Genomic DNA, 144,179 nt, shown 5'->3' with positions numbered 1-144,179 from the left:
ACTGGGCTCATTGCGTGGCCTGTTGGATTTGGGGCCAAGGAAACCGGTACTGCCCTGTTGATGCTCTTGCTGTGCTGTAAATAACAAACTGCCTCATTTAGATTATTATCTAGCTTTGGCATTTAAGGAGTTGCAGAAGGTTTACTCCTTGATGTCCATTATGAGCATGGGACTTCTTTCCTGACAATAAATAAATGTTTGAACAAAACATATAATAAGCCAATAAAAAATGCCAGAGTGAACATGAGTCTCATTAGAGAACATATGAACTATATACTTAATATATATATACTTAATAAGCTTAAATAAGAAATTAGTGAGGAAAAGTAAATATAATCCTAGTCACTAAAAATAAGTATGTACATATATACTTGAAGCAAAAAAGAGAAAGGATAGCAACAGCAATCCAGATAAATCTGAATTTATCTAACAAACTCTAGGAAAAGTGATATAAAATTCATATATAATTAGTAAGAATGATTTATAATCAAAACAAATAATAGCAATGAAACTGTACTTGAAGAGAAAATATGGCTCTTGATTAATATTTTAACTTTATTTTCCTTAAAAAATTGGCTCATCTATAAGAATACCATGTGGATTCATGCAATTTAACTATTCTGGAAGAGTTTTCAAGTATTGAATCAAAAATGATAAACAATTCAATTTGCAAGAAAGCAAAATGAGTGGGGAAAAAATAATTGGTCTATATATTTAAGTACATTAAAAAATCCAAGAGTTTGGAGCAGTGGTGTGTTGGTATATCTTAACAGCCAGTTTTACAGAGAAGAAAACTGATTTATAGTGTTTGCCCATTTTCACAGTATAAATACTCCTGCTCCAGTTAATTTCAAGCTACCAACAATACATCACTGATCAAAATTGGGAAAAGTTATGGAAAATTGTCTCCTATGAATTTACACAAGCCAGCTCTAGCACACCACTGATTTGAGGTGCAATGGACAATATTTACAAGTAATACAATATATTTGTATACAATATATACAAATAAAAATCTTCCCAGTGAGCTTTTATTGCCCATAGAAACAGTACAGCTAAATGGAAAAAAGCTGAACTTCGATGACAGGCATATTTGGGTTAAAGAATCCTTCACCATTTACTATTGTGTGATCATGAGCAAGTTATTTCATTGTTCTTAGATTTACTTTCCCATGCGCACAACGGGAATAAGAGTATCCACCCTATATTGTTGTTAGAAGGGCAACAAGAAGAGGGAGAAGAAAAGCCCCTTCTTCCTTCCCCAGTCTTGCTATCTCCCTTTAGCACCACCTATTGGCTGAGACTAACATCAAGCCACCTGGCAAAGAAAAATAGCTATTCTGAAAAGTCCAGATCCATTATCACAAAGTAGGACAAAATAGGATGGGTGGGTTTAGATATGAGACATAACAGCTAGCATACTCGCCAAACTGGAATAGTGCTAGAAGAATGAGGACAGCTCCTGAGACTTCAGGAGCTAGGAGCAGAGACTGAAATACTGACAGCATCCTGCTTCTCCAGCTCCCGCCTTCCTTCTCTCTGCATCACCCTTTATTCCACCATGGATCAGCTTCTGCATGAGTCAGAGATCATGCACATTGTCATCATCCGGGATCACACTTTTCAACCATCAAGACCAAGTGGAGGTTGGGGATTGGGAGGAAAACTTCTCCTACAGCTTTATTATATATAGCAGCCCTCCCTCCTTCAATGAATTTTTGTGATCAAGAAGGTGCAAAACTGTGGTGCCTCACGTGACACAGGCCCATTCCTGGAGGGGAGAAGTAAGGAGCTATAAGTCTAGCTCCCACAAGAAGCACATGGGTGAAATAGAAGAAAGAAGGGTTACCCCAAAAGAAGGGGCAAAGAAAGACAAAACAACAAATATCCATGACCAATATTTCAAAAGTTTCATTTTATGCCTTTTTTTTTTTTTTTTTGGCTTCGGGCCATTATCTAAGATCCTATGAACAAAGTAGAGGGTCAAGTTGCAAGTCTAATACTGAAAAAGACAATTCTGCTCCTGCTCCTGCACAGCCAACTTGTTCACTGTGCTTGAGGTCCTCTGCTTTCATTTCAGCAATGACTGAAATTACATAACCAAGGGATGGTGGTGGACACGATGAGGAGTCACAGTGTGATGAGTCATAATGCTGGTTAGGTTTCACTGCTGCAGCTTCTTAAAACCAGAAGAAAAAGGATTTGAAAAGCAAGTTAAATTTTATGAGTAGATGTTGGTTTTAAGTTTAACATCTTCTCTCTAGAGAACCAACAACAATTACAACAAAGGGTTTTTATTCAAGAAGAGAAATATATACTACTATGGTACTTGGTTTAAGGTCCAATTTATTAAATTCCTATATCTGATAAAAGCTTTGAAAACCAATTTTTGTTCAGATGCTGATTATACATTTCATTAATTAAATTCCCTCAAGTAATTTTAACTGTAGTTACAAATTTAGTATGGTTGATTCTTCTGAATATATCGAGCATGTTAAACAGCAATTCATGTACAAAAACAGTAAGTACAAAACTTAATACCTTTACATTAAAGCTAGTTATCAAAATTCTAAAATGGGTTTAATCGTGTTTCTTATTTTTAGACTTATTTTGACACATTGCTAGTGCTCCCATTTTTGGTTATTCTTAGAGTTCTGTTGATCTTGCCAGACCCAGAAGAAAAATAATGGTCTCACACAAGTCAAGGGTGCAGATTCTGAGTTATTGGCTACATGACCCTGGATCTGTATCTTAGGTGTGATTATAAAGGCTATGGTGATTCTAACAGATGACACTGAGCATCACAGGATGAATCCTGTTGTATAATAAATGTTTTAGCTTTCAAGTTTATGAAAATTGACATCTTTTTGAAAATTATGTATTTTTAAATTTTTGGATGTCCTGGTCCCTAATCTATTGTCTGTCACTATGATATATGGGCCTAGTCTCCTGACATTATTTCAAGAGTATATATTTCTTTTATTGTTGTTGTTGTTGTTACAGAGTCTCACTCTGTCACCCAGGCTGGAGTGCAGTGGCGTGATCTCGGCTCAGTGCAACCTCTGCCTCCTGGGTTCAAGCAATTCTCCTGCCTCAGCCTCCTGAGTAACTGGGAATACAGGCGCCCGCCATCACACCTGGCTAATTTTTGTATTTTTAGTAGAGACAGAGTTTCACCATGTTGGCCAGGCTGGTCTTGAACTCCTGGCCTCAGGTGATCCACCCACCTCGGCCTCCCAAAGTGCTGGGATTATACGTGTGAGCCACTGCACCCGGCCTTAAGAGTATGTATTTCTTACCAGACTTTTTTAGTCTAATTACTGGAGCCATCTAGGGCAGGGATATCTAAACTTTTGGCTTCCCTGGAAGAAGAATTGTCTTGAGCCACACATAAAATACACTAACACTAAAGATACCTGATGGGCTTTTTAAAAATTGCAAAAAAATCTCATAATGTTTTAAGAAAGTTTGTGAATTTTTGTGGGCCACATTCAAAGCCGTCCCAGGCAACAGGTTGGACAGGCTTGATCTAGGGCTTAATCTCTATGAACAGCTAACTTCTTTAGAAGATTAGGCTGATTTACTTACTGTAGACAAAAATTTAAAAATCTCCATTCTTCTTCATCAACGGGCCTGATTAATTTTTCACCCAATTTACTAGGTTATTGTAGATGATTACCAGTGCTAATCAGTACTCCCTGTTCTTTATAATAGAGTTCCTACTTTGTACAGAAATTCTTTCTTGCTTACACAAATAAAAGTATATCTATACTTCGTTAAAATAGATTAATAGAAGAACCAGAATACCAACATACAATATTACTTCTGCTATAAACTCAGTAAAAATTTTTAAATATCCAAGTACATACAAGTTTACTGTATAGAATAACTATCGTTTATATACTTAATAGTGACCTGTTTTACTTGTAGTATGAATTCATGACTTTATGCAGATGCAAATTTATAAGTATTGTTATCATTATTTGATGCTTATAAGTCTTTTTCTTTTTCTTCTTAAATAGAGATGGGGTCTTGTCATGTTGCCCAGGCTGGTTTCAAACTCTTGGACTCAAGCGATCCTCCCACTTTGGCCTCCTGAAATGTCGGGATTACTGGCATGAGCCACAACACCTGGCCAGGAAGTCCCTTAAGCAGACTTTTTCACTTTTTTTTTTCTTTTTTACTGCCCCTTACATTTTTGAAAGAATTCTTGCCTCCTGACAACAGGATAATTGAAACTGTACTCAAATATCTTGATTTGTTTTCCCACCCTAAGGCAGGAAGTCAAATACCTCCAATGAGACTTGGTCCCTTTTATGTAGAGAACAAAATTAGAGACGAAACAAAATCTGGGCCCTAAGGGCACACTAAGAAAAGCATGATGGGCAAATGACATAAAAAGTGCTTTTGGACTTCTTTTAATAATATCTGAGCTAGAAAAATGTATGTGTATTTAAAAGTATGACTTTCTGCTCATTTTTCCAATTTACTATGTTTTTATTCTCTTATTTACATTATTTTGTCAACCACTAGAATTTTCTCCTACATTGACACCAAGATCTCAAAAGCTCAGCAGAGACCTTCAAAAGAGAGCAAAAGTTTACAATTCAATATTGTTTTTACATCCAAAGAGTATTTACACATAGCAAACTAAAAGTAGTGTTAGAAGGGTTTGTGAAGCAAAATTATACCACAGAAGTTAAGAGAATTAGAAAATAAAGTATGGTTCATGATTCTGGATAGGAGGATTACTGTAATTGTGAGCCATCCATGTCTATGCTCCTAGATAGGGAATTGCCACACTTACTTCTTTGAAAAAATGTAAGGCACTAGAAGTTGAAGGACTGACTAGAGAGAAAACAAGGTATTTCATGAAACTAAGCCAGTTTTATGAGACCACAGATAACTGTGCTAGGTAAATCAGTCCTACTTAAAGCCAATTTCTAAGTATTCGTATATTACAAAAAATATTTATTACAAAACCATCTGTTGGTTGAAACTATTTTAGTTCCATGAATGACTCAACTATGTGCTATTATAAATACATATGTGTGTGTGTGTATATATATATATAGAGAGAGAGAGAGAGAGACTGAGTCTTGCTCAGTCGCCCAGGCTGGAGTGCAGTGGCGAGATCTCGGCTCACTGCAACCTCTGCCTCCTGGATTCAAGCCATCCTCCTACCTCAGCCTCCCGAGTAGCTGGGACTACAGGCATGTGCCACCACACCCAACTAATTTTTGTATTTTTAGTGGAGATGGGGTTTCACCATATTGGCCAGGCTGGTCCCAAACTCCTGACCTCAAGTGATCCACCCACCATGGCCTCCCAAATTGCTGGAATTACAGACATGAACCACCATGCCCGGCCTCATTAAATATTCTTAAACATCACAAAATTTTATACAAGGAAGATGGAAGCAGTGGCAGCATAGTTTTTGAATTTATTTAAATCCCACGAAAAAAAAAATAGACAACTAGAAAAGACAAAAACAGATGCGCAATATCTTCAACAAACTGAGGTGACAAGGTATCCTCACCCATTCCAAAATACAGGCAGACGTGGACAAACCTTCACTAGCTATAAGACAGGCACCGCATGTGTGCCAGGGAAAAGATGGGGGAGCAAGGAGGCATCCTACGGCCCTAAGAGCCCCAAAACAGCCAGTAAGAGTTCACTGGAAATTTCAGAGGAACAATGTGAGAATCGCAGCTGAAACCGTGTGGGTTTTGCATCGTCCAGGGGTGGGTCAAAACTAATCTCCAAAGCTCCTTTCCAGGCTGAAGCCCAACACTAAGGATGAAGTGCTGGGAATAAAATCAAAATTGAGAAACATGAGACTATCAGAGAAAAAGGAAAGAGCTCTGTTCTCATCCCTCCATTAAAAAAAAAATGAGGGGATGAGAACATGTAAATGAATACATTTTTTTTAAATGGGGATGAGAACAGAACCAGGAGATCTAGGAAAGTAAATGGTCATATTTTTTAACACTACACACAACAAAAGAATTTGCTTTCGAGTGTAAAGTTAGAAAAGTTACCTTAACTCCTCCTTCTAAACTGTAAGAAAACAAATTTCATTAAAAAAATCAACAGAAAAGACATGAGGCTAATGCCATACTAAGTTAATATAAGAAAAAGGGGAAAATGAACATACACAATCTGTAGCACTAAGGTCAATATGACCAGGAAGCACCAACTGAGGATTTGCCAAGTGAGACATAAGGAATGTTGATTGTCAGGAAGACAGTTAATATACTTTTTAAGTTGCAGACGTAGAAATAATGTGTTACACCTGTAAAGTGCTTTACACATCTACATAACTTTAAAATTTGGTCAGGCATTTGGAGTTAATCATAAATGAATTAAGAATTATTCTCACCATTTTATAACTGGGAAAACTGAGGCTCACAGAGAGTAAGACTTTTTCTAGATCACATTGCTTGAATTGCTAGAATAAATGTATGCCATAAAGGCATGCTCAAAAATACATAAAAATTAGAATCTAATATTTCAAAATGAGCCGAATTCATTAGAAAAAAATGATAAAAGTCATGAAGATCGATACAAATCAGAATGGGAAAAACTCAAATGAGATGATAGAATTCAGAACAGAATTGGAAATAAAAGAATAATTTCAGAAAAGAACATTAAACTAGAAAGAAGAATTAAAAGTAGACATAAAAGATGTAGAAGGTAAAAGGGAGAGGAATTTTAAAAATCACAAAAGTATAAAGGGATGTGAGGGCAATCTGGCTGCAACATCTATCACCCCATTTATGGCCAGAGTTGATTGGGCTGAAAAGAGGATGACCTTCCTCAATAGAGGAGGACCATTCTTTGCTCAAGGGTATATGAGTAGCTGTACTCCCCTACTAGAAATTCCAAACAAGCTCTCAAAAACATATGAAGTCAAAACAATGAAATACCACCACACAGCTATTAGAGTGAGAAAATCCAAAACACTGACAACCCCAAATGCTGGCGAGGTTGTTGAACAGCAAGAATTCTCATTTATTGCTGGTGGAAATGCAAAATGGCACAGCCACTTTGGAAGACAGCTGCTCAGTTTCTTACAAAACTAAACATGCTCACCATAGAATCCAGCAATCATACTCCTTTATTCATAGCTTTATTCATAATTGCCTAAAATTGGAAGCAACTGAGATGCCTTCCAGTAGGTGAATGAATAAACAAACTGTGGTACGTTCAGACAATGGAATATTTTCAGCATAAAGGAAATGAGCTCTTAAGTCATTAAAAGACATAAAAAAAGATGTGAATGCATATTACTGAGTTAAAACAGCCAATCTAAAAAAGCTACATACTGCATGATTCCAAATATATGGTATTCTGGAGAAGAAGGTAAAACTACAAAGATAGTAAAAGATCAGTGGTTGCTAGGGGTTCCAAAGGCTTCCCCAAAAATGGCAAAGCATGAAGGATCTTTAGGGCAGTGAAACTCTTTGTATGATACTGTAAGGGTGGACATATGTCATTACACATTTCTCCAAACTCAGAGGATGTACAACACCAAGAATCTTAATGTAAATTATAGACTGTGGACAATGATGATGTGTTGATGTAGGTTCATCAGTTATAACAAACGCACCACACTGGTGGGGGATGTCAATAGTTGGGGGAGGTATATGTGGAGAAGAAGACAGGGGATATATGAAACCTCTCTGTACGTTATGCTCAATTTGCTATGAACCTAAAACTGTTCTAAAAAAAAAAATTTTAAGAAAAACTATGAAGAAACAGATAAAAATAACTTGAGAATAAGTAACAAATATTGAAAAGTAGGTAGAGGAGCCACCATTCCAGCAAAGGCAGACACAATCATTGTTCAAGCTCATACAGAAATATGAATGTCCAAAGAGGAAATCAAATTGAGAAAACAGAATACCAAAAAACATGATTTTAAAAATTCTGTAATTAAAAAACTCAAAACTACACACTGAAACCAAATACTGAAACATGTAGTATACCTGAAAAATTAGAACTAGAAATTACCAACACAAAGAAATAGTCTAGTAAAATTAGTGGGATTTAAGAAAAAAACAAACTTTGAGTATCAAAGCAAAAAAGCGACATCACTTACAGAGAAATTATATTTTTATCAGACTTTTCAACAGCAATGCTTTACACCAAAGGAAAATAAAGCAGCATTTAAGATATCAAAAAAAAATGTAAAACAAAGATTTTATACCCAAACTGCCATGCAAATATGACCACATGAAACAAATATCAACATGCAGTAGCTTTGGGAATATTTTCACATTATTTTCCTGCAGAATCTACTAGAGAACAAGTTTCAGATAACCAAAATGATTAAAGAAAAACTGACAAAAGGATGGGTAATGAGCATTAAATAGAAAAGTAAAAACTAAGACTCAATAATGTTAAAAAGTATGATAATAGAGTATTCCACAGCTATATGCTATGACAATAAAGAGATTCTGTAACTTTTTTTAATGGGGAAGAATGAGGAGAACATGTGCATAAAGAAACATTAACTGTTTTTATATTAATGATGGTAGTATTAGTGTGTAATTCTGAGCCTGTTGCATAAGTAATGTGACATAAGTGAATAATTATATGATATCTCAATCATCCCATGTATTTCAGAATCAAGATTCCCGATGTGAAAAAGAAGATTCACAGATTCACATGTAAGATAGAATCTATTAAAAAGAAATCCTGTATTATAAGTTTGACTTTTAAGTGTCATTTCTCAGTATAAAATATCTTTGTAGATTTTAGGTAACATTTTTCCCCCTAAATACTGTCCACTGCAGGCCTAAAAAAAAACAGTGTCCAACTCAGTATCAGTAAACACCAGTGGCACCTAGCTTATGGTCTTCAGAAACCATTTCTGCTAAAAGACGTCAGTGATCTTTGGCAAATGGTTGATAACAGGAACAAGAAATGTACAAGAACATGTCCTACCAGAGAGCAAGAAAGCCATCAAAGACTGGGGGCATATGCAAAAGATCCAGGGGCCAGATTAAGGAGGCCTCTCAAAGACAGTCAAATTAAGTCTTAATAAGGATTATAACTACATACTAATAATGTTTAAACCATAAGTTCATAATGGTATTTCTTAAAAGTGGTACCCTAATTGATCAGCAGTGTAAGATGATAGTGAGCAACTTATTATTTTAAAATTGGTAAATAAAGAATAAAATACATTTATCCTGTCTTTTCAATTATAGCTATACATAAGAATAGCCAAATAGTAGATGAGCTTAAGTTTCTTGTAGAAGGTTTCAAATGATAGAGAAAGAATTAGAGTATCATCACATTGCTATCTTAATGAATTACTGGATCTAACCTTTCAGTGGCAATGGCTACTAACATCAGCAGTAAAGGACACACACCACCTATGAAATGGTTTTGCCAAAAAATTCATGTCTAAGTTTTTATATCCAGATACAAATATATAGGAAATAAAGGGGACAGAGGAATATGCTAAGCCATATGTTGAGAATGCAAAATATAATCCAGACCGGGGGAAACACGATGGATCAAAGATCTCGGTTTTTTCAACAAATAAATTGCAAGCGAGAAAGGGGAGATGGAAAGAAAATCTGTACACTAAAGAGACTGTAAAGGAACTATTCTTCACTACACGAGCACTAAAATGTGTGTGTGCTTGTGTGTGTGTATATGTATATATACATGTATATATACATACATACATATATACACATATATACATATATATAAAATATGTATATGAAAAGAAGAAAGGGAGGGAGGAAACCAGAGTATTCAAGGTTGCACACTTTGGTGATAAAACAAAGAAGAGTGAAAAACAGTGATTAAAGTCAGGATAGTGGTTACTTTTAGAAAAAGTGGAAAGAGCATGGGGAATTGCAAATACAAAGTTGCACCATCTTCGAAGGTGACTAACACAGTTCTATTTCTTAATTTGGGTGATAGCTACAAAGCCATTTGCCTTATAATTCATGTTACATATTCATTTTATACAATTCTTTGTATCTGTTTAATTTTACAATAAAGGGCTTTTAGTTATGCGAGATATATATTGCTCTTTTTTTTTTTTTTTTTTTTTGTTTTGTTTTGTGGAGTCTTGCTGTGTCACCCAGGCTGGAGTGCGGTGGTGCAATCTCAGCTCACTGCAACCTCCACCTCCTGGGTTCAAGCGATTCTTCTGCATTAGCCTCCTGAGTAGCTGGGACTACAGGCGCTTGCCACCACCCCTGGCTAATTTTTGTATTTTTAGTAGAGACGGGGTTTCACCATATTGGCCAGGCTGGTCTCAAACTCCTGACCTTGTGATCCGCCCACCTTGGCCTCCAAAAGTGCTGGGATTACAGCTGTGAGCCACTGCGCCCAGCCAGTAAAATATATTTTAAGTACTTTATATTTCAGGCCTTTTTCTTGTTATTCTGAGTTTGTGAGCATACTTAATATGAACTTCCCTTTTCAAAGTCACAATTTTATTTAAAAAGTTACTATATTTACAGTCATATGCTTAGAATAGTGCACAGAACAGGGACTCAGGAAGTGGTTATGAAACAAAGTAAAATGTGCTGCCAATAGAGTAAGAGATCTAGAAATTTGTCAACTGAGAGCAAACAGAATATTCATAGAAAGATAAACTAATTTTGAGACAGCCTTAAGGAAAATGTGTTCTTCTCCATAGAACTGGAAATGCTTATAGGACAGCAGTCGGACAGAGCCACCATTCCAGCAAGGCAGATACAATCATTGTTAAAGCCCGAGAATGAACATTATCTTCCAAAGCAGCTGCACTGAGTATAATTTTTATTTTTGAAATGAAGAGTAGCTTTACATTAGGCACAGAGATCTATCAGACTAACTTTTATTACAAGGAAGCAATCCTCTGTAGAACAGAGAGCTCCCTTCCCTAGGCGGCAGATCCCCAAAAAAGCTGGGTGTGAGTTACTTCAAGAGCTCTGGGAATCTATAAGTACGACTGAATGTGTCATCCACATAAAATGTTCTATGATGGTTCAAATATAAGGAGGTGTTTTTCTATTTAATATGATTCCAATTAATTTAAATATATTATTTAACTCAGTTTCTGACATTTAGGAGATTCTTGTGTACATTTAGATTCAATATCCAGATTTTCTCCCAACTTTTTATTTTGAACATTTTCAAAGGTACAGAGGAGTTGGAAGAATAGCACATGGACACCCACAGGCCCTCCATCTAGTTTCATCAATTCTTAGCATTATTAGCAGTATATGTCCATTTTCTCTTGCTCACTTTCTTGTGAGCTTACTCAATGCTTTTATCTTGCTGCTACTTTTGTAAGTAAATTCCAGGTATCATTTCTCTTTACCCCTTACCTGAGCATTATCTAAAATTAAAATAAAAGGAATGTACCAACACAACCACTATGTGACTCTCATACCTACTAACATAATAATAACAGACAGAAAAAAGAGAGAAACTGACCATATTTAAATTTCACCAATTGTCCTAAAAACAATTTTTAAGTCTTGGGGTTTTTTTCTGACCTAAGATCTAAATGAGATTCAAAGAAGGTCTTTGGCTGTTTTTTCTTTAGTCTCTTTTAATATAGAATAGTCCCCTCACTCATTTTCATTTTTTATGACATTAATTTTTTAGAAGAGGCCAGGCCAATGGTCTTGTAGAATATCCCACATAATGGATTTGTCTGATGCTTCATTAACAGATTCATCTTAAACATTTTTTGCAAGAATATTTCAGACGTGATACTGTGTACTTCTCATGGCATTGCAATCAAGAGGCACATAAAGCCAGTTGTCCTACTATTAGGGATGCTAAGTTGGTCACCTGGTTAAGATGATCATGGGCACATGTCTCCACTTCAAAGTTTCATTTTTCCCTTTGTAAATCGCAAGTAATCTATAGGGTGATATGTTAAGACCATGTGAATTTCCTGTTCCCCAAAACCTTTGCACCTTTGCCCATTAGTTTTAGTATCTATCAATGTTATTCCCCTGGGGGTTAAAAGATAGCGATTTTTTCTTTTCTTTCTTCTTTTTTTTTTTTTTTGAGACAGAGTTTTGCTCTTGTCGCCCAGACTGGAGTGCAATGGCACGGTCTCAGCTCACTGCAATCTCCGCCTCCAGGGTTCAAGCGATTCTCCTGCCACAGCCTCTGGAGTAGCTGGTATTACAGGTGCCCGCCACCACGCCCAGTTAATGTATTTTTATTAGAGATGGGGTTTCACCATGTGGGCCAGGATGATCTCCAACTCCTAACCTCAGGTGATTCACCCACCTCGGCCTCCCAAAGTACTGGGATTATAGGCATGAGTCACCACGCCCAGCTGTGATTTTCTAACATTACTTATATTTATGTACTTATTAGCTGATATGTCATCAGTCAATAGATACGAATACAATGAGTGTCATATGAGACTACAAAACTTCAGTGAGACTGAAAGCCATAAATCTAGGCAGACACTGGAAATTTGGCTAGAGATCATGTAAATGTTCAACTTTCTACACAGCCTGCTGCACCATCTCACAGGACAATTAGTGTTTCTTGAAAAAGCTCTACTGATTGACAGCACTGCTGTCTGAATTATTTCAGAGACTTCATTATTGGATTTAATATGGTTAAACACAATTTTTTAAAAATAGAGACTCATTACTCCTGACACATAGTGTTAGGATTTTAGAAAGGTGCAGGAAATAACTAAAAGTAGGCTTATTTGGGCCATAGAAACACTAAGCAAACGACTGTACAACCCCTACTTTCATACATGCTGAGTGCAACCAAATTTTAATATTTGCTGTTTATCTTCATTTCCCTTAATTTCTGATGTGTTTAATGCAAAGACTACATGGGGCTATGTTGTTAAACTTCTGTGCAAGGCATATAGCTCTATAATTTGTGATTCCCTGGGACTTTCTTGAAAATAAGCCAGAAATTGCTGCAGGTGCAGAATTCAGCAGCTTGAAAACTGCATTCAAGGAGAAGACCAATTTCATTACATGAAGACAGGGTATGTAGAGTTTTCTATAGGCTTAGGCATAAGAACCCAACCTACTTGTATTTTGCATCGAATCAAGAATTTGGCTGGGCAGTTATAGCCCTGCCCCTCTGATTTTAACAAAAGCTTTAGTCAAAATGGGAGTTCCATCTCTAGAAATGTCTCCTCAGAGATGTACAAGTTTTGGAAGGGTAATTTTAAGAGTTAAAGATGTGTTAAATAACCAACTGCCTGCATAAATAATGAGCACCTCTCTTTTCTGATCTCAGGTCATCTGTTCCAAGGGAGATCAACGGTTGAAACACTATAGAAATCAGAGATTGTTAGGGTCAGTAGGCTGTACTAGGATGGCCTACTGTAGTATGCTGTGAGTATTCATTTTTGTTGTTTTAGTCAAATTTGAAGAATGGAGTAAATACTTGCAAATAGGAAACAATTTATAGGGATTATGAAAAGAAGGTAGAAAACCAACAGTCCTTGGATAGAATTTAAGAATGATTGAAATAAGGGAATGGATCCTGAAGACAGGCCAATTCCTAAAACAGACAATGCTTTGTGTTCTGTTCAGAAAATCAAATACTCTATTCTAATAATATACTACATATTATGTAGTATATTATGTGATATTCAAAGTATACTACGTGATACTATGTGATATTCAAAGTATATACTACACGTAGATTATGCATCATAACTCTTTATCATCTCATTTTATTGAAGAGGAAGATCTTCCTCACAGTAAAACTAGAACATCCTGAATAGGGATATCGCTACCACAAAGTACTCCATTAGAAACTGGGGAATTATGACCTATCTCAGGGCATCACGTATCTCTAACAAGAATTTTAAACTTCCTTATCTCTATCCTCTTCTATGTTTTTTTGTATGAGTTGCATTAAAGAATGTTATGCTTTCTTGGAGGAAAGAATATCACAAAGTGCAGGGTAGTTAAGTAATTCCAGAAGGTTTTTTAATTCTAAATTTAGTCTCCCTCTTGCATATTCCTGAGAGCTTCTGGCATAGCAAATTTTAAAAAATATAACCGTAGTCTTTAGTTCTCATCAGCTCTTCATTTATTTAATTATTGCTTCAATGTCTTTTCCCTTTTGCTAAATAATAGCCTATCTCAAGATGAGGACTTGTCACTGCTGTATTTCAAATGCTTAGCACATAACAGAAAATCAATATATCTTTATTGAATAAATGAATAAAAAATTAATAATCAATGCAGTCATGGAAAACTCAGCCCAGAAGTCACTTCTGACTTAGTCTGGGAATCCTCAGGCTTTTCTTACATAAATGTCAAATAATATTGATTCTCTTCCTTACAATATCTATATTATAACATCCAAGCACCTCCTTTGGGCAATTGTACCTCTCTCTGAAGCTCCCAGGAAACCCATGTCCTAGCCAAAGATATTTCCCCTCCTGAACACAGATATGGCTCATCTTAACAATGTAGATATTTCTCATTTGGCCATGTGACATGTTCTAGCACCAAATATGTGGAAATTTTCCCACACCAAACAATTCTAATTCTCTGACTCCAACTGAGTATCTAACAATTCAGTTCTGATATCAACTCCTGGAATTAGTGCAGACCCCATGAGTTAAGAGCTCAATCATGCCAGACTACGACTCATATTTCTGCTCAGCCAACTATAAGTTTGAGGGTTCCACAACCTTCCTCTCAGGTGTGATAATATGCTGTAATGACTCACAGAACTCAGGTAAGTAGTTTATTATTACCCCTTTATTATAAAGGAACACTCAGAAACAACCAAATGGAAGAGATGCACAGGGCGAGGTATGGGGAGGCAGGCACAGAGCTTCCACGTCCTTTCCAGGTATACCATTCTTTCAGAATTTCAATGTCTTCACCTACCTGGAAGCTCCCCAAAACTCACCATTTAAAGGATTTTATGGAAGTTTCATTATGTAGGCATAATTGATTAAAACGCTGGCCATTGTTGATTGAGCTCATTACCCAGACCCTCTCCCCTTCCCAGAGGTTAGGAAGTGGGGCTGAAAATTCCAAGCTTTGAATCAATTTTTGTTCTTCCTGGTGACCAGCCCCATCCTGAAGCTAATTAGAAGCCCACCACGAGCTGAATAAATAATGAATAAATGCTAATTTATTCGTTAGCATAAATTCAGTTAAGGTTGAAATGGACTTATTGTGAATAACAGAAGACGCTCCTATCTCCCTTATTGCTCAGGAAATTCTAAGGTTTTCATAAGAGCTTTGTGGGGACAAAGGACAAATATTTTGTCTTATTTTACCTCACCATGAATTGTCACTTTTCAACTTCCTCTTACCTGTAGTACACTGAAAGGGGAAATATGATCCCCTATTTGTGCCGAAATCCACTATTAAGCTATAGCATAGAGCATCATCGGGCTCCTGGATACCAATATGGCCTTAAGGCTATACACGGCTCATTAACATGACTCACTAGGTACCCAATATAGCCCCACCCCAGAAACCTGGTATGATTTCCCTAGCAGGAATTTTTCTGGAAGATAATTTATTAAGAGATCATATATCATGTGTTCCACATTTTCCCCTTCAAATTCCCACCAAATGACTATAAACCAGATTTATACATCCTGACTCTATCTGCCTTACAACAAGCTCTTGGCCTATCTAGGCCTATTCTTCTTGGTTGAAACAGCCCTGAATGCTGCCCATGAGTATCCTCGGGCATTTCTCTTTTTTTTTCAGTGTAGCTAAAACTTAAATAGTGCCTACTACATGCCAGGCACTGTACCCAATGTTTTACTGATACCAAATCAACCCTTAAAACAGTCCTTTGAGGTAGGCACCATTATTTTCTTTATTTTCCAGATAAGTAAAATGAGGCACAAATTAGTTAAGTAACTCGTCCAAAGTAATACAGGTAGTGAGTAGGGGAGGCAAGATTCAAATCCTGGCAATCTGGCAGCAGAATCCAAGCTCCTAAACCACTAAGATATTAGACCAGGTTCTACCATGGGGATCATGGCACTTGCATGCAAATTAAACCTTCCATGTTCTACTGAGTGGTTGTAAGAAGGAAACTCAGGTTTTTTTTCTCTTGCCCAGATTCCCAATGAAGGAGCCTGGAGGATTATACCCTACAAACCATAAAAATCTCATTAGATGAGTTTTTTTTTTTTTTAATGAACCCAGTATTACCTGACTGACTTTGCAATCTGACTCTGATATAACATCATACGACAAATAAAGACCCTGATTATTTTTTTGATTATTTGGTCCTGATTATTTATTTTCAAATGGTTGCCTCAAGGGCAACAGACTGAAATGGCCTTGCAAACCTGTCTTTTGTGGGGGAAATTTGCATCTGTAAAGAATCTCCATTAATGTAGTCATGACTTCCCTTTCTAGGCCTTTCCTAGATCTAGGGGAGATTGAGTCTGACACCTTTCAATGTCTGAAAAGAGACTTTCACCATCTGTTCTCTCTGAGGGCTGCTACCTATGAGGCTTCATCTACATAACAAGGCCACCTTTGCTAGCGAAGCCTCTTCCTTTCTCCTTCCCATAACTCTTCTTGCTGCTAAAACCTGTTTTTGGCCATGATCTGAGCTTGCATTTATTCTGTAACCTCGGGATGATATATAAGCTTCCGAACCTCATTGACAGGTGGTGTTTTCATTCTGAAGGCTGTGTACACATTAATAGGAAAAAAAGGCATACAAATTTATTTAATCAATCTATCTCATATCAGTGATTTTCAGCAAACATTCAGAGGGCCAAAGGACCCTACAACCCCATTAACTTAAATCAAGCACACTTTTCTACTGACTTCAAGTCTTTAGATAATAACTCAATTCTCTCAAGCAATTGTCAACTGAAGGATTCCCACCTATGACTTGTAAGACCTTGCTTTGAAATGCCTTGCCTTTTCCATTCAAACCAATGTATAGCTTCCATGTGTTGATTTATTATTTTACCTATAATACCTGTCTCCTTGAGATGTATGTAAGCCAAAGATGTGAGACAAGTCTCAATCAACTTAGAAAGTTTATCTTGCCAAGGTTCAGAATGTGCCTGTGACACAGCCTCAGGAGATTCTGATGACATGTACCCAAAGTGGCTGGGGTACAGCTTGCTTTTATACATTTTAGGGAGACATACACATCAATACATGTAAGATTCACATTGGTTTCATCTGGAAGGGCAGGACAACTCAAAGCAGGGGCTTCTAGGTCATAGGTAGATTTAAACATATTCTGATTAGCAATTGGTTGAAAGAGTTATAATAGAAAGGAATGTCTGGTTTATGCCAAGGGGTTGTGGAGACCTAGGTTTTATCATGCAGATGAAGTCTCCAAGAGGGCAGGCTTTAGAGAGAATAAACAGTAAATATTTCTTATGAGACTTAAGGTTTGTGTTGATGTTAATGCCGGAGGGGTATAATGAGTCGTGTCCAACCCCCAGTTCCCATCATGGCCTTAACCAGTCTTTCAGGTTAAATTTTAGAGTGCCCTGGCCAAGAATGAAGTTCATTCAGATGGTTGAAGGGGGCCTTCAAATTTCATTTTTGGTTTACATGTATAAAATGAAACTGTATCCTGATCACCTCAGGGGCACTTCCTCAGGACCTCTTGAGATTGTATAACCCCAAGCCATGGTAATTCATATTGGTTCAGAATAAACCTCTTTTTTAAGCCTTTTCTTGTTTAGAAAAACAAAAGTACAGCTCACTGCCAGCGCTCATTTAATTTTATATGAACACACTCTGAAGCAAATCTGACTGATTTTCAATGTAAAAATAAAACATAAAAACTGTCCTTAGAGTTATTTCTAAATGGAACATCAGAATCATCTGAATCATCAGAATCATCTATTTCAGAAAGATCAGATTTATCAAATGAAACTCAGTGATATGGTTTGGCTGTGTCCCCACCCAAATCTCATCTTGAATTTCAGCTTCCATAATTCCCATGTGTTGTGGGAGGGACTCAGAGGGAGATAATTGAATCATGGGGCAGTTCCCCCATACTGATCTCATAGTAGTAAATCTCAGGAGATCTGATGGTTTTATACAGGGTTTTCCTTTTTGCTTGGTTCTTATTCTCTCTTGTCTGCCGCTATGTAAAACGTGCCTTCAACCTTCTGCCATGATTGTGAGGTCTCCCCAGCCATGTAGAACCAAGTCCATTAACCTTTTTTTCTTTATAAATTACCCAGTCTCAGGTATGTCTTTATCAGCAGCATGAAAATGGACTAATACATTAAATTGGTACCGGGCAGTGGGGTGGTGCTGTAAAGATACCTGAAAACGTGGAAGCAACTTTGGAACTGGGTAACAGGCAGAGGCTGGAACTGTTTGGAGAGCTCAGAAGAAGACAGAAAAACATGGGAAAGTTTGGAACTTCCCAGAGACTTGGAGGGCTCAGAAGACAGAAAGATGTGGGAAAGTTTGGAACTTCCTGAGACTTGTTAAATGGTTTTGCCCAAAATGCTGATAATGATATGGACAATGAAATTCAGGCTGAGATGGTCTCAGATGGAGATAAGGAACTTGTTGGGAACTGGAGTAAAGGTGACTCTTGCTATGTTTTAGCAAAGAGACTGGTGGCATTTTGCTCCTGCCCTAGAGATTTGTGGAACTCTGAACTTGACGGAGATGATTCAGGGTATCTGGCAGAAGAAATTTCTAATCAGCAAAGCATTCAAAAGGTAACTTGGGTGCTGTTAAAAGTATTCAGTTTTAAAAAGGAAACAGAGCATAAAAGTTTGGAAAATTTGCAGCCTGATGATGCAGTAGAAAAGAAAAACCCATTTTCTGAGGAGAATTTCAAGATGGCTGTGGATATTTGCATAAGTAACATGGAGCCAAATGTTAATCACCAAGACTACAGGGAAAATGTCTCCAGGGCATGTTAGAGACCTTCACAGCAACCCCTTGCATCATAGGCCTGAAGGCCTAGGAGGAAAATATGGTTTCATGGATTGGTGAAGCCTACCTAGGGACTGTGTCCCAGCTGTTCTAGCCATGGCTAAAAGGGGCCAAGGAACAGCTCAGACCATGGCTTCAAAGGGTACAAGCCTCAAGAAGGCAGCTTCCACATGGTATTGAGCTTATGGGTGGACAGAAGTCAAGAATTGAGGTTTAGAAACCTCCACCTAGATTTCAGAGGATGTATAGAAATGCCTGAATGCCCAGGCAGAAGTGTGATGCAGGGGCGGGGCCCTCATGGAAAACCTCTGCTAGGGCAGTGTGGAAGGGAAATGTGGGGTTGGATCCCCCACACTAAGTCTCCACTGGGCCACTGCCTAGTGGAGCTGTGAGAAGATGGCCACCATCATCCAGACCCCAGAATGGTAGATCCACTCATAGCTTGCACTGTGCACCTGGAAAAGCCACAGACACTCAATGCCAGCCCCTAAAAGCAGCCAGGAGGGAAGCTGTACCCTGCAAAGCCACAGGGGCAGAGCTGCCCAAGACCATGGGAACCCACCTTTTACATCAGTATAACCTGGATGTGAGACATGAAGTCAAAGGAGATTATTTTGGAGCTTTAAGATTTCACTGCCCCATTGGATCACAGGCTTGCATGGGGCCTTTAGCCCTTCATTTTGGCCAGTTTCTCCCATTGGAATGGATATGTTTATCTAACACCTGTACCTTCATTGTATCTAGGAAGGAACTAACTTGCTTTTGATTTTATAGGCTCATAGGCAGAAGGGACTTGCCCTGTCTCAGATGAGACTTTGGACTGTGGACTTTTGAATTAATGCTAAAATGGGTTAAGACTTTGGGGGACTGTCAGGAAGACTTGATTTGTTTTGAAATATGAGGATATGAGATTTGGGAGGGGCTGGGGTGGAATCATATGGTTTGGCTGCGACCCCACACAAATCTCATCTTGAATTATAGCTCCCATAATTCCCACATGTTGTTGGAGGAACATAGTGGGAGATAAATTGTATCATGGGGACAGTTTCTCCCATACTGTTCTCATGGTAGTAAATAAGTCTCATGAGATCTGATGGTTTTATAAGAAGTTTCCCTTTTCACCTGGCTCTCATTCTATCTTGTCTGCCACTACATAAAATGTGCCTTCTACCTTCCACCGTGATTGTGAGGCCTCCCCAGTCATGTGGAACTGTGAGTCCACTAAACCTCTTTTTCTTCATAAATTACCCAGTCTCAGGTATGTCTTTATCAGCAACATGAAAATGGTGTAATACATTTGGCCAACAACTCTTTGAGAACAATGTTAACATCATGTGTAGAAATGCTATGTTTTCTAGGATTTGACATCTTTAGCAATCAAGAATTACTATATTTTATAAATGGAAATACCACTAATAAAAACAGAATGCTATAAATAGAATGATGTGCTTTGTTCCAAAGTCAATATACTAGAGTAATGCTAAAATAATAATAAAGGTGAGATATCTTACGGCAAAATTATCTTGGAGTAAATGCCAGAGCCACAACCACCACTGGCAAGATATTCCTGGAGAAAATAAGAAAAGGGTTGAATTTTCTGTAAAGTTTTTTATTTTTAAATTTTGTAGGAACATAGCAGGTATATATATTTGTGGGTTACATGACATGTTGATAGAGTAATATAATGTGAAATTATCATATCAACGTTAAGTGGGGTTTCCATCATCTCAAGCATTTTTCCTTTGTGTTACAAATGATCCAATTAAACTCAGTTATTTTTAAATGTACAATAAATGATTGTTGACTGTAGTCACCCTATTGTGTTGTCGCATACTAGAACTTATACAATCAAACTATATTTTTTTCCTTCTTCTAGAAGTTGTACGATTTTATTTTTATATTTGTCTCTGTGATCCATTTTTTTTAAATTATACTTTAATTTCAGGGACACAGGTGCAGAACATGCAGGTTTGTTACATAGGTATACACAGGCCATGGTGGTCTGCTGCACCCATCAACCCATCATCTACATTAGGTATTTCTCCTAATGCTATCCCTCCCCAACCCCCCACCCCGTGAGAGGCCCTGGTATGTGATATTCCCCTCCCTGTGTCCCTGTGTTCTCATTGTTCAACCCCCACTTATGAGTGAGAACATGCCATGTTTGGTTTTCTGTTCCTGTGTTAGTTTGCTGAGAATGATGGTTTCCAGTTTCATCCATATCCCTGCAAAGGACATGAACTCATCCTTTTTATGGCTGCATAGTATTCCATGTTGTATATGTGCCACATTTTCTTTATCCAGTCTATCACTGATGGGCATTTGGGTTGGTTCCAAGTCTTTGCTATTGTGAACAGTGCTCCAATAAACATACTTGTGCATGTGTCTTTATAGTAGAATGATTTATAATCCTTTGGGTATATACCCAGTAATGGGTTTGTGGGTCAAATGGTATTTGTGGTTCCAGATCCTTGAGGAATTGCCACACTATATCCACAATGGTTTAACTAATTTACACTCCCACCAAAAGTGTAAAAGCGTTCCTATTTCTCCCCATCCTCTCCAGCATCTGTTCTTTCCTGACTTTTTAATGATCTCCATTCTAACTGGCATGACATGGTATCTCATTGTGGTTTTGATTTGCTTTTCTCTAATGACCAATGATGATGAGCTTTTCTTCATGTGTTTGTTGGGTGCATAAATGTCTTATTTTGAGAAGTGTCTGTTCATATCCTTCACCCACTTTTTGATGGGGTTTTTTTTTTTTGTAAATTTGTTTAAGTTCTTTGTATATTCTGGATATTAGCCCTTTGTCAGATGGATAGATTGCAAAAAATTTCTCCCATTCTGCAGGTTTCCTTTTCACTCTGATGATAGTTTCTTTTGCTGTACAGAAGCTCTTTAATTACATCCCATTTGTCGATTTTGACTTTTGTTGCCATTACTTTTGGTGTTTTAGTCATGAAGTCTTAGCCCATGCCTATGTCCTGAATGGTATTGCCTAGGTTTTCTTCTAGGGTTTTTATAGTTTTAGGTCTTATGCTTAAGTCTTTAATCCATCTTGAGTTAATTTTTGTATAAGGTGTAAGGAAGGGGTCCAGTTTCGGTTTTCTGCACATGGGTAGCCAGTTTTCCCAACACCATTTATTAAATAGGAAATCCTTTCCCCATTCCTTTTGTCAGGTTTATCAAAGATCAGATGGTTATAGATGTACAGCATTATTTCTGAGGCCTCTGTTCTACTCCATTGGTCTATATATCTGTTTTGGTACCAGTACCATGCTATTTTGGTTGCTGTAGCCTTGTGGTATAGTCCATCAAACTATATTTTTAAACATTTCCTCTTCCCGTAAATACCTTTCCTGCCTCTGGTAATGACACTTCTACTCTAAGTTCAATTGTTTTAATTTTTAGCTCCAACAAATAAGTCAGAACATGCAAAGTCTGTCTTTCTATAGTTTTATTTGTACCTATTGTTTTATAAAGAAAATGTTTTATTTGTACCTATTGTAAACAGGATTATTTCTTGATTTATTTTAAGATTGTTTGTCATTGGCATATAGAAATTCTACTAATTCGGTGTATTGATTTTATATCCTGCAACTTTACTGAATTTTACTGTTCAAATAGCTTTTTAGTGAAGTCCTTAGGTTTTTCCAAATATAAAACCATATAATCTACAAACAAGGATAATTTGACTTTTTCCTTTCAATATGGATGTCCTTTCTTACTCTTGTCTGATTGCTGTAGCTAGGACTTCCAGTACCATTTTGAATAGCAGTGGTGAAATTGGGCATCCTTGTCATGTTCTAGATCTTAGAAGGTTTTCAGTTTTTCCCTATTCAGTATGACATCCCATTCAGTATAGCTCCATACTGTCATATATAACTTTTTTTATTTTGAGGTATGTTCTTTCTACACTCAGTTCTTTGAGAGTTTTTAATCATAAAGGGATGTTGAATTTTGTCAAATCCTTTTTCAACATCAGTTGAAACAATCATATGATTTTTGTCCTTCATCTTGATACAATGTATCACAATAATTGATTTGCATATGTTGAACTATCCTTGCTTCCCTGGGATAAGTCTCACTTGAAAATGGTAGATGATCTTTTTAACGTATTGTTGAGTTCAGTTTGCTGATGCGTTGAGAATTTTTACATCAATGTCCATCAGAAAAACTGAGCTGTAGGGTTTTTTTGTGTGTGTTTTGTTTGTTTTTGTTTTTTGATGTGTTGTTCTGATTTTGGTACGAGGGTAATACAGGTCTCATAGAACAAGTTTTGAAATATTTCCTTCCCTATTTTTTTCAACAGTTTGAGTAGAATTGGCATTAGTTCTTCTTTAAATGCTTGGCAAAATTCAGAATTCAGTAGAGAAGCTCTCAGGTACGGTTTTGTTTTTTTTTTTTTTTTCCCCCTTTCTTTTTGTTGCAGGAGACTTTTTATTACCGCTTCAATTTTGTCACTTCTTATTGATCTATTCAGGTTTTGGATTTCTTCGTGGTTCAATCTTAGTAGGTGGTATGTGTCTAGGAATTTATCCATTTCTTCCAGGTTTTCCAATTTATTGGCATATGATTGCTCATAGCAGCCTCTAATGATCCATTCAATTTCTGTGGTATCAGTTGTAATGTCTTGTTTTTCATCTCTGACTTATTGGGTCTTCTCTCATTTTTTTCTTAGTCTGGCTAAAGGTTTTTATCAATTTTATTTATCTTTAAAAAAACAAGTTTTTATTTCATTGATCTTATGTACTGTTCTTTTCCTTTCAATTTTATTTATTTCTGCTCTGATCTTTATTATTTCTTTCCTTCTACTAATTTTGGGTTTGGCATGCTCTTGCTTTTCTAATTCTCTAAGATGTACTGTTATGTTGTTTCTTTGAAGTTTTTCTATTTTTTTTTGATGTAGGCACTTATATCTATAAACTTTCCTCTTAGTACTGCTTTCACTGTATCTCATAGATTTTGGTATGTTTCCATTATGATTTATTTCAGGAAATTTTTCAATTTCCTTCTTAAGTTCTTCTTTGACCCACTGGTCATTCAGGAGCATATTGTTTAATTTCCAGGTGTTCGTATAATTTCAAAATTCCCTGTTACTTATTTCTAGTTTTATTCCATTGTGGCCAGAGAAGAAAATACTTAATATATAAATATATATTTGTGTGTATGTGTGAGACAGAGTCTCACTCTGTCACCCAGGCTGGAGTGCAGTGGTGCAATCTTGGCTCATTGCAACCTCTGCCCTCCCATTTCAAGCAATTCTTGTGCCTCAGCCTCCCGAGTGGCTGGGATTACAGGCACGTGCCACCACACCCAGCTAATTTTTGTTTTTACTTACTTTTTTTCTTTTTTGTATTTTTAGTAGACACAATGTTTCACCATGTTGGCCAGGCTGGTTTTTTCTAATTTTTTAAGACTTGTTTTATGCCCTAACATATGATCAATCCTTGACAATGATCCGTATGTTGAGAAGACCGTGTATGCTGCAGCCATTGAATGAAATGTTCTGTAAATATTAGGTCCATTTGGTCTTTAGTTCAGAGTAAGTCCAATGTTTTTGTTAATTTTCTGTCTGAATGACCTGTACAATTCTGAAAGTGAGGTGGTGAAGTCTCCAGCTATTATTGTATAGAGGTCTGTCCCTCTCTTTAGGTCTAGTAATATTTACTTTATGTCTCTGGTGTTCCAGTTTTGGTGCATATATGTTTACAACTGTTATATCCTCCTGCTGAATCCACTTCTTTATCATTATATAATGACCTTTCTTTTTATGGTTTTTGTCTTGAAATCTATTTTCTCTAATATTAGTATAGCTATTTCTGCTCTTTTTTGGTTTCCACAGGCATGGAGTATTTTTTTTTTTTTTTCTGAGACAGAGTCTCGCTCTGTTGCCCAGGCTGGAGTGCAGTGGCATGATCTTGCCTCACTGCAAGCTCCACCTCCTGGGTTCACGCCATTCTCCTGCCTCAGCCTCCCGAGTAGCTGGAACTACAGGTGCCCGCCACCACACCCAGCTAATTTTTTTTGTATTTTTAGTAGAGACGGGGTTTCACTGTGTTAGCCAGGATGGTCTCCAACTCCTGACCTCACAATCTGCCCGCCTCGGCCTCCCAAAGTGCTGGGATTACAGGCGTGAGCCACCGCACCTGGCCACCATGGAGTATTTTCATAGTTGAAGTGTGTTTCTTCTAGGCAACAGATAATTGGGTCTTGCTTTTTCATCCATTTAACTAGTCTTTGTCTTTTCATTGGAGCATTTTGTTCATTTCCATTCAATCTTATTATTAAGTAGGGACATACTCCTGCCATTTTGGTTAATTTTTCTGGTGTTTTGTGATCTCTTTCCTTCTTTGTTCTTTTTAGTGAAGGTGATTTTTTCGATAATATGTTTTAATTTCTTGCTTTGTGTGTGTGTGTATCCATTGTATGTTTTTTGATTTGAGGTTACATGTGGCTTGTGAATAATTTAACACATTAAAGTCATGACAACTTAATAATGATTGTACAAACAAGCAAAGAGAAAACTAATAAAAACTACACTTTAACTTTTTCCCCCTGCTTTTTAACTTTGTTGTTTCTATCTTATTGAATATCTTGAAATGTTGTAGTTATTTTTTATTACTTTCTCTTTTACTCTAGTATAATTCAAGATATGAGATTACATACAATTACAGTGTTATAATATTCTGTGTATTTCTGTATACTTACTATTACCAGTGAGTTTTACACCTTCAGCTGATTTCTTATTGCTCATTAATGTCCTTTTCTTTCAGACTGAAGAATTCCTTTTAGCATTTCTTTTAGGCCTGGTTCAGTGTTGATGAAATCCCTCACCTTTTGTTTGTCTGGGAAATTGTTTATTTCTCTGCATTTGAAGGATATTTTCACTGGATATACTATTCTAGGATAAAAGTTTGGTTTTTTTTTTCCTTCAGCATTTTAAATATGTCATGCCACTCTCTCCTGGCCTGTAAGGTTTCCACTGGAAAGTCTGCTGCCAGATGTTTTGGAGCTCCATTGTATGTTCTTTCTTTCTTTTCTCTGGTTGTTTTTAGAATCCTTTCTTTATATCCTTGACATTTGGGAGTTTGATTACTAAGTTGAAATAGTCTTATTTGGGTTAAATCTTCTCAGTGTTCCATAACATTCTTGTACTTGAATATTGATATCTTTAAGTTTGGGGAGTTCTCTTTTATTATCCCTTTGAAAACCAACCCCCAACCCACCACCACACACACACACACACACATATATCTTCTTTAAGATGAGTAACTCTTAAATTTGGCCTTTTCAGGCTATTTTCTAGAAGTTGTAGACATGCTTCATTCTTTCTCATTCTTTTTCTGTTTTCTCCTCTGACTGTATTTTCAAATAGCCAGTCTTCAAACTCACTAATTCTTTCTTCTGCTTGATCAGTTCTGCTGGTAAAAGACTGATGCATTCTTCAGTGTGTCAACTGCACTTTTCAACTCCAGATTTTCTGCTTGATGTCTAAAAATTATTTCAATCTCTTTTCAATTTATCTGATAAAATTCTGAATTCCTTCTCTGTATTATCTTGAGCTTTTAAGTTTCCTCAAAAAAAAAAGGTATTTTGTATTATCTGTCTGAAAAACCAAATCTCTGTCTCTCTAGGATTGGTCTCTGGTTCCTTAGTTTGTTTGGTGAGGTCATGTTTTCCTAGATGGTCTTGATGCTTATGGATATTTGTCAGTGTCTGGGCATTGAAGAGTTAAATACCTTTTGTAGTCTTTGCAGTCCGGATTTGTTTGTACCTGCCCTTCTTGGGAATATTTTCCAGGTATCTGCCTTAGGGGGCACCCCAAACCAGGTAACAATGTAGCTCTTGCAGACTTTTGGAGGCACTGCCTTGGTGGTCTTCTATAAGATCCAGGACAATTCTCTGGATTACCAGGCAGAAGTTCTTGTTCTCTTCCCTTACTTTCTCCCAAACAAATGTAGTCTCTGTGCTGAGCAACCTGGAGCTAGAGAGGGGTGGCACAAGCACTCCTGTGGCCACCACCACTGAGGCTGTACTGGGTCAGACCTGAAGCCAGCATGGTACTGAATCTCACTCAAGGCCCACAGTAACCACTATGACTACTGCCTATGTTTTTTTCAAGGCCCCAGAGCTCTACAACCAACAAGTGGCAAACCAGCCAGGCTTGTGTCCTTCCCTTCAGGTTAGCAAGTTCCCCCAGCTCCAGACATGTCCAGAGATGCTGTCCAGGAGCCACAAACCTTAGGAATCTACCTGGTACACTAGTCTACTGTGGCTGAGCTGGAACCCAAGGCACAAGACAAAGCCCTTCCCACTCTTCTCTCTCCTTTCCATAAGGAGAAGAGTCTCTCCCCTTTACCACCACTGCCCCAGGCCTGTGGTGAGTACTGCCTGGCTAGTGCCAATGTTTACTCAAGGCCCAAGGGCTCTTCAGCTTGTGGTGAATGCTGCCTGACCTGGGACTCCCTCTATCCCAGGGCAGATTCAGAAATGCCATCCTAGAGTCAAGGCCTGGAATTGAGAGGTGACAGTGTACTGGCAGTCCTCACAGTCCTCGCTCACTCTCGGCGCCTCCTCTGCCTGGGCTCCCCCTTTGGCGGCACTTGAGGAGCCTTTCGGCCCACCGCTGCACTGTGGGAGCCCCTTTCTGGGCTGGCCAAGGCTGGAGCCCACTTCCTCAGCTTGCAGGGAGGTGTGGAGGTAGAGGCGCCAGCGGGAACCGGGGCTGTGTGCGGCACTTGCGGGCCAGCTGGAGTTCTGGGTGGGCATGGGCTTGGCGGGCCCCCACTCGGAGCAGCCAGCCAGCCCTGCTGGCCCCGGGCAATGAGGGACTTAGCACCCGGGCCAGTGGCTGCGGAGGGTGCACTGGGTCCCCCAGCAGTGCCAGCCCACCGGCGCTGCACTCGATTTCTCACCGAGCCTTAGCTGCCTTCCCGCGGGGCAGGGCTCGGGACCTGCAGCCCGCCATGCCTGAGCCTCCCACCCACTCCATGGGCTCCTGTGCGGCCCAAGCCTCCCCAACGAGCACCACTCCCTGCTCCATGGCGCCAAGTCCCATCGACCACCCAAGGGCTGAGGAATGCGAGCGCACGGCGTGGGACTGGCAGGCAGCTCCACCTGCAGCCCTGGTGTGGGATCCACTAGGTGAAGCCAGCTGGGCTCCTGAGTCTGGTGGGGACATGGAGAGTCTTTATATCTAGCTCAGGGATTGTAAACACACCAATCAGCACCCTGTGTCTAGCTCAAGGTTTGTGAGTGCACCAATCAACACTCTGTATCTAGCTGCTCTGGTGGGGCCTTGGAGAACCTTTATGTCTAGCTCAGGGATTGTAAATACACCAATCAGCACCCTGTGTTTAGCTCAAGTTTTGTGAATGCACCAATCGACACTCTGTATCTAGCTGCTCTGGTGGGGCCTTGGAGAACCTGTGTGTCGAAACTCTGCATCTAACTAATCTGATGGGGACGTGGAGAACCTTTGTATCTACCTCAGGGATTGTAAATGCACCAATCAGCACCCTGACAAAACAGGCCACTCGGCTCTACCAATCAGCAGGATGTGGGTGGGGCCAGATAAGAGAATAAAAGCAGGCTGCCCGAGCCAGCATTGGCAACCCACTTGGGTCCCCTTCCACATTGTGGAAGCTTTGTTCTTTTGCTCTTTGCAATAAATCTTGCTGCTGCTCACTCTTTGGGTCCGCGCTGCTTTTATGAGCTGTAACATTCACCGCGAAGATCTGCAGCTTCACTCCTGAGCCCAGCAAGACCACGAGCCCACCGGGAGGAACGAACAACTCCAGACGTGCCACCTTAAGAGCTGTAACACTCACTGCGAAGGTCTGCAGCTTCACTCCTGAGCCAGCGAGACCACGAACCCACCAGAAGGAAGAAACTCCAAACACATCTGAACATCAGAAGGGACAGACTCCAGACGCGCCACCTTAAGAGCTGTAACTCTCACCACGAGGGTCCGCGGCTTCATTCTTGAAGTCAGTGAGACCAAGAACCCACCAATTCAGGACACAGAATCAGGAACCCCAACAACCCTCTTGGTGTTCTACCCTACTGTGTCTGAGCTGGTACCTAAGCTGCAAGACAAAATCCCATAGACTCTTCCCTCTCCTCTTCTCAAGCAGAAGCAGCCTCTCCTCATAACAACTACAGCTGGGAATATGCTGAGTCACACCTGAAACCAGCATGCCTCTTGAGTTTCACCCAAGGTCCACAGGAAGTGCTACCTGCCTACCATTGCTGCCTATTCAGTGTCCAAGGGCTCTTTAGTCAGCTGGTGACAGAACTGGGTCCTTTCTTTCAAGGCAGTTGATTCCCTTCTGGTCCAGGGTGAGCATAGAAATGTCATCTGGGAGCTAGGGCCTAAAACGGGGCCTCAGGACTTCTCCCAGTGACCAGTCCTGTTATGGCTGAGCTGGTATCCATGTTGGAAGATAAAGTCCTCTTTATTCTTCCTTCCCCTCTCCTCAAGTGGAGGGAAGGAGTCTCTTTTGGAGCTGTGAGCTGTGCTGCCTGGGGTTCAGGGAGGGTGGTACAAGCACTCCCTTGACTGCCCCACCTGGTGTCTCACTAGCTCACATACCCCTCACAAGTCCACTGGACCCATGCCCAGCAAAGCACCAGGACTTGCCCAGGAATTGCAGTCCTTGTAGCCTAGACTATGTTCCAAGTTTAGGACTCCACAGCACTTTAGCCCACAGTGGCAGCACTTACTGGAACTCAGTTTCCAGCTGCTAGGATGGATAATTCTTCTCTAGCTAAGGCTGATCTGAATGTTCCTTCTGTGGCTGCTGGCTGAGTCCTGCCTGGTATTGCTTTCCACTATGACAAGGCAACGCTGAGCTCTAGTGCAAAGTCTTACAATCACTGTGCTCTGTCTCTCCCAGGCAGATGGATTCTCTCTCTGTCCACATGGATGCTGCAAGGGAATAGGGAAGGGGTGGCATAGGCAGTTCAAGACTGTCTTTCCTACCCTCTTCAATGCCTTTCAGTGATCTAAAGTTAAAACCAGGTACTGTGGTTGCTCACTTGGCTTTTGGTTCTTATGAAGGTGCTTTTATGTGTGGACAGCTAAATTTGATGTTCTTACAGGGAGGATGATTAATAAAGGCTTCTATTCAACCATCTTGTTCTGCCTCTTCTCAGAATAAACTTCTTTCAATATGCTTTTGCAGAATTTGGGTTTTCTGTCAACAGCTGTAAATATTAAATTATATAATATATATAAAAGTATTAAGCTATTCTTCTTGCAAGTAATGTTGGTTTCTAATTTCTTCCCTCTTCATTCTTTTTTCCTCCCTTTTTTCCTTCTCTTCTTTATTATTTCCTCATTATCAGCTCCTCAAAAAAAAGATTATGACAAAATGCACTGTTTTTCAATGAGAACTGCTGAAAGTGGGGCTAGGTGAGAAGTTCATCAAACAGTTCAAAAAGAACTCCAGAAAATAGCCTCATATCAGCTTCTACCAGATGTTAGAATCTTAGGCAGATGGAAGTCACAGAGCCTCAAGGGATGCCTGCTTTGTACAAGAGTGACCAGACTTCAATGTGGAATGTAAAATTAAAAATTGCAAAACACTTCTTCTTACAGATCTCTTCTTGAAATCAAGATAACACATCTCTGTCCATTCTACTTGGTTCTTGGGGGTCTTAGAAAACATTTTTTTATGATTCCATGGGGCAAAAAATTAAGTCATTGGGATAACATCTAAGCCTGAGAAGTAACCATCCCAAAAGACCTCCTGCAAACATTTGTTTCCACATTTGTAGACTGGCTAAATTTCTTTGGTCAAGATGTGCTTCTAGTTGGTTTGTGTGACAAACAATGCTTCTGTTTAACCAGGACTAATATCAGCAATCTTTTCTGTTGTGAATTGCAAATACTGTGCTCATATGTCCACATGAATTGGTGAGAAATGTCAGCCTTCTATAATTAAAGTATTATTCCTGCTTGCCATCTTGGCTGACACCTGAAGAAACAGTACCATCTTCATGTATGCTCACCAATCCAGCTCAGATAATGAGCCAATTAGCTGTCCTACCCTATCCCTGTCAAAAATCAACAGTGATAAAAGACATAGGTAACTAAATCTTAGTTGAGAAGTAGCTCTGAAGAACGATAGGAAAGTAACAGTTGGCAGGAAGAGTCAAAGACCATAATTAGCCTATAATTCAAGAAGGAAACCCTTACTACTTAAATGTCCAATATGGTATGTTGCAAGAGATAGGAGTATCACAGTGTTTAAATGAAACATAATAAAATAAATGGTTACCTTTGAGAATTCTCATTATCCACATGGGATTTGTTGAGAAAAAAGCTTAGGGTTGGGAAGAAAGCTGAGGCAGGGCTTGCACGACTGACACAATGTCCTCTGGAGTGTGTCTAGACTTGCTCGCTCCTTGCTTCTAGCCCTCCTAGGCTCCTATTCCCATTATGTCAAGCAGCAGAACATGTTCCATATAAATGCTAAACCATCACAGCTGTAGATCATGTGCCTGCTCTTTTGACCCCACATTCTCACCACGTGTTTCTCTGTTGGATTACCAATAAACAGTGTGGGCTCCCAGAGCTTGGGGTCTTCACAGCCTCCATGATCGCAATGGCCCCCTGTTCCCACTTCTCTCTCTCAAACTGTCTTTTCTCAATCCTTTGACTCCACCGGATTCGTCACCCCCATGACCTGGTGTTGGGTCTGGACACCCCAACAAGATTTCCACAGTGAGGTGAAGAGAAAAACCTTTTAATATTTCCTATTGCCATTCCATACCCCTGGCTCAATATTATTCACTCATTATCTAAAACAGAGGTTGGCAAACTATGGTTGGCAGGCCAGCCAGCTGTTTTTAATCAATAAATTTTTAATGGGACACAGTCATACCCATTCATTTATATATGTTTTACACCTGATTTCATGCTATAACAGCAGGATTGAGTAGTTGCAACAGAAATTATGTGACCCACTAGCCTGAAATATTTCCTATTTGCCCTTTAGGGAAAAAAAATTCAAGGTATTATCTAAATTCTAAGCCAGAGTTTCTGAATCTGGGCAAGATGGGGTAAACACTTTCCTCGCTGTCTCTCACTGAATTATAAAACCTAGACAGATTGGATGCAGAAGATTTTGGGACATTCTGAAAAGTAAATAGTGGCAGATTAATTGGGAATAAAGATCAAAATTCAAAGTACCACCCAATCAGTGGTGAATTTACCATTTTTTATCCCTCTAGTCAGAATTTCCACCACTTGGCCCCACATGTGGGTACAGATGCAGAAGTCCAGGGAAGAACAGGATAACTGAAGCCCCATATATCTGGCTAAAGGACTAAAGTTGTTTGTTAACTCCTGGGTTCATCCAGGAGCTGTGCACATGTGGATAAGATCTTAATCAGTAAATAAACAATTGAAAACTGAACCGCTCTCTCCTAACACACAAAGATCAACTCAAAATGAATTAAAGACTTAAATGTAAGGCCTGAAACTGTAAAATTCTAGAAGAAAACAGAGGGAAATCTTTATGACATTGGTCTTAGCAATGATTTCATGGATATGACACTAAAATTACAGTCAACTAAAACAAACCGGTGGGACTGCATTCAATTAAAAGGCTTCTAGCACAGCAAAAGAATCATAGTGAAAAAGCAGCCCACAGGATGAGAAAAAAACATTTGCAAACCATCTATCTGATAAGAGATTAATATCCAAAATATATGAGACTCCTACAACTTAGTAGCAAAAAAGACAAATAATTTAGCATTTAAAACATGCTAAAGACTTGAATAGACATTTTTCCAAGGAAGCCATACAAATGACCAAAAAGTATATGAAAAAAGTTTAATGTCACTAATCAGAGAAATGCAAATCAAAACCACAATGAGATATGACCTAACACCTGTCAGAGTAGAAATTGTCAAAAAAAGTAAAGACAAGTGTTGGTAAGGATGTGAATAAACTGAAACTCTTCCACACTGATGGGGGAATGCAAAATAGTACAGCCTCTATGGAAAATAGTATTAAATTTCCTCAAAAATTAAAAAATAGAACTACCATATGATCCAGCAATCCCATTTCTGGGTATTTATTCAAAAGAACCACAATCAGAATCTCAAAGAATTATCAGCACTTCCATGTTTATTGCAACATTATTCATAATATCCAAGATGTAAAAGCAATCTAAATGTCCATTGACAGATACATAAAGAAAATGAAATATTATACAAATTTTAAAAAGAAAATTCTGCAGTGTGTGATAACATGAATGAATCTTAACGACATAGATGAACCTAAGTCAGATAAGCCAGTCACAGAAAGACAAATATTACATGATTCCATTTAGATGAGGTATCCAAAATGATCAAATTCATAGAATCAGAGAGTGGAATGGTGGTTGCCAGTGGTTGGGGGGAGGAAAATGGGGAGTTACTAATCAAGGGGCATTAAGTTTCAATTAATCAAGATGAATAAGCTCTAGAGATCTTCTGTACAACCTTTTAACTATAATCAACAATAATGTATACTTAAAACTCTGTCAAGAAGGTATATTACATGTTAAAAGTTCTTACCACAATAAAATAAAATGTAATAAGATAAAAGAGAGAGTTGAACTAAAAGACAGATCTCCACCCAGTTTGGTGATCCCAAACTGACCACCAGCTGATGTGCAGATGGAGTAGATCCAAATAACATTGCAAGGCTTTTAAAACTGACTTGACATTGGAACCACTGCAGTTTTAAACTTTCAGTCTGACTAATCAGACTGCTAAAAAAAACTATTCATATTCACCACAGGATTAAACAAGACCCAGAATCTCACAACATAATATTTAAGATGTGTCGGATTTAATCCAAAATCATTTGGCATATGAAGAACCAGGAACTTCTCCATTCACATGGTGAAAGACAACCTACAGACATCAGAGATTAAACATTTGTTAGGATTATCTGACAAAGACTTTAAAGCTGCTATTATAAAAATGCTCCAGCAAGCAATTGTAAACACTCTTAAAAGAACAAATAAATAAACGACACAAAGAAGAACAAATGGAAATTTTATAACTTAGAAGCATTTTCTTGGTCAGTTGGGTAGCTATAACAAATTACCATAGATTGGGTGGCTTAAACAACAAATATTTATTTCTTGCAGTTGTGAAGACTAGGAAGTCCGAGACCAGGGTGCTGGCAGCTATGGTCTCTCATGAGGCCCCACTTCCTGGTTTGCAGATGGTTGTCTACTTGTTTTATTCTCACTAGGCTAGTTGTTTTCTGGAGAAGGATAACTCCAAATATATATAGTACATGCTACTCAAACTACCCTACTACCCAGGCACACAGATTGACTTTTTTATGACGAGGAGACTGCGGTGCAGAATGAGCATAATAGAACGTCATTAGGAAACCTAAGAGACCGATAGCTCTGTTTTAAGGCAAAACATAACACACAAGCTGATGTGGAGCATTTTGCCAATGTCAGATGTAGGAGAGGCTGGAAGTAACCTGGACCCTGGGCCTCCCCTTCTGCTTCACAGCAGCAGAGAAGGTCCCCGTCACAGCCTGGAAGAGGTAGGGGATGGTCACCTTACATGGCCACCACAGCCCTTCACACATGTGAAGTACCCCTCAACCTCAGTGTTTCAGAGAGAGAAGGCTGGAGTCCTGAGAGCATTGAAGGTGGAGAATGAATTAGAGAATAAACTCTCCTCCTAGTCTGTGATCCCCTTTTCCTCCTGGGGAAGTGCAGGTGTCATTGCTTAGATCCAAGTTACCTTGGTAATCTTCTCTTGCTGAGAAGGCAGGAGAACGGGCCCTATGTGGACTTCTACAAATCATGACCAGAAATAAGCAATTCCTAGTGAATAATGACTTTCCTCCATCTTTCAACATTGTCAGTGTGTGTATTCAAACACTATATCCAAATATTAGTGATAAAGAGTTTTTTGTTCCTATCAGCAGATTTACTTTATTTTTATGAGAATGCCATGGTGGGCTCCTAAGATGAATGTGGGTAAACTCACTAAGCAGACATGGCCTGCTTTCATAGTCCTGCAAACTCAATTACTCTACGTACATCTCAGCAGTGTGACCAAGATCTGAGCACATGCTGGCAGCCAGCATGACAATATAGTTTCCTTATTAGGAGGTGAGCAGACATAACAATCTGAGGGATGAAGCTCAGGGGAATATGTAGTCAACACACTCCTCAATTAATTTCCCTTCATAAAATATCTACTACATTCCAAGCGAAATAAAAATTGTATCCAACAAACAAAACATTCTTCTTTCTTTCTTTCTCTGAGGCAGAGTCTCGTTCTGTTGCCCAGGCTGGAGTGCAGTGGTGTGATCTCAGCTCACTGCAATCTCCTGGGTTCAAGTGATTCTCATGCCTCAGCCTCTTGAGTAGCTGGGATTACAGGCATGCACCACCAGCTAATTTTTGTATTTTTAGTAGAGACAGGGTTTCACCATGTTGGCCGGGTTGGTCTCGAACTCCTGACCTCAGGTGATCTGCCTGCTTCCCAAAGTGCTGGGATTACAGGCGTGAGCCACCATGCCCATCCCATTTTTCTTTCTTGATTAGCATTCTTGTCATCCAATAACCTTGTCCTTTAAATATATAATTTTAATTGTGTGCTGTAATGTAAGGTATCATTAGGACTCTTTCAGATACAACTGATAGAAACTCAAATCAAACTAGCTCAAGCAAGAAGAGGAAATCACTGGCTCAGATAACTAGAAATTTTAAGGGAGAATACAATTTGGGCATAAATCCAGAGACCTGAATGATGCTGCTCCCACTCTGTCTTGTCTTTGCTTCTTTTTGTTTATTTACCTCATTCTTTCCTGCCTTAAGCTTATAGGTTATTCTCCAAAAGGAAAAGAGTCATTCTACCTCTCAGCATCTATATTTAAAATCTCACAGGACTCTAATTCAGTCTTTTGTTGTTGTTGTTGTTGAGATAGAGCCTTGCTCTGTCCCCCAGGCTGGAGTGCAATGGCACAATCTCAGCTCACTGCAAACTCCACCTCCCGAGTTCAAGCCATTCTCCTGCCTCAGCCTCCCAAGTAGCTGGGATTACAGGTGCCCACCACCACACCCAGCTAATTTTATGTGTTTTTAGTAGAGATGGGGTTTCACTATGTTGGCCAGGCTGGTCTCGAACTCATGACCTCATGATCCACCCACCTCACTTCCCAAAGTGCTGGGATTACAGGTGTGAGCCACTGCACCTGGTCCTAATTCAGTCTTCTGATATCCTATGTGCACACCTAGACCAACACAGTAGTGAAAGGGATAAGGTCTCCCAATCAGCCTGGCTAGGTCCTGTGCTCACCCTAGAGGTCAGTAGGCAATAAAAGCAGGTCCATCAGAATTTCTGAACTCAAGAGACAGCAGATCCCCCACTTAGAGAGGGGAGCCAGACAGACAAAAGCAATACATGTCCATTTCACATGACCAGTCCTGTGTTTGGTTAAATTGAAAAGCATGTGTTAAAAGAGATGGTTAAAAAAATAATTTAAAAGAAAATAACAGTTTAAAGTGAAAATATTTTGTTATATGTTATTCTAATCTGCTTTTATTTTGTTGTATTTTATTTTTCCTCTATCCTATTTTAATCCTCATCTTATTCCATTTCACATTTAACACAGCTAGTAATGTCTTCTATCTCAGTACTTCCATCCCCCTCACTATGGAATCATTCCCAGCAACATACAAACATGTTGCAACATTTTCCTTCAGAAACAAGCTCCAGTACTGCATGATTTCTCTCCTGCTCTTTATAGCAAAACCCAAGAATGGTCTCTATTCACTACTTCTTTCTTCTTTTTGACCTTGCATTCTATTTAAATGTATCCTAATCAGACAACTTTCAGTCCCTACACTTCCCCGAAATTCCTCTGTCAACAAGGTCATAAAACGAGATCTATTTTGTAACTTTTATGGTCAATTCTCAATCTTCTCGTTGTTCATCATTCAGCGACATTTGACACCCTCTGGTCAACTTGAAAAACTTTGGTCTCTTGGATTTCACAGAATTTTGCTTTCCTAGGTCTCCTCCTATCTCAATGACTGCATCTCTTTGGTATTTTTTTTTTCTGAGCTAGCCTTCCTTCTTTTACTGACTCTACACTTTAGAACATTCCAGGGACTCCTCAGTCATCTTCTTCTCTTCATCTCTACAAACTCCTTAGGCAACTTTTTCTAATCACGTGGCTTCAAAGTACCAAGTACTCTCAAATTTTATACTCTATCCCTAATCTCATCTCTCAATTCCAGACCAATATATCCAACGTCTTATTTAACATCTCCATTTGAATGTCTTAAGAAACACCTCAAATTTAACATGTCCAAAATAGAGTTTAATCTTTGCCCTCCACCAGAAATACATTTTTCCTATAATTTTTCACATCTCATTAAACGGCAACTCCATCTTAATTGCTCAGGCCAAAAACTCCAGAGTTGCTCTTGACTCCCTTCTCTCTCACACCCCACATTCAGGGCATCAGCAAGTCCTATTGAGGTCTACCTACTTCATATATCCCCAAACTGAAGAGATCACTTTCACCAATACCAGCTAGTCCAAGCCTAGACCATTGCCACAACTTCCAACTGGAATTCCTTCTACTTCTCTTGCTTCCTACAATCAAATTTCTACCCAACAGCTAAAGCACTCCTCTTCTGAAGTCCCAAGCATCTTATGACCTGCACAGCTCTCCATAATCTGGTGGTTGCCTATTTCTCTAACTTCATGTCCCACCACTCCCTCTTCCCCTCACTTCCTCTACTCTAGCTACCCTGGACTTTATTGTTCCTTAAATATCCCAAGCTAATCACACGTCAAAGGTCTTTGCATTTGCTTTTTCCTCTCCCTGGAAAGTTCTTGTTCCAATTCTCATCTCCTTGTTATTCAGATATCAGCTCTAATATTATCTCTTAAGAAAGATTTTTCCTAGCCACTCTATTTAAAATACTTCTCACCCCTCACCATTCATCACCCCCATCCTCTTACACTGCACCATTGTTCTATGCACATCACTTGGCCAAGTGTTTTGTGTTATTTTGTGTATTTTTTTGTAGTCTGTCTTCCCAGCTAGAATGGAAGCTCTGTAAGGGAGAAACACAATTCCACTCTACTCACATCTGTATATGCTCAGCCTCTAGAGTAATACCTGGGTAACAGTAGGTCCCTAATAAATAGTAATGAGTGAGGAAAATGCCAGAAGATGTTTAAGAGAAACTGGAAAAAAATAAGGAACTGTCGGGGTAACTGGAATTTGAAAGAAGTTACAGAAAACATCCCTCTGTTCAATTAGAGAGTTTTTATCAGAGACAGAACATCTCTAACCTAATTATGTTTGCAGGAATCTAACTGATTTTTAAATACTGTTAAAAAAGCACAGCAAACACTGCAGAGAATGTCAAACTTCTGACAGGAAAATGACTGTGAAAATTCATCAGGAATATGCAATGAACATCTTATGACTGAGTAGGCTATGATTAAGAGGTTGCATCTTGGAACTAATATGCTTAAGTATTGCATATGGAATTTGATCATTTCCAGTTATCTTTGTAAATTCATGTTATGTGGTATTTCTCATTTATTATTAAAGGTTATTACTATTTATTGTTTATTTATAATTTAAAATTTGACTCAAATTTTTAAGAGAAATAGTCATTCTATTTTCTCATCTCCTTTTGTATTTAATTTGTTCCTTTATACACAGTCTTCAAACTGTCCAGGTATTGCTAACCTAGATAATTAGTATCTTTTCTCACAAATGGAACACAACTTAGGAAGAAGGTAATAGTTCTTGTATTAGGGTTCTCTAGAGGAACAGAACTAATAGGATAGATGTATATATGAAGGGCAGTTTATTAGGAGAATTGACTCATATTCACAAGGTGAAGTCCCTCAGTAGGCCATCTGCAAGCTGAGGAGCCAAGAGTAAGGAAGCCGATAGTTCAGCCTTCAGTCTTTGGCCAAAAGCCCAAGAGCCCCTGGCAAATAAGTCCGAGAGTCCAAAAGCTGAAGATCTTGGAGTATGATGTTCAAGGGCAGGGAGCATCCAGCATGAAAGAAAGATGGAGGCCAAAAGACTTAGCCAGTCTAGTCTTTCCACGTTCTTCTGCCTGCTTTTATTCAGGCCATGTTGGCAGCTGATTAAATTGTGCCCACCCAGATTGAGGGAGGGTCTGCCTTTCCCATTTCACTGACTCTAATGTTAATCTCTTTTGGCAACAGCCTCACAGACACACCCAGAAACAATACTTTGCATCCTTTAATCCATTCAAGTTGACACTCAATGTTAACCATCACAGTTCTTAAAACCTGTAAGAGTATATAGTAAGCATCTCCTAGAATATCAGCTTATTCAAACTCTCTTTTCAAAGCCTCTGCTTCTGCTATGTAAGTTGAGTTGGTAGCAAGCTATGGCATTACTGCCCTTTCTGTAGACAAATAGAATAGGAGTGGACTATTGAGATGGTCTCTGCCCATAATTTTGAGATAATCTTCAAAAGCTCCACCAAAGGAACCTCTACTTCCAGGAATACAGAGTAGACATACTTTATCCTATTTATCCCTCTCACTACAACTAAAACCTTGGATGCTGTATAGATTTTGAAAAATAATAATAAGATGACCCTAAAAGGTGTAGAAGGCCAATTGGGTCCTTACAGTCCAAGGACCAACACATTAGTAATATCTTTGGTTTTTTGGGGGAGGTGGGTGGGATCTTATCTCAGATATCCTAAACTGGGTGCTTCAGAAAATGGCAACTAGGAAACACCAACAGGAAAAAACAGGAAAAGTCCCAACAAAAGACTCTTTCTAGCCAAAGAACCAGGAAAGGGGCAACCTAGAAAGATGGATAACTTTTAGATAATAACTACTCTACTAAAGTCAAATGTCACAGAATACACTAGATGTGGCCCCATCTAGTGAAGGCTGAGTGGAGAGCACTGACTGCCACACTTGCGAGGCTGTCCTGAGGCACTGAAAGCCCCCACACCAAGGTGGTGTCAGAGAAGGCTGAGTAGGTAGCCAGGACGTTTGCCTTTGCTGGGTGATAACAAGTCACTCCACCTCAGTGTTAGGGGAAGCCACGTGGGGAGCCTGGACTTCTACCCCCATGGAACAGAAACAAGGTGCCTTTCCTCTCCCCTAATGTGGTAGTGTCAGATGAGGTCCAGTGGATAGTCAGGATGTTCACCATTGCATGTAATGATGCCACCCCCTTCCTATGGTATCACTGGAGGCCCTGGGGGGAACAGTAATGAGGTGCTGGTGTCATTTCAGCATAGGAGGAATCAGTAGAGGCCTAGAGAGGAGCTAGAAGTCCAACTCAGCAGTAAAAATGAACCCTACCCTCAGCTGTCAATGGTGGCTGTATTAGTCCATTTTCATGCTCCTGATAAAGACATATCCAAAACTGGGCAATTTACAAAAGAAGTTTACTGGACTTACAGTTCCACATGGCTAGGGAAGCCTCACGATCATGGCAGAAGACAGGGAGGAACAAGTCACATATTACGTGGATGCAGCAGGCAAAATAAATAAATAAATAAAAGGGAGCTGTGCAGGGAAACTCCCATTTTTAAAACCATCAGATCTCATAAGACTCATTTACTGTCACCAGAACAGCACAGGAAAGACCCGCCCCCATAAGTCAATCACCTCCCACTGAGTTCCTCCCACAACACATGGGAATTCAAGTTGAGATTTGCGTGGGGACACAGCCAAACCATATCAGTGGCCAAGTGAGAAACCTGGACTTCTATCCCCACATGGCAGTAACAAAGCAGCATTCTCCCTTCCCCTGAATAAGCAGTGTTAGAGAAAGCCAACTAAAACAGAAGGTGTTTGTAAATAAGATACAGAATCTTATAACAAAATATACAAATGTCAGCTTTCAAGTGAAGATCATATGAAAAAATTCCAGAAACATCTCAAACTGAATGAAAATAATCAATAGGCAACAACAAATGACAGATATATTAGAATGACTCTGACAATTATTTTAAAGCAGCCATTATAAAAATGCTCCAAGGAGCAAATGCAAACATACTTCAAACAAAAAAATAGAGTCTCATCAAAGAAGATATAAGAAAGAACAAAATGGAAATTTTAGAACTAAAAACCGCAATAACCAAAATTTAAAACTCAGTGAATGGGCTCAATAACAGAATTAAGAACTGAAAACTATCATTTAAAAAATGTAAAACTCAGTGAATCGGCTCAATAACAGAAATGAGCCCATTTGAGGACAGAAGAAAAGAATCAGTGAGATCAGTAAGCTGGAAGATAGAACAATAGAAATCACCTAACCTGAACAGAGAGAAAACATACTAAAAATATATTATTAATGGGGCCTCTGGGACATGTGGAACCACAAGATCTAATATTCAGTCATTGGAGTCTGAGAAGTAAAGGATGAAAAGAAAAATGCCAAAAAGCTATTCAAAGAAATAATGGCTAGAAATTTTCCAAATTTGACAGAGGACATAAACCTGCAAGCTGAGTAAGCCCCAAACAGGATAAACCCAAAGATGACTACACCAAGATACATCATAGTCAAAGTTCGAAAAACGTAGAGAGAAATACCATCTTATCTGTAGGGAAAAACAATTCAAATGACAATGGATTTATCATCAGAAATCATGGGCGCCAGAAGGAAATGGCACATTTTTCAAATGTGATTATTTTTCAGATATGAAGGAGAAACAAGACATTCGCAGATGAAAGAAAGCTAGTGTTGCCAGCAGACCCACTTTAAAAATGGCTAAACAAAATTCTCTAAAATTAGAATATCAACAAGGATATAAAAGAATTCAACACCATTATCCAACAGGATCTAACAGACACTTATAGAACACACCACTGAACATACAATAATTTGAAAATACAAATTATGTTCAAGCACTCTGGAACATATAGCAAGAAAGACCATATCCTGGCCCCTAAAATAAACCTCAACAAATTTTTAAAAACTGAAATCATACAAATTATGTTATTACAACCACAATGAAATCAAACTAGAAATCAATAAGAAAAAGGTAACAGGAAATTCTCCAGACTAAGCCGCATACTTCTAAGTAATTCATGGATTAAGGAGCAAGTCTCAGGGACTACAAAAAAGATACACTGAACTGAATTAAAATGAAAATAAACTATATCAAAATTTGTGAGATGCAGCAAAAGCAATGCTGAGAGGGCAGCTTATAACATTAAAGGCAATGGCAATGAAATAAAACCAATGGCAATGATATTAATAGAAGGAACCCTCAAACAACAGGAAAAAAAATATGGGTAAATACAATGGACTTTTCTTCTTTTTAGTTGTCTTATGTTTGACAGTGAGTACAAAAATTATAACACTGATGAGGTTCTAAATGTCTGTAGAGGAAATATTTAAAATATTTATAAGTTGGGAAAATAGACAAAGGGAAATAAGGTTTCCATACTTCACTAGAACTGGTAAAATTATGATGCCAATGGACTGTAACAAGTTTTGTATACATAATATATTAGCTATAGCAACTACTAAAAGAACTATTCAAATGGATATATTTTAAAAGTACTATAAATAAATCAAAATGGAGTTATAAAAAATGTTCAACTAACCAACCCGGGCAGCATGGAGAAACCCTGTGTCTATAAAAAAAAAAAAAATACAAAAATTAGCTGGGCATGGCCACTGCACTCCAGTCTGGATGACAGAGCAAGATTCTGTCCCCCAAAAAGAATAAAAAGTTCAAGTAACCCACAGGAAGGCAGAAACAAAACTAAGAATAAGAAAATACAAAGAAAGAAAAAAATAAAATGAAAGGCTTAAGTCTTACAAATTAAGAAATACATTAAATAGAAATTATCTAAATATATCAATTAAAATATAGATATTGGCAGAAGGAGGAGTGGCTGTATATACTGATGAAGCTTCTTTGCTCCCTTGCCCACCACTTATCTCTTGCTGTGCAGCCTGATTCCTAACAGGCCACAGACCAGTATAGGTCTGGGGTTGGGGACCCCTGACTTAAAAGACACAGAGTGGGCCAGGCGCAGTGGCTCATGCCTGTAATCCCAGCACTTTGGGAGGTCGAGGCAGGTGGATCATAAGTTCAGGAGACTGAGACCATCCTGGCTAACACGGTGAAACCCCGTCTCTACTAAAAAATACCAAAAATTAGCCAGGCATGGTGGCAGGCGCCTGTAGTCCCAGCTACTCCGGAGGCTGAGGTAGAAGAATGGTGTGAACCCGGGAGGCGGAGCTTGCAGTGAGCCAAGATCGCACCACTGCACGCCAGCCTGGGCAACAGAGCAAGACTCCATCTCAAAAAAATAAAAATTAAAAAAAAAAAAAGACACAGAGTGGCAGGCTAGATAAAAAGACAAAACCCAACTATCTGTTGTTTTCAAGAGACCCACCTCACATGTAACAACACCCACAGGCTCAAGGTAAAACAATGGAGAAAAATCTACCATGCAAATGGAAGACAAAAAGGAGGGATCACTGTCTTTATATCAGATAAAACAGACTTTAAATCAATAAAAATTAAGAAGGAAATTAATATGTACTTTAAACCAATAAAAATTAAGAAGGACATGCATTAATACATTATAAAGGGAATTACATAATGATAAAGGGTACAATGCAACAAGAAGCCTTAAATATCCTAAATATATATGCATCCAACACTAGAGCACCCAGATTCAGAAAACAAGTTCTTCTTGGCCAATGAAAAGACTTAGACAACCACACAATAATATAGGAAACTTCAACACTCCCACTGACAACATTAGACAGATCAACAAAAAGTAACTAACTCTGGACTTAAACTTGACTCTTCACCAGTTGGACCTAATAGATATCTACAGAACACTCCACCAACAACCACAGAATATACATTCTTCTCATCTGCACATGGAACATATTCTAAGATCAATCACATGCTCAGTCATAAAGCAAGTCTCAATAAATTGAAAATAACTGAAATCATACCAAGCATATTCTGGGACTGCAATGTAATAAAAATATAAATGAATATCAAAAAGATCTCTAAGAACTACACAAATACATGGAAATTAAGCAACTTACTCTTGAACAACTTCTGAGTGAATATCGAAATTAAAGGCAGAAATCACAGAATTCTTTGAAATTAATTAAAAGAGATACAATTTACCAAAATCTCTGAGAAGCAGCCAAAGCAGTATTAAGAGGAAAGTTTATAGTTCTAATCAAATCACTTATCATCAAGAAGTTAGAAAGATGTCAAATTAACAATATAAATTTGCATCTAAAGGAACTAGGAAAAAAAAGAACCAACCAACCTCAAACCTAGCAGAAAAGAAATAATTAAAATTAGAGAGGAACTTAATGAACTTGAGATGCAAAAATCCATACAAAAGATGAAATAAACAGTTGGTTCTTTGAAAAACTAAGATCAGTAGACCATTAGCTAGATTAACAAAGAAAAACAAAGAGAAGATCCAAATAAACACAATCAGAAATGACAAAGGCAATATTATTGCAACTGATCCCATAGAAGTATAAAAGATTCTCAGAGACTACTATAAACAACTCCATGCAGATAAGTTAGAAAATCTAGAGGAAAAGAATACATTCCTGGAAGCACAGAATCTCCCCAAATTGAATCAGGAAGAGTTTGGGACCTTTAATAGACCAATACCAACTTCTGAAATTCAATCAGTAATAAAGAACCTAGCACACATACAAAAAAGCCCAGGACCAGATGGATTCACAGCTGACTTCTACCAGTTGTATAAAGAAGAGCTGGTGCTAATCTTACTGAAACTATTTAAAAAAATTGAGGAGGAGGGTCTCCTTGCTAACTCATTCTATGAAGCTAGCATTAGCCTGATGATACCCAGATCTGGCAGAGACACACACACAAAAATTGAAACTTCAGGCCAATATCCCTGATGAACATAGACACAAAAATCCTCAATAAAATATTAGCAAACCAAATGGAAAAACATTCCATGCTCATAGATTACAAGAATCAACATAAAAATGGTCATTTACCAAAAGTAATTTACAGATTCAATGCCATTCTTATCAAACTACCAATGTCATTCTTCACAGAATTAGGAAAAACTATTCTAAAATTTATATGGAACCAAAAATAACCCAAATAACCAAAGCAATCCTAAGCACAAAGAACAAAGCCAGAAGCATCACATTACCCAATTTCAAACTCTAAGCTACAGTAAACAAAACAGCATGGTAGGCCAGGCGCGGTGGCTCACGCCTGAAATCCCAGCACTTAGAGAGGCTGAGGCAGGCAGATCACGAGGTCAGTAGATCGAGACCATCCTGGCTAACACGGTGAAACCCCGTTTCTACTAAAAATACAAAAAATTAGCTGGGTGTGGTGGTGGGCGCCTGTAGTCCCACCTACTCAGAAGGCCGAGGCAGGAGAATGGCCTGAATCCAGGAGGCTGGGAGGTGGAACTTGCAGTAAGCTGAGATTGTGCCACTGCACTCCAGCCTGGGTGACAGAGTGAGACTCCGTCTCCAAAAAAAAAAAAAAAAAACCATGGTACTGGCACAAAAATAGAAACATACACCAATGGAACAGTACAGAAAACTCAGAAATAAAGCCACATGACTACAATCATCTGATCTTTGACAGACTAACCAAAAAAGCAATGGAGAACAGACCTCTTATTCAGTAAATGCTGCTGAGATAACTGGCTAGCTAAATAGAGAATATGGAAGCTGGATCCCTACCTTTCACCATGCACAAAAATTAACTCTCAAAGGTTTAAATATAAGACCTCAAACTATAAAATCCTAGAAGACAACCTAGGAAATACGTTTCTGAACATCAGTCGTGGCAAAGAATTTTTGACTAAGTCCCCAAAAGCAATTGCAACAAAAACAGAGATAGACAAGCATGACTTAATTAAACTAAAGAGTTTCTTCACAGAGAAAGAAACTATCAACAAAGTAAGCAGACAACCTACAGAATGGGAGAAGATTCACAACCTATGCATCTGCCAAAGGCCTAATATCCACAATCTATGGGAAACTTAAGTCAACAAGCAAAAAACAACTTCATTAAAAAATGGGCACATGACATGAACAGACGCATCTCAAGAGATGACATACAAGTGACCAACAAACATACGAAAAACTGCTCAGCATCACTAATTGGAGAAATGCAAATCAAAACCACAATGAGATACCATCTCACTCTAGTCAGAGTGGCTACTAAAAGGCCAAAAAACAGATGCTGCCGAGGCTGTGGAGAAAAGGGAACGCTTATACACTGCTAGTGGGAATGTAAATTGTCCAGCCATTTTGGGAAGCAGTTTGGAGACTTCTCAAAGAACTAAAAACAGAGCTACCTTTTGACCCAGCAATCGCATTGCTTGGAATATACTCAAAGGAAAAGGAATCATTCTACCAAAAAGACACGCATTTGTATGTTCATCACTGCACTATTCACAATAGCAAAGACATGGAATCAAGCTAGGTGCCCATCAATGGTAGAATGAATAAAGAAAAGGTGGTACATAGACAGCATGGAATACTATTTGGCCATTAAAAGAATGGAATCATGTCTTCTGCAGCAACCTGAATGTAGTTGGAGGCCATAATACTAAGCAAATTAATGCAGGAACAGAAAAAAAAAACAAACACTGCATGTTCTCACTTGTAAGTGGGAGTTAAACATTAGGCATACATGGAGACAAATATGGAAACAATAGACACTACAGGCTACTGGGGTGGGGGAAGAAAAAGGAGGGAGGGGTTGGTCAAAAAACTACCTATTGGGTATTATGCTCACTACCTAGGTGATGGGCTTTCTACCTCAAACCTCAGCATCACATAATAGTCCAACATAACAAACCTGCCCATGTACCGCCAGGATCAAAAATAAAAGGTGAAATGTTAAAAAGAAAAGAATGAAACAAACCTGGGTTTTTGAAAAGACTTTTAAAAATTGAAAATCTAGAGGTTTGTCAAGACTGACAAAAGAGAGAAAAGACACAAATTATCTTCATGAACTAAACCCAGGTTATCACTAAAACATTGTAGACATCAAAAGAATAATAAGGGACTACTATGAACAATTCTACACATATAAATTTGACAATTTGGATGAAAAGGACCAATTCCTTAAAAAACACAAACTACCACACTTCACTCAGTGTGAAATAACTAGTTTTATAGCCCTGTAATTATTAAGTTATTTGAATTCTTAATTTCAACACATCCAAAAAATAAATCTTTAGCCCCCAGATGGTTTCACTGTAGACTATGCCAAATGTTTAAAGAAGAATTAACATCAATATTACACAGTCTCCTCCAGAAAACAGAAGAGGTAGAAAACAGTTCCCAATTCATTTTATAAAACTAGCATTACCAATACCAATCCAAAAAAGTATCATAGAAACCACTACAGACCAATATCCCTCATGGCATCAACAAAAATTCTCAACCAAATATTGACAAACAGAACTCAGCAACACAAAACGAAGTATACACCATGCCCAAGTTGGGATTACTCCAGGGATGCAAAGCTGGTTTAATATTAAAAAAAAAAAGTAACTGACCTTACTAACAAGCTAAAAAAGAATGAATCAAGATCATATCAATGGACACAGAAAAAGCATTTGACAAACTTCAATAACTATTATAAAAACTCTCAAAAAACAGGAATAGAGGAGAACTTCCTTGACATAATAAAGAGCCTATAGCTTACTTTATACTTAATGTTATACTTGAAACCCTACAGCTGACATTATACTTAATGATGAAAGACAAGAATAAGGCAAAGATGTCCACTCTTACCATGTTAATTCAACATAATGCTGGACTAGCCAGTGCAATAATAAAAAGACATAAAAGGCATCAATTGGAAAGAAGAGTAGCCCTATTTGCAAATCACATGACTATCTATGCAGAAACTCGCAATAAATCTCCACAAAATACTCCAAGACAAAGGACATAAGTTTAACACAAACTGTGGTACATTAAGCCAATGGAATGTTATTCAGTGCTAAAAAGAAATGGCTATCAAGCCATTAAATGGCATAAGGAACCTTAGATCATGTTATAAGTGAAAGATGACTGTCTGAAAAGGCTACTTATAGTATGATTTCAACTACATGACCTTCTGGAAAAGGCAATACCACAGACACAATGAAAAGATCAATGGACGCCAGGGACTGGAGGAAGGGATGAATAGACAGAGCACAGGGGATTTTTAGGACAATGGAAAATACACTAATACTACAATGATGGATACCCATCATTATACATTTGTCCAAACTCATAGAATGTACAACACCAGAAGAAGACCCTAATGTAAAGCTATGAACTTGGGATGATGATGTATCAATGTAGGTTCATAGATTATAATAATGTACCACTCTGGTGGGGGATGTTGCTAATGGGAAGTTAGAGGGGTATATGGGAACCTGTACCTTCATCTCAATTTTGCTGTGAACCTAAGACTGCTCTAAAAGTCCTTTTAAAAAGGATGTATAGAATACATCACAGGTAGATTTCCTTTTGTTTTGGGTTCCACCAGGGCACTCATTTTTTAAGGGTAATATGAAATGGCTAATTTGTAGAAATATGCATAATATTACCAGTATTGATTATAGTTGTAAACAGTACACCTGCTCAGGTTGATTGACTTGTATTTAACCTTTTGGATTGAAATGCCTCATTTTCAGTGGGAAAATCTCACATTGTTTTTCTAGTAGTTGAACCAAACTGTTTTAAGCTTCCCTTACTTTCCTTAAATTAGGTCATCATGTTCAATACTTAGAAAAACAAAAAGAGAATGTTTAAGAACAATGTGATTGCTTAGAGGACATCTATTTTTCAAGCCGGATGCTGTGAGGGGAAATCAATTTATGTTACTGAGCTATATGAACCTCCAGTAAAACCTAATTCTTTTGCTCTTCTGCATATGATCATCCTTAGCTTTTCATATGGCCCACAATTAAATGCAAAAGATGATTCTGATCCCTTCTTATAAAGCAGAGGAATGATTCATTAAAAAAAACTTCTCAAAAGCATTTATCTCGGGTTTGTTTGAAATAGCCATTACCTTTCCATCTTGAATAAAATTCAAGTTTACAAAATAAGTAAATTAATAAAATATAGTTCAAGTTTACAAAAATTAGCCACAATTCTTTCAGAACACATCGATTACATATATACATATCTCCTTACATATTGTGAGGAGCACTCAGCCACCTACTTATTTGATCTATTCAATAGTTATGGTACTCACACTGTTACGCATTGGGCTACATCTATAAAGTAGAACAGCATATCTTAAGATCCTCACAGGCAGTGAGAACACTGTAACTATAGTGGGCCTGTTAATTGCATGCTATCTCACGGTTGTAAATGAGCAAGCATGTGTTGGAACATGTAGAGGAAATCAGCAGAAATAATTCTGTTTAAAGAAAAACTATGACCAGACTGGGCAACATAGCAAGAGCTCATCTTCACACACACACACACACAAATTAGCTGGGCATGGTGGCACATGTCTGTAATCCTAGCAACTCGGAATGCTGAGGCAGTGGGATCACTTGAGCTCAGGAATTCAGGGTTGCAGTGAGCTCTGACCACATCACCACACTACAGCCTGGGCAACAGAGCCAAAACCTGTCAATCAATTAATAAAGTAGAACTAGTGGGGTTGTATTTATGGGTTGTGTGTAAGTCTAATCACATCATCACGAAATTGAACAAGGAGCCTGAGGGGACCATCTCATAGCTTGTGGTGTGCCAACTAAAGGTAAGCCTTTAGTGAAGTGTCAGGAACAAGTTTCATGGAAAATGAAAGAAACCAAAATGCAATACAATAGTTTAGAAATTAGGAATCTTGTATTTGTACCACGATAAAAGTGCATTTGAATAGAGGCATAGTGACAAAAATGCATTATGCCACACAAGCTGTGAATATAAGCATGAAACTTTGTCATATTTCTGACAGTGAGAGATGTCTGGATCCCAGAAAATTTACCTTCAGGAAGCTTGGCATATTTGTAACTCAGCAAATTATAAGAACATTATCTCTGACATTTTCTGTGAATGGCACGAGCTTCCAACTTGCTTCTGCTTATGTGGAAATTGGATTAAAATGGAATAGACATTTTTGTAAGGTGAGCAATACTGCCTAAATGTATCATACAAAGCACTTTCCTCTTACCTCATTAAAGTACTTTGTTCTGAAAGCAGACTGTTAGTCAGTATCATAATTATAATCCTAATTGTTCCATTTATGAAGTGCCTATCACATGCCAGGTACTATATTTGCTACTTTCCAGATGTTGTCACATTCATCCTCACAATAATCCTATGCCACCCCATTTTATAGAAGAGGAAACAGGCTCAGAATGACCTGGCTAGCCTAAGGTCACAAACGAGAGTACCATATCACCAAACAAAAGTCAAACACCTCACATATGCTTAGAAAATGGAGGAAGGAGATGGTGGTTGCCTCTGGAAAGTTTAGACTGAGAGGTGGTGGGTGAACAAGCAGAACTTTCATTTTTATATCTCTCTCTACTGCCTCATTTATTTTCTTTACAAAGAGTATAAATTACTTTTATAACAAAAACAACTTAATTCTTTAGTCTGAAAAACACCTGCTATATGAAAACATCAAATCCTTGAGAGCTAAACACAAAACAGGCACTAAGTAAACACTAGATAGAACTGAAACAAGTTAAAATATCTTGTTCTTTTTAAAAATGAAAGAGAATGATTGAAAGTAGCTAAATGTACACCATGGAATACTATGCAGCCATAAAAAATGATGAGTTCATGTCCTTTGTAGGGACATGGATGAAGCTGGAAACCATCATTCTCAGCAAACTATCGCAAGGACAAAAAACCAAACACCGCATGTTCTCACTCATAGGTGGGAATTGAACAATGAGAACACATGGACACAGGGAGGGGAACATCACACACCGGGGACTGTTGTGGGGTGGGTGGGGGGGGGCAGGGATAGCATTAGAAGATATACCTAATGCTAAATGATGAGTTAATGGGTGCAGCACACCAACGTGGCACATGTGTACATATGTAACAAACCTGCACGTTGTGCACATGTACCCTAAAACTTAAAGTGTAATAAAATTTAAAAAAAAGAAAGTAGCTAAATAGAAATGTTTGTTTACACTTGTAAAATATCATTAGATAATATATATATATATACACATACCCTTATATAAAGTGTAAAAAATATATCTAAGGAATATTTAACATGGTTTGCCATAAAAACAATCAGTTATTCTCAACTTTTGCTGCATAAGTGAATTTCCATGAGGTTTTGTTTTTAATGAAGATAACTTATAACTTAGTCTTAATCAGGTAGGAAGTGGGACTTAACTCTGGAGGCGGAGCTCTGTCACAGGACCAAATTGAGAACTAGTTTAAAACCAGGTCTGGAAGTACCCCCCAATTAGACATGCCCACCAATGTGCCATGTTTACCATTGCCATGGCAATGTCCAAAAGTTATCATACCTTTTCATGGCAAAGACCCAATGACCTGGAAGTTATCACCCCTTTTCTAGAAATTTCTGCATAGACTACCCCTTAATCTGCATGTAATTAGAAATGGGAAGAAATATGACTACAGAACTGCTTCTGAGCTTCTATGCCCACCACATTGCCTGTGGGGTAGCCCTGCTCTGTGGAATCAGTCACAGAGCCATAGCACTTCAGAGCAATTCTTTCCTAGGCAAAGCCAAGAACCCTCCCAGACTAAGCCCCACTTTAGGACTCCTCTGTCCTTCATCATTACTCCAGATGGATGACCTGAATTTAAATTTATAAGGTGGAATTAGGCATAGGAATGTTTAAAAATCTCCAAAGATAATTGTTGAATAAACCAATGATTTAGTATGCCTACTGAAATTGTTCTTTAAAAAAAAAAAAAAAAGACAGCAATTCCACTCCTAGGTATATACCCAACATACATATACTTATGTTTATCAAAAGACATATACTAGTCTGATAACAGCACTATTCATAATATCCCCAAACTAGAAACTAGTCAAAAGCCTAGAGACAGAAGAATGGATAAATGAGAATCTTCACACAATAGAATGTTATAAAGCAATCTACAGCTACAAGCAACAGTAAGGATCAATCTCATAAACGAAATGTTGAGAAAAAGTATCCAGATATAAAAGAGTACATACTGTAAGATTCCATTAACATAAAATTCGAGAACAAAACGAATTTTTGCTGCTAGAAGTCAGGATAGCAGTTACTCTTGGAGTAGGGAGTTTGGGGAAAGAGAATAAAATGGAGAATAAAGAGCATTTCTGGGATGCTGGTATTCTTCTATTTCTCCACCTGGGTGCTAATAACATGGGTATGTTCACTGGAGAAAAATCGAGCTGTACACTTAACACTATGTGCACTGTACTATGTTATACAGCAATATAATAAAAGGTAAAATATATCTAAAATGTCCATAACAAAATAAACAGGAGTTATTAGGCAGTTGAACATTTTAAAATCAAGACATAATAAAACTTAAAATATATAGTAAAGGAAAGGGTGATGTAACAGGGAGAGAAGGAGTAACAGATGTAGGCATTGAGATCCTGGCACTAGAGCATGAGATAAACTCAGGCGCATCTTTTGACCTGAAGGCCGTCTGTGTCATAGATTCTATTTTACTTCTCTTGCAGAGTCATTGCCAGGATTATTTAACATATGTATGTAAAGCATAATAACACTTGGCACTTGGTTCAATAAGCACTCATTCATCTCCATTCCTTCCTTGACTCTAAAGCAAAATATGAAAATAAGTTTCATAGAAAGCCAACTCCTATATTCTTAAATGTAGTAAGGGTATATAACCAATGTATAACTCAATATCAGTGTAAGCATACAGAATACAACAAAATGTGGACGCCAGTTCAGAATTACATAATCCCAGAGGATTTTTAGGTATTTCCAATTTGCATTCTTTTCTGCGGTGAGAACACAAATGGTGGTAGTGACTGAGCTACCAGACAGACACACACCTTCTCCAGCATCCATATCCATGAGGTGGACAATGTAATGGCTAAGAAAACACAGGCAGTGATACACCATTCAACAACCTGGATATGTTGTGTCATTGAGGAAAGGATGATAAAACTCCAACAGCCAAATCCAGATGCAACAGAAAAAACATCTGGGTATTGAAGGATTTCAAGCTGAATGGGAGTAAGCACTTCTATGTTCTCATTTAAAAGACAGCCCATTATCTGATGCTGCAAGGGGAGCTGGCATGGTTTGTCACAGCACTCTGATAGTATGGAACATCTGCCCTCACCCCCAGTTCTCATCTGGGCTCCAGGGCAGATGAGATTTGGAGAAGATTGAGAGGAGCAAAGGTTGAAATCTAAAGTAAGCAAGCAAAATTTTAAATTAACTAGCATTCTTCACACAGGGAGAAAAGTAGGGGACACTCCAACAACCATTAGGTGTGTTTGAATCAAAATATCAAGGATTTATGGAGAAAAATAACAGAAATAGATGGGCAACAAAACCAAAAGTAATAAATCTTACTGTGTGGTTTTAATGCCCTGCATATTGGTTCAATTACTGCCTTCCCAGGCAAGAATGATGCCTTCTTGACTGAAGTTATTTTGCTTTTAGAACAAATACAGTGAGGGAATAATAACTATAATTTCTGATGGCAATAAAAAAATGCCTGGAAATAAAAAGTAGAAGAAAAAGAAGTGTTTCAATGAATAAAGTTGTTTTATATTCCACAATGTTCTAATATGGTCTTGGTCACTAGGGTCAATTGCAAATGATTCTAAATGTCATGGATCATGATCATCCCCAAAATAGATCCTAAGAAAATTTGGAGGCAGTTATACGGCCAAGAGATATCAATATAGTACATGACAGTCTTCTAAATATCAAAAAGGATGACAAAGACAACAGTAAAATATCATAACTTTGCTCTTTACCTTGAAATCTTTAAAAACTTAATTTTCTAGCATCTTCCAAAAAGTAAATAGATTGCATACAAAAATTGGGTCAGGTCTGTGGCTAACAATTTAAAACGTCTGCCAAACTTTCACATACTATTACTAAGAGGACAGAAATGGGAGATGGAGATTTCTGATTTATTCTTAGAGTGATTATAATGGAAAAACATAGAAATGGAGAATTGCAAGGTGACAGAGAATTTGCTCTTCTATAGCAGGGGGTCAGCAATTTGTTTCTGTAAAGGGAAAGATAAATACCTTAGAATTTGTAGGCTGCTTGATTTCTGGCACAAATACTCAAAGTTCTGCCATAACAGCATGAAAGAAGCCATAGACAATATATAAGTGAGTGAGTATGGCTGTATTCTAATAAAAGTTTATTTTCAAAACAGGTAGCAAATATTTAGCCTGACGATCATCATTTGCCCACCCTTACTCTAGAGAGTACTATTAAAACCACCTTTCTGTTCAGTGGAATATATCAAACACCTATTTTAATAAATCTAGCCATAAGAAGGTATCAGTCCTTGATGCCATATTAAAAGCTTGGGCACTTATTCTCATAAGATACTAGCTTCCTCTTTAAGTCTTCTTATACTTAGAAAAAACAGAAGACCTTTTTTCTTGATATTTAAGCACATATTTCACCTGTTTTCATACGCTTAGAAAGCATAATATCAAAACCTTAAAATGAATGAAAGATAAATTCCTGACACAAAATAGAATTCTTAGGGGAAGAAAATCCACTCTACGTGACTGATTCAAACATGATTCATTTCAATGCGACAAAGGGCTTATAATCTAAAATATGCAGACAAATAAAAAAGAATGAAATAATGTCTTTTGCAGCAACTTGGATGGAACTGGAGGCCATTATCATAAGTGAAGTAACTCAGGAATGAAGAACCACATACTGCACATTCTCACTTATAAGTGGGAGCCAAACTATGGGCATGGGAAGGCATACAGAGTGGTTTAATAGACACTGGAGACTCAGAAGTGAGGAGGGTGGGAGGGTGGTGAGGGACGAAAAACTCTCTGTAGGGTACAAAGTACACTACTCAGGTAACAGGTCATTAAAATCCCATACTTAACCACTATCCAATTCACCCATGTAACCAAAAGCCACTTGTATCCCTAAAGCTACTGAAATAAAATAATTACAAAAAATAAAGGTGTATGCAGGCAAGACAATTTTGCTCCTTTCTCCTTTCAATGACACTATAAAAAACAGTAAGAGTTAGAAACAAATGCAGGCTCTAACTTCAACAAAATTGGTAGCCTACTGTGGCCTTGAACCACCATATATGAGAAAGGGCTGCCAAATTCAGAGGAAGTCAAAAGAATTGGCGTGGGAAGATGCCAGGAGAGCATGCCTGTGGCTACAGACCACAGACAAAGCCAGCCACATCCATTTTTCCAAGATGTTGCAAATTATGAGAGAGAACACCAACAATCTCTTTTTTTGTAACAGACTGGGGTAAGTGCACTGATGGCAAGAGCTTCCCTAATCCCATCTGGCACAGAAAAGGCAGGGAGGGATGAGAAGTCAGGAAGCAGTCGTCAGTGAGTGGGACAGGCTGACTACAGGAGAAGGTTTGCATTGATTGCTGTCCTGCAGCATCAATCTCTGCTGGCTAGGGGAAAGATTAGAATCTCTCTCCCTCTCTTGGTGGAATACTAGACATCGGAGAAGTGAAGGAGAATGAGGGATGAGAAATTACCTAATGGGTACAATGTGCACCATCTGTGTGATAGTTGCATGGAAAGCCCAGACGTCACCACTACACAAAATATCCACATAACAAGTCAGCATTTGTACCTTCTCTAAGTCTATAAAAATAGAAAATCACACATACACACACACACAAACACACAGTGGGATAAGAAGCTTGACCAAACCAGCCATAAATCCACTAAGACTAGGCTCTAGTTCTATAGGACCTATGGAGAAATTCCCAAAGAAAAAGAAAAGAACACAACAGGGAAAAAAACAAAAACAAAAACTGGCAGACCAAGAATATTCTCCCCTCCTAAAAAGTGACCATGGAGATTAGAACTGACCAAACATGACATGTATGAACATAAAGATCTTAATCAAGCAATCTTTCATATAAATAAGAGCGTGAAGCAGCAATTCAAAATCTCAAATAACCTCATGTAAGATTAGCAGGAACATCAGAAGGAAACATAACAGGAGCTGGCTCATGAAGGAAAACAAAAAGCAGTCACAGGAACGTAGACCACGTTGAAAGCAACAAGAAGAATAGACACTGCTAAAACACAGTAAGAGACAAGGGGGACAGGATCGAGAAAAGTGAGTAAGATAAATAAAAGTGAATAAAGGCAACATATACTCACTATTGGTTTCCCTAAGGAAGACAGTTTAATCAAGATAGTAAAAAGATATGTAAAAATACAGTCAAGAACATTTTAGAGACATTCGGCCAGGCACAGTGCCTCACGCCTGAAATCCCAGCACTTTGGGAGGCCAAGGCAGGTGAATCACTTGAGGCCAGGAGTTCAAGACCAGCCTGGACAACATGACAAAACCCTGCCTCTACTAAAAATTATAAAAATTAGCCGGGTGTGGTGGCGCATGCCAGTAATCCCAGCTACTTGGGAGGGTGAGACAGGAGAATCATTTGAACCCAGCAGGCAGAGGTTGCAGTGAGCCAAGATCATGCCACTGTACTCCAGCCTGGGTGCTGGAGGGAGACACTGTCAAAAAGAAGAGGAGAAGAGGGGAGGGAAGGGTAAGGGGAAGCAGAGAGAAAGAAAATTTTAGGGACATTCAAGAATTTTATCTGCAGATGAAAAGAGCGTACAATGTTATAGGAAAACCTGACACAAAACAACCAACAGTAATAGGTATTCTAGAAAACTTACTAGATATCAAAAGCTCAAAATGAATAAAAGAAAGAGTTATTTGAGCATCTAGACAAAAAGCTTAAGACACCTAAATGGGTGAAAAAAGTCACTGAACTCACACCTCTCTACAGCCATATTCAACTCCAGAAAATAGTTAATACTTACAATGTTCAAGGAAAGAAAATGTGACAAGAATTTTAGACTGATCAAATGTTATTCAAGGATAAAGACAACGTAGAACTGGTGTTGAACTTTAAATCACTCAGGAAATACATTTCCATGACTTTTCTTTGAGGAAACTACTAGAAAACAATCTTTAACCAACCATGAGCTAACTGGACAGCTATAGCAAAATGGAGGGTGGGGAATATTCAACCCATCAAACTACAGGACTAAGACCAGGACAGATATGGGAATTGTGGTCCTAAAACAGGATTTAACATTATAAACCCTGGAAATGTTTAGAAATTATATAATTAACAAAACTAGAAAGACAAGAAAGAAAATATGTATGATGGTTTTTCCTTCTTTTATAGATATTAGCTAAAGCTGGCAAATCAAGCAGTAAAGGCATACATATGCTTAAGTCAGAAGATCCATAAAGACCTTGATGAGTCACAGCTCTGCACAAGGCTATGATGAATTTCCACAGTACATTAATAGGTGTAATATTTTATCCAAACACATTATAGCCTTTGGATTTTCTTTTTGGCAAATGATGTAAAGAGAAGTACTTGATCTTTGTAGAGAAATTCTCTAGAAACAAGTTACTGAAATGCAGATAAAATAAACACTGATGGAAATGGTAAAAGCAGGGAATCTCAAACTGTGGGAAGAAGATAGTATATGGGGATATGGTCACTTTTTTGACTTAAGAAGATTGTGGCTTCCAAAAATACTGCTACATTTTTAGCCCTTGAACATTTATATATTTGTGAAATTTTTCATAAATATCTTTATGAGAAAAATAAGAATTTTGTTTTACAACGAGACAAGTTTTAATAGAGTAACCGACTGGTAGTTCATAAGATATAAAGGTGTTAAAGTTGCCAATTTAAAAAACTCCATGTTAGATGTGAGGAAAACACTAATATATTGTTGGTGGGAATATAAATTAGCATATTATTTTAGACAGCTATTTGGTGGGATCTTTGAAATTTAGCACTTGCAATCCTAATAATTTATTTAACCTGTTCAAAGAAAGACCAGTTAAATAAATTATGTTATATTCATGAGAATTCTATTACCAATCTACACATTTTTAAGTCATATGTATTATATATATATAAAATACATATAATCATATATGTAAACACTTGTATATGCAAAGAAAATAAAGGATATAAAATATGAGGAGTATGAAAGATTCTTTCAACATGGTTTGACTTTTTTACACTATGCATTTTTATAGTTAAAAATGAAATAAAGAAAGATCAAATTTACAATATAGTATCAATGTTAAATGTTTTTTAGATCTCAGAATCAAACATTAGGATTGGAAGGGACCTACAAGGACATCAAAGCCAACTCATTCTATGAATATTTCTCCTCCAGAGATTCTAGAAATTTAGTGTCCAGTCTTCTTCAACCTTCTTGTTCTGACAATTCACAACCTCCTGGTGCCTAAGTATTTGTGGTTCTGGCAGGAAGATCCCAGAACCAAGTCACCCTATCATAGTCTTGTACTCTAGGGCCAATGGCCACCACGTGAGTATGAATGAAGAATTGTACTGGCCACCTAACCACTGCAGAATGCCAAGGAGCTAAGGTGATTCCATGACAAATCAACTTTCTTGAAAAGGGCAGAAAAGGCTGCAACAGAGACACTATGTGGCAGCAAGAAGCAATGGCAATGGAGGACTGATCAGTTACCCCTCCACATAAGGTTTGGTGTGGGACTGACCTCTTTGGTCAGAGACTCCAGAGTCCTTCATCAATCTGGGGGGAAGCGGGGATAGTAATGGGCTTCAAAAGGGAGATACTAGACATCGTGTTTTAAGGGCAGATAGGAAACCAAATGATTAATTTTTACAAATATTTATCTTTTTTACTCCAAAATTATGGAGCATGTCTTACCAGACATATTGAAATACAATGTACAACCTTATCCTGGACAACACCGTCAAGCATAATTTGAGATGGAAAATAGAACAGGAAGAGTAATTTCAACTAAATTGAGATAATGTTCTGATCCATTTCAGTGGTTTCTAGGACCCCATCTGAGATATTGGTAAAAGGCTCTGAGGGGATTAAGTGCCTAAGTCATCAATATCAGGTGGACAGAGGAACAATAATTTGGTTCTTAAAAGTATCCTCATGAAGGTGAGAACTTGAATTTTCTGATATACTGGGAAACTCCCAAAGAAGGCAGTATTTCATATTCATACTGATTGACCTGTGGCTGCTGAAGCCATTGGAATGCAGAGAAACCAAGAATCTGGTCTGCCCATTCTACCCTGAAGTCAAAATTCAAGACTTCCATTCTCCCAAACTGCCACTCATCACAAAGGAGGGAGAGCATCAACGTGAGTCAAGACCAGGGACACCATTAGGCCATATTGTTAACAGATCACTGAAAGCAGCAAAGAGGTTAAAAATCTATCCTCTGAGTAGAGAACTCTCATTATTTTCATTTTAGGTGTGTCTCTTTCCTCCCATAGGCCGCTTTTCTCATAGAGCTGGTTTGATAAAATTGGTCCAAAAGGCTCCTCTTTCCAGTGGGAAGTACCTGAACCATCAGTCTCTCCCCATCCCCCACAGCATGAAGTGGGAACTGGCATGGGCTCAGAGGACAGATCTAACAGGCTGCTAGCCAGGCCCTGACCAGGAAAACAGAACCCTTACAACCCAAATGGTCCCGTCTGGTTCACTACATGCCCTCGTTAAGAATAAGAGGTAAATGTACCTCGAATGTCCCTTCAGCCACAGACACCTGACAGTTGGTGCCAGAACAAAATTTGGGATCCTGGCCAAATATCTTATGATTCAACCAATAAGCACCTGCAAAAATGTGTGAGGGTAATTCTTTGGGACTAGCAAAAATATTTTTCCTCCAATAGTTCTACATTTTTCTTATAAGAAAGGTAATCATCTTGCTCTGTAATGAGAATCTAAGTGATAATATATTCATTTCTCCCAAAACCTAGGTTATGCCTGGTAGTAAATTAGATATTTTGGGAAACACACTTTTAGATCACTGACTGGCTGAAGTGCTATTTACCTCCAGAGTAAAAATGTAAAAAATGATCTCCCTGTGACCTCAAAAAAATTGTGATGCCTCGTGAAACAACCAAGTATGACTCAGACACCAGAGCCAATGTAGCTGAGTAAAAACACAACAAAAAATAGATAAGGATGTACCCTCTGCTAATAGAGAGTCATTATTTTACAGGCCTGGACAAAAGGCCTGTATTTTTATTTGGGAAAGGGTCCATTTCCTGCAGTGTCAGTGAAGCTGGTAAGTCATGTTGCTCTGATCCCCTGCCCAGAGGGATGGCAGGGTGACCCAGACTGGCTAATTTGAGTACTCTATTCCCCTAGCTATCATGTTCATTTCAGAGATGGGCACGTGGGTCTAACCAGGGTCTCGTCTGCAAGTGAAAAATACTCTACTGCAGAGTTAAATCCTGTTTCACAGCCTGCAATTATGTAAAATCAGAACTGCCAACCACCACCTTTTCCAGTTACATGAAAGAAGTCACCTATAGAGGAAGAGAATCAGGTCAGTGAAAGGGAAGCAGATTCTAGAGGTAGCAACATAGCCCTAATAAGGTCCTTTTAGCCACTAGATCCTGCCATGCCTTAAGTTAGTCCCACCTTGGACTTGTCAATTACTTGCACATCTCCCTTGATCCTTTTTGACTTGGATGTCTGCCATTTGTCTATAATAATTCTGAATAATACAACTGCCACACCTAACAAAAACAAGCAGTTTAAAAATTTTACCTTAAAGCCAGTCTGTCTCAGCCATGGTTAAAGGATAAGGTCATCTCTGACCCTCTTTTACCTGAACTTAATTTAAATATTTTTGAAATAATTATTTTATGTTTATAAACACATGTATACTTCAGAATATTTACAAAATTTGAAATCAGCATTGAAATAAAAAAAAAATCACAACTCCTTGACCCAGGAAATATCACTGTCAACATTTGAATGTACTTCCTTCTAGTTTAGAACCACATATCCATGGTTTTTTTAAGTTGAGAACATGGACTATAGAGCTCGTTCTTATTTAACATTAGCTTGTGCACGATTTCCCACATAATGAAATGCTCTTCAAGTATATGAATCTTAGCAGCTTCACTGTATTTCATTCGGTCGCTCTCCTCCTCGAAATATTTTCTTATCTTGGCTCCTAGAACACCACATTCTTCACTTTTCCTCCTTCCTCACCAACCCCACGGTCTCCTCTGCCACGTCTTTCTTATCCCCCTTACCTCTAACTGTTGAAGAAGCTCCAGATTCAGTCTTTAAACTGCTTCTTCCTCTACTCGGATATTTAGGGAATCACATTCTACCTCACAGCTTTCAACACCACGTATATACTGACAGTTTCCAAATTTATATCTGCATCCTGGACCTCTGTACTCTATTTCAGACTCTTATGCTCAGTGTCTTATAGACATAGTTATTTGTCTTACACAGACCTCAAGTTAGCATATCCAAGACTGATCTGATAATCACCCCAAGTAAGCTCCCACTGAAGCCTTGACTATTTCTGTTAAGGACGATGCCCCATTCTTCTAGTTGCTCAGATCTAAAACCTTCAGAGTGACGCAGCTCTCTTCTTTCTCTCACGTCCCATATCCTATCATTATCTGTCATCAAGTTCTGTTGGCTCTACCTTTAAAACATACGCAGAATCTGACCATTTCTCACAAACCCACTAGCACTACCCTAGTGAAAGCCACACCATCTCTCACCTGAAACTGATGTTCTTGCTTCCCTCCCCCTCCCCTCTTGAACCCATTCCATTGGGCTGTTATTCCAACTACTCCACTGGAACAGTTCTTATCAAGGCCACCAAAGACTACCATTTTGACAAATTTTACGGTGATTTCTCAGTCCTTATTATACTCAGCTGGTCAGAAGGCATTTCACCCAGTTGCATACTCATTCTTCTTGGCCATCTTTCTTTTCTTTTACTTTAGGATTACACTTTCTCTTTGTGTCTCTCCTAACTCACTGGGTGCCCCTTTTCATTCTACTTGGCAGGTTCCTCCACACTCTCTGACCTAAACTATTGCAGTAATCCATGGCTGAGTTCTCAGACCTCTTCCCTTCTTTATCTCCACTCACTCTCTTAGATGATTTCACCTAGTAGCATACCTTAAATACCAATATGCCATTGGCTATTTGATGTCTCTTCCCTAAACTCTGTACTCATCCATGCTACTGCCAACTATTTCTTGAATGAATGAAGGCAGGAACTATGCTCATCTTCATGGTTATACTCAGCACCTATAATAGTGCTTGACACAGCAGTCAATTATCAACTGTTAAATTAATGAATATTGTTCAACTCGGTGCCACTGTGAGAAAATTAAAAAGATAGATGACAGTCATTAGCTAATTTCAAGTAGTTTTTTTTTTTAGATACAAGCCAGTGCCATAATAGAAGGCAGTTCATGATATTGTTTTCTAAATATACATTGGTCCGATGGTCTGGCTTGTTCCAAACCTAAGTATCAGAGCACCAAAAGGAAGTGATAGATAAAATGTCAGTCAGTAAACCCTCTGTTAATATTTTTTTCCTCATTCTCAGGCCATTAGTAATGTTTGAGCAGCAGAAATCTTAGAGACATATTCTTAAATATCATAGAGTAAAAGAATTCTATGCTGCCAATTCATAACAAAATCAGGCATAATCAATTGAGTGAAGGTTAAGGTTGGCACTGTCTTGCAAAATTAAGCAGCTTAAAAAGGACAAACGTAACAAAGAAAAGGGACCTATTCTATGTTCCTTTGAACAAGAAAAAAAATAAATGTTGAAACCCCAAATGTCCAGGCCATTTCAGTTTCTCAGACTACAATCCATTAAATAATCATTTAATCACAGTGACATGGATGAACACACAGATACACTGTTGAGTGAAAGAAGCGTGACATAGAAGACTGCAGAAGATGCTACAGTCTTTGCCTCCACTAGGAAGGAGGGCCACATGTGTCCATTTAAGTTAAAGTCAAAAAAGGATAGGAGAGTACTTTCAAAAATGATGAAAATGGTGGATATCTTAATTTGGGTGATGGTTACATGGGTGTACATATTTGTCAAACTCAGTGAATTGTATACTTAAGAGCATTATGTTTTAATAAATTTAAAATATAACTCAATTTAGACAAAATTAAAGTGTCTTTCAATGAGTGTTCTGGATGAAGAGGAATGAAATAAATATAAACAAATTTCCTTACTGCAGGATCTCTTACAGCTTTTAATATGCAATTATGCACTGTATATTTCTAAGAGGAGACTATAAGATACAGTAATGTTCCAGACTTAATTGGTCAAGGAACCTTTTTTTCTCATATACATTGACATATGTAAGACACTACAGTTTCAGAAACCCAATAACTTTAGCCTGGAAAAAAATTCAAACAAAGGCTACAAATACCACTGAAGTCATTGAGAAAATATTAACATCTAATTTTAAGCAATCACTTTCTAGTGAATCTTCCAAAATGAACTAGTTATAAAATGTATTCCTATATATGGTCCAATTAAGAACTAGAGAAATTCTGCCCAAGATAATAAATATAGTTCTGGTATTGTTAACCTTAAATTCCTTCTGGCAGTAATTAGATAGCAAAGCCAGATGTATATTGAAGAATTCTAAGCTTATGGCAAGGAAGCATCATTCATCATCACATAGACAACACTTATCTGTTTTGTGTAAGACATCCAACTCACCCAGAGATGTTATTCAAGGCATTAATACACAGCTAAAGATGATAGGTCATAGGTTGAGCTCCCCAGGAAGCTGACTCTGTGACTGATGTGTGTGCAAGAGATTTGTGTGGGGCGAGCTCTCAGATCAACACCGGCAGGGGAGCAAGAGAAGCCAGACTGGACAAGGGGAGATATTTAACTTGGATTTGACACAACAAAGGCCTCAGTGAATCCCATAGAAGCACTGGAACCAAAGTTCTTCAGCCATCAGGCAAGAGGGCCAGCCCTTTATATCCTCACAATGGACCAGTCTTTGCATGCTGGCTGCCACAGAGAAGGGGCATGACCACTGGCAAGCTGGCTTCCTTGGCTGAGGGGAGTGTTCACAGAAAGAGTGGAGAGCCAGCCACCAATCCTTCCAGCAGCAGGGAGCCCGAGTCTCAGCCCTGAAGCAGAAGCTGGGCGAGGCATCACGGTGCGCACTACAGCAGCCAACACACACTCGTCTCACCAAACTCACAGGGGCATCTGCCCAGCAAGAAACTATTCCTACCTAATCTAACCCTCATGCTATTAACCTAGAAGCTCTGTTTAAGAATCAGGAGCCTAGATTATGCCCCTACTGCTTTGTCCATAACAAGTATTCATAAAATTGCAATAAAAACTAGAAATAATCTTAGATGGTAGCCAAAAAAATATTTCCCAGTGTAAACCACATAATAAGAAACACTGATTAGTTTTGGCATGACTAGAAGCCTAGCTGTTCTTCATGAGAAATAATGGACTGAGATCATCAGAATTCTCTAAGAGCTATAACAAGAACATCTATAAAATTTAACCTCAGAAAACTTTTGAATAACTTCCTGACACTGGAGTATTTTTTATATTACATTTCCCTCTGCTATCTTTAATAAAATTAAATTGGTATCCCAATAAACAAAGTAACAAGAAAAAATGAGAGGTTCTAAGTTTCTCCCTGGTTCTCCTTTTTAATAATCAATTCATCTTAATTTATGCTAATAACAATTCAGTCAGAACACATCTGTTGAGGACCTTCCATTATGAGATACCATGCTTAGATACCACATGTGAGGTTTATGAATTGCATCTGGGTGGATAATATAATAGTATAAGATAGATGTAATATAGATTACATCTATATTAAGGGTATGGAAATGAAGTTCAACATCTAATAGAGAAGACAGACATTTACACAGATGTCATGCATTCATTCAACAAACATACTTAAGCACTATGCGCCCAGCTGTTAACAAGATAGACACAGTTCCTGCCTTTATGAGGCTTACATGAGACATGATGTGTTAAAAATAGAAGGCTGCAGAAGGTGCTATAGTCTTTGCCTCCACTGGGAAGGAGGGCTACAGAAAGCTTAGGAACAGTAAACTTAGTAAGAATAATAGCAACTAACCTTTATTGAGTGCTTAAAATGTGCCAGGCAAATATGTAAATTTATTTGGCTTTCACGTCAATCCTGAGGTCTTTTTATTATTAATGTTCCCTACTTGCGGATGAGGAGACTAAAACACAGAGATTAGGTAGCTTAATCACGCTTACAGATGTGGTGAGTGGTAGGCCTGGGATCCAGAGCTGCTCTGGAACTAAGCACGAATTTGCCAGATGGACACACACAAAAAAGGAATGGTAAGAGCACTCCGGGCACAGGGAAGTACAAGTACAGAGACATAAAAATGGTCAGAAACATGTAAGTTCAGTCTGCATACAGGCTGACTGGGAGAGTAACCAGAGTCCAGGCCTGCAAAGTGGGGCAAGCAGGGTACAGGTAGATGAAGAAAAGTGTTATGTGCCCCACAAGGAAGGGACTGCAGGAGTGTAGGCATGGGAGTGATGCCAATTGTGTCATTAATATCAGTAAGAATATCAATAGGAATGAAAGTGGCTGACATTACTTGAGAACCTCCTATAAGCCAGACATGGGCCAAATACTTACACACATTATCTCAGTTTAGCTTCACTACAATCTTATGAGGAAGGTATTATCCCATTTTACAAGTGAGAAGACTGAGCTTTAAAGGGAGCAACTAGATGAGGCGAGGTTCTACTGTTTATGAGTGATAGAGCTAGGATCCAAAACCAAGGAACTCTAAGGTCTGTGTTCTCCGCTGCCTGCTCGCCAGCGTGCATATTTAACGTGGAGGGGTAGGAGGGTGGCAGGCATGGCAGTGAGGGGGGCACTAAGGCACCCACCCAGGAAATAGGTGGCTAGATCTCGACCACAGGGTGCCAGCTGCAGGCTGCAGGAGAGGACATGTGAGAAACACGCATACAGAGGTAGCACCGGAGACGAAGTGGGATCTGGCAGCGAGAATGAAGGAAGAGTCGCGGATAACAGCAGCTGTCTGAAGAGGTGGTGATTCCATCATGCAAGCCAATGGGTAGGAACAAGCACTGAGAGCCGGGCAGGGGGATGCGGAGTGAGGGAAGATGCTGAGGTCAAGGTCTCCCAGGCTACCATGGAAGGAGCCAATGGGCAGCTAGAGATTTAGGTCTGGAACTGAGAGAAATAATCAGCTATGAAGGTACAGACTTGGCCACAAACATATTGAAGGCATGAGAGTGGTTGAATTTGTCCAGGGAGAATGTGAAGAACAGAAGGTGATAGAACTGTAGCAAAACCCAACTATTGAGGAAAATATTTTCATGCCTGCAAAAAGAGAGAGATCGAACTGCCTCCTTTAGAAACCTACTTGGGAAAGGGCTTTCTTTACAAGTAAGGCAAGTTGTCATTACTGGTGGGGGAAAAAAATTGGTACTGCGAAACCAACTTATTTCCTACCACATGTGAGGTTTTGAATAATATCTGGGTGGCATATTTCTGCTGAAGAAAATAAGCCAGTTCAATGGTGTATCTATTAAATAAAAATAGTGCTAATAGTTTATCAGAGTTATCACCACAGACGTGCCTAGCCACCCTGAGCCTATGTGGCCAATGTCAGTAATTCCACTCTGGACACAAACACTGTTGGCTTTGGATGGAAGTGCCGGACACTCACAGCACTCCGAGGACATACTGTTTTCTAGCCTTATTTATGTTCTCTCTTCACCCTTCAGCCTAAAAAATTACCACAGTGCCACTTACCTACCTTAATGGGAATCTGCACAAAAGGCCATTTCTCCAGTTTCTCTCAAAAGCAAAGGAAAACTTCCCAATATTAATATGTAGCAAAAAGAGGGAGAAGAAAAAGCCTGTTTGGTCCGCCCTCCTGGCTGTTGCTACCTTGCAGCTTATGACATACACATAGAGGGAGGTCTGATGAAATGAACGAGACAGTCAGAGAGCTACTCCATTCCCGTGGAAACCAGGAGTCCCTTGGTGCAGACAGCTCTTCCTACTTTCCCATGCAGTTCTTTTGTGCGACTTTGAGGGGCTCGTGAATGATTTCTAAATGTGTGCCTGCTGAGGCGAGCCGCACAGGGAGGGAGGAACCCAGCCGAGCCGTGCCAGAGGAAGCCAACAGGATCCTAGCAGTGCGGGAGCTGGCTCAGCTCTTGCATGCAGTTTTTGAAGTCAGCAAAACAGAAACCAAATTACTATCATATTATGCTGGTGGAAGATCAAGAAGAGGGGACTCTACACCAGTTTAATTACTGTGAGAGATGCAGCGAGTCACAGAATAACAAATGTATCTCATGTGTGGACCCTGAAGACAAATGTAAGTTCTCATGCCGCTATATTTTATTGCTGTGTAATTTTCTTTCCGGTTTGAAATCATGCTTGGCCAACATGTAATCATTTCAATGAGAATTTCCAGGGAGGAAAGTTGTCTGCTAATCTTTACTTAAGACTTTTTTGTTTTCCTTTTATTAGCTAAGCAACATTATAGGAGCTGAAATTCCTGACAGCAGCTGTGGCAATTCAGCTTAAGAATGGCTGAGAACTGTAACCCAAAGTACATCCAATTACTATGGGATTAACACTGGATGTATTTTTAATTGACTTTCTTAATGTAGAATGTGTACATCCCCACTGTTTCTGATTGCATGCTATTTTAATAATACTGTTGCTAAACTAGTACCATCGGCATAACCAACAAAATGAGATATAGTTAAACAAGAGTCCCAGTAGTTATAAAACTTTTCTTCTTTGTCCAGGACATTTATCTTCCCGAGCGCTCAAAAAAAACCCTGCAACCTCTATGCTAAAAGTTCATTCTGCTTTTTTGTCCTCGGTTTGGTGAGAAAATAATAAAACCAAACAGTGGACTCTCCTAAAATTGTGAATGAAGAAAACTTACAGCCACCACAGTTCAGTTCTTTAACTATCATTGTAATAATGGAAGACAAAAATCCAGCCCCGGGAGAACAGCATGTACACCAGCCTCAGTGTTACAGAGTGTGGGTACATCAAGGTGAATGGTGAGCAGAAACTATAACCTGTTAGTCCTTCTACACCTCATCTGCTACAAGTTCTGGCTTAGACATGGATATTCTTTGTGAAGAAAATACTTCTTTGAGCTCAACTACGAACTCCCTAATGCAATTAAATGATGACACCAGGCTCTACAGTAATGACTTTAACTCCGGAGAAGCTAACACTTCTGATGCATTTAACTGGACAGTCGACTCTGAAAATCGAACCAACCTTTCCTGTGAAGGGTGCCTCTCACCGTCGTGTCTCTCCTTACTTCATCTCCAGGAAAAAAACTGGTCTGCTTTACTGACAGCCGTAGTGATTATTCTAACTATTGCTGGAAACATACTCGTCATCATGGCAGTGTCCCTAGAGAAAAAGCTGCAGAATGCCACCAACTATTTCCTGATGTCACTTGCCATAGCTGATATGCTGCTGGGTTTCCTTGTCATGCCCGTGTCCATGTTAACCATCCTGTATGGTGAGTGGCATTAGTTTCCCAGCTATATTCGCACTGGTAATAAAGAGCATGTGCATGCCACCAGCAGATGAGATGGGGCTCAGGGGGCAAACAAACTATAAATAGAAGTCTTTGTTTATAGACTAGAGCCTACTATGTTACTTATATTTTACTCTTAAAATGGGATTTCACATAAAAATCAGACAGTCTATGACCTGTGATCACTGGAGAGTTTTGTGCTTCAAAACGCGTACATCCTGTGTAAAAATGATCATTGGAGAGTTTTGTGCTTCAAAACATGTACATTTAATGTAGAAATTTTTATAAATTACCCCATACAGTCATAAACCAATAACTTACCCATCATTCTGAATCTACTTGATTTTTGCTTCTTTATATTCCCAACCAATATTCCAGCCTTCAGGACAGAACAGTTTTAATCTTTGTCACACAGTTTTCAGCACTTTTAATGGAGTGATAAAGCCTTCCCAATTACTTTGGAACATTTGCAGAGAGAACATTAGTGGTGCAATAGGTTTTATGTTAAAATATGCAGAACCTCAATTAGAATAAATGAATTACTCCAGTTTTAATTGTTCCCTGCCCAGAGAAGCTAATTTGGAAATGTGCCTTTGAATTATATCCTCAACTCTTTGAAAATGCATATGCATAAACTCCTCCAGTCTGGTTTGGAGGAGGGTGGGAAACAAATGGGAAGGGATTAATCTTGCTTTCTTCTCAACAGAGTTTGAAACAGTCAGACCTCTCAGCAAGGGACCAGAATGTGATATTCTTTCCAAATTATGAGTAATACAGCCAGATACCTCCTTAAAGGAGAGACTATTGTGACTGCTGACACAGGCACAAGCAGCAGTCACTCAGAGCTTAGAGACAGGTTATGATAGCTATCTTTAAAGGGAAATTTTCTGGTCAAGTCTTAGGGGCTAAGATTAAAAAACATCAACCCAGCCCTAGAGAATGTGAAGGAGGAAGGCGGTACGCAAGGGCGAGCAGGCGCCAGTTTGCACAAAGCTAGTAACACTCATTCCAAGTCCAGCCTTCACTTGACCATTTAAATGCCACACCGGAATGATTTCATTTAATTTGCCTGCCCTTTCCCCGGCATCCCGGGGAAGATTCTCGCTTCCCAAACCCCCTCCCCTAGGGGGCAAACTCCAGTGGGGGTAGGAGGAGTGACAGAGCGGGACCCAAAACAGAGGCTGGAGGGTGGGGTGACCCCCGGCGTCACCCGCTTGGGGAGCAAGGGCGCCCCCTGGCGGCCGCCGCTCTGAGAGCAGCCCGTTCCCTCCGGAGCCCCGCCCCTCCCTAGGCTGCTCCTCCAGCCTCCCCCAGCCCACGGGGCGTGGGGCATGGGGCTTCTCCCACAAGGAAATGCCCCCTCCTTATCCCGCATCAGAAACACGGACTGAGGCCTGGGCCGCCTCCTGGCAGAGAAACCCCTCCGAGGGCCGACATCTGTTCCGAACAGACAGAGCGTGGCTTCCCCCATAAGGCGCTGCAAAGGAAAAGGCTTTCCTTTCGGCTCAAGCTCTTTGCAAATAATACATGTGAATGGCTGTAAATTAGGCTTGTACCTACGCCCTTTACTTGTCTAAATATCCCTTGTGGCATTTTGGTAGAGAGTGTACGTTTGCGTTGGAGTTTGTTCGGCTTTGTGGGTCTGTAATAAGAAAAGTGGACTTTAAAATTTTCCTTCTTACATGCAGGCAGATCTAACTCCGCTGCTTATACTGTGATCAAAACTAATTAAGGTTTACATAACTGCTTAATCCCCCTCCAAAACACAAAACCAGGACACTTTGTTTATGTCCATAAAGCACACTCTAACCTTCCTCATATAGCAGGTGACCTGCAGTATCTCTTACATTGGAATTGTCTGGGGAGCTTGGAAAAAGCTTTGCAAACGCTTTGACATTTGATGTCCACCTCAGCCCACCCTCCAAACATGATTTAATTGGGCTGGGTTTGGCATGGGCATCAGGACCTTCTCTAAAGCTCTCCAGCTGATACTGATGTGCAGCCAGGGGTGAGAGCCACTACCCTAAAGCAGCTATTCACAAAGCGTGGTCCCTGGACCAGCAGCATCAGCATCACCCGGGAGCTTGCTAATTCAGATGCAAATTCTACAGCCTGCTCCCTACTAACTGCATCAGAACCTCTGGACGGAGGTCCAGCAGTGTGTGTTTTAAGAGGTGTGGCAGAGTCTGATGCTCACTAAAGTTTGAGAAATGCCTCCCTAAAACAAAGCTCAGAGCAAGGACACCTTTCTTTATTTTTCTTCACCCTTGTCTTCAGCTCTCCCTACACATACCCCAAATTTGAGTTTGGCACCCAAAGCATTATTAGATCATTATTTTTCATTTTTACAAACAGACATATTCACAATCTGAATTTTTAGTCATTTAGTCATTTGCACTAATGCAATTTATTGCCATCACTGTATGGGACTGGATGGTTATAATAATGACTAAGAGGTGAGACTAACCTTAGGGAAATACAATCCAGAGAAATATGTGACTAAATCCTGACAGTACAGTGTGAGAGGTGCTCCAGAAGAGGAGCCAAAACACAAATTTTGACATAAGCCATTAACAAAAGAAATGTTTTGCCAGGCGTAAGGGGGAAGAAAGAGAACCCCCAAATAGAGACCATCCAAGCTTACCGTGCCACACTCACATAACTCCAGACACTAGAAATTTTCAAACCCTGCATTCATCAGCCAGTGCTAGCTTATCATAGTTAAGTACAGTTGCCAGTGGGCTTTTTTCAAATACTAAAAATATATTGTGTTGCCCTTTGCCACCACCTGTGCCTGTCCCAGAGCTGGAAATTGTCATAGGATAGGGATACATGTGCTCCAGGAGGCACAGGGTTGCTCACTGACACCAACCTTCTGCCTCATAGGGTACCGGTGGCCTCTGCCGAGCAAGCTTTGTGCAGTCTGGATTTACCTGGACGTGCTCTTCTCCACGGCCTCCATCATGCACCTCTGCGCCATCTCGCTGGACCGCTACGTCGCCATCCAGAATCCCATCCACCACAGCCGCTTCAACTCCAGAACTAAGGCATTTCTGAAAATCATTGCTGTTTGGACCATATCAGTAGGTAAGTGGCAACATATTTCAGAGTCTCATTTGAAATGACAGTTCGTGCTTTCTGAAAAGACTTGTTCCATTTTGTTGTACTGAAACCTGACATCCTCAATCTACTGTTTTGGGTGGTGCAAGATATGTTACAACATCATAATTATCAGATTCGCTTCAGGAAAGAAAAATCTGTTTATGTCACTGGCTGACAACATGAATTTGTATTGCTTTGCACAGGCAAAACTATAAACAGTAGAGCCAAAAAGTCAGAAATAACTGTGCTGTTTTCCCTATTTCTTACTTTCAAGTCCACGACTCTAATTCTTGGGTTTCCCAAAGACCTCAACTTTTATAATCACTGAACTTATGATCAACGTAAGGATGCAGACCACTTTGCTAGAGAACATAAAGCCTCTGGGCTCTAGAGAAAGGTACCATGTGCTGTAGCTTGGAGGGAAAAGGTGGGCCAGAGGAAAGTGCCAGGATTTGCTTTGGGGCAAGGCTGCTTTTCAGTCCGACCCAGTGTCCCTATTGACCTTCCTCCTTTTATGATACCACACACCAAAGGATTTCAACTTGCTTCTGTTAGGTTGATTACATATATTCATCTCTCGCCAGTATTGATCTTCTGTCACACACCTAATAGTCAGAAAAGCCCAGGTAATGGAAGCTAAGGGGGCGGGTCTCAGGCAGTGAAGTGAATTGTACCTGTCAACCTCAGCAGCTTGGTTGGTAACCAAAGATTCTCTGACATTCATTTTAAAATCCAAAAGCTTAGCAGGCAGGAGTGTTGCACCTGTTTATGGCCACGCCAGTGCCAGCATCCGCTAATATGAGAGACTATGAGATTCCACCGCTTGAAATCAAGGGCTTGAGTGAGCTTATCCACAGCATTGGAATAATAGTACCAATAATAAGAGCCAACACAATAATACTATATCTTGTGTATTTTAGTTCCCATTGTTTTCTTTGCTGCTAGCAATGGGAACTATTATGCAATTTGAAGAGTAAGTAGCTCCATCTTATAGATGAGGAAAAACTGGGATTCAAAAAGCAAAATGAGCTGTGCAAAGCCCCACAGCCAGTAAGTAGCACAACAAGGATTTTATTGAATTCTGATGGGAACATCTGATGGAAACACTAACAAATCACACTTGTGTCACTTTCAAATGTTTAAAAAGTCTTACCTACTTCCTATTTTAAATTTCCCATTACCGTTTGAGATAGAAGATTCTATGGTGCTTATTTGATAAATGAGGAAACCAGAATACAGAGGTATTGTGGCTTACTGGATCATGTCTCCAACTTGCAGCAGGACTAGGACTCTAAACTTCCAGCACCATGCCCTGTTCTTTCTGTACCTTCCTTAGGAAACAGTTTTTGCTCCTAGAAAATGCTTGTAGTTTCTGGGACTGTGCAAGTTGGACTCATTCTACTAAGAGCAAGAAAGTGAAGGGCCAGTAACCACTCAATCCCAATTACACATAAAATGCCCCTGGGAACATTCTGATTTAATTGCCTAGGGTGAGGCCAGGTGATTCTAAGGGGCAGTCAGAGTTGAAGACCACTGAGACAGGTTTTCAGGGTGGTCAGCGTGATAAGTAGGAGAATCAAGATTAATGCAGAGGGAGCAAATGAAGCTATTTATTTTTACCCTGATACACTGTCCATAGTTTTACCCCAATATACTGTGCCATTGGTGAGACAAATGCTGGGAAGGTCAACCATCTTTTCCTCAGCCACACTGACTCCCCCATCTCATTCAGGCTTCATGATAACACCAGTAGTAAGGTAACAGTTTCTGAGCACTGAGTACGGACCCAGTAGTATACAAAGCCCCTTAAAGAAAATCAGCTTCAGAGAACTCAGTTGCACAGGATGATATCACTTATAATCAGGAGTCAATATGGGTCAATCTGAGTCCAAAGCCCATGCTCTTTCCACTGCACAAAAGATAGCCAGAAAGAGCCAGAGGCAGACTATCACCACAGGAGGCAGGCAGGCTGGAATGATTGTGGTGGTGCCAGGCAGGGATCATTCATCCATCCACTTGGCCAGTCTTTTTGAGATGAAGTTTCGCTCTTGTTGCCCAGGCTGGAGTGCAATGGTGCTATCTTGGCTCACCGCAACCTCCGCCTCCCGCATTCAAGCTATTCTCCTGCCTCAGCCTCCTGAGTAGCTGGGATTACAGGCATGTGCCACCACGCCCGGCTAATTTTGCATTTTTAGTAGAGACAAGGTTTCTCCATGTTGGTCAGGCTAGTCTCGAACTCCCGACCTCAGGTGATCCCCCTACCTTGGCCTCCCAAAGTGCTGGGATTACAGTCATGAGCCACTGCCCCCACATTTGACCAGTCTTGTAATGTGCATCTACTATGTGTTTGGCACTGTATAGACCAAGATGAAAAAGATATGCATTCAAAGATCTCTCACAGTAAGGTAGGAGAAGACAAGGAAACAAAAGAATAAAAAAAAGTTACATAGAATCTATACTAGAAGTCTGAGGTGTGTGCCCTGAGGAGGGGGCAAGCGGAAAATGTAAAAAGGAAAAAGGCAGATCTAATGAAGGACCTACAGAGACTCAGCACAAATATTCTCTTGAGTTTTCTTCTAGTGTTTCTGTTTTGATTATTTTGCTTTGGGTTTAGTTTTTTGTTTGCTTTGTGTGTGGTTTCTTTTAATTTAGATCCTTAGTCTAGCTGGAATTTTAAAATATGATCTAACTTGTTTGCTTCTACTAGTAACTAAAGCTTTTTTTAGACTCAATTGATATTTTCTCTTCAAGCTATTGATATGTTCACTCTCTTGGTAAATTTCTAAATGTAATACTGTCTTACATTCCTGGAATATTGAGTTTGTATGACAAAGTTGGTTGGTTTATGATTCTTACAAGTTTTCTTTTTCTAGCTTTATTAAATGATAGAGAAGTTTCCACTTTCCCTAAGTCTTGAAGTCTTTAAGTAGAAATTACATGTTTTTGAGAGGTTATGTAGAACTTGGTTCCAAATCTCTTCATCCTGGCTCCTTTTTAAATAGTATTTTAAGTTACATTTCTAACTTCTATAGTTATTGCATTTACATTTTCTATACCTTCATGGGTTATTAGCTGCATACAAATTTTAACCTTTACATTGATTCTTTTATCATTAACTGTCCCACTTTATATCTAGTGATGCTTCTTGATTTAAAATCTATTTGATCTTAGTATAGCTACGTTAATTTTCTTTTGATTATCATTTTTGGATATATCTTATTTCATCCTGTTACTTTCAAACCTTTTGTGACTTTAAAGTGTTAGCCTGTAAGCAGCATATAAAGTTTTGTTTTTAACCCCATCTTTGTCTTTTAGTTGGAGTATTTAGTCCTTTTACATATAATGTTAACTCATATTTGGGTTTAAATCTGTTATCTTACAATTTGCTATTTTCTTATTTGTTCTATATTCTAGTTTCTTTTCATTCTTACCTTCTTTTGGACTAATCAAGAATTGTCAATTCATCATTCCCCTTTATGAGCTTGTTATCCATTGTTTTAAATTACTTCAATGATTACAACATTCCTTATTGACCTTAGAGTCTAAAACAAATTATTACTTGTAACACTTCTCGGATAGTGCAAAAACTTTAGAACCTTTTAGCTCCATCTATCCCTGTTGTCTTTTGGGTTTTTCCCTATTTACTAAATGTCTTTTTTAAACCCATAAGACATCATTATAGCCATTCTATTCACTATTTCTCACATATTAACCCCTGTTGCTGTTTATTGCTTTCTTCATTTTCATGATTTTGCCTGGGTTCCTCATTCCTGAAGAATTTCCTCTAGAATATCATGTCGTTTGTTCTGTTTTTCTTATCCTAAGCATCTTTATTTTGCTTTCATTTCAAACACATTTTTGTTCAGTATAGAATTCTAGGTTGACAGTCATCTTTTTTTTTTTTCAGCACTTCATAGGTGGCAAATCCAACATTCCAGGCTTATATTTTTTGTTTGTAAGAATCCAGCTGTCAGTCTTATTTTTATTCCTTCAGAAACATCACCTTGTGCCACGCCCTGCTGCTTCAGAATGTTTTGTCTCTATTTTAGCAACTTTATCATGATGTACTTAGTTGTGAATTAGTTTCTGTTTTTATCCTGCATGGTGTATGTACTGATTCTTAAACTTGTGACTTTGGCCACTTTGACAAAACTCTTGGTCACCATCTTTTCAAATATTGCTTCTGCCCCATTCTCTCTCTTCCTCATGTCTGGGACTCCAATCTCATGTATGCTAAACCTTTTACCTAAGTTCTTTATAACTCAAGCACTTCTACATTTTTTTTTTTGCTTTGTTCTTCAACTTTTAAGTTCAGGGGTACATGTGCAGGATGTGCAGGTTTGTTACATGGGTAAACGTGTGCCATGGTGGTTTGCTGCACAGATCATCCCATTACCCAGGTATTAAGCCCAGCATCCATTAGTTATTCTTCCTGATGCTCTCCCTCCCACCTCCCCCCACCAACAGGCCCCAGTGTGTGTTGATCCCCACCATGTGTCCACGTGTTCTCACGATTCAGCTCCCACATATTAGTGAGAACATGCAGTGTTAAACACTTCTACATTTTGTACATTTTTCTCCTTTTATTTCTTGAGATAGCTTTACTGACTTTTCTTCTTCTGTTACTAGTCCTCTCATCAGCTACTTCTAATCTGCCTAAGACCCATCTCTTGTTTTCTTAATTTTAATTCCTACACTTTTAGTTCTAGATTTTTTCATTTAATTCTTTATAAATTCCAGGTTTTTAGAATAATTCTCCATGTTTTCATCTATTTTCTTAAATATTAATCACAAGTTATCTGGATCTCTCTTTTCTGGGTTGTGGGATTACCTAGGGATTTCTCTTTTCTGAGTTTTGGGGTTGTTTTTCTCTTCATTCTGTCTGTTGATATGTCTGGTAATTTTTTTAATTGAGTACTGTGTATGCCTGATAATTTTTTTTTTTTTTTTTTGAGACAGAGTCTCACTCTGTCGCCCCCGCTGGAGTGCAGTGGCGCGATCTCGGCTCACTGCAAGCTCCACCTCCTGGGTTCACGCCATTCTCCTGCCTCAGCCTCCCAAGTAGCTGGGACTACAGGCGCCCGCCACCACACCCGGCTAAATTTTTTTTTGTATTTTTAGTAGAGATGGGGTTTCACCATGTTAGCCAGGATGGTCTCGATCTACTGACCTCATGATCCGCCCGCCTCGGCATCCCAAAGTGCCGGGATTACAGGCATGAGCCACTGCGCCTGGCCGCCTGGTAATTCTTTTTAATTGAATACTGGACACTGAAATAAAATGTTTGGGTGTTTTGTTGATACTGCCTTTCTCCAGAGTGGAGTCTTTTAGCATTAACAGCAGTTAAAGTAAGCACAGTTCCCCTTAATCCAATAAGGGATTGAGTTTATTTAAGGCAAGGTTCTTATAAAAGCCAGTCTATTTCTAGTTTGCCTTTATACCTAGGATGTATTTTTTCATGATCCCAGATGAAAGCCTGACGTGTTCTCCATTTTGAGGAGCTCTGAGCTTCAAGTTTCATATCCTCAACATCGTAAGACTACTGCTAACTCTCTTTAGCTATTCGGTCTCTCAATCTGTTCCTTTAACAAACTGGCAACTGCCTGAGTAGAAAGGTAGCTCATAGTATTACCTTGCTTTCTTGCTCTTCCCTTCACTCCAGAATCTTAACTTCTTAACATCCTGGCTACCTTGGTACCCTCTCACCAATTGCTTTTTCTCTCCCTGACCCCAAGGACAGGTTTGGGACCTTGAATTCTGCTTTATGTGGTACTAATATTACTCTATCTTTTTTGTTTGACTCTCCCCAGGCTATTTTCTCACCTTTTCATTTTTAATATGTTTTTGTAGCTTTGCTTTATGTGCATTTTCACAAGTAACATATGGATAGATTTATTTAACAAAATCTGTTAGTCTTTGCCTTTTTAATATTGAAATTTGACCTGCCCACATTTGTGACAATCAGCATCAGTTTTAGCCCTTCCATCTTATATTTATATTTTAATAGCTCATTTTTAAATGAACTATTTACTGACTTGCACAATATCTTAATTTCCTTCCTCCAACCCGGTTAGTTTGAATTGTTATGGGACTCTTCCATTGCTCTTATGATTACAGTCCCATTTCAAATCATCACGTTATTTCTATTAATATATCTAAAATAAATAATCTCATTAAGTTATTTCCTCATTACCCTGAGTCCCAATTCACAAGTTTTCCAATAATTTCTAAATAACCTAGTGGCAGAATAGATCTTTAAAAGCAAGTCAAAAAATGCAGATGCCATAAAGAAGAATATATACATAAACAGTTATATAAGTTTGATACGGCTAAAATCAGTGTAAGCAAAGTTAAACGAAAAATATTTGCAATGTATATGATTGGCAGACCAAGGGTTAATAACCTTAAAATACAAATAGCAACATATTTAAAAAGAGGAAAAGGAAACAATCTAACAGAGAGAATAAGCAAACTAAAATTTCAGGCAATTCACAGAAACATAACTTGAAATGGACAATAAAACTTATTTAACATGTTTAGCCTCTTAAACAGTCATGGCAATATAATCTAAAACAATGCAGTAACGTCTTTCACTTATCCAATTGGCAAAATGAAGTTAGTGAAGACAGCCAGTGCTGCCCTGAATATGGCACCACTTGCACTCTCTCAAAACCCTGCTTGTGGAAATGTGAATTATTTGTTCTTGGGCCATCTAGCAAAAGCTATTAAAACTTGACCTACCAATTCCACTTGAGAGAATCTATTCTATAGAAAAACAAAAGCACATGTAATGATTTTTAATGCAGCAATTTCTTCAGAAAGAAATGGAAAGGTTGGATTATGTTTAGATATGTCACTTTTCTCTAAATTGCAGAATATTTTGAAGATCTTAAAAATATTAAGTTGAGACTACAGTTGTTTCCATTATCCAGTTTCCCTTTCCATAGTTTTATTTACCCAGTTAACCACAGTCTGAAATTGTTAAATGGAAAATTCAAGAAATAGACAATTTGAAAGTTTTAAATCGCCCTCCATACCAAGTAGAGTGATAAACTCTCCCGCCATCCTGCCTCGTATTACCCAGAATGTGAATTATCCCTTTGTCCAGCATATCCACACTGCAGATGCTATCCACCTGTGAGTCACTTTGTAGCCATCTCAGTCATCTGATCAACTGCCATGGCATCATAGTGCTTGTAGTCCAGTCATCTTTATTTTACTCAATCATTTACTAATACTTTAATTCTTACTGCTGCTAATCTCTTACTGTGCTTTCTTTATAAATTAAGTTTTATCATAGGTACGCATATACAGGAAAAAAAAACAGTCTATATCAAGTTTAGTATCCTTGGTTTCAGGCATCTACTGGAGGTCTTGGAATGTATGGCCCTCAGACAAGGGGGGACCACTGTATTTGATATTTAAGTGAAGGAATGTTCATAATGTTAAATGCAAGAAGCAAGTTTTGGAGTGGTATGCATGGTGTGAGCTCATTCTGGTAAACTAATGATAATATAGTGATAATATGTGGAGATATATATATATATGTATACATACACACACAAATACACACACAAGTGCTGAGAATCTGTCAAAAGACTTCACACTTATCAAGATGATTAAATTAGAAAGAATGGCAGGATTGTCATCTTTTTCCTTAAGCATTTCTGTATAGTTTTGTCACAGTTTTGTTTTGTTCTGTTTTTATCTTGAGACAGAGTCTTGCTCTGTTGCCCAGGCTGGAGTGCAGTGGTGCAATCATGGCTCACTGCGAGCTCCGCCTCCCAGGTTCACGCCATTCTCCTGGCTCAGCCTCCTGAGTATCTGGGACTACAGGTATGCACCACCACTCCCAGCTAATTTTTTGTATTTTTAGTAGAGATGGGTTTTCACCGTGTTAGCCAGGATGGTCTTGATGTCCTGACCTCGTGATCCGCCCACCTTGGATTTGTTTAGATATCTCACTTTTCTCTAAATTGCAGAATATTTTGAAGATCTTAAAAATATTAAGTTGAGACTACAGTTGTTTCCATTTATCCACAGTTTCCCTTTCCATTGTTTTATTTATCCAGTTAACCACAGTCTGAAATTGTTAAATGGAAAATTCAAGAAGTAGACAATTTGAAAGTTTTAAATTGCCCTCCATACCAAGTAGAGGCCTTGGCCTCCCAAAGTGCTGGGATTACAGGCGTGAGCCACTTCACCCGGCCTGTCACAAATATTTTTATTCCAAAGTGTTTCAGATGATCCATAATGCAGCTGTTATAACTGCATCATGGGTCAAAGACAGCTTCTTGGATGAGGCGGCCAACTTTCAAAGTTAGCAAGGATCTGACACATTTTCACCTCGGTAACCACATCATAGATTAGTCAAGTTTTCCTGCACTCAGTACTCCTGAAATGTACTGCTGCTTTCCCCTTGCTCACCATTATCAGTGTGGTCACTTCACTGCTTGCGAAGGATTCCATCTAATTCTGAGGAAAAGGAACATAATTGCAAATCATTGTGTTTTCTGTGTGGGAGCTTCTGAGTAAAGCAGCAATGACAGGAGATTGAAGCATTGGATTAAGAATAATCCTGCGGGGTGGAGAGAGAGTGATCCTAGTATTCTCTATGGATTTCATTTTCCCTTTATAAACCTACTTCCCATGATCAGCAGTAACTGTGACTTCACCGCAACGTATAAAATGAGCAAACCCTTTCCTCAGGATGGTTTCTTTTCTCATGGACCCTTCATGATGTATCCTTTTTCCATCTGCCAATGCCATGAGAAGAGAAAATAGAAGCTACTTTATTTCCTGTCTTTAGCAAAGACATATCTCAGAAAAGGTGAAAATGACTATTCTCACATTGCCGTATTCTGACAGGCAACCAAAGATACCACTTTAAATTCCTTTTCCAGATGTTATTTCATTTCAGAAATATATTTGCAGTTTATGGGGTAATTTTGAAGTACCGTCAGTCTAAATAGATTTTTTTCCCTCAAGGATAAACATAATCATGTATTTTCTGCATTATTACTTTTGTAATGGGAGGAAAGGCAAGCTGGGTTACATTTATTTGGGGCCATTCCCCTCAAGCTGTGACACCTTACATAGAATCCTAACCTTCCTGGACCTAACCTCTTGCCTTCATGCAGCTCAAATAGCTGCCTTCCTAGACAGTGCAGATGTTTCAGGAAGCTTTGAAGGACAGAGAAAATGATAAAATCTCATTGTAGTTTTGTGTTGATTTAGTATATGGGGGTTTTAGCATCGCTTCATGTTATGTTTTTATTTTCTATAATTGGCTGCCCATGGTTTTTGCTGTAGGACTTGGTGAATATAAGCAAAATGTCTGGAGCCACACTATCTGGATTTGAATACTGGCTCTGTCCCTTCTAAGCTGTGTGACCTTGGGCAAGTTACTTCACCTCTCTGTGTCTCAGGTTCCTGGTGATAAAATGGAGATGGTAACAGAACCTACATTATGGTTTCTGTTTGCATGGTGGATCTCTCTTGGATTCTATTTCATATACTAATTAGCCATGTGAGAAAAGAAAATAGATGCTAATTTATTTTCTGTCTTTATGAGGTTAAAGATTGAGTAAATGTAATGTTTGTCATATAAGTGTTAATTAAGTTTTCAACATAATTTGAACTCTTGTCTTGGCTTTTTCCTAATTGGTAAATTAGGGGATTAAGCTCTTTGTGTTATCACATCTTACCTGTATATTCCCAGTTTGTTACTTGTCACTTGACATTACTTGTTTTTTTCCACATGGATTTATGGAGTCTCATTTATTAATGTTCCTTTCTCTTATGGCTTCTGAATTTTGAATCATTGCTACAAAAGCCTTTTCCACTATAAAGTTAAATGTTTCCTCCCATTACTTTTATGGTTTTGTTTTATAAATTTAAGTCTTTGGGCCATTTAGAAATTAACACGTGATCTAATTTTATCTTTTTCTGCATGGCAACCTATTGTCCCAGCATCATTTGTTTCCCCATAGACTTCATATACCACCTTTGCCATCTACTGCATTCCATGTGTATTTAGGTGTTTATTGACTGTTTCTACTGATCTGTCTAGTCGTTCACCACAACATACTTTTAATTAAGGATTTTTTTATTGTCTCTGATTTAGTACTTTCTCTTTTTTTTTTAACTTCCCTGACCATTTTCACTTGCTTGTGAGTTTCAAAACTCAGCCTCTAATTTCCCAAAAACTACTATACTTGGAATTGCATGTAACTTCATGTATCTACTTTCTAGACCTTTTGACTGGCATACTTTTTGCACTTTTTTTGGTCTTATTTTTTACTTCTTTTTTTATGAGCAACCTCAAATTCTATATGGAATGAAGTGAATGTATACAAGCAAATGTAACTACATAAAATCTAAGCACTTAGGTTGAAAAAATAGCATGCTCATTTAGGTCCAAGAGGAATGACAGCAAAATATATTTTCCTATGATACCGTATCTTCTGGAAAAAAAATGCTTGAAAAAATAAATCAACTGAGTAAACCAGACTCAAAACCAGATGGTGTTCTGTCAGCCTTTACACTGGAGGACATTCCCAGCCCCACAGCCTGAAACAAACTATCTGAGGAATCCACTTGAGATTGTCTCTCCTGGGACCCTCCAGGTTTATGCCCAACTCCTTTATACGGCTATTAGTCAGCCTAAGAAGTACATGTCAGAGACTATTCAGGCAACCAGGACAGAAAGGGCTTTGGGTTACCTGTCCTCACTTCCACTTCTGGGAGATCATATGGTAAGTTAGCATCTACCAGAATACAAACGGAAACTTGAATTAGTCCAAGTCTCCTTTGGTTTCTCTATCTTTTCACTTTCTCTCCTAGGGGGAAGAAGTGAAATTGCCTCCATTTGTTGTATCTTTATTTTTGTTCCTGCCATACTTCATTTCCCTCCCCAGAGGTCCAGAGAGAGATCCAGGCACTGCCCCAGCCTGCAGCTGAGTGGCTTGGCATCCAGGAACAGAGATGTTCATAGCCATGTTGAGAGAAAGTGCTACTGTCTCTAGAGTATGGCAGTGCTGGAGAGCTGTCAAGTGTCAAGTGGCCATCTATGCTTGTCACTACCCTGAAACAAAGGATCCGCAGGGCCACCACTTGGCCCACCCCTTCTCTTGTCCCTGAGTGCAGTGACCCTTCCCCTCCTCTGCCCACAGATGCAAGAGAATTTAGGGACATCTCCTTGCCTGGCCAGTTGTCTCATACTTAGAAGCACAATACGGTAAAATATCACGAAAACCTCTGCTCTTGAAAGACATGTCCTCGGTTGTCCTTCGGGACATTAACCCATGGATAAGAAGTCATTTAATGACCCAGGCAGCTGAGAGCCTGCCAGAGTGGCAGCTGACTTCTCTCTGCATGGCAGACTTCAGCCTCATCTTTGGGAAAACATGCTCAATAAAACAGCACTTAGCACAGCATAGATGATCCATGGCCACTGGAAACTGGTGAGAATAATTAAGAAACGATCAGGTCATAAGAAAGAAAGAGGTGCCTTCTTTTTTTTTCTTTTTTATTTGAGACAGAGTCTCCCTCTGTCACCCAGGCTGGAGTGCAGTGGCACCATTTTGGCTCACCGCAACCTCTGCCTCCCAGGATCAAGTGATTCTCCTGCCTCAGCCTCCTGAGTAGCTGGGATTACAGGTGCCCGCCACCACACCCAGCTAATTTTTCTATTTTTATTGGAGACGGGGTTTCACCATGTTAGTCAGGCTAGTCTCGATCTCCTGACCTCAGGAGATCCGCCTGCCTCGGCCTCCCAAAGTGCAGGGATTATAGGTGTGAGCCACCATGCCCGGTCAGAAGTGCTTCATTTTTTGTTAGTCTGTTGATTTGGCCTGGCTTATGGACTATGAATTTCTTTATTCTTTTGCTAAATATTCTTTCTAAGAAGAAGAGAAGGGACAGGGTACTTGTGTTGCTTCTGGCTATTTAAAGCAGAGGAATAACATCTGCATGCTGCCCCTTCATGCCCACCCTCTGCCCTTGGGCTGCGTCAGGATCCTGTATGCTCTTGAGGCTTCCACTCTCTCCAGATCAGTCTTTTCTGGGCTAAGAGATAGGAATCGTCACCATGCAAGGAGCTAAGGTGGATCTTCTGATCAGTTTATTGTCACCAGCATCCTCTGTGTCCTAGTATCCTACTCCTTCATTGGCCTAACCAAAACCCAACCTGGATGGCTCTGACAAACCAGCCTTTACAGTTGCTACACTCAAGTAACTCAGACCTGCTGGAGAAAATTTTACTCTGCGAATTGGGCACACCACCTATCTGTGGTTTTTAACCTCAGCTAGATCCTCTTGTTCATTGCTATCAGTCCTTTAATTTGTTCTTGGATTTTTTTTTGTTTTTGATACAGGGTCTCACTCTGTCACCTAGGCTGGAGTGCAGGGGTGTGATCATGGCTCACTGCAGCCTCAGCCTCCCATGCTCAAGCGATCCTCCCACCTCAGCCTTCTGAGTAGCTGGGAATATAGGTGCATGTCACCACACCTGGCTAATTTTTGTATTTTTTGTAAAGATGGGCTTTCAATGTGTTGCCCAGGCTGATCTTGAACTCCTGGCTCAAGCAATCTTCCCACTTCAGCCTTTCAAAGTGTTGGGATAACAGGCATGAGCCACTGTGCCAGGTAGTGGATTTTTTCAGATTTTTCTGTTTAGGTCCTTTTTACAGCCTTTGATTGCCACTGTCTAAGGCAGATAATCATGTCCCATTCTTCCCCAAGAAAAGACCATCATGCACAATTGTTTTTTTCTACTCCCATCTTCCAATTGTACCCCTGATCTTCTGTACTTCCTGTCTCTACCTCCTGTCCTTCCCAAGAATTTGATTTCTCTCCATCTCTCTCCAACTTATGTTAATTTCCCCAAGATTTTACCCTTGCTTTTTCTATTTTGTCACCTTTCATTCATGTCGCAAAGCAACATTGGCTGCAGCCTCCTTCCCTTTTATTGTTCTTGTCAAGGTCACCAAGCCCTTCTGCATTTCCAGTTGAATCCGAAAGACTATTTCTATTTCAACAATTCATTCAGGTAATACACAAATACATTCTCAACATGAAAGAAACAGCTCAGGACTATAGAGAATACAAAGTGAAGTTATCCTTCATCCCTCTCTGCCTCTCTGGATCAGCAGCCACAGCTCTTGTGTTAACCTTGAACTGTGCTGTTCCTCCCCAATACAGAGCATAGGCAGGAGAGGAGCACTGCCAAGCAAAGCTCCCTCAGATTTCAGCCCTTGGAGAATGCCCCTTAATTCCCATCCATGTGTATATCCTTTTATCCTGCATTTCATGCAGTTTCCTCAAAACCCTGCTGACATTTGCTGCAGTTTCTTATATTTGTTTTTGTCCTTTCTTCAAGTTCTGTTTCCCTCTAAACCAGATCCCATCTGCTGTCTTCCAGAAATTCTTCCATCATTTAAAAAACACTAATAAAATGACATTTTCTTTTCAGTAATTCTGATTTTTTTCTTCTAATTCTTTTGTATCATTAAATAGAATTTTAGGGGTGAGGCAGTATAAACTTGTGCTCAGATACTATCTTGATCCACAAAAACAGAATCATATGTGTATACATACACATATATGCACATACTCATCTAGTGTTACTCTTTAATGCAATTGTTTGATTCTGTGGACTGATTTCTTCACATCTGTCTTCTTCCTCAGCTCCTTCCCACTCCCTAGATCTTCTTCCTCTGTGGCTTTTGCAGACTCCTTTTCTCCTCTTCCTTAAATGGTAATATTCTCCAGAGACCCATTCTCTACCTTCTCATTTTTTATTCTTGCTTCTGCTGGGTCCTTTTCTTTTCGTGGGTTCAGCTATTAGAACACTGACAAACTGCTTAATAATCCACATCCCAGCATGAAGTGCTTCCCAGGGCTTCAACCCCCGGCATCCAAGTACCCTGTGGCTGCTTATAGCCAGAAGTCCCCCACACTTCTCAGGTGAAAAGCTCTACTCATTGTCTACCTGTTTCTCCTGAAGGCTGTCTTAGCATCTGCCATCAACATCTACTCAGCCCATTAGACTCACAGAATTCCTCTCCTCCTCCTAAGCTCCACATGCAAGCAGTTGAGTGGTTCTTTTGTTTTTACTTGCTCACTGTTTCCTAGATCAGTTTTCTCCTCCCAGTCAGCCCTCATCATCTCTCTCTGGTGCTAATGCAAACATTTCCCTGTCCACAGGGTTGTTGCTCTCATTCTCTACCTTGCCACTGAAGTGAGCCATATGAAACAGGTTTAACTAAATTGCTCTCCTGACTGAAACTCTTGAGTGTCTCTCTTGCCCCATAAAGTACGGATCCTTAAATGAAAGGCATAAAGTCCCCATAAATATGGACCTGGTCCATACCTCTATTTCATCTCTTACTGTATATTGCCTCATCTTTTATTCTCCAGCTGCAATAAATTTCCCATCATTCTCATGTCATTTCACTCCCACACTTTCATTTTTTAATCTTCTGCTTGAAAAGCCTTCTCATCCTCTTGCCTAGCTGCCTTCTACTTTTCTACTTTCCTATGATTTTGGCATCACCTCTTCCAGGAAGCCTTCACATTTCCCCTTCCCTCTATAAATGAGGTACTTGCCCTGCTTTGATTCTTCCAAAACCCCTCCATATCTCTATATTTTCACATATTCGATTATAATCATTAGTTTATTCCCCTACTAGGTCACAAATTTTCAGAGTGCAAGGAATGGAAAGCAAAGCAGAAAATGTACTTCATCTTGAGTACAAACTATGTAATAGAAAATGCCTATCCAGGTACACCTGCATATAAAAATTAATTTCTGGAGTCTGACTCTGCAAGCACTTTGAAAAAAATTTGTTTCCTTGTGCCCTTGGTTTCAAAAGTTTTAGATTGCTTTCCCCATATAGTACTTTAAATGAAAGCCTAACCTTTATATAAGAATAAACTACTTTTGTTTGTCTACTTAATATCACTGTGTTGTAATTATGAAGGCCTAGTTAGTAAGGTCTGCTTAAAAAAAGAGCTGTTGAGCTGTTGAGCTGTTGATTTATTTTGAATTTCTCCCCAATCAAGTTGGTGAGCTTTCGTTTCAGATTTTGAGATTTCTTTGGAAAGCGTGCAAGAATCGTTCTCATCTAAGCCGAGTTCTGCCGTATTGGAATACACATATCATCTCAGGGCAGTTTTTTTGTTCTTTAAATTGGATGCTTTTGGAAAATATATATAAGAAAGGGTACAGTATAGCTTCTAGAGGCCTCATGGGTCTCATCATAACAGCTACTCATTAGTGGAGTCCCCACATTCCACAGTCTAGGCATCAACTTGTAAGTTTAGATATACTATGTTTTCCCCTTCATCCAGAGATGATTGCACTCTGGGAAGTTGGCTTATATGACTCAAATTCCAATAAGCTCACTTATTTAAAATGAATGTAATAGGAACCCATTTTCCTGGATCCATTCACCTGCAGGGACACACCTTCCTGATAAGAGAATCTTCTCAGCTGGTCATATTAAATGGCAATGCAAAGTTAGTAAGGGTCCACAGTGGATAAGGGACTATACAAGCATGTGGGGGACACAGTGAGGATTCAGTGAACATAAAGCATCTAGCAAAAGAGTTTGACAGATATATTCTCACGAACTTTTGTTAAAAATATGAATCAAGGACAGGCACGGTGGCTCACGCCTGTAATCCCAGCACTTTGGGAGGCCGAGGCGGATGGATCACAAGGTCAGGAGATCGAGACCATCCTGGCTAACACAGTGAAACCCAGTCTCTACTAAAAATAAAAAAAAAAGAAAATTAGTAGGGCGTGGTGGCAGGCGCTTGTAGTCCCAGCTACTCAGGAGGCTGAGGCAGAAGAATGGCGTGAACCCGGGAGGCGGAGCTTGCAGTGAGCTGAGATTGCGCCACTGCACTCCAGCCTGTGCGACAGAGCAAGACTCTGTCTCAAAAAAAAAAAAAAAAAAAAAAATATATATATATATATATATGAATCAAAATACAAGCACACAGCAAATGCCTTACAATTGAATGAAGAAACTGCTAATTCTGAGAAAGCAGAATCTGCCATTATAAAAAAAATGCAGAGAACTCTGGCAAAAATTGGGGATCAGAGATGGTTGTGTCAAGAGGGAGATGCTTGAGTTGAACCTTGAAGGATGGGCAGAATTTCAACAGTAGAAATGGAGAATAGGCCAGAACTTTCAAAGAAGATAGAATAATATGGAAGAAAGATGTTATGATATGGCTCGATAAGCAACAGATTGAGATATATGAACTAAGATGTTCTTTAAAGGATATTTTTATAACTCTATAACATTGATGAATCACCATTTTCCACTGTAGGGATATTTGTGATTAGATAAGCAAGATCAGTTTTCTAAAATCAGAATGTCTTCTCCCCTGGAAAGAATGCTGAAGACTTTTTAGCTGTTGAACTCATCTTTTTCAGTATCTCTTGTCAATCATCAAAATTGTCTGTTATAACATATATTACTATTACAGTTCCAAAATTAGCACCTGCTTTCTCTAGTTGTGCTGTGGGTATTTGTTTTGGATTACTTTTGGAGAGCCACTTTGGAGTCCTGGATGAACAGGGAGCTATGTTTTTAATCGGAAACATTTTCAAAACCTTTCTTCTGAAGAGTCACTTCTAGGAAGATTTCTGTAGGTGAACATTTTCATCCATTTTATGATGATCCTCCTTGGCTCTCATTTCATAAGGCAGCATTTTTCTGACCTTTCCTCACACTCTAGGGCCCTGTTTAAGGGTCTATAATAGCTTTTGTTTTAACCAGGAGGAGCTGAGAAACATGAAGTATGGTGGCACTTTAAAAAGTGATGTCTTCAAAGTCAATTATCTACTGTCTTTTAAAATTAATTTTAATTATTAATAACTGATTTCATGAGTTAGAACCATTAGCTATGGTGAGATGTAAAGATGAACAAAACCTTTTTGCTCAATTTATATTAGCCTGTGTCAATAAGAACCTTTAGGGTAACAATCATGAATGCTTGCCATTCTCCACTTTTTAAAAGGTCTTTAAAAATGGGAATTGATTTTTCTCCTACCATTCCCTATTTTATGTGGGGGTAGATTCATGATTCCTTTTCACATTTGAAAGTTTTTAAAATCCCAGATGAACAACTATAAAGGTTTACATGACTGACTACATTTGTAGGCTATATTCCCATAATTAATACATTGTGCAATTAATTCCCACTCGACATATTATTCAAGGAAACCACTCAGGCTATACATTTAATAAAGAACTTTTGGACATGACCCAGTTGCTACAGAAATCAAAGGTCTGTCTACTCAGGGGTGTTCTTTATTTTTCTAATAGACCAATTAATCCATCTTTCTATGATAAGGGTAATTTTGTATTAAAGTTGTTTCATTTGAGAGAAGATGTTCAATCCTGTCTGGAATAAAGAGAGTTGATCCTCATTTATTGGCTGTGCTTCAAGCACTGTGGTTTTAAGTCTACTATTTCCACCTTAGGCACAGGCTTCTGAATTCCCCAACCACACACCTGTGGCTTCTTCACTCAAAGGAAACGAGGTTCCTTTTGTGTTTCTCAGCTACACTAACTCTCCAACACATTTCCTATACCAGTCCTCAACAGTTCTACTATGGCTCCAACCATTCTGTTCAGGCATCAGGATTCCTAATGTTTATGGAGCCATTTTGTGTTAGATGCCAGTGATGGCAAGACACCAACCTTGCCCTTCCATTGTTTGCATCTGTTTAAACAGACATGCTTCCTAGATACAATGCAAGACAGTATCTGTCTATTGGTTTCTCTCTGAAAACCATGCATCAGTGTTCCTGACTTACATGGGAGAAAACAAATATGTGTACATATATTTAACCATAAATAGGAACTCAATTATATTGGGTGAAGGAATGACTGAATAAGTGAGAAGAGAAGGGAGGGAAAAAGAAACAAAAGAGGGATAGAGAAATAGAAGGAAGAAACATGGTCCCCTAAGAGGCCCTTGTGGTTTTTCCCTGATAGCAAAGTCATTTTTACACTAGGATGCCAGCCTGTGTTCGCCTTTTTACACTCGGGACCTTACTTGGCGAAGTATAGCAAATGAGTTTAGATGATCATCCCCATAGTAGCTTTTTCAGTATTTTCAGATTTGATGTCTGTTTCCATGGAAATAGTTTTGGCAAGACCGAAGCTAAGAATAAGAGACATACCATGAGAATTTCACGTTCCAATTGTCAGGCAAAAGCTGAAAGTCACACTTTTGTCTTTTCAATAACTTGGTGCTTTAAACTCAGCAGGAGAGAGTTTTATTAATTCCAGCAAGAAATATTTTCATTATATTAATGAGGTTTCATTTCTGACTGTTTACATTTCTCATAAAAGTGAAAGCAATTATGGGAACAGTGTTAATAGGGAATTTTCCTCAGGGGAATGAACTTCTTTTAGATTCTGGTTATGGCCTTCAGAACTCCTCCCCTCTAGCCCTTTCCTCACTGAACTGCCTTAGCCAGCACTTGCTCACCTGCCTATTTTTGCGGACATTTGAATGAAAGACAAGAATATGACTGAACTGTGAAAGTGAAATGTTTCTGAACATCCAGAGTAACCATTCTCAGACAAGTTTGAAAGTAAATTGGAAATCATCATTCTCAGTAAACTATCGCAAGGACAAAAAACCAAACACCGCATATTCTCACTCATAGGTGGGAATTGAACAATGAGAACACATGGACACAGGAAGGGGAACATCACACTCTGGGGACTGTTGTGGGGTAGGGGGAGGGGGTAGGGATAGCATTAGGAGATACACCTAATGTAAATGACGAGTTAATGGGTGCAGCACACCAACATGGCACATGTATACATATGTAACTAACCGGCACATTGTGCACATATACCCTAAAACTTAAAGTATAATAATAATAATAATAATAATAATAATAATAATAAATTTTATATTACAGTTGGGAATGTTTTGGATATACTGTGTTAAATAAAATGTATTATCACAATTAAAAAAAGAAATTTGAAATTTAAAGATTCGCTTTGAACCTATTTGATCAGAAAGTATTAAATATCACTACCACATGAGTTAAAACAAAAAATGGAATAAAAAACAAAAGTGGTGTCTATGTAATCAGTGAATTACTTGATAGGACATTTTAACTATTTTACAGTTCTTCTTAGCACCAGAATAAACTGGTTCCAAGGTTAAAAAAAAAAAAGAAAGTAAAATAGATGCAAAAATAATCACTCATAACTGAAGATCATTTCACCTTTGAATGAGAATTTGTCTCTGAAGGCTAACTTTTCTAGGCAAAGTCAGGAAACAATGGCAGTGGCCGGGTGCGGTGGCTCACGCCCAGCTACTGAGGCAGAAGAATCACTTGAACCGGGAGGCGGAGGTTTCAGTGAGCTGAGATCACGCCATTGCACTCCAGCCTGGGCAACAAGAGCAAAACTCCATCTCAAAATAATAATAATAATAATTACTGGGAAATACATATTCTCAGGGCCCATTCCCAGAGAATCTGAGTAGGAACTAATGGGAAGTCCAAAAATTGGGACACTCTGAGAAGCACTGCCTACACTATCAGTTTAGGATTGGAGCAGACTTTTAACATCTACTCATGAATTATACTGCATGTACACTTTTTTAAATTTCGGGGCTTTTGTATATAGAGATGCAAGGTATTAAACTAACAGAGACACAAGGTATTAAACCAATGTTTTCATGTGTCCTTTTTGCACGTACACTTGTTAATGTTAGCACTTCCATTAGTAGTATACAGAGTGGTCAAATAAACAGACATAACAAATCATAACTAATTGTAGTCCAATTTAGACGTAACAAATCTATATAATAAAATAGTATATAATTGATACAACTCTAGAATAAAGAGAAGCTAGCCTGAAACTCCAAAGTTATTTTGCATAATAATTACTAATTGAGATGCAAAGTATTAAACTAATGTTTTCATATATCCTTTTTGCACATACGCTTGTTAATATTAGCACTTCCATTTGTAATATACAGAGTGGTCAAATAAACCATGCAATACAGCATGCTAGATTTTATAACCTCTCAAGGACAGGGGCTATGTCTTATTTGTCTTTGAGTTCCTCACCACTAGCAAAACAGGTGCTTAATAAGTGCTAGAACTGGCCATTGATAACCAATTCTGATTTCCTTAAGCTGGTGCATATCACTTTGATTCTTATAATTTTCTCTCACATTATCTTTGATTTAAAGTCTACATTTAAGTGTAGTTTTCATTCCAAATTGGTCAGAGTAAAAAAGTACCTTCTCATATTTGAAAGAACACCATGGTATTGTAAAGATATCACTGTCCATTAATAAGATATTTGTCGGAATTTAAAGAGGAAAAATAAAAGATACGACTAAAGTAATTTCCCTGGCACTCTTCTGAAATAGTTCAGAAAATCATGTCTTATGCAGGATATGTCTAGAATTAAATTACATTTTGATAATTCTTTCCAGCTCTATAATTCCATTTTCTACTGTTGGGTTTCAACACCTAAAATTGTCAGCAAGCCTCTGAACAAAGATGCTTTTGTTCTGTTGGCAGAGATTCTACTTCTAAGTTTCCACATGACCCGCAGAGCCATACTCAGCCAGTTAGGTGTCAAAAATGCAGGGAAAGATACTGAAACCTCTTACTGGCCTGACCAATGCATGCAGCGTTATCTGCAACTCATGTCTCTGTGTGCCTACCTGGAGAGTTTACTAACACTTTGTAATTATTTGAAATTGGGTTGGTTCTTGGTGTAATAAACTAAGTCATAGACCCTATTGAAAGAGTAATGCTAAATAATGTATTTTCTGAATTGCTTGTTTATTTTCTTTTTCCACTATGGATGAGTATAGGGTAGAAAACTGATTAGTTAGCAGCCTGATCAGTGGTTCAGCAGCCTGTAATAGTTTGGCAATAAAATTAGACCAAAAGAGAACTGATGGACCAAAAGAGGTTGTTTTTCAATCCAGCCTCTTGCTTCAAGTAGAATTGAATAATCATAAAAGGAGGCAATATTTTCATTACTGATTTCACTTTTTCAGGTCAAAACTGACCCACTGAATTTATGGATTTGGAATAGCTTTTTCACAAGGATGGAATAAGAAATCTGAATCAGGTTGCACTGATAAGTTGAAGTAATTCTCACAATGTCAAAGAGATAATGGGTTCAGTTAATTCAGTACAAGTAAACAGCAATAAGCTAGCATCCTTTTGAAGTTATGTCTTCCAGCACCAAGCTCATGCAGGCACGTGTCTATATTACATGGTAATGTGGAGTTTGAGGATAGATGAGAAGTTGCTCTGGCATAATGGAATGAGCAGAGTATTAAGACAGGCAAGCTTGGCTACTGTCTGGCTTTTGTCAGCACATGGGCTGTATACCTCAGTTTTTTCCTTTGTTAAAAGAACTTGGACTACTGAATTCCTAAGCTAATTTCAAACTATATAATCTTAGTTATATATATATTGAATCTTGAAATATTGGAGTTAAATAAGAATATTTAGTGAGATCCCAAGCAAAACTCATTGTGGAATTTCTTTAGCTTTTAACTTCTTCAAATCCCTGGCTTAGCTCTAATGTCACTAATCATAGCCCAATTTAGACATAACAAATCTGCATAGTAAAACAGTATATGATGGATACAACTCTAGAGTAAAGAGAAGCTAGCCTGAATCTCCAAAGTTATTTTGCACAATAGATAATTACTAATAGAGATGCAAGGTATTAAACCAATGTTTTCATGTATCCTTTTTTCTAAAAACCTGAATTAACAATAAAGCAACAGTAGTAGAAATGTTTTAATCCTAGCACAACTGTTTTCATATTTTGTCTGCCACATACAATGTATCTTAGCAAAGTTGCAATAATGTAATATACTGTTTTATATTCTGATCCTTTCACATAACATTGTATTGTCAATTTGTTTTTCTACATGGGCTTTATAATGACTTTAATACCTGCAAGTTATTCTCTCATATTGGTATACCACAATCTGTTAACTATTCTTCCAATTCTGTTTCTAGTCTTGACCATTACAAATAAAGTAGCATGTTCAAGACAGTAGTTTAGCATTTGATCTGATTTATTTTATTCTATCCCTACAGTAGTCTATATCTGTCCTTTTAGTTTCAATTGCCTGTAATTATCTCAGGTATGTTTACTTAGACCCCAATAATTTCTTCACTTTCTTGTTTTAAAAAATCCATTATATATATTTGACCAGTTTAGAATTCATATTTTTAAAAGTCACAAAGGCATGTACTTTATGCAGTAAAATATATAATAGAGAATTTGCCATTTTAACCATTTCTAAGTGTAATGATTTAGTGGCATAAATTACATTCACAATCTTGTGCTACCATCACCACTATCTATTTCCAAATTTTTTCGCCTTCACAAACAAATTCTGTAACCATTAAGCAATAACTCCCCACTCCTTCCAACCCAACTCCCTGGTAACCTCTAATCTGCTGTCTCTTAATTCATCTGTTCCAGATATTTTATACAAGTGCAATTATACAACATTTATTCTCTTTCTGTCTGGCTTATTTCACTTAGCATACTGTTTTCAGGGTCTGTAGTATAGTACATATCAGAACTTCATTTTCTATGGCTGAATAATATTTCATTATATATATATGTACCTCATTTTATTCATTCATCTGTTGATGGATATGTGGATTTCTGCTTTTGACTATTCTGAATAATGTTACAATTCAGAGCATTGGCATATTAATAACCTGTTTTTAATTCTTTGGGGAATATACCTAGGAGTGGAATTACTGGGTCATATGATAGTTCTATCTTTAACTTTTTGATGAACTATCAAACTGTCTTCTACAGCATCTGTGTGATTTTACACTTCCGCCATCAACGTACAAGGGTTCTGATTTCTCCAAGTCCTCAACAATATTTTCCTTGTGTTTGTTATAGCCATCATAGTATGTGAGAAGTGGTTATCTCATTGTGATTCTGATTTGCATTTCCCTAATGACTACTGACGTTGATCATTTCATATGTTTATTGGTCATTTGTAATGTCTTCTTTGAAGAAATCCCTATTCAAATTCTTTGCCCAATTTTTAATTGGGCTGTTTTATCTGTTTGTTGAGTTTTAGAAATTCTTTATGTTCTGGACATTAAACCCTTATCAAATATAGGACTTGCAAATATTTTTTCTCATTCTGTAGGTTGTCTTTTCACTGTCTTGGTAACATACTTTGATGCACAAAGGTTTTTAATAATGACGAAGTCCGGTTTATCTATTTTTCTGTTTTTGTTTGTGCTTTTGGTGACGTATCTACTTCAATCACTTTGTATTTCTCTAATATAATTTCCCTTTTTAGTCTCTTCAGATTCTGTAAAGCTACTTTATCACCATAAGTCCAGTCACTGTTTGCTTGCTTATTATTTAATAATATATCTGGGAATTTTAAAAGATTTTCATGAAGTTTTATTTTTCTAACACTTCTTAATAAGAATATTTTAATACATATTGAATTTGTGTGCCAATAGTGGCAGTAAATAACTTTTTTGTTCCACATTTAGAAATAACATTATATAAGCAGCTGGTGAATATAGAATATAGTTTATAGAGCACATTTAGATGCTTCAAGGATGAAAAACTGCCCTAGACTTCCTTTGGGAATTGCCCAAGGACAAATAATGGAAATGCTGCATACAGGATAAAATAGAAACTCAGTTGAACATAGGGAATTTCATATATACCCCCGTGAGTAGGTTCTTTCAAAGAACTATATTTAATAGTAAAAATGATATATCTGTAAGAGTGCTAATTCCCTAATTTTGAAGAAAAAAAATTTAGCAATGATATTTTGGGGAAATATTAGACACAAGTAATACACAGTTCCTTGAGTTGGAGTTTTCTTTTGGTCGTATGAATGACCCCCTCAAATCTATGAACTTCTGAATAGTTTTACTTGTTCTTGGCAATTGCCTTTATCCTCAACAACCTTGTGCAAATGTTAAATCTCAATACCAAGCTGTCAGAGCTTAGCTTTCCACTTCATCTTAAGACTGCATTTCCAGCCATATAGCTGCCTTCAGTAATTCCATTCAGCTTGACTCTCTGACCCAGCTCTGGCAGCTTTGCACATCCAGGGATGCTGAGCTTTCAGATTATTTAAATGTTATGTGCTTCCTGAAGTCTGACCTTTCTAGGGAAAAGGTATTCCTATCGCTTCAGAAAGATGGAAAGAAAAATGTTTAAAAATAGAGAACTTCCATTAGTGGTCAATTAAATTCACAATATTATCTAGATTTCCAGTTGCCTAAGGAAACCAGCTACTTAACTGTCTCTTTGCAGTGGTGCTGGGACAATTGATGAACCATTCTATTTTCCACTTTACAATGTGGGTACTTTGTGCTTCACTCAGGACAAAAAGTTCACTTAGTTCTCTTTAAAAAAATCTCTATCTCAAATCATAGATGTCAAGACTTAAAGGCAGGTTTTGGATTTTATTCTAGTTGCAGGCTAACACATTATCTTGCTGCAAGACATGAGACTCTTGGATCAGAGATTCACTACAATAGCCAGAGTATCGCCACTTTCTTGCAGTAGTTGCACAAGTCCCAGTTTTCACAGGGTGATGTAAAGAGGGCCATATGGCAACTACAGACACAGTGGATTGTATACAGGAAAGAAAACCGAGCTTAACAAACCCAAATCTTCATAATGAGCAGGAAACAAACCTGACCTTTGCTCCAGATGGAGACACTATCTCCATCTTGAAAGATTATTCACTATTCAAAAATCCTTCAAGAGATGTTCTGGAGAAATTAGCAACTCAGATTCCCATGCAGAATTGGCTAACAGTTTTATATATTACATACACATATGCACCAAGCTATCTCATAATATTGCTACAAATTCATAGTAAACAGTGGAACAAGACAGATTCAAATTGAAAATGATCCCTTTCCTGAGATGCTTTTAACTTGTCAAGTTATTTGGATAACCTTCATTTTCCATGATGAAGGAAATCAGTCAGCGTCAGCCTTTAAATGTAAGTAAGTATTTGGCACCTAGCACATAGTAGGCATTTTAAGGGTAACTTATCTCTAGGTGAGGGTCATCAACCAGTTTTTATTTTCAGGTTTCTCTGTCTTATGTCTGGACTTAAACTTGGACGGTTCTTCACAGATAGGTACTTGCCTTATTTCCTCAAGCTTTTGCCCAAATGTCTATTTCTCAGTGAGGCTTATCCTGATTCCCCCACAAAAACCATGTTGTCTCCCATCTATTCCCCATCCAGTTTACCAAGCTTTATCTATCTCCCTCACTTATCACTTTTTGAGACAGAGTTTCACTCTTGTCACCCAGGCTGGAGTGCAGTGGCGCAATCTCGACTCACTGCAACCTCTGCCTCCCAGGTCAAGCGATTCTCCTGCCTCAGCTGCCCAAGTAACTGGGATTACAGGCGCCCACCACCACACCCAGCTAATCTTTGTATTTTTAGTAGAGAATATGTTTCACCAGGTTGGCCAGGCTGGTCTCGAACTCCTGACCTCAGGTGATCCACCCACCTTGGCCTCCCAAAGTTCTGGGATTACTGGCATGAGCCACCGTACCTGGCCTACTTATTACCTTCTGATGTGTTATGTAAAGCATTTATTATGTTTATTTTCAGTTCCTCTTGCTGAAAATGTAAATTCCATGAGGGTAGAAGTTTTTAGTCTAGTTCACTGATGACTCCCCAGTTCCTAACACAGTACCTAACTCAATATTTGTTAAATGAATGGGAATGAGAAAAGTAAGTTTCAAAGAGACTAAGTACCTAGTCAGAATTTCATAATTAACAAGGCAAGTCTGGGACTCAAAGCCAGGTCTTGTGACTTCAAGTGCATTACTGTTTACACTGTGCACCATTTACATTCCTCAGCTGCTCTCTCCCCTGAGGCCTGAGTTGATTGCACAGCCCCTCAGGCAGTACAGGATAGCTCTGCAGAGTGGCTGACAGACCCTAGGACAGGAAGCAGGCAGAGAAGGGAGGAACCACGAGGCCAGGCTGAGGCTGAAGGGCGAGTCAGCTTTCTCGGTAAGCCTATCAGGAAGCTGATTGCTTAATCTAACTGAGTCTGTGTGGGCCTGCCTCCTGGGCTAATAGCACAGATGCATTGCTCCGAACCCTATAAACAGGAATTGTCAGAAGTCTAATCTCTCCAAGTCAGGACTGCTGATAGTAATAGACATTTTAATAGGGAATTTTAATCTACAAAACAATTTATGAAACTCACGAATTAATCCTCTTATGATTCCCAGGATGTGAGCAAGATAAAGATAGTAGAACTTGAAAATAATGAAATATGTGAAAAATACAGCAAGAAGTCTCATGAGATGGCTGGAGAGAACCCAGAAAAGCTTACCTCGTCTCAAGCACCCAAATGTTCCCATCACTGCCAACAACATCTAGGACCACTTCAACTCTAGTATCTGTACATCTTCCAATCAGTGATAAATGCTGATCAGTATCCTACACAGGAGATTTCTCTCCAAATAGCGCAAGCCTTGTAATATTTAAGTAAATGACCCCAAAAATCATCTTCCCTTGAATCATATAGTTCTGTGTTGTCCAATAGAGTAGCCACTAGTCATATATATTGCCATTTCATTTTTATTTTATCAACTTAAATTTAACATTCAACTGCTCTGTCACACCAGCCACATTTTCAGTGGTCAGTACACACATGGCTGGTGGCTAGTACATTGGGCAGTAGATATGGAACCCTTCCGTCACAGAACGTTCCAATGGACATTGCTGCTCCAAGTACAGTCCAGGTGACCCAGGACTGGTTTAGGTCAGCATCTTCACCTAGTAGAGCCAGAATTGTTTTGTATTGCAGGCTGTTGCTAGGACTGAAGGCTGAAATCTCTTATATTCTTTTCTGTTGATGAACTTTGAGTCATTGCTTCATTTTGTCCTGCCTTTCTAGGCATGTAATATTTTATTTTTTGTCATGTACTCACTGACCTTAAATCCCTAACAGCTCAGCCTCTTTCCTCCCTATCACTTGCAGTCTTTCTCAGCTAGCTGACACATGACTTTTAAGACAATCTACTTGCTGTTATCACATTATTTGAGATATCATAAAATTAATCCTCTAATTTAAATTAAAGCTGCAGACCATTATCAGTGATAATACCAGGAAGTGAGTGAGGAAGGGTGGCAAAACATGTTCTAGGGTGATTCACCAAGATCCGGAGGAAGGAGAATCAGTGTTGACATGAATGGTTAACCCATAGGCAGTAAAGCTAATGTTAACATCTGCTCGGGTTTTAGGGACATAGTTTAAGAGCACGTGAAATATATCTAAAATCAATATGAGGTTAGGTTGGGTAAATTTAAAGACAAAATCATCTTCCAACCTAAAAAAAAACCTCTTTACAAATATAGTAGAGAAAGAAAGCAGCTTTATTATTGAATAAACGCTAAACTAGAATATGATACACATAGAGGGAATCCACTGAGGGATTGCAAAGACGAATCTCACTCTTTTATACAGCCAAACAGATGCATCCTATTACATAGGCATTCTCTAGATAAACAACTAGCTAGTCCTCACATAAGGACTTGACAGCACCATGTGCCTCACATAGTTCATCCTAAATATACCTGGTAATTGGGGTGAACATCTGTGTTAGCTAATTAGTGTCTTATAAAGGGAAAAACAAACTTCTCATATCTTAATGACAAGAAGTAGTTTTGCAAGTTGGAGGAGGAGGATCCTCGGAAGTTTAGGCTCCTACCTTCTTACCGAAGCCGCAAGATAGAAGTGTTGTCTCCTTTACGTCAGAGAGATGGCTCCTTGGTCCTAGAAAATGACACTCCTGGCTTGTAAGACCTGCGAGGGCCTTTTAAAATATTTTTCATCTCAAAGAGCCAAAGAAAGAATTTATAATTACAAGGATTTTATGAACTTTTAAGTTCAGGGGTACCTGTGCAGGTTTGTCATGTAGGTAAACTTGTGTCATGGCACAAGTTTGTTGTACAGATTATTTCATCACCCAGGTATTAAGCATAGTACCCATTATTTATTTTTCCTGATCGTCTAACTTCCTCCCAGGCCCCACCCTCCAACAGGCCCTAGTTGTGTGTTGTTCCCCTATGTGTCCATGTGTTCTCATCATTTAGCTCCCACTTATATGTGAGAACATGTGTATAGTTTAGTTTTGCTAAGGATAATGGCCTCCAGGCTCCATCCATGTCCCTGCAAAGGACATGATCTCATTTTTATGACTGCATAGTATTCTATGGTATATATGTACCACATTTTCTTTATCCAGTCTATCAGTGATGGATATTTATGTTGTTTCCATGTCTCTGCTATTGTGAATAGTGCTGCAATGAATATATGTGTGCATGTGTCTTTATAACAGAATAATTTATATTCCTTTGGGTATATATTCAGTAATGGGATTGCTGGGTCAAATGATATTTCTGCCTCTAGATCTTTGAGGAACCACCACACTGTCTTCCACAATGGTTGAACTAATTTACACTCCCACCGACAGTATATAAGTGTTCCTTTTTCTCCACAACCTTGCCAGCGTGTTATTTACTTCCTAATAATCACCATTCTGACTGGCATGAGATGGTATCTCATTGTGGTTTTGATTTTCAAATGATCAGTGATGTTGAGCTTTTTTCATATGACTGTCTTTTTTTTTTTTCTTTTTTTTTTTTTTTTTTTCATTTTGAGGGAGTCTCACTCTGGTGCCCAGGCTGGAGTGCAGTGGCAGCTTACTTCATAGCTCACGGCAGCCTTGAACTCCTGGGCTCAAGCAATCCTCCTGCCTCAGCCCCTTAAGTAGCTGGGACTACAGGCACACTCCACCACGCTCAGCTAATTTTTGTACTTTTTGTAGAGATGAGGCGCTGCTATGTTGCCCAGAGTGGTCTTGAACTCCTGGGCTCAAGCAATCCTTCCACCTCAGCCTTCCAAAGTGCTGAAATTTATAGGTATGAGCCACCACACCGGGCCAATTACAAGTTGACAAAGGAAAATGCTCTAAGAAAAGATAACTTTTGTTCTTATTCCCTTTTTATTTTTTAAGCATCAGAGCTATCAAACTGCATTCTCTTATTTTTAAAAGTGAGAGTTAAGCCTTTTATTTTTCATGTATAATTGCCCTTATAGTCTTCATAAGAAATTAAGAGTTTTGTATAACCATTTATACTTTCACCTTATTTGACTAATTTTGACTAATTGTTGAGAAAATAAGTCTGAATTAAAGAGTCACAATTGCAGTTTATTTCAGAGAAATTTTTATTCTCCAATGCACATGGTAACTAGTGTTATACCAGAAAGAATGGTAACTAGTGTTATACCAGAAAGAATATCAGCGAGTGGAGCTCCTTGAGGTATCTTGAGGATTAAATTGAAATGTTTTACAATTAGTGATTTAAGTCATTTACACAGAAATGACTGTCAAGTGCCTGAAGAGTCTAAGCATTTTAATTATCCCCCTATAATTTTATACCTTTGTAGAACAAATACCATTTTATAGGTAGTGCAAATATAGTATCTTTCTACATGTTCTGACAATAGTGGCATTCAAATAAGGTTTTATTATATGAACCAGACATATTACAAGCTATCTATTACCAACTAGAGGGCACTTCTAGAGTTACCTGACCCAACATAAGTTATAAGTTGTCTCAAATAGTTCACTTAGCGGAAGCCACTAACAAATGTGATCTCCCGAGTGGCCAGCCAGTTTTGGTTTTCCTGTTTCTCTTTTCTATTTCTGGAGTTTCTTATGCGGGGCAAGGGGCTCTATGTTCCCCAAAGTCACCTTTTATCTATCCCAAAATGGATTATACAATACATTTCCCCCTGGCTAACTTTTTCTGTTTTTGTTTTATTAACCTTGATAGCAAAATATAACAGATTCCCTAATACATTCATTTCCATAGAACAGGCCCATATGTTACACAGTTCTTACCTTTGCACTCCTGGATTGTGATACCTACCACACAGTAGGCCCTTAGTTATGGATGTGATGCATATAAAAACATTTTAAAAGGAATTACTTGCTTTGAGCCTATCTCCTCTAATGTACAATATACTTAAGCTGATTGGTTCAAAACCACATATGCATTTCCTATATGCTGTGTACTGACTGTTAGGCTTAAGTACACTTACAGAAGTTACAGTAACTTAATTATAATAGATCTGGCAAGGAACTTACTCATATCTCGTTCTCTGTTTTACAAACTTGGACAGTGGTTATTGAGGTCCACAGCTAATTTGTTATGTAAGAAATTAACAGGATCCTGGACCACTGACCCAGAAAGTAAAGGACAGGCAATAATAGCAAGACAGAATCTATTTCTATCTTATAGACAAACAAGGAGGTTATCTCCATGTGCATCCAATATTCCTCATTATCTAGGGTTCTTTTGCCATATAGAGAGGCATGAGGAAACCAAAACTGACTTCAGTTTGGGAGTTTTTAATCCATGAAGTTTTGGCAATAAATACTAGTTAAGCCACAGAAGGGCCCTCCTCTTGGAAATTGTAAGATAGGTAAAAATGATCTCTTCCAACTCTTAGGAGTGCCTTTTTCCCTCTCCCAAACACTAATTGCTCTGAAATAATCCACTCCTCAAAACTTTTGTCCTGACAGAATCTCTATTTAGGCAAAGGTATTAGTTGATAAGCCTAACAGGTTCTCAGTTATTGCCTCTTCGGAAGTGTTTGCATTTTAAACAGAAGCCAGTAAGTTCAAAATGCTTGATAGATCCAAACAGACAAATCTTTGATGGGAAAACCAGGAAGGTGAGGGAGACAATCTAAGAACAGGCCTTTCCAATGTCTCCCAAACTGTATCCCAGAAGCAACTTTACTCCTTTGCCCACAGCTGGTTCCACTCAAACGAAATTGGGTTGGTGTTTCTTGTAGCTGGGTCATGTCTGAAGGTAATGGAAATTAATAATGGCTCTGAGGATAAGGGAAGTAAAATGTTTACAATCTAAAATTATGTGAGAAGAAAGCTGCTAACCAATGAATTTTTAGGAAAAAAAAAGTAAATCACTTCTTTTGCACGTCAGCCCAAGTTTACAAATATCAGGAATGCTAACACAATAGAATTGTCTTATTTCTTCTCCTTTTCTTGCCTCTGAGCTTTTCTCCTCATTCCCCTCTGAATCTAGCTGCTTTCCGTTTATGACTTCAGTTCAATTTCCTACCAGCTATTATGAGATAACTAGGACCTTTTAAAGAATAAATTTGTATTTTCCCACTTAGTCAGCTTTCCATTCCTGCCTACAACAAAAACATCTGGTGAGTCTAATTTTAAGTAATCAACCTTTTCAGTTTGGTGATTAAGAGATATATATCTGAATTTGCATTTCATTTGTGGAAATTCTGCCTGGGAGCCATTCATTTTTCATCAAGCTCCCTGTGCTTTTCATTACTCCCTCCCTCTCATTTTCCCTGTGGTCAGCCTGCCTGAGTAAGCAGCTCTGTTTCACTGGTCTCAAGCTCTGCAATGTAAAACCATTAGCAAATCTTAATAATAGTAACCCATCAAATTTCATTATTTCAGTAATGGAATCTGTCAAGGTCAGCCACTGATGGCTGTTAATGGCCACTTTGTTGATAAATCGGGGGTAACTGCAATAATATTCATTTTAAGCAAATAAAATATGTTCTGATTAAGAATTCATTCTGCCCAGTTGGAGTCCAATTAAGCCAGCTTCTGGATGGAGTCTCACCCAGGATCTCTCCACTTAAGGAATATATTCGCAGTTGAAGTTTGACTTTTTTCAATAAAGCTCTTCTCTCTCCTTGAAAGAGATGAAACTTTGTCTTCAATCCAAAAGAACATAAAGGTGATTGTTCTGCAATCCTCCCTTGCCACAGACCTCCCTAACTCCTAACCCTGACACAAACACGTTCACACAGACCTGCCCATCTGTTTACCCTATCTGAGGCTATGGTTTTGCTTTAATATGAATTTAACTTGTTCATCATTAGCAATAGGGATCTTTTCCTATGTTACTCTATGTCATTATTATGGAAGTTTCTATGTATTATATAGCAACAGAAAGTAGATTCTGGGTTTGGATTAGAAGTCTAGGCAGGTATGACCTTCAAAACATTTACCAACCTGTACAGCACAGACACCAACCAACACACACAGTCCTCAGCACCAGAACTAGGGCACACTGGGCCAGGTATTAGGCCTTAAGTTGTGGGTTGAGGAGAATTCTGAGAATTCCTCGAAAAGGGCAAATAGAAGAATGAGTAAGGGCTGGGGGACTTCCAGGGCTCTGAGCAGAGGTTATTAAGTACAGAAGGACTTTGAATTTTAACAACCGACATGGCCATAAAAATGATACTGGCTAAAAAGAGCCTTGAGAACAGGAATCGTGACTGTTCTTTAGCCGTGAACTTAATTAGTATTTATAGGATGGTGATGATAGGCCAGGGCATAAAGCTGCCACTGGCTATACTCAGGTAAAAGAAGCAGGCACAATCTTTACCTTGTATCAGTCCACTCTTGCATTGCCGTAAAGAAATACCTGAGGCTGGGTAATTTATAAAGAAAAGCGGTTTAATCGGCTCACGGTTCTGCAGGCTGTACAGGAAGCATGGTGGCTTCTGGGGAGGCCTCGGGAAACTTTCAATCATGGCAGAAGGGGAAGCAGGCACAAATTACATGGCCCAGAGCAGGAGGAAGGTGAGGGAGGTGCTACACACTTGCAAACAACCAGATCTCCTGAGAACTCTCTCATGAAACAGCACTAGGGGGATGGTGGTAAACCATCAGAAACCACCCCCATGATCCAGTCACCTCCCACCAGCCCCACCTCCACATTGGAGATTATAATTTCACAGGAGATTTGAGCAGGGACACAGATCCAAACCCTATCAACCCTGAAGGACCTTATAATCATAGTGGGAAGAGAGTAATATGTAAATAAAAATATACTTTTAAGCTGATGAAATGGCATGGATGACAGGACGTAGAGCCATGATAGTAATAACAGGACCTGTTTGGAGAAGGTGTTCAGAAAATGCTTTTCTGACCATTTTCATCTCAGCTGAAACTTGAAGAATGAGAGGAATCAGCCATGTGATAGCATCTTGAAGGCTTGGGCAAATTATAGGTACTTCTCTTCAACACAAGATTTTAGATATCTGATTATTTGGGAAAGAGAGATCCCTGCAAATACCAAGTTATATTTTGGCCATTTTTAACATGTTGAGTATCTGTTTCTTTCAAAAGATAAAGTAGTTTTGCAAACAGAACTGATTTCCAAGCCTTAATATTGACAAAAAGGGCAAAGTGATGCCAAATTCTTCACTGCAGATGAAAGTAATTAAAATTGCTGTTCCTTGCAGGGATCAAGAATTCGAACGTCTTAGTGACTCATGATTTTTCAGTCAATTGTGAGATCAGGGTTTATGGCGCATCTGCCCTGCTTTTCTCAGACCTGTACCTTGCCATTCCACCTCTGAGATGGGTAGTGCCCATCTCACCAAATGGTCCACCATCAGCCAAGCCAGAACTCTGAATATCATTCTTGCCATCTTCCTCACCTCCCACATTTAGTCCATGGCTATAGCTGTCATTTCTGCCACCTCGGTATCCCTAAAATTCATTCCTTCTTCCTCACCCTCTCTGTTCAGCCTTAGTTTAGGACTTGATCTTTTGACAGGCATAAAACTAGATTATTTTAACTGGTCTGATTTATTTCCATTTCCAGTTCACACTCATGCCAGTGCCAGTCTAATTCCTAAAACCCAAATATGATCAGGTTTCTCGCCTGTCTAAAATATTATATTAGCTCTATCTCATTCCTTAGGCATAAAACATGACAGGCAAAACCCATCAAGAATTATTCCCTGCCTTCCATCCACAGCCCTCTGTACTACCTGCAATTCCTCATGGCATGTAAGTCTCATCATCATTCCCCAGCTTCCAAGCATTTCCTGCCACACCCCCTCCCACTACTCTTCATCCTTCAAGGCAGCTCAGTACTCCTTCCTGGAATCCCTTGCCCTGAGAGCTGCCTGAGAGAGGGGTCGTCAGATTCAGGTACCTGTTTTCCAAGCAGCTCTGCTTGGCTATACTTTATGTATATCCAAATCAGTATGTCTAAAACTGAATCGTCCCCTTCCCACCAAAGCTTTCTTCTCTCCAAGTTCTCAAGCTCCACAGAGAGGTACCACTCTACAAAGCTAAACTCTTAACCTTCATTTTCTTACTTGCACCTCCACCCAATCACTAAATCCTGCTGATGCTCCCTGCCACTGTCTTAGGAGTCCCCCACTTTTGTCCCCAGTGGCAATGTTTCTCATTTCCCACCTTGCTTACTGCAGCAGCCTCTTTACTGGTCTAGTTTCCCTCTAATCCACCCACCAAACAGCCAGGCTGTCATCTGAATATTTCCATTCTCTGCTTAAAGTCATTTAGTAGCTTCTTATTGCCCTCAGGGTAGAGGTGAATCTTCTCCATATGGCTTGCAAGGCCCTTCGAGATGTGGCTTCTCCCCACCTCCCCAGGTTCCTCTCTCTGGAGGATCCTTACCTCATATCAAATTACTTTCAGCTCTTATATGCTGTGCTTTCTTGCCTCCAGGGCATTTATTTCATTTGTCTGAATAAGCCCTTCTTGTTTTTGAGGCCTCACTATCACTTTCTACAGAAAGCCTTTTTGATCAGTTCTCAAATTCAAGTCAAATGCCCCTCCCTACTTACTATGGTCTGAATGCATCTCCCCAAAATTCACAGGTAGAAATGTAATCATCAATGTGATTATGTATTTGGAGGTGAGTCCTTTGAGAGGTGGTTAAATCATGAAGGCAGAGCTCTCAGGAATGAGATTAGAGCCCTTATCAAAGGGGCCCTAGAGAGCTGCCTTGGCCCTTCCATCCTGTGAGGATGCAGTGAGCAGGTGCCATTTATGAAATGGGCAAACCGACCCTCATTAGACACTGAATCTGCTGGTGCTTTCATCTTGGACATTCCAGCCTTGAGATCTGTGGGCAATGATTTTTTTTTTTTTTTTTTAAGATGGAGTCTTGCTCTGTCACCAGGCTGGAGTGCAGTGGTATGATCTCAGCTCACTGAAACCTCCGCCTCTCAGGTTCAAGTGATTCTTCTGCCTAGCCTCCTGAGTAGCTGGGACTGCAGGGGAGCACAATCACCCCCAGCTAATTTTTGTGTTTTTAGTAGAGACAGGATTTCACCAAGTTGGCCAGGATGGTCTCTATCTCTTGACCTCATGATCCACCCACCTCAGCCTCCCAAAGTGCTGAGATTACAGTCGTGAGCCACCGCGCCCAGCCAGCAATGAATTTCTATTGTTTACAAGCCACCTAGGCTGTGGCAGTTCGTTCTAGCAGCCTGAATGGATGAAGATGCTAGGGCTCCCCCCAGCACCTTGCACTGCCCTCATCCTCACATGGAATTATAGATGCCTCCTACTCAACTGAGCTGCACAACAGGGACTGTTATCGTGCCCCTGCTATCATGTGGCTGTTTTGGACAAGTTTGTTTAGCATTCTGCCTGGCACTTAGTAGATATTCACTAAGTATTTGCCAGATGAATGGATTTGTTGTGTAATTAGATAACGATAACCCTCTTAACCTAATCTGCAAATCCTTCATTAAGGACTTTCATCCCAGGATAGAAGTACATACATAAGAGTCATCGTACTACATGATACAAATGGCCCATTCAGCCTAGTGTTTTTTTGTATTTTTTTTTTTTAACTAAGAGAGTTAAAGCCTACTGGGGAAGGATTTGCTGACTTTCACTGTCATCGTCTTTAAGGTATACCCAAGACTTACATCCATTTAGAAGACCTGCATCCCAAGTGTAGGGATAGCCAAGCCTCACATTCATTTAAAAGGCTCTTCTTCAAAACCCTGCTGCATTTTCTACCTCTTGAATTTCATAAACTTGCAGTGTATGAAGAAACACTTTACATTTTTCTCCCCACTTGCTTTGTTCAGAAAAATAAAAGTAATTAGGTTTATTGAAGTGTCATTAAAAAGATAAAACATTGTACCTAGGTATTTGCATTTATTTCAAATCTTTTCTAAGTGGCATATTAGTTTGATTATAAATCTACGAGGGATTGTTTTGCTTTGTATTGTAATGAATTTTTAGAAATTTAAATTGTGTACTCTTACAAAAGATAGGAGAGCATATTGTCAGCAAGGAAGATGTACTTGAATCTTCTCCACCCACTGTCCAGAGCACTCTTCGTTTTCTAAGATCAACATATAACCAGGGATGAAGCAGGGTAAGGGATTGCTTTATTCTACCTGTTCTGTCCCAAACCCACACTAGGTCTCTAATCTTACTATTTTGGAATGTCAAAGAACACAGCAGTCAGGAAGAAGGTGTAAGTACAAGACAATAGTAGCCAGAGGAGAAAGACCATTTGCTCCAACGCCCAGAGCTGTTTCAGACCTTTGGCACCCTTACTTTTGCGGACCCCACCCACATCATATGTTATACACAATACACCACATTAAACATAACTTTATATGCCCTACTATCAGCTGATCTGGCTAGTGGACATGTTATATTTTAGATATTTAAGTTAAATATTAATTTTGAGATTGAATTTTTGGGGGAGCAGTACTTACTTTTCTCGGTCCTAAAATTTTTGTAGCAAGGTCCTCACCTGCCCTGCTGGCCATCCCACCTTAGGCCTTTTTTAGGGAGGGAAAGCTTTTGGGTTCTGTCTCCAGTTTACATGTTCCCTGGCCACACAGAATGAAGAATGTCCCGGAAGCATAAGGGAAAGCCAATGAGAAAAGCAGCCTGTGTACCCCCCCAGTTGAGAGCACCTTCCCCATCCACCCACACTGAACTGGGAAAGTGGAAATTGAGACAGCTACCCAGTGAGATTGATTTATGTCTCACACAAAGCTCCACCCACCAGAAAATATATTTGACTACATCCTGTGAAACTGCCCCTTCTGAAGGTCATAGTGGTTACATATCAGCCTTTTCACATGTTTCAACCGAAAAACTGAAGGAGTTCCCTTGAGTTTGAGCAATCTATAGTATCACTTCTCCTGGAAGGCAGAGTGAGAGAAAAGGGGGTGTACTGGTTTCCTAGGGCTACTGTAACAAAGAACCTCAAACTTATTGGCTTAAACTGACAGATTTCTTGTGTCACAGTTCCGGAGGTCAGAATTCTGGGAATCAAGGTATTGGCAGGATTGGTTCCTTCTGACCTGTGAAGGAGAGGCTGTTCCATGGCCTCTTCTTAGCTCTGGGGGGACATTAGTCAATTTGGTGTTCCCTGACTTATAGTTCCGTCTCCCAATCTCTGCCTTCATCTTCACATAATGTTATCTCAGCGTACACATGTCCACGTCCAAATTTTTTCTCTTTTTATAAGTTCAGTCGTAGTGGATTAGGGCCCACCCTAATGACCTTACTTAACCTTAACTTGATCATCTACAAAAGAATCTATTTCCAAATAAGATCACATTCACAGCTACTGGGGATCATTTGAGGGGACACAGTTCCACCATAACAGGGTGGGTAGGGATCTGTGATTTCCTGGCCAAAGGCATTATTCTGTTGCTGTTTGGAATGCTATCAAAATATTAATTATGGTATCACATCTCTGTGCCTAGGAGTCTCTGCTGACTTCTGTTATTGGTCGTGTAAGATCTTACAACCCCAGGGCAACTTTCAGCCTCAAAAGAACTGATGTCAGAGCCAGGGCTGGGGATAATGATATTTTGTTCTGATATAGGCTCAAAGTCACTATTTGAAGTCCTGGCTATAAAAATTAGTTCCAGCAGCTTTCACCTAAAGCTGGCCCAAGTCTGAAATGAACCAAATTGCATGAGCTCTATTATGTGCCCCTCTTGTAATATAAAAATCTAATAAAAGTAAATAGCAAAGTCTAATAGATAATCCTAACAGAGGAGCAAGCACTAAGGTGTGGTAGCTGAGGAACACCTAAGCTTGTGCTATTTGTAATGCTGCTTATTAGATACATCGCTGATCCTCCTGTCAACTCCAGTTAATGTTTCTGTCCCATTCAAGTTGAAAATGTTCAAATTCAGCTAATGTCTATGGCATCTCCTGAAAGCCCATCACTGCTGGGCACTTTTCCATTTTATTGCATTTAATCGTCACAACTCAGAGAGGAAACTTGTTTTGTTAGCTAAGAATCAAATCCTAGACTTGACACTAAGTCCACTGTGCTGGTCCCCCTGCTATTTGATAATATTCCAAAGCAAAATACCCATGCTACCGATGACTGGGACCCCCCAGCTCAGTCACTTGGGCTAGTTTTTCCTGTAGTCTTTCAGGATTGGAAGTAGAGTGGAGTTGTCAGGTCCTGTTACAAAAGTAGACTAACTGGAACTGTAGACTTTTTTCTTTAAACCTAACAGAAGGAAAAGATTGGTGAATCAAAAACTAGCATAAAAACTGCAAAAAACCTCTGGGAAAATAGACGGTCATGAAGTCCATATATGGGAAAGAAATGTAGCCCAGAAATTTCTAGGCATATGAAAAGCACAACTGTAAAACTAAGATGTTTTAGATGGAGGAGAGCTGAGAGTGACAGCTGAGAGTCGTAGATGCTGCCTTGGAAGAGTGTCCACGCTACCCTGGACAGGGGCCTGCCTGCCCACCCAGTGACCATGGCAGGGCAGAGAAAAAGCAATGTCAGCCCAGTATCTTCTCCAGCCAGTGGGGTGGCTTCAGGAGAGGGCTGGGACTGGGGATCTCAACCTTAGCAGCACATTAGAATCATCTGGGGAGGTTTAAAACAGCCTGATACACTTGGCCTCACCTGGAATGCACAAAATCAGAATCTCTATGGATTCAATTCACTATCAGTATTTAAGGCTGCCAGGTGATTCCAGTGTGCTGCCAACAACCACTGAGAGCACACAGCAAGGGAAGAGAGCAACCTGCTGGCTTCTGAGCTCTTTCTCCTCCCAGCCCAAGGGTTAGGGGATTGGGAGTCAGAGAAGTGGCCCAGGCAGATGAGTATGGAGGTGTCCAGCAAGATGTGGACAGATGGAGGATCTGGGAGCCCACATTTCAATGCTAGAGGCCATCTGCCCTAAGGTCCACCTTCCCCTTCTTCCTAATCAAGATCACCAGGAGGCGCACAGGCTGTAACCCCTTCTCCTGGTGTACGATATTAATCACGGCATCTTATATCCCCTGAAGGGGATATAAAGTCACAAGAAAAAATTTCTAGGCATATGAGAAGCACAAACTCTATAAGATACTGACAACAAGCAGACCAACTTTTACCTAACAATTCAGAATAATGCACTATATTAAGGAGAAAAAGAAAAATCAGATAAGAATTACCAGGAACTTTATAGGAAAAAAAAAAGCCCTAGAACTATTATAGGACAGACAAGACCTAAGTAGATAAAAATATAACATGTTCAAATTATTGAGATAACTTACCTTTGTTAACTGTAGAACTAAGGTGTTCATTTTCCACCAGATTATCTACAGTTTCAACAGTTTTAATCCAAAAGTTAAAATTTTTTGAGGAGCATGACTAAGTGATTTTAAAATGTTTATGGGAAAACAAAAGTTCATTACACCCATAGCTTGTATGTGGACAGGCCAAGGAAAGAAATCAGGGCTTCTGTCTCCCAGTCTGGTGCTAATTTCACCCCACCTGTCTACAGCCGTGAACTGCATTTTAACAGCACATAAAGAAATATACTGCATGCAATGCCGCTCCTCATATCATAGAACAATTATCTTAATCATAGGAAAGCTTAGAAGTTAACACATCAGTCTGAATGGCATCATAGCTCATCGTTTGTCCCTTTGACAAAGAACTTTTGTAGCGAATGCCACTCCAAACACACAGGGGCTAAGGCAAGGCTGTTACCGCAGTGGGAAGAGGGTAGCACTCTGTGTAAGCAGACGTGGCCAGCCCAGCCGAGAGAGCCCCCCTTTGCTGACTACCTCCAAGAACGTGGACACCTACAGTGCCGCCCAAGCGCCAGAGCGAGTCCCGGCAATGTGTGCCAGCTCCTTAGTGCTGCTGTAGCAATGACTACAAACTGAAATGACACCTCTGCTGTTGGCTTAAAACAACACAAATTTATTACTTACAGTTTTGGAAGTGAAAAGTCCAAAGTTGGTCTCACCAGGCCAAAACCAAGGTGTCAGTAGGGCTGCGTTCTTTCTGGAGGCACTAGGGAAAAAATATGTCACTGGCCCCTCCAGCTTCTAGAAACCACCTACACTCCTTGGCCCACGGTCCTTTTCCTGTTATCTTCCAAGGTAGCCAGTACAGATTGAATCCTGCTCTTATTGAATCACTTTGACCCAACACACCTTCCTCCCTCTTCCACTTTTAAGGAAATCTGTGATTACATTGGGCCCACCTGGATAATCCAGGGCACTCTAATTATTTCCAGCTCAGCTGATTGACATCTTTAATTCCCATCTGCAACTTTAGTTTATCCTTGCCATATAACACAACATATTCACAGCATCCAGGAGTTAGGCGTAGGCATCTTTGGGGACCATTATTCTGCTGATTACAAAATGCATCAGATTCAAACATTTAGCAGGCTAGAGCTAACACCTTCCTTATTACTATCACAAAATGTAGAAAAGCGGTGAATATATCATCGGGAAGTTTGCAGCTTATTTGGCTGGATCCACAACTGCCTTTCATGCCCAGAATGTTGCTAAAAGGAGAGTCTCTCTCCCAGTTACTCTACATCCATCCTGCCCTTGTAAAGCCACCTGGAAAACTGAAGCAATTTTTCAGAAATCCCTGTTTCCATTATATAAATATTCCGTGCGAAAGTGTTCTTTTGGTCTGACTTATTCTAATAAATGCTCCCATTTAACATGCATATGTGTAATCCAGCAAATTAACTTCTCCACAGGATATTAAAGTTAGTGTGTTTTGTGCTGTATGTATCTGTGCATGTACTATGTTTGAACCAGAATATACAATGTATCAAGGAGCTCATTCTTTATCTTTTTCCTGCATTTTCTTATAAACTATTTGGCTGATTAGATTTTTACTGTGACTTTTGTTTCTTATGTCTTTTAAAATTAGAAATTACTGCCATATTCTCTAGAAAAGTACTATCCAGAAGAAATAGAACTATGAAGATATGAAACTGGTTTTACTAGGAAACACACATATACACAGACACATACACACAAGACATAGTGTTTGTACACCCAGGCTCAGTGATTCAGAATCTTTTTTGTGTTGCAGAGTATTGGGATAATTACCTCTTTCCTGAAAAATGTACGTAGTCACATGAACATGAACTTTTGCACTCCTTTTCAAAGGGTTTCTGCCCCATCCTCACCCCCACCCCAGAAATCATCTATAGGTTAATTTGGAGGAAAAACATTCAACATCAGCACAGGTACGGGACACCAATTAGCTGGGAACCATGGAAAGAAAATAAGCATTGTAAGAAATAGCAGAGAAAATTGTAATTTCAAAAAATGTTGATCTTGGCATTGTGCATTAAAGACTTGCAGTAAAACATAACTGGTCCTTAGCATTAAGTTCTTAAAAGATGGTTTCTATAGCCAGTCTTCCCATAGATAGCATGTAAATGGCTCTAAATGAGAAACGTATAGCCCCTGCAACACAAGCACAGATAAAAGGAGGCCTGTCCCCACAGAAAGATTTCATAGGTAGGACACTGCATGAATTCCAGGCTCCGGATCTAAGAGCCAGCCTTGAGCAGCAATGAAGCAGCAACTCTTCAAGCAGCAACTTTTCTGAAGTGAGGAAGTTTGATCCCCAAGCCTGCATACCTGATGGCGAAAGTGTGCTGAGGCTACAGAGCATAGAAAAATACAGACTACAGAGCCAGGCTGTGGCTCAAAATTCTAGTTTCAGCACTTACTGTGTGACATTTGGCAACTTGCCTAACTTCTCTGTGCTTCCACTTTCTCATCAGCAAACAGTGATAATAATAGCACAAACTCATAGGGTGACTGTGAGGAGTAAGTGAGCTCATCTGTATAAAGCACTTAGGATAGTGCCTGGAGCACAGTAAGCACCATGTAAGTATTTGATTGTGTTATTTTTTATCATTATTATTTACTACCACCACCATGACATAGTCCTCCCTGATGCACTGTTAGCATGTAAAGATGGATGATTATTATTAACTAGGATATTAGAGAAAGGGCTCTGTCTAGGGAAAGTCCTCAAATTAACTAGCTTTACCTTCAACTTCTATAAAGCCCTACTTTGTCAGAATTGTTAGCCCCCAAATGATCTATATTTGGGCAATTTCTTGCCCTTGCCAAGATAACTAAGGTAATAAGGAAGTCTACTAGGTAGTCATAATTGTTCTCTCCTCTTCTTTTTATGTTGTATGTGTTCCCAAAGGCCTCTGCATTTGCTTCTTCATTTATTCCAGAAATCTTTATTTCATGCTTAATATTTAAATACTATGTGCCATGCACTGTCTTAGGAAAAGTATCTGCTTTTATGGAGCTCACATTCACGTAAACAGAGAGATGACAAGCAAATAAATAGACCAAACAAGATAATCTCATACAGTGGCAACTGCTAAAGGAAAAAAACAAATCAGAGAAATCCGCTACAGAGTGACTCAGGCAGGGTGAGGAAGGCTGACTGGGGAGAGGGCATTTACATGGACACCAAATAAGAAGAAGCCAGCCATGGTAATATCAGTAGAGAGTGGCGTGTTCCTGGCAGTGGGAACAGCAAGTCCCAAGGCCCTGATGAAGTAACCAGCTTACGGGGTTGAAGGAGCAGAAAGCAGCCAGTCCAGCTCAAGTGTAGTAAGAAAGGAAGGGAGTGAGAAGAGAGGGGGAAGGAGAGGTCAGCAGAGCCACATCTCTGAGGGCCTGCAGCCAAAGTAAGGAGTTTGGATGGTATTCTCAGTGCAGTGCGGGGTCTCTGAGGGTCTTAGGCTCAGAGGTACACAGGTAAGGATGGGAGCCCCTTGAGGGCAGTGGGGAAGGTCTTGTGGTAATTCAGGCAGGAGTCCTAGTGGCTTAGAGTACAGAGATGGCAGTGGAGAAAGAGAAGTAGGCAGATTAGGTCAAAAAGTATATTTTGCAGGTAAAATTAGGATAGATTATTAGGTAGACTTATTAGAATGCTGGTGAGTCTTTTGCAAAGGCAGGATAATGGAAAGAGACTCCTAAGTTTTTAAGCTGTGTATCTGGATAGATGGTAGGACCATTTACTGGGATAAGGAAAGGTGGGGGGTGAGCGAGTGCAACCCAGAGTCCTAGTGTGACGGTGTAAGGTTAGGGATGCCCATCGGAGACATCCAAATTGAGAGGCCAAGGAGGCAGCTAAATGTCTCAGTTGTTCATTACTTATTATGACAATGCTTAGCCCTTGGGGTGGAGGTTTTGTTATTTTCAGTTTCCTATCTCCTGTTTCTATTCCTGCTTCCCACGTATAAGTAATATCAGATAGCAGTAATTTCCATATGCATCTCAAAGTTCTTTACGAGTAAACACTCTTAATCCTTAAAACCCAAAAAGTATGAACTACAAAATGAAACAATGAAAAAGCTAACTAAACTCTTCTGATGTCATGAAAAGAACACTAGATTAGGGTTCATAAGGTCCAGATTCTAACAAAAAATGGAAGTACAGAAGAAAACAAATCAGATGTAGATTTGAGTCTTAGCTTGTGCATTTATTAAGTATAAGGCCTAGACCAAGTTATAGAGTATATTTTCTTCATCTGTAAAATGGGAATAATAATTCCTTCCTTGTGAGTTCCTCGTGAGGATGAAATGTGCTGACATCTGTGAAGACCTACATAGTGTCTGTTGCATTGTGGACACCTGTAAATGTGGGGTTTTCCCCCACTTTTTACCTATTAAACTTACACAGAGAGCTTAACAGTTCTACCTTGACTCATTAACTGTGAAAGAAAGCTGCTTCCTTAGATAATCGCTAAGCTCTATTTCATCTCTTCAAGAAAAATCTGTACAAGATCTTGAAAACAACCAGATAAACTTCTTGATTAAAGCTGCTTTTAACCTGAACTCAGTGCATCTTTCTGCAAACTAAAGGCATACTTAAGACTGGGGAAGACAGGGCCTTCACAAGCAGAAATTAAACCATAGAAATGACTCTACAATGTTGCAAAACGAACAAAAAATTCTCCCTCCAAATCACTAATGTTTCAGGGTATGTACAACTTTTTAGGAGATGGAGTAAATGAAATCTCAGAGAGTAGAGGCTTTCATATCACTCACTGAAAGACAGTAAAACCAAAAGGTCTTCATCTTGGGCTTTCCTGAGCTGGATGGGAAGTTTGGAGGTCTCAGCCAACCAGACTGTTGAGTGATAAAAAGTGAAACTGTGAAGAAGCTTCTAGAATCCTAGAAGCTCTAGGAAACAGTGGGTAAGACAAGAGGGAGATACAGAAGTTTAGCTTGGGTTACAAGAAGAAGTTGCTAGTTAGGGACTTTCTGTGCCCCAAATAGTGCCCAGGGGCACTAATCTATCTGCATGATAACAATTTTTATCCGAATCCCAGAGGCGTGCATCTGAAACCCAAACTAAGAAAGATCCTGCCTAATCTTAGGATTTAGGACCCAAAACAAAAAGTTGTTTGGGCCTCGTGGTACAAATAGTGTCAGCTGATCAGGACGAGAACAGTGACCACAAGAGCAAGGCCAAGATGAGAAGTCCATAAGAGATGGAAATAAAGAAGAACCCAAAAGAAATTTGTAAAGCTCTAAACCTGTGCCAAGCTAATTGAATAATGAAAAATGTGTCTAGCCCACAGATCTGTTTTGTTTGGCTTGCACAATGTGTTTTGTTTCTTATTATATTGAACTTGATTGCCCTCAGGCACTATCCAGTTTACCAAGCAACACCCTTCCTACCATCTTATCTGCCAACAGGTAGCTCAATTACATTACTTCACTGGCCCTGTAAGCATTTGAGATGATAGCTATTGGTATATAGTTTATGTTTACAGATGGATTCATTTTTAACTGTTAAACACTTGAACTTATGTTGACTGCAGAGATGCCAGAAAAAGAGAGGAAGATCATAGGGGAAAAAAGTGGGAAATTGAAAAAGGGTAGAAATCCTAGCAGAACTATCTTTGAAAGAGGCACCCCCGCTCACTGCCCCAATTACAGCAGCTACAAATCATGCCGTAGGTCAAGTGAAGTGGGTGCCTGCCATATTTCTTTCAACTAGCCTTTCAGTATTTTGGGAAATTCCCAAGAATCGAAACTCAAATTCCCACCCTTCTTTGTAGCTAGGACATTGGCTTATAGCCTCAGTTCCACCAAAGAGCAGCATGCTGGCAAAACTGCAATTTGGAAAAGAGCAAAATGAACAAACAGGAGGAGTCAGCCACCCCCATTTTTGCCAGCACAGCTGAGGTGTCAGGTTTCCAGGGCTTGCATGACTGAATTCCCTGGACAGAAATGACACTAGTGACACTGTGGCAGGTCCTTCTGTTGTCTTGGGTGAGAAACTGATTCCGTATTAACATAGACCTCTGTGCAAAGAACTGATTCCTTGTCAACACAACACCTGTGAAAAAAGTCCCAGATTTCATATGACCACCCTTCTTCCCACAGAGAAAGGACACAGTGGAAGTCTCTCTTTTGTCCTTGTTCTGTGAATCCCAATGTGTACTTTTAAGGCAATATGACATTGCACACCCATTACTCAGCACCCTTGGCACTTGACTTCATTGTCACCATCCACAGTCAAGAGGTCATTCAATTTTCACTGAGGAGACCATTATCAGCCATTCTGGGAAACATTCTTGCTCTGCAGGACCCCTATCTTGGGTGATGAACTGGTTCCATATTAACAGAGACCTATGTGCAAAGTGGCAAGCAATGTACAGATTTTTAAACTAAATATAAAGATGATATTAAACTGGTTTTCATTTCTGTTAGCACCAAACAAGAGTGGTTGGAGGTTTCAGCTACAGCAGAGATTTTTAATGAAGAACTCTGGGCATTAAGGATGGCTGTAGAACATTCTTCTCTATAATTGCCAGCTGTTAGACAATACTATATTTACTATATAGTATTTACTTTATATTTACTATATAAGGGTAGCAATTCTCATTTATATTTCTCATGATCATCTCTTGAAGGGTACACTGTTAATCCCCATTTTATGGGAGAAAAAAAACTCCAATTAAATGACTTGCTTAAAACCAGAGGGGATCCAAATTTGGGTTTTCTCATTGCAAACTAATGGCTTTTTTTCTCCTGTATCAGTGGCTTTCCAAACATATTCTGCAGGTTCCCTACCTAGGCTGTGTGGGACAGCCTAATGCTCCTAGGCTACAAATCTGTACAGAGTGTTACTGTACTGAACCCCATAGACAATTATAACAATGGTAGTTGTGTATTTAAACATATCAGAAAAGGTATAGTAAAAATACAGTGTTATAATCTTATTCTAATCTTATGGGACCACTGTTGTGTGCGCAGTCTGATGTTGACTGAAACATTGTTATGGGTGCATGACTATGATAAGATATTATTTTCCTTTCTCCCATTCACCCTTTTAAGAGGGTAGAGAGTTTTCCAGAGGATACATGCTATGTAACTTCACAACAGACTGAAGCAGAAGCAGATATATTTCCCTGTAAGATCCTAGTTTTCTGCTTATATCTCTGTATCCTCTGCCTCCCTAGTCTTTTTTTCTTTTTTTTTTTTTTTTTGGAGTGATGAATTAATGAATGGTAGTGAAGGTGTTAGATTGTAAAGTAACTGATTATAGACTCAACCACCTTCCCCTCAAATTCCTCAAGTACCTAGCTCAGTGTAGGCTCAATTACTACTTGATTGATGGATGAAGGAACAAAACTGATTGCTATCATAGATAGAGGACCTGCTCAATGCTTCTGGTAAGTGATAAGCAATGTGTGCACTTGCTCCTGAGTTCACAGTTGCATACCAGACAACAGACTGCCTCAGCCCCAGCAAGTCCAGGCTCACCTGGGCCCAGGGTGGAGAGATCACTCCTGTCTCCTTGCCTCATCCCTGTCCAGATTCTATTCATTCACAGGCCCAGCTCAGCTCCTGTGCCTTTCCCAGGGATGCCAACCAACAATGAGCCTCGCACTGTGACATCACATAGGAATTTATCTATGTCATCTATTTTGCCTCTCGATCTCATTCTGTCCTGCACTGCTGCCTTCCTAAATCAATTGTGTATATTTTGTTTTCCCTATAAGATCTTAGACATCATGATTATATTGAACTTGGGTGATGTGTACATAGGGTTCACAGTACTATTTTCTGTAGTTTCGTGTGTTTAAAATTTTCCATAATAAAAAGCTTAAAAAAAAAAGATCTTAGACATCATGAAATGTCTCAAAGGTCTTTTGCTTTACCCAGAGTCTCACATAGTGCTAAGTAAATTATAATCACTCTCATCTAAATAAATCTTAAAACTTTACAAAATGATTCAGACTCATCATCTCACTGCTTTTTCACCAAAGCCTTGCATGAAAATTAGAGGAGGCCTCTTTATATTATCTCCACCTTACAGATGGAAGCTTGAAAGTTAAGCAGCCTAAGGTCACCCAGCTAGTGATTAACAGAGTCTGGAGGCAAACCTGTGTCTTGTGATTCCAAATTCTGTGATTTTCCCACTATATTCATGCTCCAGTTTGCTGATACATACTTGTTTAATTTACCTGAAAGACACTTTGTGAAAAATAACGGGCCTAGATCCAGGATATGAGTCAGAACAGACAGGAATAAACGCAAGTCTCCTGATTCTCACTAGGCACCATGTTCTACAGCGATCTTTTCCCTTGTGATTTTAGCTGTTAAGGTGGTCAGCTCATGTGCTGGTTAATCCTATATGTGCCTCCCTTAAAAGAGTGTACGAATTATGTAGTATACAAATTTTGTATCATACAAATGTCCATTTTCTTTTTTCCACCCTATGTGGCTAATTGGCAGCCTCATTACTGTGTTTTCCCAACAAAAATGAAGGGAAGCATTACGAAATTATTCAGTAACTTCAAGCTGTGTCTATAAAGTGTATTATAATTCCCAACTCTCTCTTTTATTTTCCTCTCTCTCATTTGTTTACCCATCAATCCCACAAGCATTTACTAAGCTCTAAGTATAAGCAGAAGCACATTCGATGCTGGGATGTCTTACAATACACAAAGAAAAAGATATCCCTGCTATTAATGAGATTGTCATCTCATGAATATAATGACATGTCTAGAGAAAAATTCTAAGATATTGAAAGTGTGAACTAGCACAGTATAATTTATTTATGGAGGTGTTGAAGGAATATTGAGTAAGAAAAATAGTTCTTATTATAGAGAGAATTAATTTGGGGAAGGTTTCATATAGCGGATGTGCCTTGAGATACGTTTTGAAAAAAATTGTAGGGTGTGGTTTGGAAACATGATCTCCATCTGCAGATTCCCAAAGCACTCCCAAATAATTGTACAGTTAAAGTACAATAATGTGTTTTGTATGCAAATGTAGCCTCAAGACAGGTTGCCTCATTCCCCCATGCCCTCCAGCCGCCACTCCTAAGCCCCTGCTACATAGAAATCCTGGAGCCCCTACTCATTGGTGTAGCATTTCAGGGAAAGGAAAGTCATCAAAATTGGTCCAGGGCAAAAATGAAAAGTAAGTCTCTGTACCTCCCAGTAGCCGTTTAGATTGCCCCTTCCCCATGGTGCTCTGGGCTTTAACGAACAGCCCAGCATGGCACAGCCACCATACCTCCCTCAGACCTGCATCCCTGAGCAATCTTGTATGTCTTCCCTCCTAGGGCAACCTTCCTTTCCAAGGCCTATGCCCTCAGGAGTCCTCCCTACTATGCGTCTTTGTGCTGCTGCACCATGAACTTAGGTTAATAGTCAACCCTCCAGGGTATTATAGGTACACAGAATGGACCTCTCACTCTAACAGAGAGACACTGCAGTACAATAGTTTCCCCTTACCCTTGGGGCTCACATTCCAAGACCCCTAGTGGATGCCAGACACTGTGGATTGTACTGAACCCTATATATACTATGTTTTTTCTATGTGCACATACCTGTGATAAAGTTATTTTATAGATTAGACACAGTAAGAGACTAACAATCATTAATAATAAAATAGAACAATTATAACAATATGCCAACCTCACTACTCTTGCACTTTGGGGCCATTCTTGGGTAAAATAAGGGTTTCTTGAACACAAGCATTGTGATCCCACAATAGTTGATCTGCTGAAATGGCTACTAAGTGACTTATGGGCACAGAGCATCTGCAGCATGGATCCACTGTACCAAGGGATGGCTTACATCCCAGGTGGGGTGGAGTAGGACAACACAAGATTTTATCACACTACTCAGAACAGTTAACAATGTAAAACTTACGAATTGTTTATTTCTGGCATTTTCCATTTAATATTTTCGGACTGTGGTTGACTGGGTAACCGAAGCTATGGAAAGGGAAAGCAAGCTTAAGGGAGGACTACTGTATACCAAGCAAGCTACTGAGAGAAGACATATATGAGAGGAGGCAGGACTTGGGGGCTCCTTAAATCACACTCTGTGACTGGTTGAAAAATCTTGCTATGGGTAATATCCTCCTGAATAGTTCAAGACATAACATAAAGAAGAGAGCAACAGAGAGAGAACACCATATGACTATTGAGAAAGTTGAATAATTATGTTAAAATCAGATTACAAAGACCCTGTAGGGTGGGCTGAGTAGCTGGTAATTGCTCGAGTGTTAGGGACACTATAGGCTCTTGTGTAATATGATGGAAAAGGTGCTTTAGGATGCTGCATACAAGCGAGGCTGGAGGAAAGAGAACTGACTGTTGTGGGTCTAGATTATGTGCGCACCTGCCGCAATCTAGCTTTCCAGACACCATGGCTGTTTCTCCCCACACCTTCTAGACCAGAGTCTCTGAAATGAGACATGTCACATGTAAGACTCATTCTCCAAGCTTTCAGAGAGAATCACTCCAAAATCTGCCCCCTTGATAGAAATGGGAGAAAGGATACAATACTTTCAAGATGGGGCCCAATAATGTAGGACAGAGATGAGTTTTTTTTCTAAATAAATCTTTACTCATGAGCACGTTGCTAAATATGCAGCCTAGAAAAGAGCACCTGCTAGGGGTAGATAGTGTAATATCCACTCATTAAAAAAGAAGGAGGCAGGTCTTGATTTTGCCCCCAACTTTCTGTGGCATTGAAGAGTTTTATTTTTATTATTAATATTATTTTTCATTTGTGAATCATAATTGTATCATTGATGACGTACAAATGTGATATTTTGGTCGATGCCTACAATGTAGAATGATGAAATTAAGCTAACTAACATAGTGATCAGCAGAAGTTGCCTTATTACTTGTGATTCCAACAACAAAACAAGGCTCTGGTTATTTATTCAAATTATATTATATGGTTCAGATTCTCTTTGGGTTTTGTAATATATTGTCTGGGGGCTGAAATGGTAGATGAAAGTCAATCTTCTCTGAGACAAGAGAGATGTGGATGGGTTCTTAAGTGTTGCAGTGACGGCTGACAAGCCCCATCTACAAGCCAGAATTCAATCTCTTCGCCTTTCAGTGCAAGATCTTTATATTGAAGCACAACCTCTAGGCTATGAAATGGAAAAGAAAAGGAAGGAGGGTCAGAGGAGACAGAGACCACTTTATAAGGAATCTATGATGGGGGCAATTAGGCCACCAGCTTCTGCAGTGCACAACTGCTTACAGAGATCCCTGGAGTGGTTGTTGTTTTCATGTTTATGTAGTGCCTGGGCATTTATATTTTTTAAAGTACTAACATCAGAACCCCCGAGAATGAGGCTCAGGCAATGTAACTTTTAAAACTCCCTCAGTGATTCTAATGTGCAGCTACAGTTGAGAATAACTTCCCTAGTATTTGAAAGAAACTAAATGTTGATTATAAGGATTTTATTTTTGAACTATTTTTCTGGCCTCAATGAATTTAATGTCTGGCTAGAGGAACTTGTGGCTTTGAGATGAAAGAATGCAAAAACAAAATCAAGGTACAGAAAATCACTGGTGGGGGTGGTGGAGAGAGAGAGAGAGTTTGTGCTGTACATGCAACATCGGCGTATTAGTCTGTTCTCACACTGCTATAAAGAAATGCCCAAGACTGGGTAATTTATAAAGGAAAGAGGTTTAATTGACTCACAGTTCCACATGGCTGGGGAGGCCTCAGGAAACTTACGATCATGCCAGAAAGGGAAGCAGGTGCATCTTACATGGTGGCAGGTGAGAGAGAGCGTGGGAAGGAGGAACTGTCAAACACATAAAACCATCAGATCTCGTGAGAACTCTCACTATCACGAGAACAGCATGGGAGAAACCTCCCCATGATCCAATCACCTCCCACCAGGTCCCTGTCCCGACATGTGGGGATTATGAGGATTACAATTCAAGATGAGATTTGGGTGGAGACACAGAATGAAACCATATCAATTGGTGTAATTTAGTGCTTATTAGTCATATTAGGGGCTAGAATTTTTCTGCCCATCTAAGGAAAGATCTATCTCCAAGGAAATATACATATATACAAATTTTTCAGATTTTAGGATTATCATAGACTTCCTGAAGCCAATGTTAAAAACCTCAGAGGTAGTCATAGACTTTTGTAACTACCTTCAAAGGAACAAATAAGCAGTTTTTAAAAATCCACCATAAGAATTAAGAACCCTGAGTAGAGGTCTTGATTTTGCCCCCAACTTTCTGTGTGATTCTAACTAAATTACTTAAGCTTGGTAGGCCCAAGTTTTCATATCTGTAAAGTGAGATTTTCATCTGCCCCATAAGAAGGTGTGGGTAATGTTTTAACAATTTTGTAAAAATCAATTTAGAGTGAATAAACAAATATGTGTGATAATACCTTGAAAAGTTGCAATTTATTATCAGAGCTATTTGGAATTAATCTGAGAAAAAGAAACATACAGCTTTTGGGTAACTGACATGTTTGTGTAGCTCTCATTTTTATGTACATCTGCCTTGTCAACACACCATACATAGATTAGAAGGAATTTAGCCACTCTGTATCAGGATAGTGAGTCCCATTGGCAGTTGCCCTATATATTCAATTCTTCTTTCCCTGTAATATGAGGATTATCCTGCAGTGTTTACCAGTGGTGTCTTCTGTCAAACTACTAGTAAATTTGTTCTTATAACTTGAAAAATACAGCATGCATTAAAATTCAAAGAAAAGGTAGCAGTTTGGGGAAACAGAAACCTATGAACCCAAATTTCAATCTTTTTCACAAGAGCCCCGAAATAACTTCTCTGCCCTCCACCTCCTTTCCAGCTGAGGGCCCTAGGGACTGCCACTGTCCTGTTCCCTACAAGAGAATGGTTATCTAGGAAGGCAATCTTCTTATTTCCCAAGAAATGTACACTGTCTCAGAAAAAGTCCAAGATTAAGAATAAAGCCAGTCCTTCACAGCCAGCGGTTCAAAGTGAATTATTGATGCAGCCTGTGGTAAGATGTTAACTAGAGGTGCAAAGTTTATGTGCAGGAAGTAAGCAGAGCCATGCTGAAAGAAAGACACCAACCAAAGCTTTTGTGTTCTTAGGTGTCAAGGTTTCCCATTCATTTTATTGTCTGAGTTTCAATGGAAATGAATAAAATGCTACATAGAGGATCTAATACTGATAGTGAATTTTGACTGCTGTTTTCCACTCTTCAGAAAAAATATATTAAACAAAATGCAGAGTCATGTAATTCAGGTTACTGTCTGTTTTGTTCATAAAGGAAAATGCTTTATATGCAGAAATTTCAAGTGAGAGGAGATGTCAGGTCTCCAAAAGCAGCTATTGTCAAACAAAGCAGCCAGATAATTAATGCCCTAGAGATGGCTGTGACCACGATATTGGATATCAGCCCATGTCTTCATCTCTCTTGGTAGAGGCACATGCTTTTGAGCTGCTGATTGTACCCACAAAGCCTATCTATGTGTTCTAAGTTTTTTGACATAAAATTTCCTCTCCTCTTTATAGAGTATTACTTTAACTTTCTGGTTATTCTTTCTACAACCCTTGCTGACCAGATACTATGAGTGAGGCATGGAAAAAGAATGGTATACGATAGTATTCAGGATGTTTTTGTTATATGTAAAGATGAATAGGCCATTTAAATAACTGATCAGCTTGATTCTCCACTTCCAAATTAATATCCCCCTTCCAGACAGAACAGCTCTGCGTGTAACCTCTTACCACATCCTCTTGTAGAGTGGCTTTTTATCCCGGGCATTTAAGAGAGGGATTCTCTATTTCAGTGCAGATGACTCCATCACCCCTCTCAGAAACTGGGCTATTCTGTAAGGGTGTGTGTGTGTGTGTGTGTGTGTGTGTGTGTATGTGTGTGTCCAACCAAAGACACTATTCCAAATAATTAAAGAATTTGGCATTTTAGGTAAGCCCACATTCTGGTTAATTGAGAATTGCCACTTATGTACATTACTAGGTTATAAGCAAATAGGGCAAAAGGCTCTCAAGGTAGTTACTTCCTTTGTATTAATTAGAAAAAGAACACTCAAGAGTTTAATAACAAAATCACACACCTTTTTTGGACGGTTGATATCTTGTTTCTGTGTATCATGACTAATAGTAATGCTGTAATTCATCACATTAGGAAAGTAATCAACAGTTCTAGCTGCACAAAATTAAAATTGATTAAGACCCGGCGTCACCCTGGCAGAAGCTAAAATTACATCAGTGTTAACTCTACGGCCAATAGCCAAAAGTCTTTTTAGTCTCTTTTGGTTTAAAAAGATCTGCTATATAAAATCTAGTGTATACAAACTAAGCAAAATGGATTAGAATAAAATAATGTTGATATATTTAATATAAATAGTTCTGCAGAGAAAGCTACTCTCATGTTTATTGACCACTGGTAGAACATCACTATGGACTGGGTGCTGTGCTAGGTGCTCTGCAAATTTGATCCATTTTATCCTCACCAAATGCATGAAGGTATGTTGGTGCCAGCCTCCCACGATAGATGAAGAAGTGGGGACTATAGGAATGAAGTAACCAATTCAGGAGCCCAGAGCCACAGCCAAGACTCAAATCCAGGGATGTCTCAAATGGTTGAACAAAGCATCCTTTCTAATCAATGAGCAACTGTGCTGTCTAAGAAGACCTTGTACATGAGTACAGGAAATATCTTTCACAGATCTAGATTCAAACACTGGGAGAAAAACACTCTTCTTAGAAATCATGCCCTTACTTTTACAATCAAGAGTTTTCCGAAGGATAAGCAAAACTGGTCAATATCCAGGGTCTCAGAGGATGTTCTCCTTGGAGGCACAGCTCATCAATCTCTTCTTGAATGTTGCAAACAATGGGCCAGGAACAGAGAGGGATGGAGGAAATGAAGAGTCATTAGCCACAATAAGTGTCCTTATGAACAGCTCTGATGTCATTTATCTCCACCTTCCAAGAATCCTGGATGGGCTTGCATAGGCAAGTGACAAATATTGTTAATTAAGTCTTTGAAGATAATGGCAAATGTCACTAAGAAAGATTTGTGTTGAATATTACATCAACTCAGCGTTCTTTCCTGGCCACGATGGCCAATGTGAGGTGACATGAGGTTAGGACAGTCATGCCTGTGCTTGGATGAAGCGGAACTCTGTTCTGAGTATGCAGAAGTTAGATTAGAGATTCTCCAAAAACCTTTTTCCAGATGGATGGCAAGAGTGAGGCAGTGGCCCCCAATTCTGGAATAAACCGGTGTTCTTGGCTGGTGTGAGACCATGTATTAGACTCTAAAGACGGTCAGAAGCAGTAACCACAACACTCTTTGTTCTACAATTCTGAGTGTGCTGATAATATGGGCAGGAGTTAGAAGGGAACTATTTTTCTGACTTTTTCTCCCAGGCTGTCCCTGCAATATCTACCATTTCATGAAAGAAACAATCTTAAACTAAGTTATACAGAGTACTTGATTCATGTTTCCTCTCTTTTTTATCATCCTGATTCTACCTTTATGGCAGAGAGAATAAGCCATCTCATGATTGCCTTGGACCAACCATCCCAGGCCAGTAGAGAAAGATACACCTATTTCCCCAGGAGCAGAGAGGTTGTCCATGGTGGGGGCTGGGTGGTGAAACTGCACAACATGGCCAGTTGAATCTTCCTTTAAAAAGGTCCTATCATCAAGTGGGGCACATAGCATGATTAGAGGCCAGGGGTTGCCTTTATTCACTTCTGCTTCCTCCTCTGCCTAATCCCTGTACCTGAGGGAGCCTTACAGATCCCCCAAATCTGGGTGATGGAGCAATGAACCATATAGGCCCATGTTCCCCTGTATTATCTCATCCTATACCTACTTTTTATATTTGTCAATAAAAAGTCTATGGCTGTCTTGTTTTTTGCAATCCATCCTTATGAATGCTCTACTACTAAAAACATAGAACAACCTTTATGGGACAATTGGAAATTTGAACACTAACTCTACATTTAATATTAAGGAAATATTAAACTTCTATTTAGGAGTGAGAATGGTATTGTGAAAATATTAGGTTTGTCTAAGAGTGCATGGCTTTTAGATCTACGTAATAAATATTTTCAGATTGAATGACATGATGTCTAGGATTTGCTTCATAATAACATGGGAGGGATGGCAGCCAGAGGACATATGGATGAAACAAGATTGGGCTTGAGCTGATAATCTTTGAAGCTGGGTGACGAGTTCACTGTACTGGGTTTGGTTTTTGGTTTGTTAGTTGTGTGTATGTTAAAAATGTCCCATAATAAAAGCTTTTTTAAAAAGAATTAAAATTGGTTATTTTAAATTAATATTAGAAAATTGTATTTCTCAAAAATATTTTATGTGCAATTATCATGATTTATAATGTTAAATGGAATAGGAAGATCTAAAACATATAAGGTACAAAGTACTGCATGTAAAGTACTGCATATACACATTTGCTTTTATATGTACATGTAAGTGGAAGAAGAAATGATGCAAATGTAAATTATGGTTGCCCCTGACTGGTGAGAATACATATTATTTTTCTTTATTCATTGTTACATTTTTGTACCTCCCAAATTTTCTAGAGAGAAAATAAACTATATTTAAAATTTTATAGTTATTTTTATATATAAGCCATGCTTGTGACATATTATTAGATTTTTTAAAAAAGATACAGAACTATTTGTGAAAAAGAACCTCAATTCTGTTTTAAAATGTGTGCACATGGTAAGTGTGTGAATGTATCTAAAATGAACAGCATCAAAAAAAGAAACAAATCTATATTCTAGATTTTCATAGACAAAAATAAATAAATATATAAATAAATAAAATGAACAGCATCAGTTGTTAATTGTGGCTATCTCTAGATGGTGACGTTATTGGACAATTTTTAGTTTATTTGCCTCTCTGTGTGTTTCTTCAATTAATAAGTATAATATTATAATCAGAAAAATGTGGCATAAAAAATAAAGCTAGATTTATTATACTTCTTTATAAGGGTTAGCTATATAGGGCAATATAACATACAAGTAACTACATAATATATACTTACAAAACACATATGTAAGTCCAAAGGAATTTTAAATTCTCAAAGTATGTTAAGCTTTTAAACGATGATATAAAATCTTTTCAATAGCCAATATTATGTGATGATGCTCTTGCCTTCATATACTTAATTCCTTAATAATCATGTTTCATTTTCTGTTCAACTCCAGGTATATCCATGCCAATACCAGTCTTTGGGCTACAGGACGATTCGAAGGTCTTTAAGGAGGGGAGTTGCTTACTCGCCGATGATAACTTTGTCCTGATCGGCTCTTTTGTGTCATTTTTCATTCCCTTAACCATCATGGTGATCACCTACTTTCTAACTATCAAGTCACTCCAGAAAGAAGCTACTTTGTGTGTAAGTGATCTTGGCACACGGGCCAAATTAGCTTCTTTCAGCTTCCTCCCTCAGAGTTCTTTGTCTTCAGAAAAGCTCTTCCAGCGGTCGATCCATAGGGAGCCAGGGTCCTACACAGGCAGGAGGACTATGCAGTCCATCAGCAATGAGCAAAAGGCATGCAAGGTGCTGGGCATCGTCTTCTTCCTGTTTGTGGTGATGTGGTGCCCTTTCTTCATCACAAACATCATGGCCGTCATCTGCAAAGAGTCCTGCAATGAGGATGTCATTGGGGCCCTGCTCAATGTGTTTGTTTGGATCGGTTATCTCTCTTCAGCAGTCAACCCACTAGTCTACACACTGTTCAACAAGACCTATAGGTCAGCCTTTTCACGGTATATTCAGTGTCAGTACAAGGAAAACAAAAAACCATTGCAGTTAATTTTAGTGAACACAATACCGGCTTTGGCCTACAAGTCTAGCCAACTTCAAATGGGACAAAAAAAGAATTCAAAGCAAGATGCCAAGACAACAGATAATGACTGCTCAATGGTTGCTCTAGGAAAGCAGCATTCTGAAGAGGCTTCTAAAGACAATAGCGACGGAGTGAATGAAAAGGTGAGCTGTGTGTGATAGGCTAGTTGCCGTGGCAACTGTGGAAGGCACACTGAGCAAGTTTTCACCTATCTGGAAAAAAAAAAATATGAGATTGGAAAAAATTAGACAAGTCTAGTGGAACCAACGATCATATCTGTATGCCTCATTTTATTCTGTCAATGAAAAGCGGGGTTCAATGCTACAAAATGTGTGCTTGGAAAATGTTCTGACAGCATTTCAGCTGTGAGCTTTCTGATACTTATTTATAACATTGTAAATGATATGTCTTTAAAATGATTCACTTTTATTGTATAATTATGAAGCCCTAAGTAAATCTAAATTAACTTCTATTTTCAAGTGGAAACCTTGCTGCTATGCTGTTCATTGATGACATGGGATTGAGTTGGTTACCTATTGCTGTAAATAAAAATAGCTATAAATAGTGAAAATTTTATTGAATATAATGGCCTCTTAAAAATTATCTTTAAAACTTACTATGGTATATATTTTGAAAGGAGAAAAAAAAAGCCACTAAGGTCAGTGTTATAAAATCTGTATTGCTAAGATAATTAAATGAAATACTTGACAACATTTTTCATTCCTGCTTTTTCATAGATACCATTTTGAAATATTCACAAGGTTGCTGGCATTTGCTGCATTTCAAGTTAATTCTCAGAAGTGAAAAAGACTTCAAATGTTATTCAATAACTATTGCTGCTTTCTCTTCTACTTCTTGTGCTTTACTCTGAATTTCCAGTGTGGTCTTGTTTAATATTTGTTCCTCTAGGTAAACTAGCAAAAGGATGATTTAACATTACCAAATGCCTTTCTAGCAATTGCTTCTCTAAAACAGCACTATCGAGGTATTTGGTAACTTGCTGTGAAATGACTGCATCATGCATGCACTCTTTTGAGCAGTAAATGTATATTGATGTAACTGTGTCAGGATTGAGGATGAACTCAGGTTTCCGGCTACTGACAGTGGTAGAGTCCTAGGACATCTCTGTAAAAAGCAGGTGACTTTCCTATGACACTCATCAGGTAAACTGATGCTTTCAGATCCATCGGTTTATACTATTTATTAAAACCATTCTGCTTGGTTCCACAATCATCTATTGAGTGTACATTTATGTGTGAAGCAAATTTCTAGATATGAGAAATATAAAAATAATTAAAACAAAATCCTTGCCTTCAAACGAAATGGCTCGGCCAGGCACGGAGGCTCGTGCATGTAATCCTAGCACTTTGGGAGGCTGAGATGGGAGGATCACTTGAGGCCAAGAGTTTGAGACCAACCTGGGTAACAAAGTGAGACCTCCCTGTCTCTACAAAAAAAATCAAAAAATTATCTGATCCTTGTGGCACACAACTGTGGTCCCAGCTACAGGGGAGGCTGAGACGCAAGGATCACTTGAGCCCAGAAGCTCAAGGCTGCAGTGAGCCAAGTTCACACCACTGCCATTTCCTCCTGGGCAACAGAGTGAGACCCTATCACAAAAAAAAAGAAAGAAAAAAAGAAAATGACTAAACTGAAATGGTCTTAGTCAAAAAATATATACAGACTTATTTTTAGAATCATTTCAACTTATTTCCTTCTTACCTGGTTCAGAAACAAGTTTGTTTCAACTGTGAGAGTAGTTTTAAAAATAAGTTTTCCTGATTGGTTACCAATAAACACCAAACAAATAAAGGAGGGGGAAAATATCACTTGAGGCTTAACATTGCAATTAATTTAGAAATACGCACCTCAATCTCAAGCCAGTTTATAACTACCATAGTTTTGAGCAAAATTTTTCTTCTATTTCTCCAAAAACTCACTCATTTCAGTATTACTCATTGACACTGGGCTCCCTAATAGAAAAGCAGATATTATAATATTTCATTGAAATGGTTACTAAAGAGAAAAAGAGATTAACAACAGTTAATCCACCTTGATATTATAACACTCAAGGTTAAATTGCATGTTGTTATTAGAATCAATGTTATATATATGATTACAATGCTGAAGCATTTCTATTGAATGAGAAATAGTGTTTGCCCTAAACCTTTGGGAAAAAAATACAGATTTGAAAACTAAAGAATGTGGGAAGTGTCATTGTGTAATTTGGAAATGCATAAAATTCTCATTATGTCCTCATAGATATGTTGAAAGATGGTTCACTGTTTCAAAGATAGAATGTATAATATGCTGCTAGTACCAAGGCTGCATTTGAACTGAACTACTCCTTATGATATACCATACTAACTGATGAAAATATAAATGTTAAAATGTCTCCACTCTAATGTATTTTGCCTTCACTTGTAACTCTGCACATTTCATTATATATTAGGGAAAAGATTACAGATTCTACCCCCATATACTCAATCTTGATCAGAATGTACATTAATGTTGCCTGATAGATGTCTTTTGACTACCTATATATTACAAATGTGTATGTGTTTTTTTCTTCCATAAGTATCTATTCAAGTGTATACTGTATAGGCAAATGTGTAGCTGTATATATGTACAGACATGTTCTCATGCACTTTATTCAATATTTATATATTTATATGGACGAAAAGCAAGTCAATGAAAACACTCAGTATATACACATGTGTGCATGTTTGTATCATGTTTATTTAAATGTGAATTCATGTTCTAATATTTCTATGACCTTCCATTGCTGCAAAGCAGATTAAAGTGTAACAAAAATATCAGCTCTTTAAATAAACTGGAAATTAATCTAATTTTGTGGAAGAACTTTAAGACAAGTCTATGAGGATGGCGAAAACAATGGTCCACATATATAGTTTCTTGATCCTAAATAAAATGGTACCTTTGGGCCCTTTGTTTAGTCTGGCAATTTTCTGACTACTATGGCTTTTTAAACAGACTCACACCTAAGTGAAACACAGTTGTCAAATGATTTATGGATCTGTGATTAAAGGATTCACTTTTAATGAATACTATTAAAACGGAGTAACAAACCTTGCTCTACTTTAAGTTGAATGATAGATTCCTCTATATTCAAAAAAAAGCAATTAACTGCCATAATTAGGGAAAACTGTTTAAAGCATACTGCATTTACTTGGCCACAGCGCCATCTCATGGTAATTTTTTAAAGTGCTACCGTAGCCAAATTGAACTAAGTCACTGTACTGCTTTCAGCAAAGGGTGCTCCTCCCATTTGTGCATCAATGAGACATATTTATAAAGTGCTAAATTATTCTGTGCCATATGTAACAAATACAGTGAAGATTATTTTATGAACTTATTTTAATCAAGGCGATGCTAAAAGTTTTCAAGAAAGGATAAATAACTGTAAATAAAGTAGACTCAAAAATGAATGAATTTTGTGTGAGTCCATAGCTGTGTCTACTAAACGGAATTACCCCAAATCTTCCAGGTCATCAGACTCAGAACTCCAGGTATCATCCTGATATTCGAGAGCAAAAAAGCCTGTGCTTCTGGAAGTCAGCCATGTCACAGAGCTAGGATCCATCCAGTTGGATTAGCTTTATCGCCATGATCCAGTTTCTAGTTATCTGCAGTAGAAATATGCTCCATGTTTGATCACTATGTCTGGTTCCACGAAGCCTAAGAACATAGAGAACAACTTCAGTGCCCTAAGAGATGTGCACAGGTGCGTGTGGTGTACACCAGGACATGCACACAGGTGTGCACACGCACAGATGCATTAACATATGCACACACACTCTCTCTCTTTCACAGGAGATCATTTCAGGAATTAAAGTAAACCAAGGAGGCATGGTGTCATTTAACAGTTACCCTCATTCATCATTTCATCTTTAACTGCAGGGAAAGTATATTGAGTGCCTACTGTGTGCCAAGCATTAAGCTGGTTGCTTTCCTTGCTTCACCAAATGGAATTTTCACAACAATCTGACAAGGTAGAATTATTTTTCTTTTTTACAGATGAAGAAACAGAGATTCAGAGTAGTTAGTAACATATTTAAAGTCACACTGCTGGCAAGAAAATTGGCAAGTTTAAGCCTGGGTCATCTGACTCCAAAGCATAAAATATTTTCCCAACCTCATGCAGTGCAGGGGAAAGATCACCTGTCAAAACCACAATAGGAGAGTTCCCATGTTGGCTTCTCCATTCACTGCTTATGTGAGTTGGAACCAGTCTCTTAACAACTCTGGGCCTTGATTTCACTGTCTGTAAAATGGAGCTGCTGGTACCCATCCTGGCTAACTGACAGAGTAATTTAGATAAGATCATGCCTATGGCTGTGCTTGATAACTTGTAAAACACCATGTAAATGTAATCAGTGTGTTAGTAAAAAGGAACAACTCCAAAGCCTCTGTAAATTATTAGCCATCAGAGCAAATTCTAGCCAAAACTGTGGGATAGGCAATATTATAATTCAGCAGCTTCTGCTACTCTCTTGGTGTTTCTCTTTTTCAAAAAATTTACTTCTGCTTTGTCCCCACCTTAATGCAGATCTCCCTTCTTTGGTGCTCTCTCTTATGACTTACATAAAAACTTTCCATCCCATATGCCATTCCCTTGGGTGTCAACTCTCTGGAAGACTACTACTAAGTAACTGAAGCTGATATGCCATTGTGTATCATTGACATCTCTTCAGCAGCCCACCATGATGAAAACCCAAAAGGCAGAAATCAAAGGAAAAATGTTAGGCATCAAGGAGACAAGTGAGAAGAAAATTTGGGGACAAGAAATGTTTTCTTGGTATCCCTGAAATGACCAACAACAACAACAAAAAAACAAGTATCTTCAAACACTTCATAACTTATATAAAGTTTTATAACTTAATATTGAATTTAATCCACAATAATAATGATGATTTTGAAAGAAACATTCAAGACTTTGAAGATTTCATTCTAAACTAAGAACATTAATGATGCATTTGTCCCAGCAAATATGCAATGAGACAAGACTTCTTTGTGAATTTCTGATTATTTTGGCATGCGGCTTGCTAAAACAAAATTTTTAAAAATTTTTTCCTTAATGGTTTACACACCAGTCTTAACTCTTTCTTTTTTTTTTTTTTTCTTTTGAGGTGGAGTCCTGCTGTATCACCCAGGCTGGAGTGCAATGGTGTGATCTCAGCTCACTGTGACCTCCGCCTCCCAGGGTTCAAGCAATTCTCCTGCCTCAGCCTCCTTAGTAGCAGGGATTACAGGTGCGCACCACCACGCCTGGCTAATTTTTTGTATTTTTAGTAGAGGTGGGGTTTCACCATGTTGGTCAGGCTGGTCTTGAACTCCTGACCTTGTGATCCCCTCGCCTCGGCCTCCCAAAGTGCTGGGATTACAGGCGTGAGCCACCATGCCCGGCCCAACTCTGACCTTCTTTTTTGATATTAACACCAGTATGTCCATCTGAGCCAGCGTTTTATGGGAAGTCTTCATACCCAATTGGAACCTTTTTTCATGTGGCCCAGTCACAGCAGAAGACAGACAGGAAACCGAGGTCCAGCCTGCTGCTGTTGTCTGACCTTGGACGAATCTGAGTTTTTCCTCCTTGAAGCATATAATAAGGGACTTAGGGTCAATTATCTCAGCAAGGAGTCTCTTCTATGTCTATGCTTATCTGAACACTAGAGAGTCCAGACAAGGCCTTGTTGAACCAAGGCACTGCTTCAGGTGCCAAGGATAATCTGGAATGCAGAACCCTCATGTTTTCTTAAATTCTCTAGATGGATTTCAAATAAATGACAACTTTATCTTTTATATGGGATGAGATAAATCAAATTGCTAAGTATCTAAGAAGTTTCTAAGATATGAGCCCAGGAGGCAAATATCAACATAAATGTTTGTACATTGGCATTTTCCTCACAGTTGGGCTCTCTTCTGCAGTTTCATAGCTACTACAATATTTTGGATTGGCCTTTTTAATAACCCTCAGGCTTCCTGAAGAACAAGTGCTCCTACTATTTGAGTTCAATTTCCCTGAAGGGTTAAAATTAAAAAGCCCAGATAGATTTAGAATTCATGGCGCAGAGAAGATCTCTTTTTTAAAAGCTAGATTTACATTGACAGTATGCCAAGGTCACTTAAGTTTTCATTTATAATTGAGATTATGAGACCTTAAAAAAGTATTTATTCTGTCTTCTAGAAAAACAGCACAATTTGTACTTCCTGTCCTACACTTATTTCAGATATTGAAAAGTAATATGCCATTATTCAGATAATCTTGTCTTAGTTAGGGTGACCCTAAGAGCAGAGTTAAGACTCAGGTGCAGGTTATTTATGCAGGAGATGCTCTGAGGGAGCCAACAGCATTAGAGAGGGAAGAAGTAAAAGTTTATTTAACTGTGTGTTCAGTGTGTGACATAAGCAAAAACTATACTCAAATTGGGTTGAGCAACTAGTGCTGCAAACTCATTTATTCTCTTAATAGGTTTGCTAGTGAGGGTCTGCTATGTGTATGTTTTATGTAAGACCACTAAGTGTGGGAAGTCTAGGGATGGAATTACTCTTTTAAAAAACTTGAATAAGATACTGGGTGGGGAGATTATTCTACCTCTTTACAAAATGTTTGTTTATTTCATTGAGCCTACCAACTTTGTCACAAATTAGCCTAAGTAATATAGGATAACTTAACACGCCTACCCAGAGATGCCATGCTGCATATGATAAGATATCCCTCAAGGCATTGCCACCACCCGATGCTGATGTTTCAGCCACTTTAGACACTGGTGAAAAGCAAAGTTGTGTGGGCCAATGGCAAAAGTGTTAAGAATATAGAATTTTAAAATTAGTTTTATGAGGAAAAAATGAAAATTAGATAGAATGTTCAATATCACTATCTCCAGGCTCCATTGTTAAAGTTCTGCATTCTAAGACCTAGGATCACAATGGGGTGTATAAAGAAGAATATCTAAAAGATGGGAATTAGTCAACATAGATAAGCAATCCAAGAAGAATTTTTAAGAAGACGAAAAAGGAAATGAAAAAAATAAACAATAGTAAATATAAAAACAAATGTGTTCAGCATGTACACATGTAATGATGTATCTCTCTGATACTCTGAAAAGGGGATACATTTATTAGTCTTTAATTTCTAGAGACAAGATGGTGGGGTTTTTTCCAAATTAGCAGAAAAATAGGAAATGTTATTCACAAGTGATTACAAGTATGACAAAATTAAAACAACTAAACATTTCCAAGACTGAAGAACAAGAAGATTGATTTGCATGAAAATGTAACACTACATTTATTCCTCTAATATAATCACCAGAGAACTTGACTATGATTAATTATTCCTACACTTCTCTAAAATAGAATGTGGAAGCTATGACACACTTTTTGTCCAGCTCCTCTCCACCAGATAGACCTAAGTCTGAAAACCTATTGGAACCACTCATAAAGAAAAAAAATCTTCTCTAACTTAGAATTATTATCACTGTCATGATGCAAATATCAACTTACTTCAATCTATATGAAGCATAATAAATAAAATATTGAAACTATTAGTACATTTATATAACATTCTGCTTTGAGAAATTTGCTTTAATAACTTTGAAAGACAAAATAACTATTTCTGCCTTAAATGAGCATATTTTTTATTTGACTTAAATACCAGCTTCTTTTGCTAATAGCTTTGAGTGGTCCTACTTGGTTCTAAGAATTTGAGCAAAGTACAGCTAGCCACTTGTAGTAGGCAATAATGTATATATAAAGCATAAACCAGCAATGTTTTCACATTTTTTGAAACAGCGAGATTAAATCCAGAAACATCCAACCTATTTCTCTTACTACAACAAGGAAACCAGAAGGAATGTCAAAGGAAGACACTGAAGTTGATACTTATTGAGCAACAATTTTGTGCTAATTTCACACATTTAATCACAATAATGTGTCTATGTCTCATAGTAACCATAGAGGAAACTGAGTCTCAAAGGTAAATTTGACCAATTCCACCAAGCTAAGGAGAAGAATCGGAACTCAAGCATGACTATATAAATGATAAGCTTTTACTGTTTCTAATTTCCACTGTGCTAAAGATCAGAAAATATTTTCTATAAGGAGCCAAATAGTACATGTTTTAGGTTCTGTTGTGGTGTGAAAACAGCCATAGACAATAAGCAAATGAGTGAATGTGACTATGTTCCAATAAAACTTTATTTACAAAAACAAACTCTGGGTCAGATTTGAGCCTGGACTATATAGTTAGCTAATCCCTGGACACTACCATCCAACAACAGCAACAATAATTACCACAAACACAACAACCACAACAACATATACTACTACACTACTACTACCATCACATCTATTTATTTGAGCCCTTAGTAAATGTCAAGTATTATGTTAGATATTTTAATATATCCTTACAATACCAGCACTATACAGTGGATATTATCATCATCTCCATGTTCTATATAAGGAAACTAGAGATTAACCTATCCAAGCTCACACATAGTAAGTAATAGAGCTGGGTTTTGAATCAACATCTCTATTCTCAGCCACTTGCTCTATTTCCTCCCTAACCCAAAAGAATGAAAGCATATCTCTATCATGCTTGCATTATACCTGTGACTGTCTTGCCTTAGTTAGAATGAAGAGTGAAGCTTAGCAGAGCTCTAGCTTTGGGAAGGAAATAGTTCCTTCTAAAGCCTTCAACTTACAATGCAGGGTAAATTAGACTTTGCTGAATAAACACAATTTCAACCCATAAGTATAAGTGTTGATAAGTGGTGATCAGCAACATGGTTAATTCTCTAAAGGAAATTCTTGATTTGGTAAGATAGAATCATAACATATTGATTGCTGTCTTTTCTCTTAGCTCACCTTCATGCACAGAGAATGTATGTAACATTAACTTCCTCCTAAATGTAAGGAAGAATGCATAAACTCTATGTCCTTTATATTTGTAGAAGTATGTTCAAAAATAAATTTCTTACATGCCCTTTCTACTTCCTATGCTAATCAATAAAATAATAAATATTGACTGGAAAAATTACTATTTAAAATAAATGTTATAGATATTAATACAAATCAGGGAGATTGAAAAATCTCCAAGTTTCTTCGGAGAACATGGATCTTATTGTCAGAATACACACAGAAATGAGAAAACAGGAATCATTGTTTTGAATCGATGTCAAATAGGCCTCACAGAAGCTCAGAGACACATAACCCACCCCAGACCAAATCAAAGGCTACCGGAGGGATGCAGGCACAAGTTCCTCCATTTTCATCAAAGGCCTGAATCATCCATAGGACCCAGCTACTCTCTCTCAACCTGTTTCACTCTGGGTCTCTTTCACTCATCTTCCCTCTACCAGCTGGTTTCCATTTGGTTTCTTCTTACATATAGCATGTGCTCACTTACAGTCCACCATGACCTCTCTACCTCATGGACTTTCATCTTCTACAGCTGCCACTAATTATATGAACTTCTCTATACTGACTTGTGTAGATTTCTAAGAGAGAGCTGGTTAGGTTGGTCCATGTTCTCCCTACATGGGCAGAGACTTTGTTCTAAGCTCCCCTTATAGTCTACTGACCAGATATGGCCAGATGCCTTTCCCAATCCAATCAGCTGTGGTGGGCTATGCAGAATATTCCCCCAGCTGAATCTCTTGACAGAAGAAGAGTTTTCACACAGAGGGCTAGAGTGTATCCATCACTGGGTCTGAATGCTAATCATACCTTATCTGAAAAGAGAGAAAATCTATTGACTTACTCTTCTGGCAAGGGTAGCCACCTCTTTTAACCAGCACTCCCTTTTCCTACTTTACATTTTTTCCTTCTAATACAGTTATTTCCAATTTCCTATCCACAGGTTGACACTTTAAAGAATATAACCAGAAGTGAGTCAGCCAATTTTCTTTTATAGGGTTATCGGCAAAATAGTTGTTGCAAAACACACACACACACACACACACACATACACACACACATGTAGAAGCTTGAATCTGAAACCCTGGGAAAACAATGGATGGGAGGTGAACCAATCTCAATGATGCTTTTCCAGGGCTTGCCCTGGGAATTGTGATTTGATGACCTCAACAAGCAATCACAGTGCACCATGATTAAAACAGCCACATTATAATCTAATGAAAATTTAACAATTTAGAAAAATCTGCCAAGCCCCAGTGGAGGAGAAAATCATTTAGTAGCTGAAACATTTGTATCACTGGGGCAACAGAGTCCTACAACTCTCGGATCCACCAATGTTATAATTCATAACCATGAGAAGAAAAACATAGGATGACTCCTGTACCTGCAGCCCCCTGGAGGGTGGCCAGATTATGCCCGAGAAGACCATGGATTTAATTCTCTACAAACCAAAACTCTAAGAATAAATGAGGGAATTGGACATTAATAAAAATAAAGGAATAAAATATTTTCCCTTGTAGTACAATGAGAATTAGTTATTTCATATCCCTTAGGTTTGCAACAATAAGAAAAAATCTACGCAATAGAGCTTGGGTACTTTACTTTTAGAGAATGTTACAAAGACAAAGTTCACAGAAAGGACATTATGTGAGGTTGTATTTTCAATCTAATTCTAAAAGATTTAGAAGAATATTTGAAAGAGCATGGCCTTAGGAGTTACATAGACATTACTTCAAATTCTCTATTTAATGTACTGGCTATGTAAGAAAATTACTTAAACTCTATGAGGTACATCTGCTAAATGGAGATAATAATGTCTTGTGGAGTTGTAAGAATTAGAAGTAGTTTATGAAGAGCTTCTCGAATGGTCTGACCTATAATAGAACTTAATATGTGATGGTTATTAACATGACTAGCTAGAGGAAAAAGAAGTAACTGCCTCTCAGTGGGGCCTTCCTGACTATAACCAACAGAAAGCAGGGCCAAAATGAGGACAAAGAGACCTCTAGAGCTAACATGCCTGAAGCAAAACTACAACGTGAGGTCTGGCAAGGTTCTCAAATGAATCTATCCCCATCTCGTTTCTGCCTTGGTGTTCTTATAATAAGGTGGATTATCAAAGGAAAACACAATCCACAAAGACAAACGCTGTATGATCTCACTTATATCTACTCTCTATGCAGATGTCACTACTGCTTAGAGAGTAGATCTTAAGTGTCCTCACCACCCCCGACACACACATACACAGTAACTATGTGTGGTGACTAGTGGGTTAACTAATTCGACTGTGGTAATCATTACACAATATATATGTATAGCAAATCATCTCATCGTACGTCTTGAATACATAAAATTTTTATTTGTCAATTATATCTCAATAAAACTAGAAAAAATAGGAAATGTATTTTGTAACTTTCTAGAAGATTCACAATATATTTTAAGATAAAACTTCTGGGAATTCCTGCAATAAAGAAGCAAGTTTAACTTAAAAAAAAATCAATCACTGTTTTGGGCCCTTTGGCAAGCATGGGTGTAAAAGGGGAGGTCTCCCCTTTTGCTGCCTGGACCTGTTTCTAAAGGTCTATGGGCTCCTTCCCACAAGGGGCCAGGTAAACAGGTCTTTCAGTCCTTCTGGGGTTGTGTCATATCAGAAGGATATGGAGGCTATTGCTTTAACAGAAGTTGGGGGTGATTGCCGCACCCCAAGGTCATCCTGAAACTAGGAAAAGTACAAGGAAGGAACTTTGACAAGTGAGAAAGCACTGCACTCTCCCCATTCTGGGACCCTGAAGGTTTGCAAGGCCTCTACCAGGCTGTCAGTGAACGGCAGAGAACAGAAAATGGGACACCCTGGCAAAAGAGCTCCAGGCCTGAGCCTGACACAGAAGCAGTGAGCCTCCCAGCCTCCTACCACATGAGCACCTCAAGGCTTCTGGACTACAACCTTCAGATTTTTGTAAAGTAAGGGGGTGAGGCCCCTGGCAACAGTGACCACAACGGGACCTTCCACTAACATTTGGAGAGAAAAGGGAAATCAGGCTCAAACTTATTTCATTTGGAAAAACAATTTTTCAGGGTCATTATTTAGAGTAGTAATAAAAACGAAGAATGAAGAAGTTATATTTCCTTTTCAAATCTGTCCTTTGATGATATAATAGATTATCAGTCCTGTCTGCTTGAGCAGAAGGAGGCTGCATTCCATCCCAGTTAAGCCATCCCTGGGCAGAATAATCCCCTTCTAAGCGGAAAGTTTTATACCACTGGCTGACACTGTCTGGGCATCAGCTATCAAGCAATCTTAGCCTTCCAGAAGAGAGCTATATAGAGATATGAGTGAAAAGAGCTTCTGAGTAGCCAAAGCAGTTTTCATCAAGACCCATAGACTCAAGTCTGTCCTTAATACCTCCATAGGCTCTGCTCCAAGGTTCAAGGACGTTAGTAGAAGCAGAGCCTATGGATGTAATAAGCAACAGTATGTTGCCTGCAACTTACAAACTTGAAGTCCCATGTGCCCTGGAGTTGTTGTGAGGATAGGGGGATGAAGTGCTATTAATTACTGTTGTATTGTTTGTCATTGCAAAATAAATTAGAAAATAAGATTGGAAAATGGAGAGGAAACAGGAAATAAAGAACAGCTGAGGTAAGTGACCACCATAATCAAGGTGTAGCCAGTAAAACTACAAAGTAGGGTAGGGGAGTGAAAGAAAAGCACCTTAGGCCTAACAGTTTAATTTTTGGCAACAAGTCTCACATTCTTCAAAGGTCCCCAAAGCTACAATTCTCCATCTTTGGAATCTCTGGAGAATTGGTTTAAAATGCAGATTCCAGCGCCCCCTTCCCAGAGATTCTATTTGGATTCTATCTAGAATTGGCCTCAGGAATTTGAAGTTTTTTTTTTATAAGACCCTAGTGTTTCTGCAACAGTTAGTCCTTGGACCACTTTTCAGGAAGCATGGACCTAAAGGTAGAATTGCACCCCAGTTATTCATTCCTTCAACTAATGTTAATTTAAAATACACCCAGGTACTGAGCAGAATGCTGAGAATTACAGAGATAGCAATGGCAAAGTCATGGTCCCTGCCCTCAGGAAGCCCATAGCCTAGTTGGAAATACAAACAGGTAAATAAAATCTGCAAAAGTGCAAATCTGCAGAAGTGTGATCAATGCTACACTACACAGGCACAAATTTATATATGTGTGTGTATATATGTGTATATATATACACATGCATATATGTGTGTGTATATATACATATACATATATATGTGTGTATGTGTGGGTGTGTGTGTGTGTGTGTGTGTGTATATATATATATATATATATATATATATATGCCACATAGGTAACCCAAAAAAAGAACAAAAGAGAATGATAAATTCTACCTCAACAGGTCTGAGAATCTCTTGTAGGTGAAGAGATCTTGGAGTAGTATCATGAACAACAAATACAAATTCATTAAGCTGACATGAGGGAAAAAGCATTAAGCAATAGGTAAGTCCAGAGGCTGAAAAAGTGAGGACATTCAGTGAACCTAAAGTCTTACATCGAGAGTGAAGAAGAGACAGAAGGCAACAGCGGAAGATAAGGTAGAGCTGTACAGGTAGGGGCTAGATCAAAGACAACCCTAAATTGCAAACTTTCATGTTAGGAATCTCTCCTGTGGTCAATATAAGCCATTAAACAAAATAGTAAAAAAAAAAAAACTGTAATCAGATTTGTACCTTTGATCACTAGGGCCATGGAAAGCATACTGTAAAGGTAAAGGAATTGATGGTGAAGGTGTCAACAGTTGCAAATTTACAGGCCAGGGCCTTTTCTAAAGCAATGGGAGCAGGAGTAGAGAATACAACAATGTTGAAATTGTTTGGTAATATAAAGGATGAATTGGAGATGGGAGAACTGTTGTGTGATGCCCTCTGGAAACTAGTATACAACAGGCACACAATCTTTTATCCTCAATTCCAAAAATCCTTTATCCTCAACTCCAAAGCCAAAAAGTTCTGAAAACTAAAAAAAAATTACTAACTGATTTGGTAGCAAAACCTGACCTGACCTAAAGTAATTTTGACAAAACCTACCCTGAGCTGACAAGAGAATGAGCATAATTTTAATTACCCTACTTGATGTAATTATTTATGTTTCTCTTCAGAAATTCGAAAGTATATGATTCCTGGGAGATGTTCAAGATCTTGCTGGGGATGTTATGAGGAACACATGGTTTGGGGTTCAGATTACCTTCCTACAATCAGAAAAATCTGAATTCACAAACATATCTAGCCCCAAGAGTCTTGGATAGGGGATTGTGGATCTATGAAAAATAAAGTGAAGACACTGACTTTCACTACCCAAGAATGAGAAAGAATAAAGGAGCCACAAGATTCAAGAACATTCAATGGGTGTTTAGACTACACAGTAGGAATGTGCCCATTCAAATTATTATTTTTTTAAAAAATAGTACTCAAATGGGTACTTTACACCTATCCAGAAAATCCACTTGTCCGAACCTCTCAAACCTCTTCAAAACTAGATGAGCAAGGATAAAAACAATAATGCCTCCTGTTGGTGTAGCACTTTAAAGCTTACAAAGCTCTTTCTTAAAATTATTCCATTTAGTCCTCTAAACAACCCTAAGGCATTTTTGTATGCATGTGCTCACAGACTTAGCAAAATCTTAATTTCAAAAAGGCATTCAGTTTATTTTTACATATGTGAAGTTTCAAAAATTGTATTCAATACTAGAAAAGACTAGTGCAATGAAAGGCTTGATATCCTAAGAAAAAGAATCTATAGAAACACATTCAGCCTAATTAGTTCTACTCCCACATCAATGTGAAAAATGTTGAAGTCTATACTGAGTTCACCAAATAATACAGCATTATTGGACTGCTGGAGAAAAAAATAGCAGCCCGTACCTCTCTCTCTTCAAGCACTTTATATGGTTTGATCACTATTTTCATTTCAATCAGTAAACTTTTCTTCCTTCTAAAAAATGCACAATGATCAAAGATAATTGTAATCTATTAACTTCAGTTACATTTACATCTCAATCTCCTGAGTCAATAATAAATTTAATTGTTTCATTCTTCATTGCATTTTTCTTTATAATCCTATATTTATCAGATGGTTCCATGGCACATGGCATTCTCCTTGCTAATTGTAGATACTAAATATTTGTCTGAATTAATCCACATCTCTGA

At 38.8% G+C, this 144,179-nt stretch overlaps 1 protein-coding gene and 1 long non-coding RNA gene across 5 annotated transcripts, besides 4 other annotated features; one reads left to right on the top strand and one right to left on the bottom strand.

Moving 5' to 3' along the window:
• Positions 15,894-16,718: an enhancer, noted in NCBI's record as "OCT4-NANOG-H3K4me1 hESC enhancer chr13:47521457-47522281 (GRCh37/hg19 assembly coordinates)". NCBI's record gives its function as "activates a minimal SCP1, AML or CMV promoter by ChIP-STARR-seq in primed H9 embryonic stem cells {active_cell/tissue: H9 hESC(primed)}" and the evidence as "EXISTENCE:reporter gene assay evidence [ECO:0000049][PMID:30033119]".
• Positions 28,442-29,641: an enhancer, noted in NCBI's record as "MED14-independent group 3 enhancer chr13:47508534-47509733 (GRCh37/hg19 assembly coordinates)". NCBI's record gives its function as "activates an origin of replication core promoter dependent on BRD2, BRD4, P300/CBP and CDK7 cofactors, and independent of MED14, by STARR-seq in HCT116 cells {active_cell/tissue: HCT116}" and the evidence as "EXISTENCE:reporter gene assay evidence [ECO:0000049][PMID:35650434]".
• On the top strand, positions 65,958-132,494 carry HTR2A (5-hydroxytryptamine receptor 2A). 3 transcript variants are annotated; one of them, NM_001378924.1, is made up of 4 exons: positions 65,958-66,088; positions 67,806-68,545; positions 71,450-71,650; positions 128,401-132,494. In NM_001378924.1, the coding sequence occupies exons 2-4, from the start codon at positions 68,134-68,136 to the stop codon at positions 129,201-129,203; spliced, it is 1,416 nt and encodes a 471-aa protein (NP_001365853.1). In that variant the 5' UTR covers positions 65,958-66,088; positions 67,806-68,133; the 3' UTR covers positions 129,204-132,494. The 3 variants fall into 3 exon arrangements, with proteins under 3 accessions (NP_001365853.1, NP_000612.1, NP_001159419.2); NM_000621.5 differs by lacking the exon at positions 65,958-66,088 and adding an exon at positions 66,987-67,366; NM_001165947.5 differs by lacking the exons at positions 65,958-66,088; positions 67,806-68,545 and adding an exon at positions 66,987-67,366.
• Positions 69,677-69,886: a silencer, noted in NCBI's record as "silent region_5328". NCBI's record gives its function as "represses an Ori minimal core promoter by ATAC-STARR-seq in GM12878 lymphoblastoid cells {active_cell/tissue: GM12878}" and the evidence as "EXISTENCE:reporter gene assay evidence [ECO:0000049][PMID:35858748]".
• Positions 107,741-111,900, bottom strand: HTR2A-AS1 (HTR2A antisense RNA 1). Of its 2 annotated transcripts, NR_046612.1 has the most exons (3): positions 111,814-111,900; positions 109,958-110,101; positions 107,741-107,950 (listed from the first exon to the last, which is right to left on the bottom strand). It is a non-coding gene; the product is annotated as an HTR2A antisense RNA 1 (long non-coding RNA). The 2 variants fall into 2 exon arrangements; NR_103752.1 differs by lacking the exon at positions 109,958-110,101.
• Positions 108,686-108,805: an enhancer, noted in NCBI's record as "active region_7714". NCBI's record gives its function as "activates an Ori minimal core promoter by ATAC-STARR-seq in GM12878 lymphoblastoid cells {active_cell/tissue: GM12878}" and the evidence as "EXISTENCE:reporter gene assay evidence [ECO:0000049][PMID:35858748]".

This window comes from Homo sapiens, chromosome 13 (assembly GCF_000001405.40).
Source record: "Homo sapiens chromosome 13, GRCh38.p14 Primary Assembly".
Lineage (NCBI taxonomy): Eukaryota > Metazoa > Chordata > Mammalia > Primates > Hominidae > Homo > Homo sapiens.
This window is presented reverse-complemented; position numbering and strand designations above follow the sequence as displayed.

Bases quoted from the DNA above. Each gene is read 5' to 3' on its own strand.
- HTR2A (NM_001378924.1), top strand. From the start codon at position 68,134: ATGGATATTCTTTGTGAAGAAAATACTTCTTTGAGCTCAACTACGAAC. The intron at 68,546-71,449 runs GTGAGTGGCATT...TCTGCCTCATAG, and splicing joins CATGTTAACCATCCTGTATG to GGTACCGGTGGCCTCTGCCG. The intron at 71,651-128,400 runs GTAAGTGGCAAC...GTTCAACTCCAG, and splicing joins TGTTTGGACCATATCAGTAG to GTATATCCATGCCAATACCA.